The sequence below is a fragment of the Oncorhynchus mykiss genome, chromosome 13 (assembly GCF_013265735.2).
Source record: "Oncorhynchus mykiss isolate Arlee chromosome 13, USDA_OmykA_1.1, whole genome shotgun sequence".
Classification (NCBI taxonomy): Eukaryota; Metazoa; Chordata; class Actinopteri; order Salmoniformes; family Salmonidae; genus Oncorhynchus; species Oncorhynchus mykiss.
In genome coordinates this window covers 44,433,501-44,548,726 of record NC_048577.1, presented here as the reverse complement: position 1 = coordinate 44,548,726, position 115,226 = coordinate 44,433,501, and the positions used below count along the sequence as shown (strand labels likewise).

Sequence of the window (115,226 nt, the reverse complement as noted above, 5' to 3'; positions counted from 1 at the left end):
CAGTCTTTGTATTCTGTTATTTTTGGGTATACATTTGTGATGTGGGAGGACATTCCAAATTCTTACTGATCAGACCATCACATCGAATCTTTGTGGTCTGGCTTCAAATGTCCCCGAGGGTAATATCGACTGAGTAGTGGAAAACGAGTGGAGGATGGCATGCATCCTGGACTCATCCTAAATCCTCCCTTATCTTATTGGAACATGCAATGACTCATTATTAACATGACATCTGTCTAATTGGAGTACTTGCCAACATCTATGACCTAATCTAATACATATTACATAACCCATCTACTATATAGACACAGTATTACAGTCAAACGAGGTCTAGAGTTTGCTCTCAAATAATTTGGAACAAAGGTTATGAAGATGACATTGAGTTGAGGTTTCACTATAATTGTTCAATTGTGGAGACACTTCATGGATTTATCAACAGCTACTACAGTACATGTCGATACATTTAATATGATACGACATTTCAGAGAGTTCCTGACATGGGACATTATCTAAAAAGATGTAGCAGCACTGGCCAAACACAGCTTAAATGTAATCGCTTTCCCACATTCGCCTGGTAATTGTATCCTCGGAAACCCAGAACTAAAATCTCACGTAATTGCGTCAGAGTTTAGGTAATTTAGATCAATTTGCAACCCATTCATACAATGTAATAAATTGGTGCGCAACATTGTTGGAAATCATTTTGTCTTAAGTCTTTGCCCTCAAGATGCTGGCCTGAAACTCTGAACAACTATATGTAGTAGAGGTCGACCGATTAATCGGAATGGCTGATTTCAAGTTTTCATAACAATCGGATTTTACACTTTTTTTTACACCTTTATTTAATCTTTATTTAACTAGACAAGTCAGTTAAGAACACATTCTTATTTTCAATGACGGCCTAGGAACGAACGGTGGGTTAACTGCCTCGTTCAAGGGCAGAAAGACATATTTTCACCTTGTCAGCTCGGGGGATCCAATCTTGCAACCTTACAGTTAGCTAGTCCAAAGCAATAACGACCTGCCTCTTCTCTCTCGTTGCACTCAACAAGGTGCCTGTTACGCAAATGCAGTAAACCATGGTAAATTGCTAGCTAGCATTAAACGTATCTTATAAAAAAAACAATCATAATCACTAGTTAACTACACATGGTTGATGATATTACTAGATATTATCTAGCGTGTCCTGTGTTGCATATAGTCTGACTGAGCATACACGTATCTGATTGAGCGGTGGTAGGCAGAAGCAGGCTCGTAAACATTCATTCAAACAGCACTTTCGTGCGTTTTGCCAGCAGCTCTTCGTTGTGCGTCAAGCATTGCGCGGTTTATGACTTCAAACCTATCAACTCCCGAGATGAGGCTAATGTGACCGAAGTGAAATGGCTAGCTGGTTAGCGCGCTCTAATAGCGTTTCAAACTTCACTTGCTCTGAGCCTGTGGTTGTTTCCCTTGCTCTGCATGGGAAACGCTCCTTCGATGTGGTGGCTGTTGTTGTGTTGCTGGTTCGAGCCCAGGGAGGAGCGAGGAGAGGGAAGGAAGCTCTACTGTTACACTGGCAATACTAAAGTGCCTATAAGAATATCCAATAGTCAAAGGTTAATAAAATACAAATGGTAGAGGGAAATAGTCCTATAATAACTACAACCTAAAACTCCTTAACTGGGAATATTGAAGACTCATTAAAAGGAACCACCAGCTTTCATATGTTCTCATGTGCTGAGCAAGGAACTGAAACGCTTTCTTACATAGCACATATTGCACTTTTACGTTCTTCTCCAACACTTTGTTTTTGCATTATTTAAACCAAATTGAACATGGTTCATTATCTACTTGAGGCTAAATAGATTGATGTATTAAGTTAAAATAAGTGTTAATTCAGTATTGTTGTAATTGTCATTATTACAAATACATTTAAAAAAATATTTTTTTAATATAAAATCGACCGATTACTCAGTATCTGCGTTTTTGGTCCTCCAATAATCGGTATTGGTGTTGAAAAATCATAAATCGGTCGACCTCTAATATGTAGCCCTAATATGGGATAAAGATCACATGACTAGGAGCAATTAATCTCCTTTGGCTCTATGGTCTGGCATTTAACTACCATTAATCCAAAAATGAATTGACACATTTAAAAATGTCCCAGCGAAATATCCCCACATAAAAGGCTAGATTTTGATAACATGAGAATTAACATGAAAGACCTGACAAACCGGGGATCAGGCAAAGAAAATGGGGAACAAGGGATTAACCATTTTACTCAAGAACTAAATCATAAACTACTCTGATAAAGTTTTTGACCAACCATATTGCTTCTTCGTATGTGTGGTGTCACCACATACACCTGACTGTTTTGAAAAGCATTCTATCCCACATAAAAAAAAATCAACTCAGCCAACACAAGGATGCCCCTGGGACCTGCTCAGCTAATTACCAAAAACATGCACCTCAACATTGACCATGCCTTACTCAAGGGCAGCCATGGTCCCAACAGACACATACAGTACTATACATGCAACAGAGCGTTCCCAAAGCAACATCATGAGACGCCTGATTGTTCATGATAGGCCTACCGGGCAAAATACCAAATCTGGCATTTATTTTATTTTAGGAAGACCATAATGGTGAAGAAGGTAGGAGAGAAGGAACAAGGGATGCTATGATTTCAGGACCGACAAACATAGGGATCCAAGGGTTTTCCTTGTCTGGGTTGAGCAGGAGCAGGCAGATCTCATCCACTTCTTCTTAAACAACACTTTCAGGTGGGTGTGGGGGTAATGCCAGTGTGTGTGTGTGTGGTGTGTGTGTGTGTGTGTGTGTTGGGTGGAGCATTCGGGAGGATACAGGCAGGTTTGAGCTTCACGTCGCAGAGGAAGAGGATGTAAAACCTTCAGGACATACAGTAAAGGGAACCAGGAGGAGTCGTCTTCCCTGGTGTCTGTTTGGGGACTAGCACCTACCAAGGACATTTACAAATGTGGTGTTGGTCTGCGTTGAATCCATGGAGGTCAGAGAGAAACATATACATGCTGGAAAACAGGGTATGGGACACCAGGTGGATTGCCTCCTAACCAAAATTCCATTGAGCATCAACACCATTCCACAGATAAAACTTCACTTCCTGGTGGGAAGTGATTCCCATGGTGAGGACAGTGATGTCATTGAAATACATAAAACTGACCTAGACAACAATTGAGACATGCTACGCTAATGGGAAATAACAAGAAACAGGAACAACATGCCTTGCAATGATGTTTAATGGAATTTTGAAAAACCTACTTAGCGTGAACCATTCATTTATGAACATCCCTAGTGTATAATGGTTTAATCAGATACAAGTTCAATGTTAGTACATGCAAGTTGGAATATGCAATATCACTAAAAGCGTTTTCAGTGAGCGTCATTCTAAATGCAGAGGAATGCACGTTTTTTCCCCAGAAATAGTTGTTAGTTGGTTCTGAAGCACAAATGATCAACTAAGAGGCATGAACACTTAAAACAGATGCCTCAAAAAACACCGTACATGACAACTTTACTTGCCATGGTAATCTATGCAGGGAGAGGCAAACTTCCTGTAGCGCAAATTAAAACTAGACAAACTTCAAATTGAACACTCCCATACCGACCTCAACAAAACTATAAGGGGAGGAAAGCCATGTTAAATATCTAGTCTTTATTCAATACTAAAATGGTGTTGAAAACAAGACAAACTTGTAGAAAAAGAGAGTAGGTTATCTCTACGGTGCAGGATCAAATAGAGCGTGTACATAGGGGAGGGAGGACCGGGTTCCAACAAAACAAGTACAAAAACAAAAGAACTGACATTTGTTTGGTAAAAACAGTAGGATAAATACACATGTAGGTCGAGTCCATTCTCCTTTTACTCCTTTTCTTTTAAGAGCTTTGTCCCAACGGACCAGTCAGTCAATACCCCCCTCAGGGGTTACGGAGTACGCAGTGTTACTTAAAAAGAACATTCTAATAGAAAATGGTAGCTAGTGTACATATAAAGTAGTGCCATACATTCATAACCATAATAGTAGTATGAAAGAGGGAGGCTTCACTGATCTACAGTCTTTTTCGTTCCCCTTGCTTTTTTTGTTTCCTACCATCATTTGCTTGTTTTTCTAAACCATCTAACCCACCTCGAGAGAAAAACTAAGAACAACAAGGGGGGAGGGGTGCGAGGGAGAAGGTGCATTCCAGGGGTAGGGACTTATACGTTACCTGCCAGAAAGCTATCAGTCTTATCGCATATAGCAGAGTAGTAGGGTGGCTGGCCCTCGCTGGCCTCCCCGGCATGCTGGGGCCCCAGGCGGAGGGTGTCCTCCAGGGTGTTGGCCTCCAGGTCGTCAGCATCCATCTTCCCCCCCAGCATGTAGTGGTGCTGGTCCCCAGGCTGGCCCAGGGGCAGCAGGTCTACAGGGCCTCCCAGCAGCTCCTCTGACTGGGCGGCCGCTGCTGGCAGGGTCAGCTCCTTGATGAGGGAGGGGTCCTTGGCCTCCTCGGGCAACTGGTCCTCGTTCTCCAGGGAGAAGATGCCGGGGCTCTTACCGCAGCTCTCGGCAGTAGAGTGGGCGTTGGAGTTGGACATGGTGCAGTCAAAGCCGTAAGACGCCACTGAGTTGGCAGACTGGGGCGTGCCGCCACCCCCGTCCTCCTCCTCTCCTCCGGCCGGCGCCTCCACCACCTCCTCATCCTCTTCCAGGGCAGGCAGGATACGGGCGGACGGTGGACTGTCGAACTCAGTGCTGTCATCCATGGTGACGGGAACATCTGGGTCATTGATCTGCATCTCACCCTCCGTGTCGCTGGCCTCGTCTCCCGAGGTGGAGGGGGAGGAGGGGGCAGAGGCGGGGGCAGTAGGAGGGCCTGCTCCCAGGACCTCGTCAGCAGGGAGCGTCTCAGCCTCCTCCTCCTCGTCACCTCGTTCCAGATGGATGCCCAAGTCCTGCTCCAGGTCAGGCTGCACATTGGATGGCACGGGAGTCTGCTGCTTGTCAGAGCGTGACTCCACCCCGGAGCTGCTGTCATAGTCACGGAGCTCCTCGGGAGTGCTGGTTTCACTGCTGCTGTGGACAGCCAGGGCCGTGCCACTCAGGGTGCTGGACTGAGACATGCCCACAGCAGGGGGGCCAGAGGCCTCCACTGGGGAAGAGCTCTCCATCTCCTCAGGGGCAGTCTGGGGCTCTGAGGGCTGCTCTGAATGGAGCATCAGAGAGGGGGCGCTGAGATCCAACCAGGCCTGGGCAGAGGACTGGGTGGGCGTCTCAGGGCCGTCAGCCCCGTGGTCAGACAGAGAGCTGGAGGCGGTGTGGGGGGAGGAGAGGTGGGGCTGGGCCCAGGGGTCAGTGAAGGGGTTTGTCTGACCCCAGGCTGAGGAAGGTGGGACGGTCGAACGGTTGAGGTTATCCAAACGGTCCTCCTCTGTGTAGTCATCCTCATCTGCATTCCCACAGCTCTCCAGTCCACTCTCCGTCACCCCTTCGCTGGGCATCTCCACATCATCATCCTCCTCATCCTCTTGCTGACACACGTTCTGGTGGTCCACTGCCCGCTCTGAGCTCACATCCATATCATCAACTCGCTCCTCATCGTTGGACAGGGTCTCCACATTGGTGGAACCCGTGAAGGCCCCTTCTCCCTCGGAGCCCTTGAGGCTGGAGTCTACCAGGGCGTCGGAGCTCTGGGTACCCTGCAGCAGGCCCGTATGCTGGGTGCTGCTAATCTCTGATAACCCCTGCAGGCGGCTGCTCACATCCTCTGAGTCCATCCCTGACAAACGGTCATCCCCATGCCAACCGGTGGAACCACTGAAGCCTGCAGGCTTGGCCTCCTCTGAGGGCTGAGAGCTACCCATGTCAAACAGTGATGTCGGTTTGCACACTTTCCTATCCTCATATTCCTCTTCATTTTCCTCTTCATCGTTGGACAGGGTCTCCACATTGGGGGAGCCTATGAAGGCCCCTTCTCCCTCGGAGGCCTTGAGGCCGGAGTCTACCAGGACTGTCCTCTCCTCTTCCTCCTCCTCCTCATCATCTCCGTTGATCTCCTCACCCTGCAGCAGGCCCCTATGATGGGTGCTGCTAATCTCTGATGACCCCTGAAGGCAGCTGCTCACATCCTCAGAGTCCATCCTTGACAAAAGGTCATCCCCATGCCAACCGGTGGAACCACTGAAGCCTGCAGGCTTGGCCTCCTCTGAGGGCTGAGAGCTACCCATGTCAAACAGTGATGTTGGCTTGCACGCTTTCCTATCCTCATATTCCTCTTCATTTTCCTCCTCATCGTTGGACAGGGTCTCCACATTGGTGGAACCCGTGAAGGCCCCTTCTCCCTCGGAGCCCTTGAGGCTGGAGTCTACCAGGGCGTCGGAGCTCTGGGTACCCTGCAGCAGGCCCGTATGCTGGGTGCTGCTAATCTCTGATAACCCCTGCAGGCGGCTGCTCACATCCTCAGAGTCCATCCCTGACAAGACGTCATCCCCATGCCAACCGGTGGAACCACTGAAGCCTGCAGGCTTGGCCTCCTCTGAGGGCTGAGAGCTACACATGTCAAACAGTGATGTCGGCTTGCACACTTTCCTATCCTCCTCATTATCATCGTTGAGCAGTGTCTCCACATCGGGGGAGCCTTCTCCCTTGAGGCTGGAGTCTACCAGGGCGTCGGAGCTCTGGGTACCTTGCAGCAGGCCCATATGCTGGGTGCTGCTCATCTCTGACGCCCCCTGCAGGCGGCTGCTCATACTGCTCACATCCTCAGAATCCATCCCTGACAAGACATCATCCCGATGCCAACCGGTGGCACCACCGAAGCCTGCAGGATTGGTCTCCGCTGAGGGCTGAGAGCTACTCATGTCCAACAGTAATGTCGGCTTGCACACTGTCCTCTCCTCTTCCTCCTCATCATCATCATCTTCGTTGATCTCCTCATCTGCCTTCTCCACTGCCTCTTCCTGGTCCTGAGAGGGAGAGACCAGGACCCCTGAGGTGAACTCATCCATGGGCTGAGACATTATGCTGAATGCAGGAGGGGCTGAAGAGGAGGGCATGAGAAGGTCCTCCTGCTGCTCATCTGGCTGGACCTTCACCTCCTCCTGGACCAGGCTCTGTGGAGACATGGCAGACTGGTTCTGGGCCCAGGAGTCTGACTGGAATATCACCTCCTCCTGGACCGGGCTCTGTGGAGACATGGCAGACTGGTTCTGGGCCCAGGATTCTGGTTGGACCTTCACCTCCTCCTGGACCGGGCTCTGTGGAGCCATGGCAGACTGGTTCTGGGCCCAGCAGTCTGCCTGGAATATCACCTCCTCCTGGACCGGGCTCTGTGGAGCCATGGCAGACTGGTTCTGGGAACTGGGTTCTGGCTGGACGTGCATGTCCAGCAGAGCAGAGGCATTCTGGGGCTCCCTGACCGGGGACATGGGCCTGGTGGGGGAGCATGGAGGAGACAAGACCGTGGTACCCAGGGGAGACACTGTGTCTGCTGGCTCTTCCAGGGGGACCAGGTCCAGCTGAGCTGACAGCTGAGAGATAAAGGCCTCTGGGGCCTCCTCTGGCTGGCTGGCCTGAGGGGGCACAATCTCCTTCTCCTCTGGGACCACAGCCACCACTGCTTCTTCCGAGGTTGCCATGGAGACCACAGCAGCCAAGGCAGCTGCAGATATGGCGGCAGCAACAGCGGCGTCCTGGGTCTCACCCTCTTTAGTCGCCGGCTCTGCCGCCATCGTGGGCTTGGGGCCACGCTTCACTGCCATGGGAGTGTTGCTGCCCACAGTCTTCTTAGGGGTGGAAGCCTTCCCTGCTGGCTTGGTACTAGGGGTCTTGGGCCCAGCACTGACATCCTTTGAAGGCGTGGGCTTGCTTGGCATCTTCTTGGTGTCTGCGGCCTTGCTGCTGGCAGCCGGCTTCTTGGGGGTGGAGTCTGGCTTGGATGCGGAGGCTGATTTGGGAGTCTCAGGTTTGGTGGTCTTGGCTGGTGAGGTGCGAGTGAGAGGAGCCGCTGCAGGCTTCTTGGTGGCTGATTTGGTAACATCTGGAGGAAGAGTATAACAAGTAGATGTTTGTGAAGACCTTTGTAATTTAAAAAAAATTGAACCAAAACTGAGGTCCCCGCTTACCTTTCTTGATGGGAGTTGCGGTTTTTGAGGGCTGTGATGTTGGGATCCGTCCAGCAGAGGGTGTTGTGGAGCCGGCTTTGGCAGAGGCTGGTCTGGGAGTGGTGTAGGTGGTTTTAGCAGTGGGGGTGCCAGGCTTGACTGTGGATGTGGAGCTCTTGGCTGTGCTGGCTGCAGCAGTGGCAGGGCGAGATCCTGGAGCAGCAGTGGCAGGCCTGAGGGAGAACAGGAGAGCGGTGGGGTCAGAATCACTGAGCACGGCTTTCAAACCAGGGGGGTCATCTACCAGACACCATGAATCAGTATTTCTGTAGAGGTGATAAAATATTGAAATGGAGACAAACACCAATGTTTAAACAGACTCTTTTGCATCGTCAAGCGAACGTTGGTCCCTCGAGTTCCACATGCTGGTAACCCCTGGGCCATAAATCACAGAGCAAGAGGCCCTGTCGACTGTATTCACAAGTCATTCTGTTAGTCACTTCTACAGCCCTGCCAGACACTAGACTTCCTCAGGAACACAGCACAGAGAGGTCATAAACCAAGTGACGACGGAGAAAACACAACAAGAACATGAGGACGAAGAGGAGAATGCCTGGAGTGGCTGGCCCCGACAGGGCACTAATACAGTAACTCAGCCAGTCAACCCAGTCATCACAACACCCTGAGGCATCTGAAGCAGTGCAGTCTGGGAGATGAGTCACACCACACACAGAGTGGAGCCCCCCCCCCGCTACATCCAGCCCACCTCTCCTGACACGAGGGTAATGTGCACTCTGGTCAAGTAGCTTCCACGTCAGGCCAGTGCAAAGTAGCCGACATGCAGTGACACAGTCGTGAGATCTCGTTAGCCTACGCTGCACTGCACCACCGCCTCTAAATAAAGAACAGAGTTAGCATCGGTGGCGGGGAGAGGGAAGATCGCTGGGGTCATGTTCATCTTTAATTCAGACGGAGCACAGAAATAACTTGCTCAAATCCCTGTTGGAACTATTGGATAGAGTTAAAAGCATATTTCATTGTACAAGAGCAAACGCCGCCAGTTTTTACACGGTAAGGAAACCCAGAGTGCCATGCACACCCTGTCAAGTATATGCCTAATTGAACACACAGCCTGTCTGGTAACATCTAGCCTCGACATGATGTCCACTGGACACTAGCAATGGATTACAACCATGCACAGCTTCCTTCCCTGTACAGTATGAGTTGTCATAGGTAGAGAATGAAGAGCGGTGAAGAGGGAGGGAAGTAGCTGATGATCCTGTTGTACCAAAACAAGAGACTGCCTGTTATTACTCTGACGATGAGAGAGATTACAAGCTCAAGTTAATGATATTGTTTGGTGTGGTGACGTCTAGACTAAGGCTTCTTATGAAGCATTAACAGCCTAGGTCATGGTACAAAAAGGCCATTGTTTCTATCCAGAGTTGCATCACAAAAACTGTCCCTTTCCTCTAATAGAATGCATGATATAACCTAGTCCAGGAGAAGAGCTTTTTAATTGGCTGGCCCTTCAGCTGATTAACTCAGAGCGAGCAGAACGTGAAATTCACTGTGGTTTCCTCAGGTATCAGTCTGACAGGTATCAATCTGACAGGTATCAATCTGACAGGTATCAATCTGACAGGTATCAATCTGACAGGTATCAATCTGACAGGTATCAATCTGACAGGTATCAATCTGACAGGTATCAATCTGACAGGTCTAGACGTGAGGACACACTAAAAAGAAAAGTAACGTGGTAAAATTCTAAGTTTAGGAGATTTGTAAAAGTGTGTGCTGACAGAAAAAAATGGAATTAAAGATTAGAAAATAATTACAGGACAAACTGAATAGAAGGTAGAGAGAATGCAGGAGAGATGATGACAGAGTATTTATCTTAATCTGTGTGACGAAAGGAATATGGCTAATCCAAAATGACAAGATGACTCCGTTTAGGGAGGGAAGCAAGGCAGATTAGCAGGCCATCGTCAAAGGCAGTAGGAGAGAGAGAGAAAACGCTCATCCGATTACACGTCATTAACCTTCTATCACTGCCGCTTCTCAAATAGGTCCGGTCGCTGTTGTAGGAGCCAGTACGGCCGTTATAGAATGGGGCATGGCCAAACAATAATAAAAAGACAGACAGGATGTGTTAAAAAATGAATACATGCTTCTCGGCAGTTAGGCACAATGAAAAGGCTCCACTGAGGCATTACAGTGCAATGATACTTGAATTGTTATAAGCTTTTTTAGTTTTTTCCCGTATTCTCTAATTAAGTTCACTGTCACCCAAATGACTGAGGCAAGCGTTGATCATGTTAGACTCCTGATCAGAGTCTAATAGCTTGCACACAATGAAGGAAAATTGCTGTGCATTGTTTCTCAAACTTGCCAAAGGCCTTGCCATTGGGAACAGCATCACAAATTGGGGTTAAAGAAAATGTAGGGGATAAAGCCTAGAAATTCACTGAAGCTTAAAAAATGAGCGCAGAGACAATTAAAGTCCACCAAAGTCGCCTGGGGTTTTTAAAATATAACATTTTAGTTTCATTACGGATTCTGGAACGATGTGGAGCGTTGTGGTGATTAACATAAAAATCAGGTTGTGTGCCTTCGCGTGGAAAATCAAAGTGGGGCTACGATTAAGTCAACGAGATGCATAAGCAAGGCTAGTCCCTCCCCTGCAGCAGAGCTAACAGCAGAGAGCCAGCTACCATGGGAACAGACCTCCTCCCAGGGAGACAGCTGGCATATTAGAGATGATGCCATTTTAGTTCAGCAGAAAGGCTGGGAGGGACACTTTACCCTGGTTAAAAGGAGGAGACTCTACCTCCAGGACATCCACACAGGGCTTCAGAGATATGGGAACCCCACATAAATCTCACTCTAACCCAGGAACAAAAAGGTATCAGTCCTTTGCTTGCAATTTCCCAGAGAAATTCACCAGGTAGTTAGTTTCCTTGGAGCTAGAAAGACCCTTATACTGCCGCAGCAGCACTCAAAAGGGGCTTTGAGCGAAAGGAGAAGACATTACACAGGGTGCCGCCTTAACCTGATGAACCAGCTATAGCTGGCTTCTTGGTTGGTTCTGCTTGAGGGAAATAACGTTTAAAAATAACAAGATATCAAAAGGACAGTCAACCTACTGAAGATGGAGGTGAGGTGTGGAGTAACAGTCAAATAGTTTCCATCTCCTACCAGTAGAGGGACAAAGAGGAAACCAGAGAGAGAACAAAGAGCAGGTAGAGCCTGGTGGGTGGGTGACGATGCAGGTCCCTGTATGACTGTGGTGAAGCAGAGGCCTACAGAACCCCTGCCTTCCCAGAGAGTCCTCTGCAACATCCATCACGTCTGCCATACTTCTAGAGCACGAGCTCACACACACACACACTTTAGGTGATTAGGTCTGCTGTTACACCTCCCATAAAACCCTGGCGTCAGAGTGGTCTGCCTGTCACACCCACAGCCCAGCAAGAGAGGAGATTTACAGCCTGCACAACTGGCCTGCTTCATATTGTACACGACTGGCACAGCTATTTGACACTGTACACGACTGGCAGCCTACTGCTCTATTACTGTTTAGTACAGCAGGAAAAGGGAGAGAGAACCACCACCCCTGTCCTCTTCTCCTAGCCTTTCATGGCTTCCTCCAAATTCATAGAACACCGATGCTCCTTACTCAATACAGGCCCAACAATGCACTGTTTATGGGGTCCTGTATAATGTGCATTGGGTCCATCTCCCTCTCCCTCATCCTTTGCTGTTCTATTTAGATCCCAAACCACCTCACTGCGTTCACTCATCTCCATATGCCCTCCTAGCAGTGACGAGGCTCAGCAGGGACATGACTTATTCATCTGTGTAGCATCCATCCTCCTCAACCCTTTATGTGGTTCACTCTACTGAAGCCATGACGTGCAACATGTTCAGCTACATACTCTACTGAAGCCATGACGTGCAACATGTTCAGCTACATACTCTACTGAAGCCATGACGTGCAACATGTTCAGCTACATACTCTACTGAAGCCATGACGTGCAACATGTTCAGCTACATACTCTACTGAAGCCATGACGTGCAACATGCTCAGCTACATACTCTACTGAAGCCATGACGTGCAACATGTTCAGCTACATACTCTACTGAAGCCATGACGTGCAACATGTTCAGCTACATACTCTACTGAAGCCATGACGTGCAACATGCTCAGCTACATACTCTACTGAAGCCATGACGTGCAACATGTTCAGCTACATACTCTACTGAAGCCATGACGTGCAACATGCTCAGCTACATACTCTACTGAAGCCATGACGTGCAACATGTTCAGCTACATACTCTACTGAAGCCATGACGTGCAACATGTTCAGCTACATACTCTACTGAAGCCATGACGTGCAACATGTTCAGCTACATACTCTACTGAAGCCATGACGTGCAACATGTTCAGCTACATACTCTACTGAAGCCATGACGTGCAACATGTTCAGCTACATACTCTACTGAAGCCATGACGTGCAACATGTTCAGCTACATACTCTACTGAAGCCATGACGTGCAACATGCTCAGCTACATACTCTACTGAAGCCATGACGTGCAACATGCTCAGCTACATACTCTACTGAAGCCATGACGTGCAACATGCTCAGCTACATACTCTACTGAAGCCATGACGTGCAACATGTTCAGCTACATACTCTACTGAAGCCATGACGTGCAACATGCTCAGCTACATACTCTACTGAAGCCATGACGTGCAACATGCTCAGCTACATACTCTACTGAAGCCATGACGTGCAACATGTTCAGCTACATACTCTACTGAAGCCATGACGTGCAACATGTTCAGCTACATACTCTACTGAAGCCATGACGTGCAACATGTTCAGCTACATACTACACTCCCACAGTCACACTGGGTAAATACTAGAGGTCGACCGATTAATCGGAATGTCCAATTAATTAGGGCCATAACAATCGGAAATTGGTATTTTTGGACACCGATTTCCGATTTTTTTATACCTTTATTTAACTAGGCAAGTCAGTTAAGAACACATTATTTTCAATGACGGCCTAGGAACGGTGGGTTTGCCTTGTTCAGGGGGAGAACGTCAGATTTTCACCTTGTCAGCTCAGGAGATCCATTCTTGCAACCGTAAAGTTAACTAGTCCAACGCTCTAACCATTGCACTCCATGAGGAGCCTGCCTGTTACACAGTAGAAGCCAAGGTAAATTGCTAGCTAGCATTAAACTTATCTTATAAAAAACAATAACTACTAATCCAGTTTAGCAGGCAATATTAACCAGGTGAAATTGTGTCATTTCTCTTGCATTCATTGCACACAGAGTAAAGGTATATGCAACAATTTGGGCCGCCTGGCTCATTGCAAACTAATTTGCCAGAATTTTACGTAATTATGACGTAACATTGAAGGTTGTGCAATGTAACAGGAATATTTAGACTTAGGGATACCACCCGTTAGATAAAATACGGAACGGTTCCGTATTTCACTGAAAGAATAAACGTCTTGTTTTCGAGATGATAGTTTCCGGATTCGACCATAATGACCAAAGGCTTGCATTTCTGTGTGTTATGTTATAATTAAGTCTATGATTTGATAGAGCAGTCTGACTGAGCGATGGTAGGCAGCAGCAGGCCCGTTATCCTTCATTCAAACAGCACTTTCGTGCGTTTTGCCAGCAGCTCTTTGCAAGCACAGCGCTGTTTATGACTTCAAGCCTATCAGCCTAATGGCTGGTGTAACCAATGGTAAATGGCTAGCTAGTTAGCTGGGTACGCGCTAATGCCGTTTCAAAGATCACTCCCTTTTAGATTTGGAGTAGTTATTCCCCTTGCGCTACAAGGGCCGCAGCTTTTGTGGAGCGATGGGTAACGATGCTTCGAGTGTAGCTGTTGTCGATGTGTTCCTGGTTCGAGCCCAGGTAGGGGCGAGGAGAGGGACGGAAGCTATATTGTTGCACTGGCAATACTAAAGTGCCTATAAGAACATCCAATAGTCAAAGGTATATGAAATACAAATGGTATAGAGAGAAATAGTCCTATAAAGACTATATTAACTACAACTTAAAACCTCTTACCTTGGAATATTGAAGTCTCATGTTACAAGGAACCACCAACTTTCATATATTCTCATGTTCTGAGCAAGGAACTCAAACCTTAGCTTTATTACATGGCACATATTTTACATGGCACATACGTGGCACATATTACTTCTCCAACACTTTGTTTTTGCATTATTTAAACCAAATTGAACGTTTCATTATTTATTTGAGGCTAAATTGATTTTGATGATGTTTTATATTAAGTTAAATTAAGTGTTAATTCAGTATTATTGTAATTGTCATTATTACAAAATAAATAAAAATAAATGTAAAAAAAAATGGTCCGATTAAATCGGTATCGGTGTTGAAAAATCATAACCGGTCGACCTCTAGTAAATACCATCAAATAACATAGGCGCTAGCAACGATCGTTGGCGCCATTTTGTTGTTGGACTACATTCACACATCATACAGCGTGCTGATTAACATGCACAGCCTCCCAGCAATACAGGCCTGCACAGCATATACGACACTAGCATACGCATGCAAGCAAACCTTCACCCAATGAGCAATGACAGGCACTGCATGATGTCATCTCAACTATTCTCAAAACACACATACCTTCCCCCACACCACCCACTGTGTCCAACACCACATAATGACTTCTTTTTCAGCATACACTAAATCAGACCCAGAGGTTTCCTGTCACAAGCTGTAGATCTAACATTATACAGGCAATCAGTATCAAACAGCGGACATGCACACAGAGAGTACCAACAGCCCTACAACAGTGTTGGCTTGAGCAAATGTGTGCACACCTCATCACACAGCTAAATTGGTAAAGCAAAAACAAATGGCACACACACACACACACACATCGCGGCCAAATAGTGTTCACACCTCTACCACACCCACCAACCAGGAAGTAGTGACAGGTATTAAGTGCTACTGTAAAAGGAGAGGTGGAATACTGAGAAATTGTGTGCTGCTGCAGACTATTCATTTCACACACATATTTTCAGCTGCCACCGACAAAGTCTGAGGTTGAACTTCAGAATCAATCTGAGATGTGTCACCAGCAGACTGGATCTAGTGTTTGGAGGGGTCAGAGGAGTGAGACTAAAACAGAACAAAAAGCATAACAGTTTCAGGACAAACAGATTACAGAGCGGACTTGCTAAATGTCAACGAAACCAAAACAGCCATGATGCGTAAAGCTTTTACAATTATTATATAATTGTGTAACCGACAATTAGGAGCAATATCCAGGAACAAAATAATCATCATAATCGTCATTTTAGGCGAAGGGGGATTCAAGTTCATATTGAAGTACACACGAAGTACACACCGTTCCTTTTGCGCTAAGAACAACCTCAATTCGTCGGGCATGGACTGTGGAAAGCTTTCCGCAGGGATGCTGGCCTATGTTGACACCAATGCTTCCCACAGTCTTGCCCATTCACCCTCTGAATGGGACACATACACAATCCATGTCTCAATCATATCAAGACTTAAGAATCCATCTTTAACCTGTCTCCTCCCGTTCATCTACACAGATTGAAAGGGAGGAGACAGGTGACCTCAACAAGGGACCACAGCTTTCACCTGGACAATGTCATGGAACGGTGTTCCTAATGTTTTGTACCCTATAGCAGTTTGTTATTTTAACATGAATTGGGTAAAGTTGGTAGCTTCATCATTTTACGAGCAAAACAGCATGGTTGGGAGAGACGTTCCAAGCGGTCAAATATTTATAACTCTTAAAATGGACACCATGTTAATGCCTTTGATCATTTCATTTATCCATTCATGGTGAGAATTTGGAATCTTGTACATAGCATTGTTTAAAATTCAGAAAATTCTATGAATTGCTATTGGTCAACATTGCACATGGGGAGCTATTATCGCTGCCATGGAACGCAGGGTCATGTAGATGCATCATAATAATATGCATAAACTTCAATGGCCAAACGTTTCAAATATATGTCTCAGTTAAAAAACATTTGTTTGAGACGGGAGTGTCACCAAAGCAGTGTCATATTCATTAAGTATCTCGTAGGACATTTTCAAAAATGCATTACAAGCTCAAAACATTTTTATAAAAAATAATTCACAATTAAGACAACCATGGCCATTTGCATGACATTTAGCCTACTGGTTATTCTATAATTGTCACAGCCATAATGATGTGATTCAGTCATATTAGATTTAGGCCATTTGTAGCTGTAGGATTGTAAAAAAAAACGATATATATATATATTTGCGTTCCAATCTTTTCTGTCTGATAAAATCTCCTAAAGAGGGAACTTTAATAAATTGAGGGACAAAATGAGTATTGTGTGTGAGAGTCAGTGGTCTCAGTGAGCAGGGAGACAGGCGGTGTCTGATATGCCAGAACGTATCCACTCTGCACTCATACGCTCATCTGATACAGACATGCATTAAAAAGAGGGAGCAGGAAGGGAAAAGGCTAAATCTAATTACAGCAGAGATTTATGACCCTGTCACAGTCTGTTACCCCTCCAGTGCAGGCTGGCTGGGTACACAACGCTCACTGCACCCATCAGCCTCCAAGCTATCTCCCTCAGCCATATGTTGCACAACGCAAAGTTTACAGTTTTGTTCCGTAATGCATGGATTAAATTCCCCGCTTACCTCATAGTTTAACTTCACCAGAGATTGTCACACTCGGCAAAAAAAATGCTAAAATCGCTATCTGTTGACTAGTATGTACTCGCTAGATCCTGTTAAGATTGTTGGAAGGGGAGCTATGAAAAGTAAGGAACTATGAAAGTAAGAGACCACAGTTCCCTTGGTACACAAACAACACAGAAGGGGAAAGGGGGGTTGGGCAGGGGGAGTGAGGGCCAATTCAAAGAACAGCCAGACACCTTAGGACATCCCTGATCATCCCCCCTCTTCACAGACAAAAGGCTTGTTGAGCCACCTCGCCACAGCCCATGACTCTCTGGTGTTGCTCCCTGGGGTTACGCGTGTCTCTGCTGGAACGCCACACAGCGTGACTCAGGTACTGTCTGGGCCTAATCTGACCTGATTCTACTCACTGCCAAACAGAGGTCCAAAACAGCCTGGTCTGTCTCCTGGAGTTGGTTATTATTTATTCTGAGGGGTGCAGACTAATCTCTGGATGCGATTTGCAAACCCAAAACAGCGCTGCGATACCTGGCTCAGAGTGACTGCTGGCCTACTTCTGAGGACTTCTTAAAGCCCCTCTCTGTGTAGGGACATTGTGCCTGTTCCTCCAGTGTTTTAACCAGTCCCTTTCAGCCTGCAACATTACCAAATGAAGCAACTGGTTTCTCAGTCGCAACTGGAGCGTTACACTGAATTTATTAAAACAATTCATTACTGCTGCTGTAGTTGCACATGTATTGCACAGTGAATTGAAGTCGGCATCAAACAAAAGGCTGCCCAGCTAGGTAGACAGACAATCAACTTTTGCCTGGAGGAAGCTTGAAGTGAGGACCAATTACTGCCTACTATGTTGTTATCTACACACTCACAGTCTCTCCCCAGGGGAGGGGCTACGAGCGCTACACCAATGGTTGGCCTACCTGGTTGTCTTGGAAACAGGGGGCCTATCAGGCTTGGGAGCAGAGGCAGTGCTGGGCTTGGTGGTAGCTGCAGAGACAGGCCGGGGAGCTGGGGAGATGAGATATGGGAAGGTGAGGAAGAGAGGGAAGGACAAAGAGATAGATATACAACATGAGTAAGATTATTTCACTTGAAAGACGCAGCCAATGATTTACGTCATAACATTTATTTCATGAGGAACCAGGCCAATGTATTTCTATATTTACTGCAGTAAATATAGCGTGTCATACATCTTCAGCTGAATAGATATGGATGTGCTGTATGCCAACATTCACAGTACAACGTCATACTTTGCCTCAGGGAAAATGTACATTTGCTGTGTACAGAAGACAATTGGCAACTGATGACAAATGCAAGGCTTCACGTAGCTTTCAGTGACTGAAAATTACTGGTCCTAAATGTTAGCCTACCTGTGGGCTTCTTAGCAGCGGTGGTGGTGGCTTTGACACCATTAGTTGGCGCCGCAGGTGTCTTCTTTGCTGCTGTTCCTGTGGTGGCCTTCACCCCGTTGGTGGCAGCAGGAGCCGAGGCAGGGCGGGTGGTGCCCGCTGGCTTCTTCTCACCAACCTTGGCGGTGGTCTTAGTGGTAGGGGCAACGGCTGTGCCTACGGGCCTCTTGGGCGTGGTCTTCTCTGGGGCACCAGTGGTGGTCTTCTTGGCCACTCCGTTGGCATGTGGCTTGGAATCCCCATTGGTCAGTCGGCTCTGGGCGGTGTTGGGTCGAGACCCTGGTCCGGTCGTGGTCTTAATTGTGGTGGTGGTCCCAGGCTTTGTCTTAGCAGCGGGGGCCTTGGTCTTGGCTTTTGGATCTGCTGCAGCCTTGCTGTTCCCCGTCTTGGTGGGGGCCACCTGGGCTGGCTCTGGTTGAGGCTCACCCTGCCCCATCTCTCCCTGCTGGCCAACTCCCTCCGCCTGAGGTGACGGCGCAGCCTGGTTAGGCTCCTCTCCCATCGCAACTGACTCGTTTACCGGATCAGCATCCAGTGCTTCCATTGGCTCCATCGCTGCCGTGGCAACCCCATCCGGTTTCATCTCCCCTCAGTCCTGGCTGTCCGTCTCTACAGAGGAGGACTGGAGAGCTTGAGACTGAAGATGGTAACTGCACTCAGGCGATGGTGGAGTCTGATCTGGCAAAGAGAAGAGAATAGTATCGTCAGGCTGTAACAAGACTGGACATGCATGACACGGAGCCTTCATATCAGCAGACAGGCCACAGAGGGATCAGATAAAGACTTTCCTACAGACAGATATACAGACAAACACTACATACAGCGTACGCCAAAATATTGTTTTGAATGTAGAGAAAACGTGTTTAAGGTCAATGATCCTAACAGATTAGGAGCAGACAGAACAGGATGTACCATTCTGCAGAGAGCTTCATTGCTAAACAACCCTGTAGGGAACTCACACACACACGATACGTGTGACAATATTTCTGGGGGAAGAGAAACTAAAAAAAAAAAAAAAGTAGACACATTCTGTTCTAAGTACAAACGCAAGGCAAAACAGAGCTAGCAAATCTTGTTTTTAAACATTAACAAGCCAGAGAATGCACTTGAGTGTATTATATCCTAGGTCTACATACAGAAGCAGAATCAGACCCACTAGTTTGGAAGACAAGCCATCCTCCAACTGAAGCGAGGGGAAATCGCAAAAATCCCTTCCACTCCTAACAAACCGAGTCAGACGGAGCTCTCTACAACATGCTCTAGTTCATCAGACAACACCGCAAAGCTAAGGAACCACACGCCACTCAGATGTGGTGAACCAAACCACTCACAAGGAGATGTAAAGGAAAAGACATGCATGTCAACAATGCCATAAGAACTGACTAGCAGGCAGTCGCACTGGGGAAGTACCATAAACACAGATGCTTTGCCGTCAGAGTGGAGAGGTAAGACCTGAAGTGTGGAGCAGAGGCCTAATAACAGGGAAATGTAAAGAGTCAGTGAAGCAACACCGAGGTAGAGAAAGTGGCTTGGCCTGAGGAGCATGGGAACAGGAGGGGATACAGTCTGCAAAGCTTGGAACGACTCTAGAAGGCCTCTCCACTTCCTCTCAGCCCCTCTCTCCCCCATACCCATATCTGCTGCTCCCCCTCCTTTCTCGAGGAGAGAGTCAGTCTTTATACTGTCAGCTTCCTGGAACCACTCCCCACACAGCCCCCGTTTCTCGCATCTCTTACTCATCCTCTAAAACTAAATACATTACTGTGCTTTCCTTCGTTCCCCTGCCAAACCTCCCATTTTCTCCTTCTCCTCAACTTCCCCCACCCTCGCACTCTCTACCCCTCTGTTCTCTGTTTGCGTTCGCACAGATGGCCTGAGCAGCTGAGCAAGGCCAGAGGGGAAGAGAGAGAGAAGGAGAGAGATAAAAAGCCCTCAGGGAGAAGTCCATACCGCAAGTAGCTCACACACACACAGTGACAGACAACACAGTGGCAGTGAGAGGGGGAGGAGAGAGCCCTGCCAGAGCACACAGGGCAATCAGATTGAGTGACACACCAGTCACATTTGGAGTGAGGTGTCTGTTGGATGCAAGTGAAAGCAACAGCAACCGTGCTTCACACATGTACATGTTAAGCTCAGTCCAACAGAGATGCTCTGTTCAAGAACCAGGTCCTCACACCATGCTGCTCTGCCTATAACAGAGCTCTACACTAACATCAGACGCCTGCCCTGACTCCAACCCTTCAAAAAGAAAAACAACAACAAAACCCAACTCCAGATTGACACCAGGGACTCACATGTCAATAGCCCTGACAACTCAACTAGGAAAAAATAAAGTCAAAGCCAATTGGCGCCTTGCTCCCTTCTGCCTCCCCATCCTGTGTTCTGAACGGTTCTATTCCTGCAGTTTCTGAACAGCCAGACTGTGCTTTTCCCAGCTCTGCTCTGTTGTGGTGATAAATCTCCAGCCCTCAGCCAGAGGAACACAGCTCTGCTCTTTTTCCTCCAGTTGGGAGGTTACACAGCTCTAGTCTAAGGCCCTCGCCCCGTCTACATCACCCTGTGTAGTAAGGAACATACAACTGCGCCTAATGATACATGTGTTGGCACTGGCAATATTTTGACTGACTTTGGACAACCCTGCAATGTTGTAGTTGTCTTTGGTGAGATATTTTTGGATGGTCTTTGCAGTCATATGCTTGATTAGAGATGGATAGCGTTAGGATTCCCTGTTCGTAAAACACCTCAAGCTGATTCTCCACAGATGGTAGTGTGTTAGATATACATTGTTCATTGGAGTGGGATATCAGAAGCTGTCGGCTGCTAAACGGCTAGAGGATGTGAGTTGTAGCCTAGATGGAAGATGACAAGGGTCAACCAGCTGCATCACAACCCCAAGGGCGCTCGCCACCCCCCAAGAGGAGAGAAACAACTTCCTGTCCATGTTGTCTGGAGAACTCATTGTTATTTAGGGGAGCAATAAAGAGAGGAAGAGGAGTACAGACATATTTGTTGTTACTATCATGTAGAGATGCATGTTTTTATTTATACATTGTTAGCTTAGGTTCAGAAAGATAAATAAGTGAGCGTTTTTTTAAATGTCCTTTGGACAGTGATGGTTTCGATATCTTCCCAAACAGCCGCTCCATCTTATCAAACTGCATCCCACATAACATTCTCTACAAGCCTCACCGATGAGCAACACAGATACAGAGAACAAAAACACACACACACGTCATTAAAATACTACACATACACACCACCAAGGGCAGGGGTTCACGGTCATGTCAAGGAGAAACCAAACAATAGGATGAACGTGCACACACACACACCGTTATCTCATTATTGTTAATCAATCATAGACAAGACGCTTAATGCCCTTCAGCAGCTGATGATAGAACACCAGCTGGGCAAAGTATGACCATCCTCCAAGAGCCATATTCAATGTAAACTAACCTGCCTCCGTGTGTCTCAGACACTTACAGGCCTATACTGATATCTGGCAGGCCTCCAACAGCACTGGGAGATCCCAGCTTTTCTGATTGTCTAGACATGCGTTTGAGGAGCGCTCAGAATTTTTATTTAACTAGGCAAGTCAGTTAAGGACAAATTCTTATTTACAATGACAGCCTACACCGGCCAAACCCGGACGACGCTGGGCCAATTGTGCACCGCTATATGGGACTCCCAATCAGGGCATGAGCATATTCTAACGGTAATCATCACTGACATTTTAAAACTGTGCAGGCTCTCAGTGTGTACACCTATACAAGCCTTTGCATGTGTATGGCTGTGTTTTGGAGCATTAGGTCAATTTGTTTGATAAAACGCTCAACAAAAACCTATTGGCGTAAATGATACATGTTCAATTCCCAATGAAAGTCCCCAGCAGGAGTGGGTGGGCTAAACGCTAACTTAATGTCATCTCTCCTGGTGGCCAGTGTGTGCATGTCTAATCAGGGCCTCCCTTTGCCAGGAACAAAAGCCTGGCTACTGAAAATCACAGCGGTCAACGGCACTTATGAATAGCTAGCAATGGCAACCGCCACCGCAATAGTAGTACACTGCTGTGTGTGCATACATTCTCTGTGCCTGCATGTCCCCCAGGGTCAGCTGTAAATAGCTGTCAATGGGAGGATTGTAGCGGAAGGAAGCCGGGGCAAAGCGAACAGGAGATCAGTTTAGTGTGCTTCTCCTAACGCTCCCGTAACCTTCCCTTAATGCCTAATGATAGAATTGATAACCCTGGCACCAGAGAGAGGATTCAAGAGTTAACGGTCGGGAGTCTGGTTTGAAGAGGCCAGTTTAACGGCCTCTGAACCCATCAACACACATTCAACACCACATGCTGCAAACACTGGGATCCGGTGTCTTTACTCCTCGGCCAGTGTTAAGACGCCCTGGTGCCTGTGTTGACAGAACATCTCTCAGTTTAATGTTGAGACTGTGTGGCGTCTTCATCTAGAAACCACTGCTCTTCTTCAACACCGCTGAGGTAAGTTCCACAAGATTTATGTTCCACGCAAACATGTTCATTTCAGTTAAAGGATTTGAAATGAACATTCCAATAGTTTACAGTGAACATTAATGTTTGAGGCACCACGCGCAGGCATAGAGCCAGAGGTAAACTCTAAAAACAGACACCCTGCAGCATTCCACTATTCCTCTGAGGGAGGACAGGCATACACACCAGACATGGTGCGTTGAGGATCAGAACACATGAAACATTCTGAGTCCACAAGCAAGTCTGGGGAATTGAAACCGTCACAGCTGAAACCAGAATGGGTGGTACTACCAGTATTAGACAAGATACACAAAGAATAAAAGAGAAGGTTAGACCCATGGCAACAACTTCATTTGGGGTTGGGTGCAGATGGTTCTGATACAAAAGAAGAGAAGGGAAACAGAGGAGTGCTAGAGGGCGCTACAGAGGGCTGAAAACAGAAACTAACAGCACCGCCTCCAAAAGGTACAATTCCGCCCCATTAATACGCTCCATCATGTATCATCTCAGAGGGAAATCTTGGCACTAAACCCTGAACAGCTGCTGTGCCTTACTAATATCATTCATTTCAAAGTACAATTAATACATTGTAGAGAATGACAAATCTGCAAGTGTGATTAAAAGTCATTCAGGAACTTACCATAGATCACATCTAAAAAGACATGCTTGCCAAGGCTTCAAGAGACATCATGAGCATCATCATCATCATAAAAGCATTACATAACACCATACTCATCATCATAGTCCCTTTCAGCGACTACCGTACACATCAGTTCATCTCTCCACTCAATCAGCAGGATGCTTTCCCTGCATGGTACCGTTCCTCTCTCTGCTTTAATAGAAACCATTATACACTTCTGTAGCCTTGGGGCGGCTATCTACAGCAGAACCCAAGAGACTGAGGGACTGATTGTTGCTGTGCGCTGCCCAGCTAAGAAAGGAGAGCACAAAAGACTCATGACACCGTCCCAGCTTAGTCAGTGTGCTGCCTTCATCACCCTGACACTAATCGCGGCTCGCACATTCCCAAACAGGCCCGGCCAAAGGTCCGGAAGCCACCCCTGCCCCACACACAAACAAACCTCTCCAAACAAAGTTGACTCCTCTCCACGGAATTCCTTCCCTGGACACGGTGTAGGAGGGAGACGAGACAGGATTGTGAGGCCCTTCTCGGACGGTGACGTCAGGACATGCCCAACAAATGAGGCTGTGGACACATAACTCCCCAGACAGGATCCAAATCAGCTGCTGTCTGCTCTGTCTCCTGGGCTATAGCCTACAATGCACCATGGTTTCAACCTTATGATTTCTATTGACAACTCAATGGTCTTGGTAACAGACATTGGACAAAGTAAACTCAGTTCAGGAATATGCTTTTCTCTTGTTCACTGGTCTGCTGCCTGTGTCAGTCAAGGCAACATCTTGTGTGACAGACACCTGAATCACAGAACCATGTGACGTGAGACTAATCCCTGTGCTCTAAAGAAGTTTAGTAGGAGCCAAAAGCAGATTTAGAGTCTGTACCGCTATGGCACGACTGGTAGAGACTTCAAATGAGAGAAGGGTACTATCTACATCACATGCCTTTGCTCCCGGACCTATCAAGTGATTATGCTGGTCCGAAAAACACTACCCCCACTTTACCAGCGTGCGTCACCCATCTCCCAGCCTCAGGAGACTCGGCCCCCCGGGGACAGGGAGATTAACACATGACAGAGCTTGTTAACCCTGGACAAAGAGATTTGCTAATCCTGTACGATCAGGCTGACTGTCCTCCAGCGCCGGCCCAGAGACTACCCACAGAGACAGAGAGTGCCGAGGACAGGGGCCTAGTGTGTCCCAGAACCCAAACAAAAAGACCTGGCTCCATCACAACAATGGAGAGATGGAGCCGACAACAAACAAGGTCCCAACAGTGCACGGTCTAGCTACAGTAGACCACAGAGGAACAGCGGGGTGGGTGTGATCTTGACCATGCCGATATTGATCGTGGGGGAGAAAGTGAGGATGTGGGCTACTCAGATGGTGAGAAGCGTCAGTGCATTAAAGAGGCAGACAGGGACCTGTTCCACTAATGGGTTCCCTTGCCTGGGGGTTACCCACCAGTGAGGCTGGTGCGGAGGGACTGAAGGAGAGGGTAATGTGTAACTTTGAAGAGCAGGTCCTTCTCCATAATGGGCAGTGTCCCCACTGACAGACTCCACTCAGGGGGTAAATGACATTAGGCCAGATAGAGCCATCTGGTGGGTTGGATCGATGACACCGGAGAGGAACAAGGCAGGCATCTGGATGGGACAGCAAAACATACCCTTGAGGCTCCAGCTCTCTAGCAGCCACTCACTACTGGAACTGACTCTGGCCATAAGAGGATTATGTCCTCCTGTTTGAAGCAGAGCAGGCACGTTCCAGATGGAATCTGATCCCTCGCAGGTTGTCAACACCACCAGGGCTAACCAGGGCTTTTCAACAAAATAACAGCTGGGCTAACACCACATAAAACTGTACCTAGCCTTTACCCAGAAATTGACATGGCATTTGGTCCTTGGGTCAAAAGGCTTCTTAAATAGAAATTACAGGACAATAGCATTTCAAATGACTCAAAACATCTGACAAATCTCCCCCTTGTCAACTCTCATAAATGTAGCCATAATTCTATCATCGGGAACTTTTGGCATCCATATCATGCGAGACTGGCCCATGGTGTAGACAGGCTGCCACAGCACTGACATAATGCTGAATGCATTGGGCATTTACTTTTGTCATGCACAAAGTAGATATCCTAACAGACTTGCCAAAACTATAGTTTGTTAACAAGAAATTTGTGGAGTGGTTGAAAAAGGAGTTTGAATGACTCCAACCTAAGTGTATGTAAACTTCTGACTTCTGTAATTGATTGGACGTGATTTGGAAAGGCACACCTGTCTATATAAGGTCAGAGCAAAAACCAGAGGAATTGTCCGTTGAGGTCCGAGACAGGATTGTGTCGAGGCACAGATCTGCGGAAGGGTACCAGAAAATGTCTGAAGCATAGAAGGTCCAAGAACAGTGGCCTCAATCATTCTTAATAAATAGAGAAAGTTTGGAACCACTAAACTGAGCAATCGGGAGAGAAGGGCCTTGGTCAGGAAGAACCCAATGGTCGCTCTGACAGAGTTCCAGTTTACTCTGTGGAGATGGATGCACTTCTGGAAGGTTCTCCCATCTCTGCAGCACTCCACCAATCACACTGTTATGGTAGAGTGGCCAGACAGAAGCCACTCCTCAGTAAAAGGCACGACAGCCCACTTGGAGTTTGGCAGAAGGCACCTAAAGGACACTCAGACCATGTGAAACAAGATTCTCTGGTCTGATGAAACCAAGATTGAACTCTTTGGCCTGAACGCCAAGCGTCACGTCTGGAGGAAACCTGGGACCATCCCTATGGTGAAGCATGGTGGTGGCAGCAGCATGCCGTGGGGATGTTTCTCAGCGGCAGGGACTGGGACACTTGTTAGTATCGAAGGAAATATGGAGTAAAGTACAGAAAGATCCTTGATGAAAACATGCTGCAGAGCTCTCAGGACCTCAGACTGGGGCGAAGGTTCACCTTCCAACAGGACAACAACCCTAAGCACACAGCCTTGAACTAGATCGAACATTTCTGGAGACACCTGAAAATAGCTGTGCAGCAACGCTCCCCATCCAACCTGAGAGCTTGAGAGGATCTGCAGAGAAGAATGGGAGAAACTACCCAAATACAGGTGTGCATAGCTTGTAGCGTCATACCCAAGACTAGAGGCTGTAATCGCTGCCAAAGGTGCTTCAACAAAGTACTGAGTAAAGGGTCTGAATACTTATGTAAATGTGATATTTAATAAATATTAGCAAACATTTCTATAACGATTTAATCCATATTAGAATAAGGCTGTAATGTTAAAAAAAGTGGGAAAAGTCACGTCTGAATACTTTCCAAATGCACTGTATCAGCTACAGGTGGCAGAATGATGCTCAATCACTAGAAACTAGTGATGCACCGATGACATTTCTGACCGATATCCAATATTTTCCTTGCCAAAAGAAAAACGATACTTAAAATGTTTGCAGCCTTTTAAGCATTCTAGTACAGTTAAATAGTTAACACACAGGTGTCCCAAGGCACTGCATCTCAGTGCAAGAGGAGTCACTACAGTCCCTGGTTCAAATCCAGGCTGTATCATATCTGGTCGTGATTGGGAGTCCCATAGGGTGGCGCACAATTGGCCCAGCATCGTCCGGGTTTGGACAGGGTAGGCCGTCATTGTAAATAAGAATGTGTTCTTAACGGACTTGCCTAGTTAAATAAAAGGTTTCACACACACCAAAAAGTTATTTTGTTTGTTGGCATTTACGTAAGTCCCGATTACCAGTAAAACATCTTTCACTAACTTGCTGTGCTGTTTCGTTGTTCAGTCGTTTCATTCTCAACCAGGATTCCTATGGAACGCCGTTTAGGTCTTTGCATGTCAAAAAAGATGCGTCAAATAACACTATTTAACATGTCAAATAAGCTTGTTGACCAATCAGGACCTGAATGACTGCACGTCACATAATTTTAACGTGTTAATACATTTTTTACGTAATTACACTATCACTCATATTTCACAACGATTCATCGATACGTATGCTACAATGCTGGTAAAGTTGTTTCGCGCACGTACAGTGCTGGCATTAAAAAAGCTAGCTAACTCATGGATGCAAACATGTTCTTCCCCAAAAACATTGCAAAACGACAAACTATATAGCTAGGTGTCATCTAAAATAACCCTAATTTACAAGACAGTTCTTATTTGATTAATGGGGGTCCGACCCATCTATGTGAAGCTAGCCAAAATAAGGATTAGCCACAAGTGGACTTCGCCTTAGCCTTTGAAATAAGTGTCATTGACAGCGATGCAAATGAATACAAATAGTAGAATTATGCCGTTATTGAACAGATCTTGCTCAAATGGGGTTGGAATGTTATATAAATTCAACAAAAGACAACGTTAATTTGACAAAAATCTGTTGAAATCACACTGGATGCATTATACTTTAGAATTGCATTGGGAGCATACTTATTTCACTGTACAGCCTTATCCCATGTCATTGATTCACAATTCATAGGTATCAGCCTACCCAGTGACACCCAGAGAATATTAGCGTCGTAGCTCTTATTGTGGGACTGAAAAAACTGAATTGAGCCACATTCATTGTCAACCTATGTGTATTGAACACTATTTCTGTGGTAAAACAATACTGCGTGGAAGTTTGAGTCTGATAACTCTGAGGACGACTTTGGGAAAAAGTATCTTGGGTGTTGAGTAGACTGATACCCCAATCCTTAGGTAAAGCTGTACAGTGCAACATGAATGTCAATACACACAATAGGCTAACTGGGGAGGTGATTTCTCACAGTCCCACGATAAGAGATACAATGCTAACATTTGCGTAAACTCTTCACAATTGTGTTCTGTGGGTGTCACCGAGTAGACTGATAACCTATTTCATTGATTCACATTCCAACCTTGTTTAACATTATGTAGTCTAAATATGGCATGATTCCACCAATTGTAACCTCATGCATCACTTTCAAAATAGGTACTTTTATTTAAGGCAAACCGCAAATTCTACCATTGTGCCTAATCCATATTGTGGCTAGCTTCACAACACATAACCCGGTCCGGTCTAGCCTCACTAGCCAGATGAAGCTAGCTGGCCGTTTATAACCCTGTTGCCCAAAGCTAACGTTAAGTAGCCGGCTAGCTATTTGTTTTCATGACCTGAAGTTCAATATGCGAACAAGTGGCTACCTAGCTAATACTTACAAGGATTCCTAAATCACTGCTAAGAACAATGAAAATTACTGCAGTTTCTAATGGTCATTGTTTTCAGGCTGGTTGTATTGGTGCTAGCTAGGTACCAAGCTAAAGCTAGCTACCCCAGAAGTTGCGGTCTAACAAATAATGCTTTATTACCAACACGGTATTGTAAACACATCGTTCATGGCCGGTATACTTTCTTGTTCAGCTTTGACAGTGCTACTGATAGTAGTGGTGGCGCTTGGTTTGCACGTGCAAATTCAGAACACACAACATTCTATAATAGAACTGTGTTATTTGACCTGCAAAGACCCAAATGGTGTTCCATATTATGTCATGAAGCTAATACCAGTGACGCTATTACGGTGTAACTCCGATAGGGCAACATCTGAAAAATAGCGCAATTGGTAGTGTGTACCGGTGCGCAACCAGTCAGTGAAAGCCAACATCACCCACGACAGAGAACGGTTGATTGTCAAGGTCAATGAATTCCATTATAATGGATTTGGCCTTTGAGTGTACTCTTTCAAATGACTGCTCGATCCACACAGCAGACATTGTGGGTTAGGTTAGGAATGCTGTGTTGTGCAAAATTTTGTGTGGCGTCATTACGGCATGTACTTACGTTATATAGGTATGCACGTCAGCTTTGACACCGATTTTGCACATCGGTCCGATACCGATGTTGACACTTTCAACTAATATCGTCCGATTCTCATAGGTTTACCTATATATATCATGCATCCTTTCTTAAACCAGCAAGCCTTTAGTTTCTGACAGTATTAAAGATCATTTCCATGTTGAGTAGACGTTATCCCATATCGCAGCCAGTCAGCAACCACAGCAATCCAGGCAAAATTGTGAAAGTGGTGAGGGAGGCATAGCAACAGGGCTCTGAACCATGTCCATTATCCAGCCTCCCACTGGAAGAATTCAGAGCCTCAACACAGAAAATTAATGACTGCAGCTGCTGGCATATATACCCTCAAAACTGCGCAGCAACTGTCAGGACTGACAACTGTGATACCACTGAGGCAGCTATCTTGGCTGGACCAATGTCCGTAGCAGAATTATTGTGACGACCATTGCAAACAATGGAGTGGCACTACAGAAACCACTACTACAGTCCCAAGTCTGTGGTTAAAATAATCTCACGACTGCAGGCCAGTTGCCAGCTGACTTTATTCATAAGCGATGGTGACAGAAAGAGCCAAAGGTCATACAGTTCAAGCTGAACTGTTCAGCCCACTGAGCAATAAAAGGACTAGAGACAGCGTCCAAGATGGCCGATTCATGGACCGCCAATATCCAAGTTGCAGCCAGTTTAATCTGACTTCTATGTGGGGCCGTCTATGGGAATTGTCTTTCTGGGCCGGACATCAGTTAAACTGCAGTACCGACTAGAGGTCGACCGATTATGATTTTTCAACACCGATACCGATTATTGGAGGACAAAAAAAAGCTGATACCGATTAATCGGACGATTTTTAGAAGAATGAATGAATATACATATATACATATATACACATATATATATATACACATATACATATACACACACACACACACACACGCATTTTTGTGTAATAATGACAATTGCAACAATACTGAATGAACACTTTAATTTTAACTTAATATAATACATATGGGCTTTTGGATGGGTGTTCTTAAGGTGATTCCACAGGTTGGTGGTATTTTTTGATTTAGTCGTTGCTGACCCCATGCTTACATCTTTATCAAAAATAAGACACCTTGCTTTCCCTGGTGCCAACTCCATGTAATAGTCCCCACACTGGTGCTCTGCTTTTCTCTGCCATCTGTAAAACACACACACAGCTCTGAAGTGACAATGACACTGAAGAGTCTGCTTAGAAGACAAATACTCTCAACTGTTTGAATAAAAATAGAGTTTAAGTTACCTGTGATGAATGTTAAAAACAAAAACTAATTTCTATATGCAGGAAATCCTATTTTAATAAAGGACATGGTAAGATTTGACTACCAAAGTGCGAGCCATGACACCTAGCAAAATCTGAAAAGCGGTTCCTTCATTCACTTATTCCATAGGATATTTTTATATTCACTTAAAATAAGGTCTGTGTTTCGTGTAGGCTTACACCACCTTTCCAATTTTATAACAGAGTAGATATCCATAGGACAAAGTAACTCTGATCAATATTGGCTAAATATAAAATCATTTTTTTTGTAGAATGGATTTATGAAAATATGTTGACAAACGTTACCTTATCCTAGTGAGATTTACACGGGTATCAAAACGCAGAGGCGGTTTAAGCCTGAACGAAACAGACCTTACTTGAAGTAGATCAAGACATTCTCTATGGAAGACATGAACAGAGGTGGTTTAAGCATGAACGAAACACAGACTTTATTTGAAGTAGATCAAGACATTCTCTACGGAAGACATGAACGATAAAATAATGAAGGAACCCCTTTCAAGTTCAGCCGCAAGTTATTACAGGAATTATAACGCGTCGACTATTTCTCTCTAAACCATATACCTTTGACTATTACGAACCTACTGCTGCCTACCACCCCTCAATCAGACTGCTCTACCAAATCACAGACTTACCGTAATTTCTGGACTATTAAGCGCACCTGAATATAAGCCGCACCCACTGATTTTTTAAAAATATGTATTTTGTACATAAATAAGCCGCACATGTCTGTAAGCCGCAGGTGCCTACCGGTACATTGAAACAAATTAACTTTACACAGCCTTTAAACGAAACAAGGCTTGTAACAAAAATAAAGGCTTTTAAACGAAACACGGCTTGTAACAAAAATAAAGGCTTTTAAACTAAACACGGCTTGTAACAAAAAAAATAAAAGCAGTAAACAGTAGCCTACCAAGAAAGTCATTGGTCACTATCTTCCTCCTCCTGTGCACTGAAACCACTGAAGTCATCTCCTTCGGTGTCGGAGTTGAATAGCCTCAGAATTGCTTCATCCGATGTTGGATCGTTTTCATTGTCGCTCTCGTCACTTTCATCCGGAGGCAAATTTCCCGCTGAGCTCATGCTGCCCTCTTCAACAAGCCAGATCAATCGCCTTCAACTTGAAAGCTGCATCATATGCATTTCTCCGTGTCTTTGCCATGATGAGGGTGACAACATGACTACCGTAATCAGAATGATGGGAAGTTTGAGCTCCATTTACGTCACATTATGTGATGGTGCTCAGTTTTTTGGCGGCATGAATCTTGTGAAAGCGGGAAAAATCCACAAATTAGCCGCGTCATAGTATAAGCCGCGAGGTTCAAAGCGTGGGAAAAAAGTAGTGGCTTATAGTCCGGAAATTACGGTAACTATAATAAACACAGAGAAATACGAGCTTTCGGTCAAATCTGGAAACTGTCACCTCGAAAACAAAACGTTTATTCCGTTCCGTATTTTATCTAACGGGTGGCATCCATGAATCTAAATATTCCTGTTACATTGCACAACCTTCAACGTTATGTCATAATTATGTAAAATTCTGGCATATTAGTTCGCAAAGAGCAAGGCGGCCCAAACTGTTGCATATACCCTGACTCTGCGTGCAATGAACGCAAGATAAGTGACACAATTTCACCTGGTTAATATTGCCTGCTAACCCATATTTCTTTTAGCTAAATATACAGGTTTACAAATATATACTTGTGTATTGATTTTAAGAAAGGCATTGATGTTTATGGTTAAGTACACATTGGCGCAACGACAGTCGTTGATTGATTGTTTTTTATAAGATAACTTTAATGCTAGCTAGCAACTTACCTTGGCTTACTCCATTCGCGTTACAGACAGGCTCCTCGTGAGGCAGGTGGTTAGAGCATTGAACTGTAAGGTTGCAAGATTGGATCCCCTGAGCTGACAAGGTACGAATCTGTCGTTCTGCCTCGTTCCTAGGCCGTCATTGAAAATAAGAATGTGTTCTTAACTGACTTGCCTTGTTAAATAAAGATGTAAATAAAAATAAATAATTTAAAAATAGGTAAAATCGGCCCCCAAAAATACCGATTTCCGATTGTTATGAAAACTTGAAATCGGCCCTAATTAAATCGGCCATTCCGATTAATCGGTCGACCTCTAGTACCGACGCAAGACTGTAGGTGCAGTCGAAAGCGTGCTTCCAGACCGGAACCCTGGCCCTTGGTTCAGCCTGAGGGGGATCTGGTGAGTAGGAGACCAGTCCAGGGCAGGCAGAGGACACACGAATTTGGATATTTACAGTTAGGGACGTCACTGAATAAACCTATTATTAAGCCTACTACGCCCGAGGGCAAGCCGAGGCACAAATTACTGTAGGCATCTCCCCGACAGCCCATGGCATAGGTCAGAGGAAGGGCAGAGCAAAGAGAACTGTCGGCCATAAAATCACCCCAGTATGAATTCCTCATGGAATTGCATCTCTTCTGACCGTAGACATCTAAGCCCTCCTTTGGCCAACTGTTTCAGCAGGCTTACTAAAACATGTGCATGGCATTATAGGAGAGACTTAAAATAGGTGTGACAGACAATGTAATAACCAAAATGCCAGCGGAGACATATGAGAAGGAGGAGGAATCCGAAAGTGGCAAGGGGAATTTGGTACCAAATGTCACAATGCTGAAACATTGGTTGAAAGTACAAAGATAACACTTTTGCTAAAACAAGATAAAGGATATTTAACACAAAATCTGTCTTATCATTAGATTCATAGACATGGCGGATATATATATATATATATATATTTTTATGTAACAAGCCAGCAGCACTTGGGTAAAACAGGATCTGCCTTTAATTTCACATGAATGCATCAGTCCCATGTCTGACCGTGTCTCCATCCCGCTGCCTCATTCACTTGCTTGCTTTGTGAGTCAGCCATCGCTCATTAATGCACCAGAGGGTTGACTAGCATGTTGGAGCCTCTCTAAGCCAGACAAGGCCATGCCTGAAAAGTGCTCACATTAATCACCCTGGGATGCAATTTATTCCCGAGTGGCATCAATACCTCATGGCAGATCATTGCAGAATATTGACCTACCCATGCCCACTATATCGCTCATTGTCATCAGAACATCAGGGGCAGAGGTTAGGCCTGTGGGCCATCTATAATGATTAACTGTAACTGTATATGGTACATGCACGTTGAGGGTTTTGGAGACTAACGTTATTCACCCTTTTTTGGAGAGAAGAGTGTTGTCTAGTTGCATAACATTAACACAAGCAAAAAATAGCTCCGAGTTCATTGCCTGAAGCCACAATGTTAGCCTATATGATACAGTTTGAACCAAGTGTTTTATTGCATTGAGAGTACAGTACTTGTAATGACTCACGTTTTAATAATCCTGAGAATTGGGGGAGCCTTCAAAGACCTCTCAACCTCGAGTTACGCCATCCTACAAAAGTAGCCGCTGATTAATGCAAAAGATAACAGAATTAGCCTAAATTACCTAACACGTCACCTGGGGGCAAAGAACGAAGCAGTTCTCACTGAGAGCACTTGGCCGCACAGAACAATAGGCTTCAACCATGAAGGATGAAGAGCCTGAGAGAACTAAAGTTAATATAATGAAGTGAATACGTCGAATTGCTTTTGAAAAGGCAAATAATCCACATGATTACACACGGATCCCTTCACAAAAGGAAGGCTATTATTTTAGCCAGTTCATTCGTCGGTTAGCTAAATAGCTGGTGATCCATTTCAGCCACCACACAGGGCTGCCACCGCCCCATCACCCCCTCCCAATTGCAATCGAATTCCGAATCTAAAACATCCTCTTTAGGGCTTGAGCCGCTCATTGGCAGAAGGAAAATGCAACGATTCACTTGCTCCTATTCTCGTTCTTGTGCGACCCAACAGACTCGCGTGGATAGTTGTTAGCAAGTAGCCTATTTAGTTAACTAGCATTTCAACAAGGTTTATTTGTATGGCGCGGTTTCCAATTCAAGTTGACGTTTATGTCATGAATCTTGCCCTCGAGGCATAACTGGGCGATTCCCGCTACATGAGCCAGCTGCAAAGTCAAATTTGCCTTATTTTAAACAATCACTAAAACACAAAAGCGTGCTTTTTTGGGCATTAGGGTTAGCAGCGTGGTTAAGATTAGGTTTAAAATCAGATTTTATGACTGTGGTTGTGCCAACTAGTGACCACTCTGCAGACCTGCCTCCAGAACAAGATCTATGACGAAAAACGCTAACCTGCGTTTGCAATAGGAAATCATGAATTGCACTTGCAATGTCGACAAAGACATTCACCCACTATATGATTTTTCACCCATTCTACCCAGACTATCTACCAAACACTAAATATAAAAATCTAATATTTTAGGAGACGAAAAACATTTGTTAAAGCATCACATCGTAACTTGCATTTTATATTTTTTGTGATTTAAGTGTAAGTTTAGTTGCACAGCTAGCTAACATGCTAACGCTCAACCAGTCTCTAGACTTACCAACGCAGTGTAGCTAGCTATAGCTTGATCTCCAGCTACGCCCAGTGTTTGACAATATCCTCCGACTCCTTTCAGTATCCTCGAATACAAAGTGTAACAAATTACAAAATGAAACCGAACAAGATGAGAAACAGGCCAAAATACAGCAGCCAGATTACCAAGAAACTTCTGTCGACCACAGTTTCCAGAAGTGATGCACGTCCCTTCCAAAGAAAGGAAAAGCGATTTGCAGTCCACGCACACACTCTCTACTGGCCAGGATGGATGGACAGGCAGAGAGGGTTTTACCACGGCATTGCGCGCGGGGGTGAAATTGAAAGGGATGAATAGCCAAGTAACTCGACTTTCTCCATCTCACGACCAATCACTACCCCGGCTGGGATTTATTCAAATGAGGAATGATGTCATCTCTCAAACCACCCTACTTTCTTTCTTCCCATCCTTCCCAAGTTGCACTGGTTGTCTCCCCCTTCCCGTATCCCTCTACCAGTTTCCCGCGTCCCCTCCCTCCATGCCGACTCCACGCTCATCCTGCACACACCTCCTGCAGTTTCTTTTCAACGGCGCATTCTCTCCACACAATGGTGGCATGTTAGAGTTCTCCATTGGTTCTGGACCAATGGATGCTGAGATTTCAGCCACAAAGGGTACCACAGCATAGTCTGTCATATTTTGAATTTCTATAGGTCTACTGCCATTTAGTTACTACCATATTATTCTAATATGGTAATGAAACAAACATCTTTATTAGTTGTACATGGACTAAAAATGTCCTGCTGCACATACATAATAAATATTGATTACCACTCATGCTAAAATGTGTCAAAGTTAAAGAATCAGGTAATATAATCATATCCATAAACATCTTCACAGAGATATTGATAACACTAGGTTTATTGCAGTGGCACATTCTTAATTGTAAGGACAAGATATCTAATTGGTTGCAGACAAGCCCCCACCCTGACAAGACCAAACATGTTTGACCTGTCAAAGAGGCTGTCAGGAGAATCACCAGTGTATAAAAACACAATTTGTGTCAGATTGTAACAGAGTCAGAGACTTGGTGGAATCAAAGGAGGCAGAAACAAGATGAAGAGGGAATAGAAACAGAAGAAAGTTGAAAGAGCTGCCACTGTCTGTACAGTGTTTTTCCCCCAGACACAATTGTCTCCCTCGACTGATTGGGGGCGTTTTTTCATAGGCTTTGTCTGTGTGTGCCGCTCCTGTCTTCACACCAGACTTCTGAAACAGTCTCGGTGGGCATGCTGCCTGTCCGTCTGCACTGCTGCTGTTCAGCTCTCCCAGTGAAGCCAGAGTTGTCAACATGAGCCAGGCTTTTGTGCCAGAGTCTGCACTGGCTAGGCAGCATTGTGCTTCACATTCTGTCCCCTTCAGCTCTCACCCTATGGAATTCATCATAACACACTTCCCCAGGATGTTTACCTCGGTGAACAGTTGCTCAATGGTGCGCTGACCTGTGTGGTTGTGTTGTGGTTACATTGTCACTAGGCAATGTAAAGTAGCCTCGTGCTGCTACGCCTTTATTGATATGCTAAGATTGATATCGCTTGTTTTGTATTCTATCATGCAATAACCCCAACTCCCTACAGCCTCTCTCTCTCTCTCAAAATGATCAGCAAAGGTAAACCCTCTGGCCCACACCTACACAATTAGTTACACATGCTTGACTAACATGACTTTCAATAAACACACAAACAGACCAAAGCAGACAGTAGAAATGTAGTGAAGGAAATGTATTGTGAAGGAAGCAGAGTAGAAACATAGAAAAAACACTAAACAGGGGTACCCTCACACACACAAGAACTATGACGCGCAGTAAAGAGAGGAAAAACAGAGAAAGGCAAGGAAAAGAGTCTGGGAGTCTGTCGGTCCTATACTAGGTTCGGCCTGCCAGAGATGGACATATTGGCTTGGTGAAACAGGCACAACAAAGAAAGGACGTTTTCTTTCCACCCAGGCTGTGGTGCGCTGCAGTGGAGACAGGAAGGGGCAGGGCAGTGTACTCGCCACCTAGTTCCCCTGTTATTTATCTCATTGTTGTTTCCCCTTGGCCAGCAGCCCAGCTGGGGCAACGCAGCACAAAATAACTGGCGCACAGTCAGTGAAACAAAGCCAAGCCTCTGGATGTTGTTGCACTAACTTTGACAAGGAATACACACTAACACCTGCGAGCAGACACACACACAAGCTTGAGTGCTGTTTTCATATCAGTCAAATCACACAAAGGAGGAAAGAGGTATTGTGCAAAAAAAAAAAAAAAAAGGGTAACACCCATCTTTTCCGACAGTCTATATCCTCAAAAGAAATTCACAGACACGTGTTTCTGAAATGGACTTAGAATATAAATGGACTTAGAATATCTAGGATGTAAACATTACAACACAGCACATGGTAGCCTGTTCATCATTACATGCCTCTGAATACCATGTTCACAAGTTAGCACACACCAGCAGTGCACCTGCTTCTGTTCTGTGTGAGCATGGGCTCCCAGGAGAACAGAACGTGCCAACACGGCATTACATTAACATGCTGCATACTAACACACATGAAGAACATGTAACACACATACATCACCAACTATATACTTACGACTACAGTCGATTATAACCTAATCTCACTGCGACATGAACGTTTCTGTTAAAACAAAATGTCATCATAGAACATTTCAGATAAACAAAGACTGCTGTATCATACAACTGCATTATGCACACAGCCTAGTCAAATCCACATCTCATGTTGTCACCTAGTTTCACTCTAAACACTAAAATAGAGGAGGCCTCGTGTCTCATGCTTTAGAGGACTTTCTGTTTAATTGGAATTGTTACCCTGAAACCTGATGATGTCCAGGCAGGCCAGTTTCTGGTTTGATGGGTTAGTGGAAGTGCTTCCCAGCCCTTTCTGGCTGCATTCTGCCGTTAATAATGCATGCTGCTACTAAGGGAATCGGACAGGGGCCCCTCTCCTCTATACCACTCAGACGAAGCTACATTAAGAGCACTGACTGTGCAGATCTCGGCACTGATCTTCCCTCCCCATCTTGACATGTATTTTTCAATTATGTGCATTTATCTAGACTCACGTCTGCCATGTTACGTCCTTTCACTTATCTTTTGTTTTGCGATGTGCAATTGTACTGGCGTGTGGTACATTTTGGCCCCTTAAAAACAAGCTACTTTAAACTATTTACCTCTCATTCCCTTTGTTTCTGTTTTCTCTTCTTTCTTTATGGTCTCAGACAGCTATTGATTTTCTTTGACTTGCTGGCTGGTGGAGGTTATGTAGTCAGACAAGAGGCTCTTTTCTCCCTCTAGTGGTGCTATCATACCACCACAGTCACACTGTACTGGGCAGGCCCTGGCATGAAGATGAGAAGCAACGATGATCTGATCAAGTACAATTCACCATGAATCCATAGAAAAATGTCTTTAAGCAAGTTTGTTACCTTACCCTTTAAAAGTTCATAACAGGTCGAGCACTCAACCGACATAACTGACAAAGGGAAAGTGTTGTTCTGCCTCATTGACCATGAAGAGGACTAAATGTAAAATGTCCCTGACGAGAGAGAGCAGAAAAGCGACAACATGGACCACATCACCAGAAAATAGGACTCTGCTTGGTAGAAATAAACAGTACGTTTTCAATAGTTTTAATTGGAGGTGGTTTACTGGTATTAGCCAGAGAGGTGGCACAGAAATGCAATGTACTGAAAAAAAGGGCAAAAAATGAGAATAGCTTTAAAAATAAAAATAAATATGTACAAGCGAGATTCTCATCCAAAATGTAGATTGAGCAATTTGGCCATACTAAAATTATTAGTATCAGTCTAACCAACCATAACAGAGTAAAACAATGAGAAATACATCAGAAATTATCACGTTAGCAGAGTATAAAACACATGTAGTTAAGAAATACACTACAACAACAACAAGTAATCTTCTACGCCACTGTGCTGCATGCCATGAGACATTTAGCACCAGTTCTAGTTCTGTCATCATGGCTCATCGTACATGCGTACCTGATCATCTCAAGCAAGATGAATGTACTAAGTAAAAACATTCAAAGAATGGGAAGGAGAAAAAAAAATGAACATTTCTAGTCATCAACACATACTTGAATAAATCACTTTTGAAAACATGTAATGGAAAGACACCTTCACCAGAAACAGTGCATTCTGGGTACACAATGATTTCTCTATTTGTCCTATACTGACAACTCTTCCCTTCCTTTTGATCGCTTAAGGATCTTGTGCAATGAGTCCTTTTTTCTCCTAATGAACATCACTATAAGCTTTCATAACATTTCATACAATTAAATTACATTATCACTTCAAAAGGTTTTTCAAATAAAACAGATAAAATATGATAATTCAGTCCCTTTCCTTCAGTGAATCATGATTTGGACCACATGCTGGTTTGCGGAATTAATTTGCCTGGAGAGAGAGTCAATAAATTAACACTGAATTCAATATAACAATGTCAGATATACCTCATAAAATAATATTTTACTGGCCTTGTATTTCAGTCAGGTGCAACAGTCATCCAACAAAATAATTAATAACGGTGGTTAAAACATTTGGCATTGTTTAAAATTAAAATGTGTCTTTTCTTCAGCAATATGGAGTCTGTACAGTGCACTATTAAACCCACTATAGCGGTCTTGCAGTACATTGGTGTTCAGATCAGGGTCACCTGTCTCTTTACACCAAAGGCTTCATACATATTGATGACTAACTACGGCTGCAGGTCCTGTCCTTGAACATGTTGTCATCCCATCCAGAGGAGGAGAAGGGAATAAAGGACCAAAGAGTGAGTAGCCTTCCCTAAAAATACAGTACATAACGGTGTGCACGTTTCAGCCTGTCTGTTAATGTGAGTCTCTGTCATAAACATAATTCAGAGGACAATCATAATGTTCAGGGCCCCCAGGCACAGTAAAGCACAATTAAACCATTGCCGTCCTTCAGTCATAGGGTCATGCAGACCCAATTCAACAAAGGCGTATCAACAATATAAATCAAAACTGCACCATAAATAAAACTCCTATTTAGTAAAACATATTCAGATATACAGTACTTTGTGCAAAATCAGTTTCCTCTCTGAAAGGACAGCTAGCTATATTGTTGTATTACAGTCATGAATTAGCTAGCAGAATGTGCTAGCCATATGAATGTAACTTGTTAGCTATAAAAACCCAATGAACTGGTATATTTAATATTAATGTGCGATCTACAGCAGTTAGTGACATGTACGTTGTACTGTACCCGTCTGAATTTAAATGCACCGAAGTGCCACATCCTACAGAGGACAGTGTAGTCTAAGGTCCGATCACCAAGAAGACATCCTCCCACTGGTGGATCTGAAATAGAGAAATAACCAATCTATGTCAATGGAATTGAGATTACTTCAAAGACAAAAACATCAAACCCTGAATGACGCACACACAAACACTCACTCTCTCTTCAGTCACAGCAGCAGAAGAATGAACAGGAGGATGCCTCTGGGCCACGGAACTTTCCAGAGCAAGGTGTATCAGTACACTCTGCTATGAAAGCATGCAGGTCTGTGATGTGCATCGGCTCCTGGGTTTGGGCCTGTAGAGAGACAGAGTGCTTCGATAAAAACGACTGTAAAGAATCCTCTTCCATCCTACTTCCGGTACATTGCACCCTTTCTCCATTTGGCACTCATCAACACTTCATCTTTTACTTTAAAGTCACTAAATCATCTGTCCTGCATTTCTCCATTCACTCCTTCCACCCACCATCCCTCATCCTCCCCTTCTATCAGTCCCCTCATCCCTCCCCTTCCACAGTACCATGATGGCATCGTAGGCTCCGGTGATGAGAGCAATGAAGAGGGAGAGCACCATGTAGATGAAGAGGGAGATGAAGGTGTAGAGGTAGACCTGGCTGAACACCCACACCAGCGTGCCACTCTTCTGCATCTCAGCAAACGTCACAAACATATCGTCCCCGTTGATCAGAGAAAACAGGCACTCTGAGACCATGGACAGAGAGCGGAACTGCAGGGACAGAGGATGAGTTGGTGTATTAGAACACATTTATTTTTCACAGTTTCAGCAATTTGTGATATTTTTTATGAATAATAAAAATACACAAATACATGTGTGCATCCTGTCCATGACCAAATACCTTGGTATGGTAAGGACCCAGCACGATCCAGCCACAGAAGCAATAACCCAGGTATATGGCAGCTACACAGAGGCAGAAGCGGATTACATTAGGGAAGGCAGCCCGCAGCGTCACAATCAGGATCTGAGAATGACAGAGAGAGAGAAAATGTAAGACAAATTTACACATGGAAAAAGAAAAAAAAGTGGGAAGTGACGCAAAACCTCCTCAGAAAGCCATTCAACTTAAATGTCAATGTGTGCATTTTTGTGTGACTGATTATGTCACTCACATTGTACTTCTGGAAGAAACTGAGGTAGCGGAGGACTCCCACCCACACCAGCAGAGTGGAGGTACCGAGCAGAATCCCACACACATCATACAACGACATGTTCTGAAGGACAGAGTCATTTAAATGATTTGTATTAATAATGATATTATTATTATTTGCTCCGTCTAATTCTAACGGTGGGGGGACTGGCGCAGGCCTGGAAAGATATGAAACTAAAAGCAATGCATTGTTCTGTATTACCTTGGACTCTATGCCAATCTTGATGAAGCTGCCGGTGATGGTGAGCAGGTCACTGATGATGAGCAGGATGAACCAGCCGTTAATGAACTCCATCCTGTCTGCCCAGCACACACTGTGATTCAGTCTGTGTCTGAAGAACTGGACATACTCCTGTCAGAAACACACAGACGGGACAGACAAATGAACAGAATAAACCAGCGGTTCCCAAACTAGGTGTCACGACCCTATGTGGGGTCGCCTGACATGCTGTCCCCAGTCCACCTGGTCGTGCTGCTGCTCCAGTTTCAACTGTTCTGCCTGCGGTTAAGGAACCCTGACCTGTTCACCTGACGTGCTACCTTGTTCCGGACCTGCTGTGTTCGACTGTCGAGCTACCACACCTGCTGTCTCGAACTCAGAATGATCCGCTATGAAAAGCCAACTGACATTTACTCCGGAGGTGCTGGCCTGTTGCACCCTCTACAACCACTGTGATTATAATTTGATCCTGCTGGTCATCTATGAACATTTGAACATCTTGGCCATGTACTGTTATAAGAGGACTGGCCACACCTCAGAGCCTGGTTCCTCTCTAGGTTCCTGCCTTTCAAGGGAGTTTTTCCTAGCCACTGTGCTTCTACATCTGCTTTGCTTGCTGTTTGGGCTTTTAGGCTGGGTTTCTGTATAGCTCTTTGTGACATTGGCTGATGTAAAAAGGGCTTTATAAATACATTTGATTGATTGATATGAAAATGGGGTCGCAAGCTGACACCTACTCATTCAAGGGTTTTTCTTTATTTTTTACATTGTAGAATAATAGTGACGACATCAAAACTACGAAATAACACATATGGAATCATGTAGTAACCCAAAAAAAAAAGAAAGTGTTAAATCAAAATATATTTTAGATTTGAAACACTCTTGGCATTCTCTCGTGCAGCTTCATGAGGTAGTGATAAGAGAATGATATTCTCCAGGTACATCACCCAATCTAATTATATTACTCAGTCTGCAAACCAGAATTTGTAAGATCCTGGTCGAATGAAACAGATGGAGGCCCAGCTAAATAGACAAAAAGTTTTATTCACAGAACGTTCTGAAGTCAAGAAAACCTAGATTGCATTTCAATTAACAGGTGTGCCTTGTTAAAAGTTAATTTGTGGAATTTCTTTCCTTCTTATTGCGTTTGAGCCAATCAGTTGTGTTGTGACAAGGTAGGGTGGTATACAGAAGATAACCCTATTTGGTAAAAGACCAAGTCCATATTATGGCAAGAACAGATCAAATAAGCAAAGAAAAACAGTCCATTACTTAAGACATGAAGGTCAGTCAATGTGGAAAATTTCAAGAACTTTAAACACTTCTTCAAGTGCAGTCGCAAAAAAACATCAAGGGCTATGATGAAACTGGCTCTCATTCGGACCGCCACAGGAAAATACCAAGTTACCTCTGCTGCAGAGGATAAATTCATTATAGTTAACTGCACCTTAAAAATTGCAGCCCAAATAAATGCTTCACATAGGTCAAGTAAGAGAAATCAAGAGAAATCAACAGTTCAGTGTAGACTCCATGAAATCAGACCTTCATGGTCAAATTGCTGCAAAGAAACCACTACTGAAGGACATGAATAAGAAGAAGAGACTTGCTTGGGCCAAGAAACGAGCAATGGACATTAGACCGGTGGAAATCTGTCCTTTGGTCTGATGAGTACAAATTTTTGATTTTTGGTTCCAACCGCCGTGTCTTTGTGAGACGCAGAGTAGGTGAACGGATGATCTCCGCATGTGTGGTTCCAACTGTGAAGCATGGAGGAAGTGGTGTGGGGGTGCTTTGCTGGTGACACTGTCTGATTTATTTAGAATTCAAGGCACACTTAACCAGCATGGCTCCACAGCATTCTGCAGCGATACGCCATTCCATATGGTTTGCGCTTAGTGGGACTATCATTTGTTTGTTAGTCTTGTGAAATCCATAGATTAGGGCCAAATTCATTTAAACTGACTGATTTCCTTCTATGAACTATGGGTAAAATATTGTTGCATTTATAATTGTTGCATTTATATTTTTGTTCATATAAATTACAATGTCAGCCTTGGTCTTACATGTTGTAGGATGACTCCTCTGAGGATAGAGCGACCACACAGCAGCAGGGACAGCAGACACACTACGGCCACCAGCACGTCAAAAGCCTCCCGTGCATAGTTCTCCGCTATAGGAGGAAGAAGAAAGGAGGGTTGTTTGAATGAATTAAGTCAGGGAGTGAAGGGAAGGAAGAGGCAAACAGCTAGTCAGGAACAGCAGGAAAGAAGTGAATCAATCTCAAGCAGTACCCCCCCATCCTCGCTCTCTCACCATGTCCCCACACGTTGGGGTCTTTGCACTTCTTGATGGAGGCATGGTTGAGCAGGCTGATCTTCACTCTGCCGCTGTGAGCCTTGTTATCCAGGACAACCTGACAGCAGCCACAATACACACACACACTGTAAACGTAGCTACAACACAAACCCTGGCTTTATAACAGCTGTCTAAGATAACGTGGGCTGTGTGGGGCTGCAGTGTTTCCCCTATGATTTTTTTCAGCTGCAGTGGAAAAGTTGGGCGAAGGGGTGTGGCGTGCTAGTGGGCATGGCCAATGGCGTGGTTTTAGAGGCCCTCCTCTTGGCCGCGGAGACAATTTTGCTGTTTTAAAGCAAATTTTATGCAATTCTACACATTTCGCCATGGTTTACACCGTGTTCTTATGCCATCGGAGTGACTCAAATTATAACAAAATCAGTGGGGGCCACATGCCATAACTACCTAGTTTATTTTTGGTGATTGTTAGTTCTCAAAGATTCTTATTTCTAAATATATTGCGCCATCCTATATTTTCTACATACATTATATCTGTATTTGTCTGTATAAGTTTACACTGAAAAAAATTTAAAACATTTGTGGAGGCCACAATTTAAATGGATATAGGGGAAACTGGGCTGTTCAAGGGAAATTAGTAGGTCATCTCACCATAATAGCAAAGGTGTAGCAGTCAGGGATCTCATTGTTGATGATGGTCTGGATGTTTATGGCCTTCAGCTGGAACTGAATGGTCACATTGATCAGCCTGGAGACCAAGAAGAAGAAGACAAGAGACACGATCCAGTAAGAGGAATGCATGCATGTAATCTCAATAGAAGTGATATTACCCAGTAATGTTCCATGTTGATATGTAATGCATTACATAAGCATTACCATAAGCAATATATAAGCAATATATATAATAAGGACTGACAAAACGACAAAAATGGGATTCAAAACCCCATGAGGAATTGCATGCTAGAATAAAAGGGGAGGGGGAGCAAGGGAGACCATTGTGTGTCTCACTTGTGAAACTGGAGAGTGAAGTTCTTGTAGTCACTGTAATCAGGAGAAGGAGGGTCTGGTAGTGGGTCCACACCAATGCAATCTGAAAAAGACCGAAGGATGGAATAAAAGCAAGTTGAGAGAGAGAGTAGGAACAAAAACAGAAATCCAGGAGATTTATTTCCAGAAGCCTCTACACAGAGTATTCCAAACATTAGGAACACCCAGTTGTGTCACGTTGGCTGGATACCCTTTGGGTGGACCATTCTTGATACACACGGGAAACTGTTGAGCATGAAAAACCCAGCAGCGTTGCAGTTCTTGACACAAACGGTGCATTTGGCACCTACTACCATACCCCGTTCAAAGGCCCTTAAATCTTTTGTCTTGCCCATTCACCCTCTGAATGGCTCACATACACAATCCATGTCTCCTCCCCTTCATCTACACTAATTGAAGTGGATTAAACAAGTAGCATCAATAAGAGAACATAGCTTCACCTGGATTCCCCTGGTCAGTCTACATCATGGAATTAGCAGGTCTTCCTAATATTTTGTACACTCAGTGTACATTTGACACTTGCAAGTATTCTGTTATTCACTTTTTTTTTTTCCCAAAGCCAATGGAAAATACTTTCACAACTTCAACATTTTGAAATACTAGGTTATCTTAACTACTTCTGTTTAGTTGCCAACCTTGACTCAACCACTTTTGATAACATTTCAAACAATGGTCCGTTGCCAAAACACATAAAAAAAAAAACTGTGCCAATGAACCATCTTTGTGAAATCAGCAGGTGAATAGAACAGAAGACGTCCATTTGGCCAGCTCTCTATTATTTTGCTGATGTTAGTGGAAATAGCACTTATATGGTTGATGCTTTTATGGACAGGATATATTCTCAGCACTGAAAGTAGGGCACGGTTGGAGGGCAACTCTTGACATATGTGGAGCTTTGAGTCAATAACAGTTACTTCCCGACGGGCCAAAGACAACTGGCAGTGGATAAAAAAAAACAAGACCGACAGACTGATGTCAAATACATGGAGGTGGAATGTGATAGACAACTTAATGAACAGAAAAAGGAGAATGCAGCCAGGGTACCGGTAATAACTTTGGGGTCGATGTCAAAGGTGTCGTTGATGGGGTCGATGATGCCCCTCTTGTAGTACCGCTGGCACAGAGAGAGGGCACTCCCATTCACACCCTCACCCCACACATATGCATACCGCCCTACTGATGTCTGTGGTAGAGCCAGGAACTGAGGAAAAGAAAATAGAAAGGATGATATATGGAATAGGTAACATACAGCTACTGTACTGTACTAATAGCAAGACATCATATAGACAGACAAGGAAGACAAAAGATCATTTAATAACAAGGCATTACATAGAACAAAATGAGAGGGTTGAGAAGTCACTCATCTGCCGTTCTCTGATTAGTGTTGCGTACTGAGATACTAGTACCTGATCTACAGCATAATAAATATGGCTATAGAGTTCACTCTGTGTGTGGATTGCCATTGAAGAGCCATCCCGGTAGTCTTTAAGGAAAAGGTGTTTGAAGGATGCTGTGTTCTCTTCCTTGAATGTCACCACCATCTGGTTACTCAAGCCAAACAGGACTAACTAGAGAAGGGAGTGACAGGGGATTAAGGGTTAAAACACTGAAAATCAACAGAAGCCCCATCATGAATACCAATTCTTCAGTTCAGTAAAGGCTAACCTGTACAGTGACAATGAGGATCTTGAGCAGCTGCAGGACCAGTTTAAAGGGCTTGCGGCCCTTGGCGTGGTACTTGTCACAGGGGCTCATGAAAAAGTACTTGAGCTTCCTCCGCAGTGCCTCCTCCTCCTGCTGCTGTTGCCTGAGCTCTGAACCTACCAGACCGGTGACCCGGGGGTTCCCGCCACTGAGGTCATCGGACCTGTAGCTGCTCACAGGTGAGAACAGCTCATCCTTCTCTGAGAGAGAATCAATGACAGACATGAGTTTCTACATACAACATAGGGAAGGCATATTTGAAAAGAGCACTCATAAGCTTGATATTGCTGCTGAAAAAGAGGAAGTGGGAAAGCGATGTGGTATTGTAATTTTACTATAATTATATAATTCAAGCATGCATTGGATCAGTAGGTATGATATAGCCCATTCAATAAAAAAAGAGACCCCTTGACTTTTTCCACATTGTTATATTAGCCTTATTCTAAAATTGATACGTTTTTTCCCCCTCAATCTACCCAAAATAACCCATAATGACAAAGCAAAAACAAGTTGACATTTTGTAAATGTATTAAAACAAAAAAACTGAAATATCAAATTTACATAAGTATTCAGACCCCTTACTCAGTACTTTGTTGAAGCACCTTACATCTTTGAGTCATCTTGGGTATGACGCTACAAGCTTGGCACACCTGTATTTGTTCCGAAGCCACACCTGCGTTGTCTTGGCCGTGTGCTTGGGGTCGTTGTCCTGTTGACAATGACCCCAAGTCTGAGGTCTGGATCAGGTTTTCATCAAGGGATTTCTCTGTACTTTGCACCATTCATCTTCACTCAATCCGGACTAGTCTCCCAGTCCCTGACGCTAAAAAACATCCCCACAGCATGATGCTGCCACCATCACCATGCTTCACCGTAGGGAGGTGCCATGTTTCCTCCAGACATGACGCTTGGCATTCAGGCCAAAGAGTTCAATCTTGGTTTCATCAGACCAGAGAATCTTGTTTCTCATGGTCAGAGTCATTTAGGTGCCTTTTGGCAAACTCCAAGTGGGCTGTCATGTGCCTTTTACTGAGGCGTGGCTTTTGTCTGGACACTCTACCACAATGGCCTGATTGGTGGAGTGCTGCAGAGATTGTTGTCCTTCTGGAAGGTTCTCCCATCTCAACAGAGGACCTCTGGAGCTCTGTCAGCTCTGCTCTACCTGACCAAGGCCCTTCTCCCCCGATTGCTCAGTTTGGCTGGGCGTATTCAGACCCCTTACTCTAGGAAGAGAGCTGGCCATCGATTCTCAATTTAAGAATGATGGAGGCCACTGTGTTCTTGGGGACCTTAAATGCTGCAGAAATGTTTTGGTACCCTTCCCCAGATTTGTGCCTTGACACAAACCTGTTGCAGAGCTGTACGGACAATTCCTTTGGCCTCATTGCTTGATTTTTGCTCCGACATGAACTGCCAACTGTAGGACCTTATATAGACAGGTGTGCCTTTCCAAATCATGTCCAATCAATTGAATTTACCATAGGTGGACTCCGATCAAGTTGTAGAAACAAGTTAAGGATGATCAACGGAAACAGGATGCACCTGAGCTCAATTTCAAGTCTCATAGCAAAGGGTTTGAATAGTTATGTAAATAAGGTATTTTTTATTAACTGAAATACCTATATTGGTTAATCTGAACAGTCTCATCAATGATTTGATTTAGGGCTACTTATTTAGGCATTTTAAGGGTTTTCAGTGTAGTGCAGATTTTTTTATGGAATATCTACATCGGCATACAGATGCCCATTATCAGCAACCATCACTCCTGTGTTCCAATGGCACGTTGTGTTAGCTAATCCAAGTTTATCATTTTTAAAAGGTTAATTTATCATTAGAAAACCCTTTTGCAATCATGTTAGCACAGCTGAAAAATGTTGTTTTGATTAAAGAAGCAATAAAACTGTCCTTTAGACTAGTTGAGTATCTGGAGCATCAGCATTTGTGGGTTTGATTACAGGCTCAAAATGGCCAGAAACAAATAACTTTCTTCTGAAACTCGTCAGTCTATTCTTGTTCTGAGAAATGAAGGCTATTCCATGTGAGAAATTGCCAAGAAACTAGATCTCGTACAACGCTGTGTACTACTCAATTCACAAAACAGCGCAACCTAGCTCTACCCAGAATAGAAAGAGGAGTGGGAGGCCTGCTGCACAACTGAGCAAGAGCACAAGTACTTTTGAGTGTCTAGTTTGAGAAACAGGTGCATCACAAGTCCTCAACTGGCAGCTTCATTAAATAGTACCCGTAAAACACAAATCTCAATCGTGAAAAGGTGACTCTGGGATGCTGGCCTTCTAGGGCAGAGTTGCAAAGATAAAGCCATAACAAACAAAAGCACTAATATAAGAAGTGGACGGTACATGTTTTGTTTTTGGGCTAAATGTATACATTATGATTTGCCTCTGAACTGTATGTGAACCCTCTGGAATCTACTGGCACTAACCATTAAAACTAGGACTTCAACCAGGCTGTGCCTATGCTATTTGCTCCCTCTCTTTCAAACTGCTAGCACAAAATTTGTTTTTTTTTCTTCACAAAAGATCATGAAAACAAATATCAGCTGGCCCAAATCAGCTCTACATAATTCAGCTCTACATAATTCAGCAACTAGCACACATTATACCAGTGGAGAAACTACGTCACCTACATAGGTATTACCATATCCCGTTCAATTCAAATTCATTACAGATATAACTATTTGCAAACCTTTTAAAACATCCAGAAAGACAGTGGTCTTAGAAGGGTATTTATACTTTAAAATACATATTTTTTGTGAATGGATGTAGATGAAAGAACTCTGCCATTGTTTTAATGTCCTCGTTTAATATTTTTTTATTTACCTCCAACTCTATATATCCAAGTGAGCCTATAAGGAACTTGTGGATCAGATTTACCATTATTTACCATTGATCAAACGTATAACAGACAGACACTGCTCAAAATGAGTTGTTTGTGATATCTACACTCAGTTGCCAGGTTCACCACCCTATTCACAAAAATAAATTGCTCCTAGATACACCAAGTCCCATGGTCTTGGCTTGCTACACACTAAAGCAGGCAGAGAAGTATTCAGGTATTCTGTTACTGTTTGTTTGAACTTTAGAATGTGCAAAATGACAGTCTGTGATGGTCTTTTGTAACTCAGAAAAGTTCCAAAACTTGTACTGACTAATAAACTCCAACTGTACTTAATAACTTGAACAGTCTCTCTCCTTTCCCAGTTTCATCAACTGTTTTGAATTCACGCTGTTCCAGATGCAAAGGTAGTTGTACCTAATAAAGTGACCACTGACTCTATAGACTTTCCGTAATGTGTTCCCGGGTATTCCCAGAACACATTAAGTGTTCAACAGCTGAATCTATTACCTCAGGAGATGGTACCATTCAGCTTGTCTGGGGATGACAAAGGACTTGAACAAAGCCAAAATAGAAAATGATTGGAAGGGGCCTCTTAGCTGTTAAATTAGAGACATATAAATAAGTGAATTTTGTGCCTTGTAACTACTTTAAAATGTGGAATTGTTGCACTAAAAATGCAAACATTGATTTGGCATAAAATGTAAGATTGTACAACTTTATGTACAACTTTATGTAAACATTGTACAACTTTATGTAAAAAAGAACAAATTGTACTTGAAATTAACATTTCTTTAAAGTTATTGCAAAAAAATGCATATTTTCACTTTTCTGCGACAATCACTGAATTAGTTATTGATTTCTTCATCTTTAAATGCAATATTTTATAGATTTGATGTATTTCTATCAAATCAAAACTGGAATTTCTATTCAAAGCAAAGGTTGAAAAGTATACTAGACATTTATAGACTAAATAAAACCTAGATGATGATTATGTCATAATCAGTGAAAACGTTATTGATTTTTACATTTGTAACATTTCTTTTGGCCAATGTCTGTTGAATATCTGTTGAATGTAAAACCAATTTTACCTCGGTTTGTTTACGGAAGTCGGAGGCGACTACCTGTGCTAATTAGCTATCTGCGTCTCCCAACATGTGTGGGAACAAGGACGCCACAAACGTGTTGTAACTGGAAAATACTGCCGGCTGCAACTGTTAAAACAGGATACAGTAAGTGTATATTTGGAATTTGTTAAATTATTTTGGTGATATGAAAGTAGAAAGCTTAATGTTTCTAGAACCGTACCACAATTGAGGATCGATTCACGTTTAGATTGATTATTTGGGGGCTGCCAGAGTCAATTCGCCTCTGAAAATAACATTTAGTATATTCTTGGGCGAGGTACGATACAGCAATGGAAGCATTATTGACATACAATTAGCCTATTATGATCATATTGCGATGCTATGCACTCACATATGACTTGCAGTCTTCCCATTTAACACTATACAACAAATACATTATCCTTATGAAATGTGTTATTTTATACACCTTTAGGTTTACAAAACTCGGCCCTCAGGACCCCAAGGGGTGCATGTTTTGCTTATTCCCTTAACAGTACCCAGCTGATTTAAATCATCAATAACCAAACATCAAGCCTTGATAATTTTGTAGTGTTTGGGCAAAAACCAAAACGTGCACCCATTGGGGTCCCGAGGACCGAGTTTGGTAAATGCTGGTTAACTTAAAAAAATTAGGCTTAGACTGATAAATTGGAAGTACATGACCAACCTGTACCGTCTTGGATGCAGTTACAGTTCGATGATGCCATGGCGATGCTTTGCAGGACATGAATGAATTCCTTCGAATAATACAATTTAAGAAATTAATAGAAATGATCGTTTAGGACTGTCGGAAAGTTAAACATTGAGGAAACAAATTACAAGAGAGTAGGGACGCTGCGCCCACAATCACAAAGCCGCAGCTTCCAATAGTCACATGACAATCACCATGTGACATGTTATCAAAATACCTTGATGGTCATTGGTCTCAAAACATCTCATTCGTGATAGCGTTTGTGGCCCCACCCATTGCATTGATAGTCAAACGATCAATGTTAGGCTGCGTTCAGTACAACGGAAACGGTGTCATAATGAACGACCAGTTGAAAAACGGGGAGGGGTTATGGGTTCAAAATGTATCCGCTGCCCTTTAAATGTCACTCATTTCTTTCAAGCTACACTCCGGCACACGGAGCAAATGTACGTCAAACTCTGTTCAAAAACGTACAAGGAAGTCTAGGGAAAACGTGTAGATATAGCGTTTTCTAAATGACTAAAATGTATGTGTTAAGTTCAAATTGTTGAACGTAGCAAACAAATTGAACACACCCCTGGATTCATCGATTTTCTACATATGATCTTTAGAATTACTCAGCAAGTCTTAATATCAGTTCATCGCTAAAATGCTTACACACGGTGATAAACAGTAAAAGTATTTCAAACATGTCTAGATAGAAACAAATAAAGGTGTAAAAATGAAACTACACCTACAAACCTGAGTCAGGACATTTTTGCCAACATATTGCTCTATGGAAATGACCACTGATAACTTTCAAATTTCACATATTTTGAATAATAGCTTAAAATATAATTTGTTTAGGGAACACAATGCCAGTCTTTAATTGCACCATGTTGAACTCAGTTGGAGGGTAAACCATTGCACATATTATTATACGTATTATACTGCAGCCCATATCGTCAATGTGTTGGTCCTTTGTGTGATTCCGAAATGTCTTGGGATATCAAAAACAAAAGAGATGACATTCACATACATCCTATGCAGTCTTGAGAGATGGTTTAAGATACACTGTCAGTGAGAATGTCAAAGTCATTAGATAAGGGTTGACTGAGAGATTCACAAGAAACATAGACCTTTATAAACGTCGTCTCATATGGACTCTTCTTAGACCAAATAAATACAATAGCTCAGAATTGGGACTAACATTCTAATCATTCACTCATATTTACTCTCTCTCTCATGTGGTGATATAAAGACATCCTGTTTCACTTCTCAATATACTGTATATTCACAACTCAACTACTCATATGCAGACTTGCCTACAGACCAATCATTCACTCAGTCCATATCTCACATTACTGGCTCGTTAACTCAAACGGAGCATATTGAGACCTAATAATGATAATGATGATCAACTTCATCATTCTCTTATTCTAGCATGTGTACACCAACACTCTCTCCTCTATCTGCTATCCAGGGCCTTGTCTCTGGCTATCACAGCTTCATCAAACTTGATCATGAGCGTGGTGCCCTTGTGCCAGTGGGCTGTGACCTTGGCAGGGAAGCCACTGTGTGTGAGAATGGCCTCTACGATGCCAGCGGTGAATGCAGCACAGTTTAGTGTGCTGTTCTCCTTGGGCACAGAGATGTAAGCGTTGATCAGTGGCTCCTTCTCTATGATGTAGTAGGTCTTGTCATCATCGTTGGCCTGCTCCAGCTTGTCTGCCTCCTTACCGAACATGGCTTTCCATACTGACACCTATATGAAGCAAATTGAAAATTATAGACATGTACTTATGCATGGGCATAATGACAAGTGTTACACCTTATAAGACTGTTACATATGCACGTATCTACCTTAAGCCCATGCAAGCACGTACCTTGACGAAGAGCAGTATGTTAAGCACCTTGGTCTCCCTCTTCCCATTCTTCTCCCTCAGCACCAGCACATCCAGCATACTGGCGCCAACGCTCTGACCCATGTCTGCCAAGCGTTGCTGCAGCTCGGACACAGAGTACACGCGGCTCTGGCAGTACTGCACCATCTCAGAGAAGAGCAGTGCAAAGGCACTCACACTGACTTCAGTCTTGGGACGGGTTAGAGGCCGTTCCAGGATGTTTGACTTTCCTCTCGTGAACCGAGTGTCCATTTTCTGAAAGAGAATGATCTGTAAATAGAAGTAAAATAGACTGAAGTGATAATATGCTAGCCATGTCAATTCCAAATCAACCCCTCACCACTACCCTAGGCAGGTGAAGATCTGAGAGGATTAGCTATAGATAGATAACACTTTCAATTAGCCTAGGGGGAAGGATCTTCAACCACAATGTTTAGCTATCCGTCTTTTAACAAGGTAGTATTTTTTTAGTTATTTATTTTTTTAGATCTTAACAAGTGCCTATGGTGGTAGTATGGCTCACACCTCTCGAATTCGTCACAGCTCGCTGTGTAGTCACGTGCCTCGCGCGTAAATCAGGTGAAAGGGGTAGGGCCTATGGGGGTTGTTTTGGGATTCAGGTCGCCGCGCCTCAAGAGGGCCAGCTTCGGTTGTGGCAATCTTTACCTGCAGTACATATGCAAAGAGATTAGCCAACGACGATTCCGTGAATTAGGAGGAGCTAACTGCGTTGAAAAAACAACAAAGTCGCTGCTAGTGCAGACGAAAGTGGGAAGATAAAGTATATTGGATGCTAGCGTAACTAGCCAGCTAATGTAGCTGCTAGCTAGTGCAAATTTAGTTAATATTGTCAAGCAAGCTAGCGAACTCACTCGACGACAGAAAGGCCAGAACTCAGTCATTCAGAATGTTAACAAGCTAACATTTAAACATATTTATTTATTTATATAGTTCATTATTCTTATACAAGGACCTAAAACCACTTACCGCGCTTCAATGTTTTTAGCCTGCTGTTGTGTTGGGGACTTCCTGTTCTGGTCACGTGTCTTGTTCTAGTAAAGCACTGATCTGTGAACAGCAGTGCATGTGCTCATCTGACACATACCTGTTTCTACATGTGTAATCTAAATTACATGCTTTGAAAAAGTTTTAAAAAATGCAAGATTTCCTAATGTCAATTGCATGGTTAAAAAAAATATTCCTGTTAAATGATGCATGGGAATTTCCTTTGAGTTCTTGCTGTGTATTTCTAGGGCCATTTGGAAAAGGAACAAGTACATGCTTGCATTCTCATGCGTCACATACCTTTCAGTGATTTAAAAGATACTGTTACCCAAACACAACATACAATATGATGCTGCTGTACAGTACTTTCTAACAGAATTTTGTTTAATATTGAGATATTATGAAACAACAGTCTATACAAAGTACTTGAGGAGAAGGGGAAAATAAATTGCAGACCTAAAGGTTGTACTTGTGACAGTGGTGTAATGCAATAATGTAAATAATGAAATGTTTAAATTCAGAAAGACCTTGAGCCATAAGGACAAACACACATGTACACACACACACTTACCTAACAGTTGCCAATTTCCCACACCATGTCCCTCAAATGACTCAAATTAACCAGAACGTATCTGTTTGTACAGTGGTTGCATAATCCACTTGATGTGTTTGCCTTCCTATAAATGTTTCAAGGTAGGCGATGCAATGCGTAATACATGTCAGGAGCACAGGGCGTCGAAGACTCAATGATTTCTCCAATGGAACCGCACTGGAAATGGTGTCTGACCCTTCTTGTGGTCTTGGTCAGTGCTCACACTGATACCAAAGGTAACTCAATCTGTTTGTGTTCACATTTTTCCAATTTATGTAGAGGTCGTGAGCAGTCAAACTCTTTTCGAGAGAGAGAAAGAAAGTCAGCAAGGAAATGCATTACAGCTACTTAGAGGAAGAAGTTGCAAGAAAATGCTATTTTAGGAAATATAGGGTGCAGTTATTATTACACAGTACAAAACAGTATGTAGTTTCCGCTTTATAGAAAAGCGATGCTGAATATTATCAAATGTAAACAAGTGTGTTTTCTGATTTCAGTCACATCCTCCCAGCATATGGATGACTTCATCAGAGTGTTGGAGCAGGTAGAATACAGAAACCCTGGACTGCAGCCTGTAAATGTGTTGAGAGGCCTGCGCAGGGCAGCTGGTCTCAGAGATGAGTTCATGCAGCACTTCTTGGGCACTATCAGGGAGGACAGCACCTCAGAGGCACCAGTTATGGACTCCAATCTCTCAGATTTCATTGGCAGAGCTGTGCACCATCAGGTGACAGAGAGAGGTAGAGAGGAAGGGGTTGTCCTTACTGCTGATGGCACCACGGTTGCTATGAGCCCAGTCCTTCTGGGTATTGAAGCTGGGCTAGTGTCTAAGACGAGGTGTCAAGTCCGTGGCCTGTACCCCCTCACTCTGGCTAGGAACTTGGGTCTGTCCTTCCAGCGCTTCCATAGCTCTCTCCTCTCCCATCGCCTGGGCCCTGATGGCTGCTGGGATGACGTGACCTCACCTCAGGTCTTCACCCTCTCCGACAAGCCCTCCCTCGCCACCGATGCCCTGGTTAACGGCGGTATGGATGGTGTGATTCTAGGGATGGAGGTCTCAGCTCAGTCCCAGCGTCCTCTCAAGCTGAGCAGCCTACTGAGGACGTACTACTGTCATCATCTTGAGGTGGAAGGACTGGACACTGCTCCTCGTCTGATCAGCCGCCTACGCAGGGAGAACTTCAGAGAACTGGCCAGGCCCCCCCTCCTGCAGAGGCAGGTGGTGAGATCCCTGGTCCTACAGAGGAGACTGATCGACCACTCTACGATGTTGTCACAGGAAAAGGAAGAGCTGACAGCGGTGGTGAGGGAAGGAATAAAGGAGTTTGTCCACAAATACATGGGTAAGTAAACCCCACTGCAGAGGGAGACAGTGGAGATACAGAGGGTTACTGTAGTCCAGGGAAATCTAAAAAGGATAGGTCAACATTTATTGGAATAATTTTGACTTTGATCCAAGAAAGCACAAATAGTAACAATAATTGAGACATGGTGTTATTGTTGAAAAAAGGAGTGGATAAACATGTTAAAACTCAATATCTCTCTGGATCGCCCTACCTCTAGACTGTCCAGCTATTATCCCACGGTGTCAGTGGGGGGCTGCACCATATCGGGGCACTCCCACCCCCCTGTCACTCCCCCTCTCGTTCATGTACATCCACCACACATACCAGCCTGGCCAGCCTTGTCTCACCTTTCAGCAGTGTTCTGCAGACATGAGGTCCATGCAACGCTTTCACCAGGATGACCGGGGCTGGGACGATATTGGATACAGGTATGTGTAGTACACAGGTCTTAGGATATACAGTGCCTTCAGAAAGTATTAATACCCCTTGACTTAGGTGATTGAGTCCAGTGAGTCCAGGTGAGTCCAATAATCGCTGATGCGCGTGATGGGGGGGATGCAGGTGTGCGTAATGATGGTGGCAGGAGTGTGTAATACTGGGGAGCACAATATGTACAATATTTGCACATTATATATTTTTTTTAAATCTTCAAGCTCTGTCAAGTTGGTTGTTGATCATTGCTAGACAGTCATTTTTATGTAATGACATAGCTTTTCAAGCTAATTTAAGTCAAAACTGTAACTAGGTCACTCAGGAACATTCAGTGTCATCTTGGAAAGCAACTCGAGTGTATATTTGGCCTTGTGTTTTAGGTTATTGTCCAGCTGAATGGTGAATTTGTCTCCCAGTGTCTCAGTAGTCTATCAGGAGACTGAACCAGGTTTTCCTCTAGGATCCATTACTTTTTATCCTAAAAAACTCCTCAGTCCTTGCCAATGACAAGCATACCCATAATATGATGCAGCCACCGGCCGGCCATACTTGAAAATATGAAGAGTGTTACTCAGTAATGTGTTGTGTTGGATTTGCCCCAAACATAACGCTTTGTTTTCAGGACATTAGGTACATTTACTTTCCACATTTTTGGCAGCCTTATTGCAAACAGTATGCATGTTTTCTAATATTTTTTATTCTGTACAAGCTTCCTTCTTTTCACTCTGTCATTTATTTTAGTATTGTGGAGTAACTACAATGTTGTTGATCCATCCTAAGTTTTCTCCTATCACAGCCATTAAGCTCTGCAACTGTTTTAAAATCACCATTGGCCTCATGGTGAAATCCCTGAATGGTTTCCTTCCTCTCTGGCAACTAATTTAAGAAGGACGCCTGTATCTTTGTAATGACTGGGTGTATTGACACACCATCCAAAGTGTATTAATCACTTAACCATGCTCAAGGGGATATTCACTGTCTGCTTTTTTGTTTTGTTTTATCCATCTACCAATAGATGCCCTTCTTTGTGAGGCATTGGAAATCCTCCCTGGTGTTTGTGGTTGAATCTGTTTTTGAAATTCACTGCTCGACTGAGGGACCTTATACAGTAGATAATTGTATGTTTAGGCCGGGTTACAGAGATGAGGTAGTCATTCAAAAATATGTTAAAACTTCTTCGGAATCGGTGTCCTGTCCATGTGATGGCTGAGCTAACGTACAGTAGGCTAATGCGATTAGCATGAGGTTGTAAGTAACAAGAACATTTCCCAGGACATAGACATAGCTGATATTGGCAGAAAGCTTAAATTCTTGTTAATCTAACTGCACTGTCCAATTTACAGCAGCTATTACAGTGAAAGAATACCATGCTATTGTTTGAGGAGAGTGCACAATTTTGAACGTGAAAAGTTATTAATAAACAAATTAGGCACATTTGGGCAGTCTTGATACAACATTTTGAACAGAAATACAATGGTTCATTGGATCAGTCTAAAACTTTGCACATACACCTCTGCCATCTAGTGGCCAAAATCTAAATTTCACCTTGGCTGGAATAATACAATATGGCCTTTCTCTTGCATTTCGAAGATGAGGGTACAAAAACGGTTGTTTTTTTCATTGTATTATCTTTTACCAGATCTATTGTGTTATATTATCCTACATCCCTTTCACATTTCCACAAACTTCAAAGTGTTTCCTTTCAAATGGTACAAAGAATATATGCATATCTTTGCTTTGAATTTTTCGGCAAAAATTGAAAAAAAGGGGCGGATCCTTTTAAACACTATTATTGCCCATGGAGTGAGTCCATGCACCTTATTATATGACTTGTAAATTTTTACTCCTGAATTTATTTAGGCTTGCCATAACAAAGGGGTTTAATACTTATTGACTCAAGACATTTCAGCTTTTCATTATTAATGAATTTGAGAAAATGCCTAAAAACATAATTTCACTTTGACATTATAGGGTATTGTGTGTAGTGACACAAAATCTAAATTTAAGAAATGTAAAATTCAGGCTGTAACACGACAATGTGAAAAAAGTAAAGGGATGTGAATACTTTCTGAAGGCGCTGTACAGTTGGACACTACACAGCCTCCCCGTAAACCACAATGCTTATGTGTCAAGTTTGAGTATACAGTATGTGTGTGTGTCGCTCTCATAATTAGGAGTTAGAAATTAGCCACTGTCCAGTGCTTCTGGGAATTGTTGTTTACCAAGCAAGATGTGACTTGATGATGAATCACTCATGATGAATGACTCATCCCTTGCCGATGTTTGCCTCCAGCTTTGTGGCAGGCTCTGACGGGTACCTCTATGAAGGGCGTGGGTGGCACTGGCAAGGGGCCCACACTAAGGGCTATAACTCCAAGGGCTACGGGGTGTCATTCATCGGTGACTACACCTCCAGATTACCATCACAACAGACCATGGAACTGGTGAGAGATCGTCTGGCATCCTGTGCTGTGGGAGGCGGGCGACTGGTCGGCAACTTCACCCTGTATGGCCACAGACAGCTGGTTAAGACTTCCTGTCCTGGAGACGCCTTATACTCAGAGATCACAGGCTGGGAGCACTTTGGGGTAAGAGAGTGTGTGCAGTATGTACAGATGTAGGATCTTAATTTGATCACTCTATTGGAGGATAACTTTCCTGCAATGCAGGACATTTAAAATTTGTAGTGTATTTGAGGTTTACAAATGCTTCTGAAGTTTGCAATTTCCACTTGAAATCTCAGACTTGATTTTTCATTGCAAAAAATGTATCAACCCCTAAAAAAAATTCATTAATTATAATCCACATAATAATTCAAATTTCCTGTTGCTGCTGGATTATTTTCCTGCTGTAGCAAACTGACTCAAATTAAGAGCCTACATCTGTGTGTATATGTATATGTGGGGATTATAAGGCTGTTATTAACAATGAATAGGCCTATGTGTTTTTGTTATTTCATGTCTAATGGTCTTATCTCTCCACAAACTTACTTTCATTCTTTCCATTTTCCCCAGGAGGTTCAAAACTGAAGATATGGTGAAAAGTGGAGTGATTAATCTTGACCAGTATCACATAATAAATATTTAATATCTAAAATGCCAGTGTTGCCTTTTTTTTAATCAACAAATGTTATATATGACTTTCTGATAGCTGCTCTGATAGAGCTGATCTGCATAGGTCAGGAAATTATGTTGTTTTGCGTCGGCACCAATCAGTCAATTCACAGCTTTTATTATTTTTCATTACGTACACCTGGTCATCTTGGTGAAACACCCGCAGGGAGTGGGGTCACGGCCAGGGGCGCCATTGTACAGCGCACCTGGAGCAGTTAGGATTAAGTGCCTTGCTCAAGGGCACAGCAACAGATTATTTCACCTTATCTGTGCTGGTATTTGAACCAGCAACCTCTTACTGGCCCAACGCTCTAACCCTGCCCCTTTGTGCATAATACACAAATTGATGCAGTTTGTGATATGAGAAATTCTATAGTTCAGTTAATGGGCTGAAAGCTAGGTCTTCATAAATCTACGTAGTCATAGGTTTAGTACATAATCTGATTGTTGGTCACAGGCAGCTCACTAGTGTCACCTACTGTAAAAAAAAAAAAAAAAAAATGTAAAAGACAGAAACAAAGATTTACACATCACTATTTGTGATATTGTTCTGTTTATCATGTTGAATCATAAATGCCCAAAAATACTAGTGCATAACATCAAACACACATTTTACCATTGCACTTTTCCAGTGCAATGCAATCAACTTGAATTCGACCGCAGAAGTTGAACTTGAACGTTTGCTCTAAACTCTTTTCCGCTGTCCAACACTGCGATCAAACTATCCGTGGTCAAGCTATCTGCATTATACCGTATTGTCAGTGTAGTGGCGCATATAAATTGAAACATGGATTTGAGAGGGATAGCATGAACGCAGTTCTGAATCGACGTCACTCACGTAGCCTTGGCGTGCCTGCAGGCAAATAACATGGAGTCGAGCGTGTGGTCTGCAAGCGGGTTCATGGAAAAAATGTAGCACCGATGTGACAAAATTATAGTAACACACTCTACATGCATTCATGGACTGAGGATATCCGTAGCTTTGTTCCATATGAAGCATGGAGAACGGTGCGTAAACAACTCCTTTCCTCAGACCACAAGCCAGGCCGTTTTCCGTGAGTACATAATAACGGGCGTTATTACAATATAACATTTTTTTCACATATTTATATAATGCTTGCTACATCCATCCACAATGCCCTTGCAGGTAGATAGCATTTTTTTCCCACCTTGATGTGTTAGCTACTTGCATTTTCGTTTATTTTTAGCTAACACGCGAGACAGGGCCTGAATAAAAGTATACTTTTGTACGTGGCCATTTGGGAAATATGTTATATTCTCACAATGTCACCAGACATTGTGAAAATGGGTCAGACATTCCCAAAATTGCAGTGGGCTGAACCTGTGACGCCACTGCGCGATGCTTGTTACCATCTCTTGCGTTTACGATTTGTCAAATTCATCAACGTCTTGGTGTGATATTGTGGCTCACTGAAAATGCAGCATTTGAAGCAGAAAATCAAGTGGCCAACCCAGACCCCCAAATTAGTGACATGATTTTCCAATTACTTTAAATTGGTTGTTTTGTGTGCATCAGAACACCTTTTATGGAGTGCTGCTTATCTCTCTGTTATGACAGTATTATGGAAGTGTACCCCGTGTGTATGTGTGTGTGTTGTTTGTGTATATGAAAACAGTGGAAGAGAACACCACACAATGTAGACTGTAGTGGTCAGTAGTGGGACGCCATACTGTGCTCTGGGGACCATGGAGCTAGAGGGGGACTCTCTTTCTCCCAGGGATTCCTTCACCTCAGTGAGCAGCTATGGGCCACCACCCTCATTCTCAGCACAGGACACCGCAACACACAACCTCCCAAATCACACCTTACAGGTAAAGATAATCCTTTCATGGTCGACCACCACATTCTGCATTTGCTAAAACATAGGCTTTTACATAAGTGAAAATCACAGACTTCAGAATCAATGTCAGTTGCATTCAGTATGCTGCCTCTTGCTGTGAGATTGCATCAATGTCATCAACAGGTTTCAGACGAGCTAACCTTCAGTGGGAGCCCATGGTCCAGTGGTGACAATGGGGACTTCGAGAGGACCGGAGGCCCCTTATCCCAGGTGGAATCAGGGAGGAGTGCACAGAGGAGCATCAGGCCCTCAGCCTTTCCCTCCTCCCTGACCTGGGACTCTGACTCTGAGAAAGAGACACTAGACGGTAGTTACCACACTGGTTTATTACTGAGCTTTGTATGAACACAATATGAATCATTCTATTGCATTTTTAAGTGTGTCCCGTCTATGTCAGTGGTGTAGTTTATGGGCTTTCCTAAATGTGATGCTATCAGTTAAACTTGTTGGTATCACCCACAGCTATATTTGTTGACACTTCCGGGAATGTTTCAATGTTCCTCCATCTGCTTGTAGTCAGAACTGTGTCTCTTACTAGGAATGACTACTGTAAATCTTTGCCTGTGAATTTACCTGTGGGTGGCCGACATGTGAAGTGACATTCCTGTTGTTGTCTGTTTTGTGGTTTGCGCTGTCTGTCAGAGGAGGAGCTACAGCACTTTTCTAACCCTCATGGTCTGGCCGCTCACAGCCCAGGATCCCCCTCCTCTGGACTCAGGTGAGATGGAGGAATAGAAGGGCAGCCAGCAGGAAGATAGTTACAGTTGAAGTCGGAAGTTTACATACACCTTAGCCAAATATATTTAAACTCAGATTTTCACAATTCCTGACATTTAATCCTAGTAAAACTTCCCTGTCTTAGGTCAGTTAGGATCACCACTTTATTTTAAGAATTAGAATGTCAGAATAATAGTAGAGAGAAGGATTTATTTCATATTTTATGTCTTTCATCACATTTCCAGTGGGTCAGAAGTGTACATACACTCAATTAGTATTTGGTAGCATAGCCTTTAAATTGTCTAACTTGGGTCAAATGTTTTGGGTAGCCTTCCACAAGCTTCCCACAATAAGTTAGGGGAATTTTGGACCATTCCTCCTGACAGAGCTGGTGTAACTGAGTCAGGTTTGTAGGCCTCCTTGCTTGCACAGTTCTGCCCACAAATGTTCTATAGGATTGAGGTCAGGGCTTTGTGATGGCCACTCCAATACCTTGACTTTGTTGTCCATTCTGCCACAACTTTGGAAGTATGCTTGGGGTCATTGTCCATTTGGAAGACCCATTTGTGACCAAGCTTTAACTTCCTGACTAATGTCTTGAGATGTTGCTTCAATATATCCACATTATTTTATTTCCTCACGATGACATTTATTTTGTGAAGTGCACCAGTCCTTCCTGCAGCAAAGCACCCCCACAACATGATGCTGCCACGGTTGGGATGATGTTCTTCGGCTTGCAAGCCTCCCCCTTTTTCATCCAAAAATTACGATGGTCAATATGGCCAAACAGTAGAGGTCGACCGATTAATCGGAATGGCCGATTAATTAGGGCCGATTTCAAGTTTTCATAACAATCGGAAATCTGTATTTTTGGACACCGATTCTGACGATTATTTTTTATTTTTTTTATTTTACACCTTTATTTAATCTTTATTTAACTAGGCAAGTCAGTTAAGAACAAATTAACTGGGTTAACTGCCTCGTTCAGGGGCAGAACGACAGATTTTCACCTTGTCAGCTCGGGGGATCCAATCTTACAGTTAACTAGTCCTTGTTTCATTATTTAGGCTAAATTGATTTTATTGATGTATTATATTAAGTTAAAATAAGTGTTCATTCAGTATTGTTGTAATTGTCATTATTACAAATAAAAATCTTTACAAAATCGGCCAATTAATCGGTATCTGCTTTTTTGGTCCTCCAATAATCGGTATCGGTGCTGAAAAATCATAATCGGTCGACCTCTACCAAACAGTTCTATTTTTGTTTCATTAGACCAGAGGATATTCCTCCAAAAAGTACGATCTTTGTCCCCGTGTGCAGTTGCAAATCGTAGTCTGGCTTTTTTATGGCGGTTTTGGAGCAGTGGCTTCTTCCTTGCTGAGCGGCCTTTCAGGGTATGTCGATATAGGACTCGTTTTACTGTGGATATAGATACTTTGTACCTGTTTCATCCAGCATCTTCACAAGGTCCTTTGCTGTTGTTCTGGGATTGATTTGCACTTTTCGCACCAAAGTACGTTCATCTCTAGGAGACAGAATGCGTCTTCTTCCTGAGCGGTATGACGGCTGTGTGGTCCCATGGTGTTTATACTTGCATACTATTGTTTGTACAGATGAACATGGTACCTTCAGGCATTTGAAAATTGCTCCCAAGGATAAACCAGACTTGTGGTCTACATTTTTTTTCTGAGATCTTGGCTGATTTCTTTTGATTTTCCCATGATGTCAAGCAGAGGCACTGAGTTTGAAGGTAGGCCTTGAAATACATCCACAGGTACACCCCCAATTGACCCAAATGATGTCAATTAGCCTATCAGAAGCTTCTAAAGCCATGACATACTTTTTTGGAATTTTCCAAGCTGTTTAAAGGCATAGTCAACTTAGTGTATGTAAACTTCTGACCCACTGGAATTGTGATACAGTGAAATTATAAGTGAAATAATCTGTCTGTGAACAATTGTTGGAAAAATTACTTGTGTCATGCACAAAATAGATGTCCTAACCGACTTTCCAAAACTATAGTTTGTTAACAAGAAATTTGTGGAGTGGTTGAAAAACGAGTTTTAATGACTCCAACCTAAGTGTATGTAATCTTCCGACTTCAACTGTATGAGTGATAGGACACGACACTACAAGGCAGACAGACAGTAAACCAGAGAGGTCAAATAAAGTGACAATCGGACACACTAACAGGTTAGGCGGACACATGGTCAGATAGACAGATAAGGGACTCATTGCTCTTTCTGACCCACTCATACAACTGTCTCTTTCTGTATAATTTTGTCCAGACCTGACAGTGAGGATCACCAAGCAACTGAACAATTGCAGCACGTACCCACTGAGACAAACCTACTCAGCCATGTGGAGGAGCGGGACCAAGACAAGCCTAATACACACAGAGAGAAGCCAAAAAAGGGCCAACACAGTTCAAAAGAATGTAAGCATGATGGGGAGCAAGGTTAAACACCAGATAAAACATAGTTTATTTTCAAAATAACTCCTTTTCTAATTTCCTTTTGTCTCTTAACCATCCACAGTGGTAGATGACAGAGTCTGGAATATATCGGAGAAAGCTGAACTGTTTCAGTCCAAAGTGACATCAAAGGAGGGGCGCAAAATTGAAGAGGAAGGAGAGGAAGAAGACCTGACAGGGAAGGACAAGGAACCTGAGCGGGATGTGTACACCTTTCCTGGGGACTCAGACACAGAGAGCCCCCCACCAGCACCCTGGGCACACTGCACCTTCATCCAGCGTCGGAAGAAGAAGAGGGCCCTGCTCAGGCCCTTCTCTGGCCAGGGCTCCTGGGAACGCACATCAACAGGAGCTGGGATGAAGGCAAGGGGTGCTTCCTCAAGAGCAAAGAGCTTGGTGCCAGTGAAGGTGAGTGGAGGGGCCTATGACTTTAAGGAGGACTTGGAAAAGGCAACAGAGGATCTGGAGAAGGTAGAAGAGGAAAAGGGTGGTGAAGAAGAAGAAGGAGAGGGAGAGCTTGGTGAAGAGATTTTCACCTGTGTGGAATGTAGCATTTACTTCAAGAAGCAGGTCTACCTGCAGGATCACATGCATGAGCACAGTCAGAGCAGGCCGGGGGCTGGCAGGAGGGAGCGCGGCGTGAAAGGCGCACGATTTCGGTGCGTGGAGTGTGGATGGAACCTGTCAAACAGGCTGGCTCTGGCGGACCACAACAGACGACACCAGGAGTCTCGTCAGAAGATCCTGGAGGAGATTGGGAAGCTGAGTGACAGTGGGAAAGGAGAGACTACACAGGGTGAGCCGAGCAAGGTGACCAAACCTGCAAGCCCAGTCCTAGAACCCTTTGTAGCTCCAGTCACGACTCCAGCTCTAGTCCCATTCACAGAGCCAGTCCCAGCTCCATTCACAGAGCCAGATCCAGCTCCATTCACAGAGCCAGATCCAGCTCCATTCACAGAGCCAGATCCAGCTCTATTCACAGAGCCAGATCCAGCTCCAATCACAGAGCCAGATCCAGTTCCAGTTCGGGCCCCAGTCAAAGCTCGAGCCAAAACCCCAGTCAAAGCAAAGGTCAAAGGCCCAGCCAATCGTTGCTATCTCTGCCTCAAGTGTGACTTCAGTACACGCACCTCACAGGCATTGGCCAACCATGCCAAGACCCACAACAGAAGACCTACTGGTCTGCAGCGAGCCTCTCCACGCTTTCAGCCAAAGCTCACTCCTATGGAGCTGCCTGTGTCACCTGGATCTGCCTCTGGCCTGACCTCCATCTCTCTCACTTGTGATCAGTGTGCCTTCCAGGCCTCCAGTCAAACTGTTCTAAAGGAGCACCAACACGTGGCTCACCCTGCGCAGACCTCCATCTGTGGGGAAGGGCCTGAAGAGATTAACCGTCCAGGGTCCAGAATTGATGCCTCCTCTCAACCATGTTCTGATAAGCTTTCTAAGCCTGTCTCTCCACCAGAGGGCCAAAGCCAGTCAAAGGCCAGTAAGTCTTCCTCTAGTTGGATCTCTGCTATGGAGGACAGTGACACACAGCCCCAACCATCAAACACTGCTACAGCTCCCCAGCGTAGAGAGTTAGCCTTTAAGACCATCGGGAACAAGAGGGCAAATAGGAGAGGGAAGGCGGGGACAGAACTCCTCCGGCCAAATCCCAGACTGGACAGCGGTCCACCTGAGACCGATGATGCACAAAGACAGCGCCAGAGCCCTGACCTGGCAACCGATATGAACCAAAAAGAGACTGAATCACTTGTTGGATCCAAACCGCTCACCAGGGCTCGATCCCTCCGAGGTGAGACTAAGCTGCAGAACCTATCCCCTCAAGCCTTCTCGAATACAGTTGAAAGAAGCCAATACCTTAGACTTTCTTTAGAGTCTCACCTATTAAACTGCTCTCATGCTAATTCTGAGAAAAACCTTTCATCATTAATGGTCTGATACACTAGAGCAGTGGTTCCCAACTCCAGTCATGTACCCCCAACAGCACACTTTTTTGTTGTAGCCCCGGACAAAAAACACCTTATAAGGGCCTGATAATTAGTTGACAAGTTGAATCAGGTGTGCTTGTCTGGAGCTCCAATAAACATGTGTACTGTTGTGGGTACTTGTGGACTGGAGTTGGGAACCACTGCACTAGAGAATGGCCACACTATATGCATATCCATAAGCAAAAATATTCTACTGTCCAGAATATTTTGGACTCCTGAGGCTACTCCGAATTCCAATTCAATATTTTCTCTCTTTATTTTCAACTTGGACCTGCATAGTTGGGTAACCTGTGATATTTAATTATATTCACCTAGAATGCATAACTTGTGCTTCATTCATGTGTACTGTTGGACAGTGCTATCAAATAATATCACAAGCCTGCAGATCAGTCACTGGGTTGGCCGTAACTGAAAATGCTCAGCAGTCCCTGCCTGGCCCATAACTGAACCTGGGTTGCCCGTTGCTTCCCCTCCATGCCCTGTGGATGTGCCTGCCCTGGCCATGCAGCTGAAACTCATTTTCTTAGCTAGCCTGCGGGGGGCAGCAGAGTGCCTGGGGCTGACTGAGGGCCAGCAGGCCCAGCTAAGACACACGCTGTCCCTTGTCCTCAATGATCCCAACCGCTTTGACCCCCAAACTCTCCTCTCTTACCTTGGCCGTTGGGAGGGAGGCAAGGCGATGGGTGAGTGACAGGCTGAGTTATGAAGTAGCCACCTGGCATGCAGTGATGCATGGCTCCCCTCACCAAATACAATTTAGTCAGCCTTATCTTCCTTGCGTTCTCCCCTAATCAATATAAAGGCTCAGTTGCTAGGTGAGTAGATGTCTGTTTCTAATTTCACCCCATTGCATCTTATCACTGTGTTCTTCATGTTGCGTCTGTTTGAATGGCCTCTGTAGTGTTTGTTCCATCGCTGTCCTGAAGGGTCTCTGTATATGATGCCTATTCTTGATGTGCCACTATAGCACGTAGTAAATTGACGTGATATAAAGTTAGCTCATCTGCTGTTGAAGATTGTTTGAGCCAGTTACTGACACAGCAAAAACCCATTGGCTCTCCAGGACTGGGATTGAACACTTCTCTATTATAATACTGTGTACTAAATGGCTGTCTCAGCTCAGCCTCATACTATATCCCTTTCCTTCCTGGGCTAGATGACTCCTCTCTAAAACAACAGAGCCTCACAGCCTCAAGCTCTACAGAAGGGAAGCCCGTGAAGGAAGAGGAAGAGGACGGGGAGACAAAGGTTGCCTTTGAAAAGAAGAGTAACAAGGTTTTTGCTGCTGAAAATGACGATGATGATGACAACGATGATCATGACGAAGAAGAGGAAGAGGAGAATATCCGGCGTTTCCTAGAGGAGGGCATATCAGATGAGGATTATGAGGAGATTGATGAGGAAACAGGGACCCTGAAGAGCGTGGAGAGGAAATGCCCCTACTGCCCTGATCGCTTCCACAACGGCATCGGGCTGGCCAATCACGTCAGGGGCCACCTCAACCGAGTGGGCGTCAGCTACAACGTGCGCCACTTCATATCCCCTGAGGAGGTCAATGCCATTGAGAAGAAGTTCTCCTACCAGAAGAAGAAGAAAAAGGGTATCTGGAATCTTTGTTATTACATTGTTAGGACCTTGTCTGGTGTATGATGTGGTATATTTGTGATAAACTATAATGTAACAAAGTAACAAGTATCAGTCAGGGTAGAGGATGTGTACAACTTCCAAGTCGGTCTGTAAACTGCTGACCTTTTATGTGCCCTTCTCTCTCTCCAGTTGCCAACTTTGACCCGGATACGTTCAGTGTGATGCGCTGTGAGTTCTGCAATGCTGGCTTTGACACCCGGGCTGGCCTGTCCAGCCACGCCAGGGCGCACCTGCGGGACTTTGGGATTACTAACTGGGAGGTGACTGTCTCGCCCATCCATATCCTCCGGCAGCTCTTCTCCAGCCGCCCAGACCTGGTCCTCCCCACAGCCCCCCCACGCAGCCCAGCCTCAGACGAGGAGGAGGACGAAGACCTGGAGACGGAGGAGGAAGAACCAGGGGGAGGGGAGGGGAGTGAAGAGGCAACAGGTGCAACAGTCTCCAACCTACTGCCATCGTCGCCTTCTCAGCCTTGGGAGAAAGACCACAGCGTTGGTGAGCCTGAAGGTGTGTGTGTGTACCTGGTGTGTGTACTGTAGGATGCCTTTTTGAGCTGGCGTTGTGGTTTATGAATACAACACACTGTGGTCGGACTGTGTTATAGGTTGTTGGTAGATTACATGATGGTTGATCAGCGTGAATAAGACTTCCAAAGAAATGTCTCAGTGCTGAATGTGGTAACTCCATGGTAACGACAGTGGCAATGCAATGCACAAGGGATATTGAATGATGAATACGATTCTGTGCAATAGTTTTGCAACTATTTTGTATTATAGAACTACTCTCCTGATGTAATGGAACTACTCTCCTGATGTGGTGGCACTTTGCCTGTTGGTGTTGTAATATCAATACCTAGTTGTGAGACTTGTGTGATGTAGCAGATTTCTTGTCTATGATGAACTGCAGTATTTGGGACAAAGTGTTACTGTAAATCAAGCATATTAGAGGGAGATGTGGTGCTCAGCGCGTTTGTCCCAGCCTCTGCTCGATTGGTCACGCCTTAGTTTAGCGGTGCATGTGTATGGGGGCAAAATGGCTGCTTCCACCTCCCTGCAGACACAAACAATAGCGGAAAAACTGTCTGGCTTTCGCTGCTGGGAGTCCGATGCACCGCAGCTACTGACCGGTGAGTACCACGCACCGTAACGCCCGTGCCCTTTAAACATTAATCGGCTTCATTGTTGCACGTCGCGTCGTAGCCCGTATTGTTTGCTGTACGTCAACATTGTCTCAAGACACATTATCCGTAAAAAAAAATAATAATATTAGACCATTTAAAATCACTGTCGCGCGCTAAAGGTGAGATAGACAAAGTCAAGGCATTGGCTACAAATGTGTCATTCTTGTCATTGTTCGAGTTGCTTGTATCACTGTAGCAACGCGCGCAGGAATGTGTTTTGCAACATTTGATGCGGACTGTCATTTTCTGTGTGATATAGTTTGTGCGTCTCGGATGACGTTCACTATTTCCAATACTGCAGGATTTCTAAAATTACCTACAGTTCCCAAATCCTCGCCATTTTACTTTCCTTTGATTTCTTGAATGTGGTCGCTCTGGTGTCATTCTTTATGAATGCATTGCTTCATGCTTATAATACAGGAATAACGGACTACAAATCTGTAATCGTATCAAAACTTATTTAGATCTTAAAAATACATTTAAGTGTCACTTTATTAAGTGTCAGGTTACTTGATGTTACTGTAGGCCTACTACTGCTATATAATAAAAACTGAAGTCCGGATTTTGTAACTTTGTTACTTTTAATAGTTTTATCAAATCAGGGTATCATTTTGCTGCAGCGATCACATTTTTGATGCTGCAAATAAAGCGAGAAAAATCAAAGGTGTCATTTGCTCTGCGAGCACCCTGAGACGAGATCAACTGACAAGCGCAGAGCCGCCCACCAGACAAAAAGCATTGTCTACTCACGTCGCTTATGATTTACCGTTTTGTCGCAGAAAATGGTAGTTTTGTCCCAGAAATACACAATCGCAATGAAAGGCATGTGTCTGTTACGAAATGTACAACAACAGGAAAACGAAGAGTGTTTTGCCATTACCACAGGTCTACACACTTGAAGAAGTGATTTATTTGACAGACTATGTCTGAAGCGCCAATAATTGATGAGTGCTGCAAATTGCAGTTATTTTAATGAATATCGTATTATTATCATTATTAGCTGCTCCATTGTAAAGGTTTTATGTATTTTTTGTTATTCATACAGAAACATAATACATTGTATTATTTAAAAACTATTTAATTTGCCTATGCATACACTATATATACAAAGTATGTGGACACCCCTTCAAGTTAGTGGATTCGGTTATTACAGCCACACCCATGTCAGACAGCCTTACTGAAGAGCGCAGTGACTTGGCACCGTCATAGGATGCCACCTTTCCAACATGTCAGTTCGTCAAATTTCTGCCCTGCTGGAGCTGCCCCGATCAACTGTAAGTGCTGTTATTGTGAAGTTGAAACGTCTAGGAGCAACGACGGCTCAGCCACGAAGTGGTAGGCCACACAAGCTCACAGAACGGGGACACCAAGAACTGTTCTCTGGGAGTTTCATGAAATGGGTTTCCATGGCCAAGTAGCCTCACACAAGCCTAAGATCACCATGCAAAATGCCAATTGTTGGCTGGAGTTTTGTAAAGCTCGCCTCCATTGGACTCTGGAGGAGTGGAAACACGTTCTCTGGAGTGATGAATCACGCTTCACCATCTGGCAGTCCGACGAACGAATCTGGGCTTGGCGGATGCCAGGATAACGCTACCTGCCCCAGTGCATAGTGGCAATTGTAAAGTTTGGTGGAGGAGGAATAATGGTCTGGGGCTGTTTTTCATGGTTCAGGCTAGACCCCTTAGTTCCAGTGAAGGGAAATCTTAACGTTACAGCATACAATGACATTCTAGACAATTCTGTGCTTCCAACTTTGTGGCAACAGTTTGTGTAAGGCCCTTTCCTGTTTCAGCATGACAATGCTCCTGTTCACAAAACGAGGTCCATACAGAAATGGTTTGTCGAGATCAGTGTGGAAGAACTTGACTCGCCTGCACAGAGCCCAGACCTCAACTCCATCGAGCACCTTTGGGATGAATTGAAATGCAGACTGCGAGCCAGGCCTAATCGCCCAACAATTAGTCCCCGCAGCAATGTTCCAACATCTAGTGGAAAGCCTTCCCAGAAGAGTGGAGGCTGTTATATCAGCAAAGGGGCGACCAACTCCATATTAATGCCCATGATTTTGGAATGAGATATTTGACGAGCAGGTGTCCACATACTTTTGGTCATGTTGTGTATTTTCATGCGTTACTAGTTACCAAAATGAGTACTTATGTCATTTTCCTGGTGACATTAGGCTCCATGTTTAATTCACATCCTCCCAGGTTAATGACTCTTTAATGAATGACTCATTCATTTGGTTGTGTAATGTGTTTCAGGCGGGGAGGAGGAAGAGCAGATGCCAGCACTGGACAGCTTGACCTCCAGCCCAGGGAGGAAGGGTCTGTTTTCCCTGGACCCAGAGAGCCCCTCCCCGAGGGATGAAGCTGACATCAAGGGTGAGACTGAACAACATGGGGCAAGATGAGATGAGACATAAAGGTCCCCTGGGATCTGGAGGCTTTGTTAGGTGGCAGACAGATGTGGCTGAGGTTACCATAGCCCCTAGCTGAGAATTTTCAACTCCACGATATGTACATCACAGTCAGTCAGTTTTACATGGCAGGAGAGTAAAAATTCCAGCCATATTAACCTAACGTTTTTTGGCAAACTCCAAGGTTTTCTGATAATGCTAGTCCTGTGCATAACGACATCCCTGTGTTTTTCGAGACATTACAAGAGCTTGACAGGTGCCGAGCACAGTTTTAGCAAGGAAACAAGAACTGATTTGATGAATTGATGCTTAAGCAAAGTGCTACGCATATATTTTATATGAATGGCTTAAATTGATCAAGTTTCACAGTGAATACTTTTGTTTATAGGCTATGTTTTGTGCCAATGAATTGAAGTTGAACATCACCAAATGCGTCAGTTTAATTGAATGTGCAATAAAAAAACATTGTGCCTAGGCTTATTTCATTCAACCGTGGCTGTTGATGTAAGCAATAGGTTGCAAACAGGCCATCCCTGATTCCCCACTGAGCTAAACTTTTTTGGAATTGGCAAGTTCACTTTCTCATCCATAGACCCATCTCAAGTGCAAGAGCACTGTTCAACAGCTCACATCAGCAGGATGGGAGGCCTTTTCCTTAGGACAGTCTACCGTCGATCCCTAAAATAATGATTATGATCACACTTCCGCATTTTAAACATTATGGGGACACCTTTACATTTGGCCGCCAAGCATGAGTTATCAGTATAGCCTTTATTGTCATGATGTTGACATATCTTCACGCTTAGAATAAAACCCTCCAGGCTTCCATCATAAGAGTCAATTGAATGAAAACAAATGAAGAATTAAAGGCTGCAAGTTGTTAAAACGTATACCGTGCGAATTGTCCTCTGGAATAATTAAAATGTTGGTGTATTAATTACATAACCAGCGTCTCTGCTAATACTAGTCCCGTCTGAATAGGGTTATAATGTGACCTTTGTCAAATTGTGCTGCATAATTCACTGTTTTCCAATGGAGTATGAAGTTAGAGACTTCAAACATGCACTGCCACTCGATACTTTAATTTTTTTAATTTTTAAAACATTTACTTTGTACCTGTGCTTGACAAGATTGTTATACAGCTGTCCGAGGGAGTTGTAGCCATAGTTTTTGGTGACAATTGCATTCTATGCATCTCCTGCCAAAACAAAAACAATCGTCCTTCAACGATGGGGCTGTTCCTTCTTCATTAGCAAACAACGGTGTCGGTCACTTAAAATGCTGTTTGTATCAAAAACTACGGATTGCAGCAAACTCATTGCCACTCAACTCCATTGTATCATGGAGTTGAGAATTCTCAGCTACACAGCCTCCTGCTCTTTTTTGTCACCGTCCGTTAATTGAAGTGCTATAAATGATGTAATAATACATACACCAGTGCTGAACTATGACTGAAATAAAATGTGCAAAGGGACATTTTTCCATATTCTGTGTATTTTGCTGTGTGCTGGTCAGCTGCATCTCTTCCCTCTCACTGTTGTCCTCTCTATTATAGTGTCCAACCTGTTAAAGTGTGAGGTGTGCAGTGCCCCCTTCGAGACGAGGCGGGGCCTATCTAGTCACGCCCGTTCCCACCTGCGCCAGCTGGGCATCGGCATGTCGGAGAGCAGCGGGGCACCCATCGACCTCCTCTACCAGATCACCAAGGAGCGTGCTCTGGATGTGCACTTCCCCCCTCCCCTCCCCCGCCCCCCCGTCGCCAAGAAGCCCCTTCCCGTCCTGCCAACCCCACGGAAAGAGGAGAGATATCAAGACACCGACATGGACGAGAAACCCATCCCTCTCTCCATTCCCTCCCCTGTGGCCTCCCCTCCCCCCTCCTCCCTCATCAGGACCTGCTCCCCTTCTCCTGTGGTGAGGAAGGCACCCATCTCCTCCCTGCTGCCTGTGTCCTCCCCCCTGCGCTGTCTGGACCATAAGCCTGGAGGGGTGAAGAGCACCACCTCTAACCTCTCTGCCAAACCCTTCTGGGCTCCACAGGAGACTGATGCCCCACTCAACCTCAGTAAGTGTGTCATTCATCCCCAACTGATTAATGCACAAGTTGTAAAGGTGTCTGAAGTAAAACATTTCCTCATACCCCATTTTCCTCATCTGTGCAGCATTGGAGGTGGACCCCAACAAGGACATAGTGTGCCAGCTGTGTGGCGCCTGGTTCGAGACGCGGAAGGGCCTGTCCAGCCATGCCCGAGCCCACCTGCGTCACTTTGGGGTGGAGTACTCGGAGTCCAAAGGTTCCCCCATAGACCTCCTCAACCAGCTCATTCACACTGATGACTTCAAGCACAGAGCCAGCGCCCTGCAGCCTGAGGGGCCCCAAGGGCTCAGGGGCCTCACGGCAAGCCTCTCCTCCCCCAAACGCTCCCTCCTCACCACCTCCTCCACACCTCTCCTCTACAAGGTCACTACGATTGGGGGCGGATCTGGGTCCAAAGCTACCTCTTCCTCAGCTTCCTCAATGTTTGGCCCGCCCTCCAAACGTCCCAAGTCCTCCAAATTACAGGTCTTCCGTTTGAGTGGCGGGGAACTCACGCCCATCCCCCACAGTGAGTGTCTGTCATATGATGGAAACTAAACTCATTCGCCATTCAATGCAATACAGCATCAGTGACTTGTTGATGTACAGTTTCTTGAGGTGCTTATTTTAAGTTGATCTTCATCTCTACTCTCCATCTCTCCTGCAGGTGAACCAGTGAAGGAGATCGGCTGTGAGTTCTGTGGGGAGTACTTTGAGAACCGTAAAGGCCTCTCCAGCCACGCGCGTTCCCACCTGCGCCAGATGGGCATCACAGAGTGGACAGTCAACGGTTCCCCCATAGACACCCTGCGAGAGCTGATAACACGTCGAGGTCTACCATGCGCCCTGCCCCTTAAGCCCCTAAAATCTCCCCCTCCATCCCCCGGACCCCCTCGCTCCCCCTTGTCCTCCCCTGCCTCGCCCAGCCTCCTGAGTCGCCTCCCTTTTGCCTTCGCCCACCCACCCAGCCACCAGTCCACAGTGCGTAAGATGGGCTCAGCTCCACCGGCCTCCCCTAGCCTGATAGTCAAGCTGAAGCCTGAGCCTATGCAGCTGGAAGTCACCATGCCAGGAGCGGTGGGGGGAACAGCGGGATACTCCTCTGAGCCACTGAATTGCAGCTGGAGCAGCTCCGACAATATGCTCCCTCTTAACTTGGGTGAGTCCAAGTTGAAAGACCATCTTGTAATTATTAAGGTAATATCCATACTGAAGTGATGCCTTGTTTTTATTCTCTACTGTCTCTTTGCTTCTCTCTGTCTCCCCCTCCCTTTGTTCCTCCCATAGTCACAGCCCATGAAGTAGAGCCCACTCGGGACATCCGCTGTGAGTTCTGTGGGGAGTACTTTGAGAACCGTAAAGGTCTCTCCAGCCACGCCCGTTCCCACCTGCGCCAGATGGGCATCACAGAGTGGACAGTCAACGGCTCCCCCATAGACACCCTGAGAGAACTCATGCACAAGAATGGGGGCACCTCGTCCCCAGCCCCGGGGCTGAAGAAGGAGACCAGCCAGGGGTCCAGCCCCAACTGGGAAGGCCTGATGGGGGGCCTTGGTTACCAGTCGCCCAAGTTCTCCCGCAAATCCCCCCTCAACCTGCTGCACTCTGGCTCCCGGCTTCATAAGCACGGCCTGGGGGCGGTGGGCCTCTCCTCCACCCCTCCCGCCGGGAAGTTTTTTGCGGTGTCCCTGCTGGGTAAAAGACCCCTGACGGAGGAGGGCCGTCCAGTTGAGAGGTCACCATCCCACCCCCAGTCCTTTTCGCCACTGCCACATGACCTCTCCATCAAAGGGAAGTCCTCTCCAGACAAGAATGCCGGAGGGCACCTGGGTAAGCCATGACCTTACTAAAGATCCTCAGAAAAGTTGCAGTCATCCTTTAACTTGCTGACTGTATTTTAGTACAGACTCATTGCATTTAGCAGAGAATGACACATATGTTATGTTATATACATTTAATTTTCATGAAACATTAATCAAATGTCTCTAACTTAAGCCTAGCTCTGAATGACAACACCCCTCCTTTGCCTTCTCTCACCCCCTGACCCCTGTCCCCAGATGCCAGCTGTGAGCTGTGTGGGTTCTACTTTGAGAACCGCAAGGCGCTGGCTAGCCACGCGCGGGCCCACCTGCGGCAGTTTGGCGTGACAGAGTGGTGTGTGAACGGTTCGCCCATCGAGACGCTGAGTGCCTGGATGCGCAGCCGGCCCCACAGGGTGGTGGAGATGCACCGCAGCTACATGCAGGGCTCCAACCGCTCCACCTCCAAGAAGGTCAGGGAGGAATTGATTTATTTAGTAGTTTATCTAATGGTGATAGATGATAGTAAAAGGACTATGCTACTCACAATACTTGCAGTGAGATTTATCTCGAAAGTTCAATTTTTCCAATGTCCATGCGAAGGCAGCAATTATTAATATTGACTTAGAGTAAACAGTGTGACATTGTGCACACAATGCACAATCAAGCTGCAATATTGCAAAGTCGTTTTTTATTAGTGCCGACCTCGTCCATTTAAGTTGTGGGTTTCGGACCGCTATGAGGCCTGACGGCACACTGTTAGGGCTGTTTAGACCATTGACATGACAACCCATATCATTAAAGGTCAGGTGAATTGTTTACCATAATGCTTTAGCTCTCTCAAACTAACACCACCTGCCAGGAGATGGGCTTTTAAAGGTCAAAAGATGGAATTGGCCTCAGCAACCACCAGACATTTTGTGATTTAAATGCATCACTCAGATCTGCTATCATGTAGCTCCAACACAACGATTCTCATATCCGCATATTTCCTCTGTGGGGGACACAACAGGTTTAGGTATTGACTTAATAGTTGCTATGGTAACCAGAGCACCGGGTGACATAGATCCTTCATATTCAGATGAATTATGTTCTAGAAAATAGTTGCCCATCCCTCCTGAATTAGCATAGTGTATTTGTGTCACCATTACTCCCTCTGTGAAGAGTTGACACACATAAAGACTAGAAGATTACTCTGTCGTGTCCTTCTATTAGAGTACATTGAGACAGCTATTTTAATGAGAAGCACTCATCCCTCTCCTTTATGTTGCAGAAAAGCAGCTCGTCTCTCTCCCCATCGTCCGACTCTGACCTCCTCCCCCCCATGCCCTCCCAGAAGCATTCCTCCTCCTCCCAGTGGGCGGCTCTGGGGCTGGCCCAGGCCAGACGAGTAGGCCGGGAGCTCACCCTGGCATCACCCCGGGCAGCAGAGGGTGATGCAGGTCTCACTCCCCCCTCCCGACCCAGCCACAGCAGTCACAGTCCCAGCCCCGCCCGACTTTCCAACACCCTTCCTCCCCACACACAGGTGGCCCGCAGTGAACTCAACGTGCGCCTGCCCAGAGGTGAGTGTGACACACAAACACACACAACTATTCGCCATACACACATACCTGTCCATCTCATGCTCAGCCTGGTGTTCTCTCCTCATGTCCAGGCTTTGAGCGGCGACCTCTTAAACACCCCTCCCACTCAGAGGGAGGAGAGAGGGACAGTGGCACCCCCAAGCCCCCTCGCACCGGCACCATTCCTGCCCTGGTGCCCAAACCCCCTTCCACCCCCCTGGTCAAAGTGGTGGGAAAGATCTACTCCCTCAGGTGCCGGTGAGTTTCTCTGGGGAACTGCAGTACTGAACTCATCGGTTAATCTCAAAGTATGCCATATTCCCAATATAGTGCACTTCTTTATATCCCTGGTCAAAAGTTATGCTCTATTATAGGAATAGGGAGGCACTTGAGATTTGGAAGTTGTGTGAATGAGTGCTTTTAGTCTGTCAGCCCAGGGGCCATAAAAAACGTTCACGATAATTATAATCTGTTGATTTATTAAAGCAACATTTTTTAAAATGATCCATGTACCGTTCCTGTCTACCTCCTGTGGTTGTATGATGTGTGCTCTCTGCCTCTCTCCGCCAGGTTCTGTGAGGTGGAGTTCCAGGGTCCTCTCTCTGTGCAGGAGGACTGGATCCGCCACCTCCAGCAGCACATCCTCAACCTCAACTACAACAAGCCTGCTCCCTCTACCACGGATCCCCCAGCCCAAGACCACAACCCAACCTCAACCTCAGTCCCAGCCACTACCTCCAGCTTCACCACAACTCCTGCCCCCACCTCAACCTCACCCTCCATCCACACCCACACCACAGCTCCTACTGTTCCCCCTCCTTGCAGCCCCTCTCCTCCCCCAATGGCTGAGTCTGCTCCAATTGTCACTGCCACTCCAATGGCAACAGCCTCAGCAGAGTCCACCCTCACCCCGATCCTGATCCCCACCCTGTCCTTGTAACCCCCAGGTTCATAACAATCCACACATTCTTCTAACCATTTTGTTCTGCCATGTCTTTGCCATGCCTTTTTTCCATCCACTTGTTCCTTCGGGCCTCAACACTGGGGACCTGTTGTTGAAGTGTTTAAAGAAAGCTTTCCCCCAACGAGCTCTCTCAACCCCCAGCCTCTCCTAGGAAGTTCTGCAGATGGTTACAAAGCCCCGTTGCCATGGGAACCCAAGCTCTCCTGACCAGAGTGGGTGATTGCAACTGTCCAGGGCTTCGGGGTCTGCTGTTTCTTCTTTGTTTGGACTTGTTTGAGCTGAATGTTCAGTTTGTAACGTGGACAGTTACACTTCCTGCCGCTCAGTGGTTAACCGAGAGGTTAACTTAAACCATATTGAACTTTGACCTATCTCCCTGCTCTAAACAGTGCTTTACAAAGACCTGATAGGCTCCGCCCATTTATATTTGAAGCACTTAAGAGGAGCACACTCATGGCTCCTGCTTTACTTCCCTCAACAACATTTTAAAAGGAGTTTAAATAACGTTTTTGTATTCATGCTTAGTCTATGGTACAGACTTAAAAAGCCCATTTACACGTTATTTTGATAAGACAATTTTAACGTAGACAATGTCACCTAGCACTTAACTAAATGCCCCATTGATTAGGGCAGTGATTGATGAGGAAAACGCCCCTTTCAGAGAAAAGGAAGGACCCTGTAGAGGAAGCAGCACCTTGAAGGGACGTCCCATTCACCTTAGTGTTAGGCTGACAGGTGCAGTCACACAGTAACTTAATGTTTTCTGAATGTAGTTAAAGGGATAGTTCACCCAAATTACATATTGGTTTCCTTACCCTGTAAGCAGTCTATGGACAAGGTATCACAGCAATCCATGCTGTGGTTTAGTTTCATTGGCACCCTTTCCAAATTTTGTGGCACAAATCCCATTTAAGTAATGGGTATATGATATTAGCATTTTTCTAACATCATGTCCAAATCATTCGGAAAGTGTCTAAAATTGATTGTAAAGCACAACAAAGTCACTTATATATAAATGCTGATATCGGTTCCATGGGATTTGTGCCACAAATGCTAAAACGTTAGCATTTGAAAACAGTGCCAGGGAAACTAAACCAGGATTGCTGTCATACCTTATCTATAGACTGTTTACAGGGTAAGGAAACCAATGTGTCATTTGGGTGAACTATCCCTTTTAATGCACTTATCATTTGAGATGACTGTGCCATATTAAATTAGACTGGTCATCATGTTATTCCATAGTTTGATGTCCCCAACACTGTTTAGCTAACTGCATTTAAGCTCTTGATGAAACTCCTCTATTCTTTAGATGAAAGGGTCCATAGAAGTATTGAAGGTCACTATTTCAAGTTTCAATGCGGACACACATACAAATGTTGCCATTTCTTTCTTGCCTTGTCAATGAAACCCAAAACCTTGGTTGTTATTTATTATACATTTGAATGTGGTGAACTAGGTTGTTTTTAGGCTCAATTAGAACATTGGAATGTTTGAAATTAGGCCAGTGACACTTTTATCTAAGTGCATAAGCTATGTGTGTTTGTTTGTTTGTGTGTGTGTATTTTTGCACAAGAGGTGCATGTGTATGTCTTTCAATGACTTTTAAATGCTAGACAGAGGTCAACAGTAGCTAACACACAGGACCTCTCCGTAGCTAAAATCTAGCTAATCATGGGATCTGGTCTATTATTTAGTCTGATCAGGACTTGACTGCATCTGCCATTCTCCTAAGGATGTGCCAAAGAGTGTGTTTACTCCCTGGTCTCGCCTCTGTAAGCTGTTTACATGGGACCTGTTCATAGGGAGGAGCTCTGCACAGCTACGGAGCAACCAAGGCTCCTCATTGGACGAGGGACATGTATCGGTGTACATCTGGATCCAGTGACTCCCAGTATGTGAACCACAGAGTTGACTGACTGTTGCAGTGACATACATAAGCGGCCTTGGCTTCATGGAACTGTTACACTACTGCATTGTTGCACCCAGTACACGGACGCCCACAGAGGTTGCTATCTGTCAGAGCTCTGTGAAGTATTGGTGCCCTTAAATCCAGACGCATTACGTATGGCCTCTGGTGGAACAGCTTCTAAACTGGGGCAACGCTGTCGCTCCAGCGTGTCTTCACATTGCTTCAGGTAAGTGTTTATATTTCCTGCAAAGTAAAGCAATAACTGAAGAGTCCATACAGAAATTAACTTTTCAAGTTTGTTCAAGCATTAAACTATGTCGAAAACATGACTGTTTGACCCTAACAATCCCCCATACCTTTTGTGGAATATAGATACGTATATATAACTACATGTACTTATGAAACTGTTGATGCTATTAGAGCTATTAACAGTTCTATTAACAGCTAGTTACAAAACAAATGGATCTTGATTCCTTTTATCGTGATTTAGTTTCAACCTTCTATGACATGTCTTTTTATTGCTCTGTGCATTTGTGTATTTGCAGTCCAGGAGGTGAAACCTTGATGAGTATTTTTTATTTTCTTTGTTATCTAGTTTCTCCAAGCTGAACATTGGTGCTCATGAGAATGGGATGGTGGGGATGGGGAGTGACTGAAGACAGGAGAAAATGAGTGATTGTTGTGTCCTAAGATCAGAGGACTCTAAATACTTCAGTCTTTAAAGGGGACCACTTTTGCACGTTCCGATTTTTCTCCACCAGTGAGTGTTCACATCGTGATAGGGTTAGCCTCTGGCAGGTTTGTGACTGTGTTACCGTGTAAGATGAGTTTCCGCTGGTGTTACAACTAAGTCCCCTTTAAGATTGCCTGTGTGTACCCCTCAGCTGGTATGACTGGCTGCAGAGGGTTGGTGTGTGTGTGAATGAGTGTGTGGAGAGCTAAGACCATGATCTGATGATGATAATACAAATATTGAAGAATTGTACTGTACACAAAGGGTTGAGGTTCATGTGAATCAGCTCCTGAACAAACATTAAATGTGATTTCAAACTCAGCCACTTTTGAATTGAGTCTTCTTAAATGCTTTATCATGTTAATTTAATGTCTGTCCTACAAAAATGCTTTAAAGATAATTAATGTTGGATAACACTTTACTAACATGTATTGGGCCAGCAGGAGGAGCTAGAAGACAGGTTTTGTACTCCATAGTCATCCTGGAGAGGCTCTCTATGTTGAATATCAAGAAGTTGCTTTTACAATACAAGATCAACAGAACAGAACAGAAAAAACATCCAATACAGAAACAATTATAAAATAGGTCGAGAAAGAAAATGTTATGTATGATTTGTGACACATTTATCAGGCTTGACTACCCCAATTTATTATGCTGAGATTCTGCACAACTGTCATAATCAATCGGGGGGTGGCGGGGGAATTATGTGGAATTAAGTATTTAAAAGACAACAAAAGATTAGTGAACTAATTCTTGCTTCCTGAAACCAAGGGAGCCACTTCCTAGATCAATTCCTATTAACCTACATTGTGACCCAATGTCTTCAAGTCAATGAGCTAATGTAGCTAACTAATCAATGAGGTGAATAATGAGTTACAATATAATGACTGTACAATTGTTGAAAGCACTTAAATTGGCTTTGACTGCAAATCCATCTTAATTGGACACATTAAAAGTAGAAACCAAAAACCAGCAGTATCACGGCTCAGGCTAAGACCCAGATGCAGACACAGGATGTGGATAGTACAGTCGTGGCCAAAAGTTTTGAGAATTACACAAATATTAATTTCCACAAAGTTTGCTGCTTCAGTGTCTTTAGATATTTTAGTCAGATGTTACTATGGCATACTGAAGTGTAATTACAAGCATTTCATAAATGTCAAAGGCTTATATTGACAATTACATGAAGTCAGTGTTGACCCTTCTTTTTCCAAGACCTCTGAAATCCGCCCTGGCATGCTGTCAATTAACTTCTGGGACACATCCTGATTGATGGCAGCCCATTCTTGCATAATCAATGCTTGGAGTTTGTCAGAATTTGTGGGTTTTTGTTTTCACCCGTTTCTTGAGGATTGACCACAAGTTCTCAATGGGATTATGGTCTGGGGAGTTTCCTGGCCATGGACCCAAAATATTGATGTTTTGTTCCCCGAGCCACTTAGTTATCACTTTTGCCTTATGGCAAGTTGCTCCATCCTGCTGGAAAAGGCATTGTTCGTCACCAAACTGTACCTGGATGGTTGGGAGAAGTTGCTCTCGGAGGATGTGTTGGTACCATTCTTTATTCATGGCTGTGTTCTTAGGCAAATTGTGAGTGAGCCCACTACCTTGGCTGGGAAGCAACCCCACACATGAATGGTCTCAGGATGCTTTACTGTTTGCATGACACAGGACTGATGGTAGCGCTCACCTTGTCTTCTCTTTTCCGGATGCCCCAAACAATCGGAAAAGGGATTGACGAGGAGGAGTAGTAGGAAGGATCGGAGGACCAATGCGCAGCGAGGTAAGTGTCCATATTGTTTTAATAAGAATAATGAACACTGAACAAAACAATAAACGACAACGTGAAATAACAAAACCGAAACAGTTCCGTGTGGAACAAACACTGACGCGGAAAATAATCACCCACAACTCAAAAGTGAAACCAGGCTACCTAAGTATGGTTCTCAATCAGGGACAATGATTGACAGCTGCCTCTGATTGAGAACCATACCAGGCCAAACACAGAAATCCCAAATTATAGAAAAAGGAACATAAACTGCCCACCCCAACTCACGCCCTGACCATACTAAAACAAAGACAAAACAAAGGAACTAAGGTCAGAACGTGACACTGCCTAGAGTTCAGGCGCTTGGTGGTGCTGAGATATTCCAGGTTGGGCTGTTCCGCCCCCTCCAGCCAGTGCCTCCACGCCTCCAATGCCATCTTGACTGCAAGGAGTTGTCAATTTCCCACATCATAGTTCCTCTCAGCAAGGGTAAGACGATGGGAGAGAAAAGTGCAGGGGTGCAGCTTTTGGTCCTCCAAAAGGTTTTGAAGTCCTTGTGTCTTCCAATGGTGGCTCCTTGGGAGGAGACAGCTTTGCGGAGCTGGTCCGAATCTGTTGGGTCAGTCATGGCCAGTTCGTACTATCACGGCTCAGGCTAAGACCCAGATGCAGACACAGGAGGCAGATAGTACGAGTGTCAGAGTTTATTATAGTACAAGAGGCAGGCAAAAGGTAAGTCAAGGCAGGCAAAGAGTCGTAATCCAAATCATTGTCAGGCAGGTACAGGACGGCAAGCAGGATCAGGACAGGCAGAAAGGTCAGAACTGGGAAGACTAGGAAAAACAAAAACTAGAGCACAGGAAACACGGGAACACGCTGGCAGGACTTGACGGGACAAGACAAACTGGCAACAGACAAAAATAAATGCCGGTATAAATACACAGGGGATAATGGGGGAAGATGGGAGATGGAGACAAGCACAAAGACAGGTGAGACAGATCAAGGTGTGACAAGCAGACACTCGGCCCCCTCATGTGTAACGGTTTTCTTCCGTTGAAGGAGAGGAGAACCAAAATGCAGCGTGGTTAGTGTTCAACATGTTCAATAAGGACAATGAACGTGAACACTACAAAATACAAAATAACAAATGTGAAAAAAACAAAACAGTCCTATCTGGTGCATAGACACAAAGACAGAAGACAACCACCCACAAAACCCAACACAAAACAGGCTACCTAAATATCAAATCAAATCAAATTTTATTTGCCACATACACATGGTTAGCAGATGTTAATGTGAGTGTAGCGAAATGCTTGTGCTTCTAGTTCCGACAATGCAGTAATAACCAACTAGTAATCTAACTAACAATTCCAAAACTACTACCTTATACACACAAGTGTAAAGGGATAAAGAATATGTACATAAAGATATATGAATGAGTGATGGTACAGAGCGGCATAGGCAAGATGCAGTAGATAGTATCGAGTACAGTATATACATATGAGATGAGTATGTAAACAAAGTGGCATAGTTTAAAGTGGCTAGTGATACATGTATTACATAAAGATGCAGTAGATGATATAGAGTACAGTATATACGTATACATATGAGATAAATAATGTAGGGTATGTAAACATTATATTAAGTAGCATTGTTTAACGTGGCTAGTGATATATTTTACATCAATTCCCATCAATTCCCATTATTAAAGGGGCTGGAGTTGAGTCAGTGTGTTGGCAGCAGCCACTCAATGTTAGTGGTGGCTGTCGGTCCCAGCTTTGATGCACCTGTACTGACCTCGCCTTCTGGATGATAGCGGGGTGAACAGGCAGTGGCTCGGGTGGTTGTTGTCCTTGATGATCTTTTTGGCCTTCCTGTGACATCGGTTGGTGTAGGGGTCCTGGAGGGCAGGTAGTTTGCCCCCGGTGATGTGTTGTGCAGACCTCACTACCCTCTGGAGAGCCTTACGGTTGTGGGCGGAGCAGTTGCCATACCAGACGGTGATACAGCCCGACAGGATGCTCTCGATTGTGCATCTGTAGAAGTTTGTGAGTGCTTTTGGTGACAAGCCGAATTTCTTCAGCCTCCTGAGGTTGAAGAGGCGCTGCTGCGCCTTCTTCACGATGCTGTCTGTGTGGGTGGACCAATTCAGTTTGTCTGTGATGTGTACGCCGAGGAACTTAACTTGATGGTTGATGGTTCCTAATCAGAGACAATGACAAACACCTGCCTCTGATTGAGAACCATATCAGGCCAAACAACAAACCCAACATAGAAGCACAAAACATAGAATGCCCACTCAGCTCACATCCTGACCAACACTAATACAAAGGAAACACAAAAGAACTATGGTCAGAATGTGACATCATGGACCGAGGGGTAGCTCAGGACCCAGGGGTAGCTCAGGCTGGTTGACGGCTCTGGCAGCTTCTGGCTGACTGACGGCTCTGGCAGGTCCTGGCTGAATGGCGGCTCAGGCGGATCCTGGCTGAATGGCGGCTCTGGCGGATCCTGGCTGAATGGCGGCTCTGGCGGATCCTGGTTGAATGGCGGCTCTGGCGGATCCTGGCTGAATGGCGGCTCAAGCGGATCCTGGCTGAATGGCGACTCCGGCGGATCCTGGCAGACTGGCTGCTCTGGCGGATCCTGGCAGACTGGCGGCTCTGGCGGCTCCTTGCAGACTGGCGGCTCTGGCGGCTCCTTGCAAACTGGCGGCTCTGGCGGCTCCTTGCAGACTGGCGGCTCTGGCGGCTCCTTGCAGACTGGCGGCTCTGGCGGCTCCTTGCAGACTGGCGGCTCTGGCGGCTCTGGACAGGCAGGAGACTCTAGCAGCTCTGGACAGGCGGGAGACTCTAGCAGCTCTGGAGAGGCAGGAGACTCTAGCAGCTCTGGACAGGCGGGAGCACCTGTAGACAAAGGACGGAGAGACAGTCTGGTTCGGGGGGCTGCCACCAGAGGGCTGGTGCATGGAGGTGGCACTGGATGGACTGGACCGTGAAGGCGGACTGGAGATCTTGAGAGTAGGGCTGGCACCATCCGCCCTGGCTGGATCTTCACCCTAGCCCAGCAGATGTGGGGAGCTGGGATGTAGCGCACCGGGCTAAGCACGCGTACTGGGGACACCGTGCGTTCCACCGCATAACACGGTGCCTGACCAGTACAACACCCGCCACGGTTAGCACGGCTAGGAGCACTGTAGCGCTGAGCTGGCACAGGACGTGCAGGGCTAGGGAGGTGCACAGGAGGCCTGGTGCGTGAGGCTGGCACAGCCTTAATCAGACGGCTAGCACGCACCTCAGGACGAGTGCCGTGCATACTGCGCCAAACCGACAGCTCTCTTTCTTCACTCTCCTCCAATTTTATCAACAACTCGAATGTCTCATAATCTCCCCTCCATTCACTCTCCTCCAATTTGTCCAATAACTCCTCCACACTCTCAGACGCACACCTCAACTTTGCCAACTGCTCTGATTCCATCCTTGGCTCCTCACGGTAAACAGGGGGAGTTGGCTCAGGTCTAACTCCTGACTCTGCCACACTCTCTCTGTGCCCCCCCCAATACATTTTTGGGGCTGTCTCTCGGGCTTCCATCCGTGCCGCCGTGCTGCCTCCTCATACCAGCGCCTCTCCGCCTTCACTGCCTCCAGCTCTTCTTTGGGCCGGCGATAATCTCCTGGCTGTACCCAGGGTCCTTTCCCGTCTAGGATCTCCTCCCAAGTCCATTTCTCTAAATAGTGCTGCCTCTCCTGCTGCTGCTGCTGCTGCTGCTGCTGCCTCTCCTGCTGCTGCCTGTTACCACGCCGCTTGGTCCTATTGTGGTGGGTGGTTCTGTAACGGTTTTCTTCCTTTGAAGGAGAGGAGGACCAAAATGCAGCGTGGTTAGTGTTCAACATGTTTAATAAGGACAATGAACGTGAACACTACAAAATACAAAATGTGAAAAAACGAAACAGTCCTATCTGGTGCATAGACACAAAGACAGAAGACAACCACCCACAAAACCCAACACAAAACAGGCTACCTAAATATGGTTCCCAATCACAGACAATGACAAACACCTGCCTCTGATTGAGAACCATATCAGGCCAAACAACAAACCCAACATAGAAACACAAAACATAGAATGCCCACTCAGCTCACGTCCTGACCAACACTAAAACAAAGAAAACACAAAAGAACTATGGTCAGAATGTGACATCATGGAACAAGTTTGACATCCTGCTGTAGGTTTTATTGGTTTCGGACTTCTCCTTCTGAAATCCTAGCAGAGGTAGATCCTCATATGGTGAATAACTTTGTATCACACAGTAGATGTCTATGTCTAGCGAGACAAGTAGATGTATAGCGAGACAAGATGGCCCCGAAGAGGATGGCTGACATTTTACATGCTCCTGACCAATTATTCGTTTTTTTTGTGTTGTTTGTAAACTGATTTTTTAACTTATTTTGTACATAATGTTGCTGCTACCATCTCGTATGACCGAAAATAACTTCTGGACATCAGAACAGCAATTACTCACTACGAACTGGAAAAAGCTTTTTCCTTTAACCTCTAATGGATCGGCCCCTTTTTTGTACCATCATCTTTGAAATGCAAGAGAAAGGCCATAATGTATTATTCCAGCCCAGGTGCAATTTTGATTTTAGCCACTAGATGGCAGCAGTGTATGTGCAAAGTTTTATACTTATCCAATGAACCATTGCATTTCTGTTCAAAATGTTGTATCAAGACTGCCCAAATGTGCCTAATTTGTTTCTTAAAACTTTTCATGTTCAAAACTGTGCACTCTCCTCAAACAATAACATAGTAGCTACTGTAGTAGCTACTGTAAATTGGACAGTGCAGTTAGATTAACAAAAAATGTAAGCTTTCTGCCAATATCAGATATGTCTATGTCCTGGGGAAATGTTCTTGTTACTTACAATCTCATGCTAATCGCATTAGCCTATGTTAGCTCAACCGTCCCGCAGGGGACCCACAAATCCTGAAGAAGTTGAACGAGTCCGACGACTATTGCCCTCCAGGGAACAGGCCCAAATCCCAGTCATTTTCGTGAAGAAAAGAGAGAAGAGGACGCAGATCGGGCTGCCTTCTGAGAATCCGTAGGCGAGCGAGTCAACTCCCACTGCCTTATGTTTTAATTGCTAACATGCAATCATTGGAAAATAAAATTGCTGACCTACAATTACGATTATCCTACCAACGGGACATTAAGAACTGTAATATCTTATGTTTCACTGAGTCATGGCTGAACGACGACAGATAATATAGACCTGGCGGGATTTTCAATGCACCGGCAGAACAGAGATGCTCCGTCTGGTAAGACGAGGGCTGGGGGGTGTCTTTTTGTCAATAACAGCTGGTGTGCGATGTCTAATATTAAAGAAGTCTCGAGGTATTGCTTGCCTGAGGTAGAGTACCTTATGATAAGATGTAGACCACAATATCTACCAAGCGAGTTCTCATCTATATTATTCGTTGCCGTCTATTTACCACAGACCAATGCTGGCACTAAGACCGCTGTTACGGATACAGGTATCCGGTGTGTGTATGTGTGTGTGTGTGTCCTGTGTTCTTTTCTCTCCTTCTCCCCTCACAGGTAAAAATCATCACTCTCCAATCAGTCACCAATCAATCATCAATCAGAAGACACACCTCCTCCTGTTTCCTACAGAAGCACAGTTCCTTTCCCTTGGTTTAAAAACCCTGTCAATTGTTTGCTCTAGAGCTCAATCTCTCTGTAAATGCCATATGTCTGTAGATCGCTCTGTTTCACCCTCTCCTACTATGTCTCTTTATTGCTCTTTATGTATTGAGCTATCTTTTGTTTGAGCACCTCCATATCACTTTGTCCTCAACTGTGAGTATTGTTTTTGGTTATGGTGTTTGTGTTTGTTTGCTGGTGGGAAAGGGGGGAACTAAGACAAGTCGCCCATGGGCATACACTACCCGTAGGTAAACTTTTTTAAATACCCTAGTTAGAACTGGGCGACCACCCACTGTATTTTTGGTTAGTTAGTTAGCTGTTGTTGAAATAGGCTAGTCTAGCTTAGGGGTGTTTGGATGCTTATTGTTTCTTTCCTTGGGTCTAGCTCAGCCCCTTTTCCTGCTCCCCCCATTACCGTGTTTACCAATAAACCCTGAGTTTGACGGTAGATTTCAGTTGTCGTGGTTATTTCGTTCTCACTTTTACTTTGTCACTATTATAAACTGCATGAGTTATGTTACGGGTCTCGTTAGCATCACCCCTAGACTGTCGGGCCAAAAGGGATTCGTAACAACCGCACTCAACCAACTCTATAAGGCCATAAGTAAACAAGAAAATGCCCATCCAGAAGCGGTGCTCCTAGTGGCCGGGAACTTTAATGCATGCAAACTTAAATCAGTTTTACAAAATTTTTACCAGCATGTCACATGTGCAACCAGAGAGAAAACAACTCTAGTCCACACACAGAGATGCATACAAAGACCTCCACCGCCTTCCATTTGGCAAATCTGACCATAATTCTATCCTCCTGATTCCTGCTAACAAACAAAAACTAAAGCAGGAAGTACCAATGACTCGCTCAATATGGAAGTGGTCAGATGACGCGGATGCTACGCTACAGGACTGTTCTGCTAGCACAGACTGAAACATGTTCTGGAATTTATCCAATGGCATTGAGGAGTATACCACCTCAGTGGAGTGCATCGAAGACATTGTCCCCACAGTGACCGTACGCACATATCCCAACCAGAAGCCATGGATTACAGGCAACATCCGTATCGAGCTAAAGGCTAGAGCTGCCACTTTCAATGAGCGGGACACTAATCCAGACGCTTATAAGAAATTCCACTGTGCCCTCAGACGAACCATCAAACAAGCAAAGCGTCAATACAGGATTAAGATTGAATCCTACTACACCGGCTCTGACGCTCGTCGGATGTAGCATGGCTTGAAAACTATTACGGACTACAAAGGGAAACCCAGACGCAAGCTTCCCAGTGACGCGAGCCTACCAGACAAGCTAAATGCCTTTTATGCTCGCTTCGAGGCAAGCAACACTGGATCATGCATGAGAGAACCAGCTGTTCTGGATGACTGTGTGATAATGCTCCCGGTAGCCAATGTGAGCAAGACCTTTAAACAGGTCAACATTCACAAAGTCGCGGGGCCAGATGGATTACCAGGACATACACTCAAAGCATTCGCGGACCAACTGGCAAGTGTCTTCACTGACATTTTCAACCTCTCCCTGACTGAGTCTGTAATACCTACATGTTTCAAACAGACCACCATTGTCCCTGTGCCTAAGGAAGTGAAGGTAACCTGCCTAAATGATTACCGCCCCATAGCACTCACGTTGGTAGCCATGAAGTGCTTTGAAAGGCTGGTCATGGTGCACATCAACACCATTTTCCCGGATACCCTCGACACATTCCAATTCGCATACTGCCCCAACAAATCCACAGATGACGCAATCTCAATCGCACTCCACACTGCCCTTTCCCACCTGGACAAAAGGAACACCTATGTGAGAATGCTGTTCATTGATTGACTACAGTTCAGCATTCAACACCATAGTGTCCACGAAGCTCATCATTAAGCTAAGGACCCTGGGACTAAACACCTCCCTCTGCAACTGGATCCTGGACTTCCTGACGAGCCACCCCAGGTGGTAAGGGTAGGCAACAACATGTCTGCCATGCTGATCTTCAACACTGGGGCCCCTCAGGGGTTTGTACTTAGTCCCCTCCTGTACTCCCTGTGCACCCACTGCATGGCCAAACACGACTCCAACACCATCATTATGTTTGCTGACGACACAACAATGGTAGGTCTGAGCACCGACAATGATGAGACAGAGAACTTTCAGTGTGGTGCCAGGACAACAACCTCTCCCTCAAAAGGCCCCCATTAACATCAACAGGGCCGTAGTGGAGCGGGTCAGAGTTTCAAGTTCCTTGGTGTCCACATCACCAACAAACTATTCAATATATATATATAGTGAGGGAGATAAAATATATATATATATATATATATATATATATATATATATATATATATATATATATATATATATATATCATCTTTATTTAACCAGATAGGCTAGTTGAGAACAAGTTCTCATTTACAACTGCGACCTGGCCAGGATAAAGCAAAGCAGTTCGACACAAACAACACAGAGTTACACATGAATGTGCAAGTAGAGATACTGGGATGCAAAGGAGCAGTAACAGTATGGGGATGAGGTAGTTGGATGGGCTATTTACAGATGGGCTATGTACAGATGCAGTGATCTGGTGCTTAAAGTTAGTGAGGGAGATATGAGTCTCCAGCTTCTGTGACTTTTGCAATTCGTCCGAGTCATTGGCAGCAGGGAACTGGAAGGAAAGGCGGTCAAAGGAGGAATTGGCTTTGGGGGTGACCAGTGAATTATACTTGCTGAAGCGCGTGCTACGGGTAGGTGCTTCTATGGTGACCAGTGAGCTGAGATAAGGCAGGGCTTTACCTAGCAGAGACTTATAGATGACCTGGAGCCAGTGGGTTTGAATATGAAGTGAGGGCCAGCCAACGAGAGCATACAGGTCGCAGTGGTGGATAGTATATGGGGCTTTGGTGACAAAGTGGATGGCACTGTGATAGACTGCATACAATTTGTTTGTTGAGTGTTGGAGGCTATTTTGTAAATGACATCGCCGAAGTCAAGGATCGGTAGCATAGTCAGTTTGACAAGGGTATGTTTGGTAGCATGAGTGAAGGATGCTTTGTTGCGAAATAGGAAGCTGATTCTAGATTTAATTTTGGATTGGATATGCTTAATGTAAGTCTGGAAGGAGAGTTTACAGTCTAACCAGTCACCTAGGTATTTGTAGTTGTCCACATTTTCTAAATTAGAACCGTCCAGATTAGTGATGCTAGACAGGCGGGTGGGTGCGGGCATTTAGTTTTACTTGCATTTAAGAGCAGTTGGAGGCCACGGAAGGAGAGTTGTATGCCATTGAAGCTTGTCTAGAGGTTATGGTCCAAACACACCAAGACAGTCGTGAAGAGGGCAGTACAAAACCTTTTCCTCTCAGGAGACTGAAAAGATTTGGCATGGGTCCCCATGGGTCCCCAAGTTCTACAGCTACACAATCGAGAGCATCCTGACCGGTTGCATCACCGCCTGGTGTGGCAACTGCTCGGCATCTGACCGTAAGGCGTTACAAAGGGTAGTGCTTCCTGCCATCCAGGACCTATATAATAGGCGGTGTCAGAGGAAAGCCCATAAAATTGTCAGACTCCAGTCACCCAAGTCATAGACTGTTTTCTCTGCTACTGCACTGCAAGCGATACCGGAGTGCCAAGTCTAGGACCAAAAGGCTCCTTAACAGCTTCTACCCCCAAGCCATAAGACTGCTGAACAATTAATCAAATGGCAACTGGACTATTACATTCTATTACATACTGAAAGTGGTGGACATCACAAACTTGTAGCTACTGTCCATTGTTGGTTACTATTGGCCATGTTTTATGGTGTGTGACCAAGTACTTAAATCTCAACCCTCTGGTTTCCCTCCCAGTCTCTTAGATAGTTTGTTGGCATATGGTTTTCCGTGTTTATAATAACAACATCTTAATAGAGTCATTATTTTGTCAAGATGAATTTAGCCATGAAAAACTAAACATTTAGTAAGGATGGAAAGCATTTTTATACATATTTGGTTTTTGTTTACATTAAATATTGCTTTGTTACCTCAGGCTCCCATTTTTTGGTGACACTCATGTCAACTTTCCTTTCAAATTTCTGTTTTGAGGGATGCGTTTTTCCACCAGACGTAGTGTGAAACCCTGACAGATGGAACCCATGGGATGTGGACTGGAGATGTTTCAGAGGAAAATAAAAGGGTCACTATCCCTGCAATTAATATAATGGGTTCAACCAAACAAAGAAGCAGTCAAAACAGCAAGGTGGTGTAACAACAACCAGGAATATTGTTATACGTTCTGTGGAGACAAGATGGGTAAACAACAGGATTCAGCCACCCGCGCAAACAGATGATGACACTAAGGTCAGGGGCCTTCCTTTGTACTGTGGGAGATGCAGTACCAACCTGACCAATCAACCAATTTGTAAACATTCTTGTAACATTCTTGTAAACAAGGAAATTATCTAACGTTTTGTAAATGTTCACTTTTGAATAAATATATTACAGGATGAAATTTGTCGGTTGCCACATACTAGAGAAAACATTTGTATACATGATACATAAACAACACAATGAATACTTCAACTTGCTAAATGGGTAAAAAACCCATGTGATCAGATTTATTTTAGATTCATTCCTGGATACGTTTCATATCCAGGATGGGTAAACAATAGGGCTATCCAGCCACCCGCACAAACAGATGGCGACTAAGGTCAGGGGCCTTGCTTTGAATTGTTGGAGATGCAGTACCAACCTGATCAATCAATCTGACTGACATCCATAGACTACATGAAGTCACTGTATCTGTCAGACAGATTACTCTATACTTGACTCCACACCTTACTCATAAATATGTCTTCTATAGTATTTATCAAAAATTAAGCATTTTTGTAAACAAAGAATTATATAACATTTTGTAAATTTTGAAACATACAGAAACATATTACATGATGTCATTTGTGAGTTGACACATAGTAAAGAACATTTTTGTATGCATGATACTACATAAACAATTAAATAAATGATTAATCATACCAAATGCGCAAAAAGCCCATGTGATCAGACTTATTTTTAGATTAATTCCTGTTTCTATGTTTCATAGAGCATCTCCCAGAAAATGACAAATGCATTCTGTGTTGGTGCAGAAAGCAGCATTCCCAGCTAGCACATTTGGTTCCTTTGAAGTTGTGGGAACGTCTGTTTTTGGTTTCACATTGATTGTGGGAACGAAGCCATAGGTTTCCTGACCTGTAAACCGGAACGTTTTTTTAAATGTTCTGAGAACAGAAGTTACAATTTTGCCTGTTCTGGGAACGTTTCTTTAGGTTGCAGGGAGGTTCTGAGAATGTTTTACTCTGGTTCCTTGAAAATGTATGCTCTCACTACTGTAAGTCGCTTTGGATAAGTGTGTCTGCTAAATGTAAAATTAAAAGTTTTCCTGGGAGGTTTTATTAACACTGAGAAAGGAAATTATACTTTTCTGAATTCCAAGCACAGATAGGACATACAGAAATTAATTTCCTCATACATTAATCGTTCAAACACATTTTTTGTTGTGAGACAGCATCGGTGAAATTCAAACCTATAATCTTCTGTTTTCTATCCATGGACTTAGTCCTCTGGGCCACTAGGATGGAGCTAGCATGTCATGTTTTTTTTATGCATTAAAAGCTGTTCATTTTTGTCTATTTAAACAGACCCCATTTCAAACGAAACAAGCACTCATTAAGATCAGGTGTGACCAATTAGTGGCCAATTGCATTTCGCTACACCCGCAAAAACATCTGCTAAATATGTGTATGTAACCAATAAAATTTGATTTGATTTGATTTTTTATTTTATTTAACAAGTTAGAGGACAGAGAGAGTTTTGTTGATGCAGAGAATTGAATGTATATGTTTTTAAATAACATTCTTAGAACATTCTCTGAATGTTACCAAAGTTTTCTTTCAGTTTTTATGGAAGGTTTTCTTAACATTCTCGGAACAGTTTGAGAACATGACTTTAAATAGAACCATGAGAAAGCCTGTCGGAAACGTTATGCTAAAGAATTGAAATTCCCACAGAAGAATGTTGTTTCTTTACATTCTCTGAACTATTGAGAACATTCCCAACGTAAAACCAGTTGGAGAACATTCCTGGAACATTACCAAAATTGAAATAAAATGTTTAACATTTTTGGAAATGTTCTGTTAAAGTAATTAAATAACAAGAAAATAACGTTTTTTTTTTTGTCAAGTTCCTTAAATGTGCTGAGATTGTTCCTAAGTCAAGCAACTATCCTGCACCATTACCCGAAAGCTCCGGCAAGGTTGTATGGAAAATAACTATAGGACAGCCACACTCTCACCAAGCTCTAAGAAATGCTTCTCAGAACGTTATGTGCAAGCTGGGTTGTCCTCATGTGTACTTTCCCATTGACTGGATGGAACAAAGCAATGCTTGAATCAAGCCATGTGAATATAGCCCTATTATGTTTGAGGACATCTGAGATGTTACAGCTTGTTTACTGTGAATGGAGGAACTGCAGAAAACTGATACCATCTCAAACTCCGATAAGAGATGTGAATTATTTGAAAGGCAGAACATAAGAAAAGACAATCTGCTAGGTACGTTTGAAGCAGAAACTATAAAGGCCTAGCCTATGCCATTGCACTCGACTGCTACCTGATACCTACACAAGGTCTGCTTGTGACTCTACTTTGTCCCTTGTTAAAATAGCTAACCCTATCAGTGAACTGAATGCACAGCAGATTATCTGAGGTCGCTATCTGTTTGCACATGTCAGAGGCAGTGTTTTTATAACTGTACACAATTCATTAAATATGGCCTATGATTCCCACTTTAAGCTAACCATGTAAACTCTGCAAAAAAAAGAAACGTCCTCTCACTGTCAACTGTGTTAATTTTCAGCAAACTTAACGTGTAAATATTTGTATGAACATAACAAGATTCATCAACTCAGACATAAACTGAACAAGTTCCACAGACATGTGACTAACAGAAATATAATAATGTGTCCCAGAATAAAGGGGGGTCAAATTCAAAAGTAACAGTCAGTATCTGGTGTGGTACTGCAGTGCATCTCTTCCTCATGCACTGCACCAGATTTGCCAGTTCTTGCTGTGAGATGTTACTCCCCTCTTCCACCAAGGCACCTGCAAGTTCCCTGATATTTCTGGGGAGAATGGCCCTAACCCTCACCCTCCGATCCAACAGGTCCCAGACGTGCTCAATGGGATTGAAATCCGGGCTCTTCGCTGGCCATGGCAGAACACTGACATTCCTGTCTTGCAGGAAATCTCACACAGAATGAGTAGTATGGCTGGTGGCATTTTCATGCTGGAGGGTCATTTCAGGATGAGCCTGCAGGAAGGGTACCACATGAGGGAGGAGGATGTCTTCCCTGTAACGCACAGTGTTGAGATTGCCTGCAATGACAACAAGCTCAGTCCGATGATGCTGTGACACACCGCCCAAGACCATGACGGACCCTCCACCTCCAAATCGATCCCGCTCCAGAGTACAGGCCTCAGTGTAACGCTCATTCCTTCAACGATAAGCGCAAATCCGACCATCACCCCTGGAGAGACAACACCGTGACTTGTCTATGAAGAGCACTTTTTGCCAGTCCTGTCTGGTCCAGCGACGGTGGGTTTGTGCCCATAGGCAATGTTGTTGCCGGTGATGTTTGGTGAGGACCTGCCTTACAACAGGCCTACAAGCCCTCAGTCCAGCCTCTCTCACCCTATTGCGGAGAGTCTGAGCACTGATGGAGGGATTGTGCGTTCCTGGTGTAACTCGAGCAGTTGTTGTTGCCATTCTGTACCTGTCCCGCAGGTGTGATGTTCGGATGTGCAGGTGTTGTTACACGTGGTCTGCCACTGCGACGACGATCAGCTGTCCGTCCTGCCTCCTTGTAGCGCTGTCTTAGGCGTCTCACAGTATGGACATTGCAATTTATAGCCCTGGCCACATCTGCAGTCCTCATGCCTCCTTGCAGCATGCCTAAGGCACATTCATGCAGATGCGCATGGACCCTGGGCATCTTTCTTTTGGTGTTTTTCAGAGTCAGTAGAAAGGCCTTTTTAGTATCCTAGGTTTTCATAACTGTGACCTTAATTGCCTATCATCTGTAAACTGTTAGTGTCTTAACGACCGTTCGTTATTTGTTCATGGTTCATTGAACATGCAAGGAAACAGTGTTTAAACCCTTTACAATGAAGATCTGTGAAGCTATTTGGATTTTTACGAATTATCTTTGAAAGACAGGGTCCTGAAAAAGGGATATTTATTTTTTTGCTGAGTTTAGATGAAATAGAGCTTTCTATGTAATTATTATACCCTCCTGAGTATCAAGACACAAGGCGAGACCCAGATGCAGACACAGGAGGCAGATGGTTGGAGTCTTACAATAATAATCCAGAGGGGTGGGCAAGAGAATGGTCGTGGACAGGCAAAAGGTCAAAACCAGTTCAGAGTCCAGGAGGTACAGAGTGGCAGACAGGCTTGTGGTCAAGGCAGGCAGAATGGTCAGGCAGACGGGTACAGAGTCCAGAAACAGGCAGAAACCGGGAGGACTAGAAAAAGAGAATAGCAAAAGGAGTACGGGAAAAACACGCTGATTGATTTAACTAAACATACAAGACGAACTGGCACAGAGAGACAGGAAACACAGGGATAAATACACTGGGGAAAATAAGCGACACCTGGAAGGGGTGGAGACAATCACAGGAAAAGGTGAAACAGAAGTTTTTTTTTTAAATTTAATTTACACAACACAAGTGTTTGGGGTGGAAAAAAAACATGTTACCAAGAAAGATTGTTACTTATATTTTATTGTAAATGCAAAATTGTCTTCTGTTGTGGTCATTAGGAAGTAAATATTTCAAAAATCTACATTACAGTCAATGGCTATAGTAGGTGAAATACATCGTTGCGGCATGAGGGTGTCCACCACAGAGGACATTTCTTGATAAGCTCTTATTTAGCTCTTATTTAATGTGACAAAATTATTACAGAGTCCTGACAACTCATTTAACTATTCCTGAGACATTCACTTACAAGAAACAATTTGAGTATCAAACTCACAAAAATTATAATTAATAATTACACACTTCTTTTAGAATGTCCATAAAATGTGTACATTTTGACTGCAGATGTTTTTTAAGAACCATCAAGATACAGTCCTCTCAAAGGGACAACAGGATTTAGTACAGTGGCTTGTATGGCCTCCGAGATACGGACCAAGAACTAATGTCCACTTGAGAAGACAAAAATGATTTGCTGTGGGTCTCAGCTGGATCTGGGGTTGTATGATGGATGTCATGGGATAAGCTGGTCTCTGGTGTCTTCTCTCACACGCAAGCCATCAGACATTTGATATCAGACATGTTTTAATCCACAGTGATTTATTGGTTTCATGACTTGGCTGCAGGTGTATTTTCAGCTCTCTCTGCTATGACTGAAGATCCCCTGAGATAGCTGACAGATAGACCTCTTCTTTAAGGAATACTTTATCAAGTGTTTTTATATCGTTATTGAGTTGTTTAAAAAGTATATACTTGGATTGATTTTGCGAACATCTGCATCAATTAAATGTTATCTGAAGTTATCTGAATCCAAATCTCATAGGAGTATACAGTTGTTTACTAGATCCCTTTTTATATGATGACTTACCTAGCTTTTGTGTAATCTTTCTTATAATATTATTGGAATGACTAATAATGACAGTAGATGCAGAAAGAGTACTGCTTCAATAAACCTCTGGTCAAACTAGTCTAAATTTAGCTATTTTCCTCTGACTGGCTTTACCCAGAGACTATACATTTTGCTTTAAAATTAAAGTTAAGACATTGTAGTAATACAAAATTATTGAACACTTGATCTATCTAGCTATTCAACAAGTTGTTTTGTTTTAAATATTACAGCCATTTTGAAGGAATAATCTCCTCATCCTCGGTCCCATTTTCTCGCACGCAACAGTTAAACCAAGGTTCAGGGGGATTATATGTCTATACTGATAATCCAAATGTTTCGATAAATGAATCCGTTTCAGGACACGCTTCGTGCCTTGGGACCTGCTTACCTTGATCCTCAGCCTCACAAAGACATTTGTTTCTAATCCCGAAGAGCAAAGATTTTCCATTGTAATTTCAAACAACCAAGAGGAGTGAGGGAAAAAGAGGAAACGCACGTGTCTTTGACCGGACATCACAGATCTTAAGGACCCCTGGGGCACTGCTTGGGTTCCCAACTGGACCTATTGTTGAGTACCATGACCAGAGAGAGGCTGGCATACGGTACAAAGAAACACTAACAACATTGGTTCCACATCAACAGAGAAAAAAAATGTATAGTGGTGAATTTCACAAGATGTCAAATGTGCAATCTACAAAGAGACATAGCTTGGAATTAATTATTCTCAACTAATGTTGAGCTATACTTTATAATTACACCTGTCACTTAAACAAGAGAAAACAAAACAAAAATCCAGTCTGTTCTATAACCTTCTATATTCTTCTCTCTTGTGTCGTTGAGGTTTTCTCTTACCGATTGTATAACATTCTTTAAAGATGATAATCATCCAAGGAACGGCTCAGTGGGATTCCTCAACATGGTACTTCATAAGGTAACGAGGACACAATGTTCTTGAGGTCAAAGGGTCTGGGAACACGGTCTCTACCGTGCTGAGTCTACTAACCAATGCATGTCAGCACTAGGATAGGAATCTGACATGGAATGAAGTTCTGGACTGAAGTTAACTCTCCCTTCACGTATGTGCTTTCTTACCATTCTCGCAGCTCTAAGCTCGTGAATGATTTTGTATAATGGACAAATATCCCTGTATTCCTGTAAGTACCTCTCCTCTTTCATCCTTTTCTCCATAATGAATATCAGACTGCGCCAAATGCCAGACAGCCTTCACACTGCATTCCTGCTGAATCAAGGAACACGGATGCATGTTGGAGGAGGCATGATAAATTGAATTCTCTTGCATGAGCAAATCAGACACTAACATAAACATTTTTATCTGAAGAGTGTTACACAGGTATATAAGACTTGGTGTAGTTGGGGCCATGTCAGAGTTGTGTCTGTTGTGTCTGTTCATCATGTTTTTTCCAAAAATAATCTAAACAATTGCTGAGAACACCATCAACAATATGACATGAACAGGGTCAAAAGTGTAGAGTGAACAAGTAGACTTAGTATGATTGATGTTGCCTCCCTTGTATACTGAACAAAAATATAAACACAACACACAAGCCGGATGTGGAGGTCCTGGTCAGGAGTGGTTACATGTGGTCTGCGGTTGTAAGGCTGGTTGGACGTTCTGGCAAATGAGGCTGCTTATGGTAGAGAAATTAAGATTGAATTATCTGGCAAAAGCTCTGGTGGACATTCCTGCAGTCAACATGCCAATTGCATGCTCCCTCAAAACTTGAGACATATGTGGCATTGTGTTGTGTGACAAAACTACACCCTTTAGAGTGGCCTTTTATTGTCCCCAGCACAAGGTGCACCTGTGTAATGATCATGCTGTTTAATCAACTTCTTGATATGCCACAACTTTCAAGTGGATTGATTATCTTGGCAAAGGAGAAATGCTCACTAACAGGGATGTAAACAATAAGCTTTCTGTGCGAATGGAAAATGTATTCTCATGAAACATGCGACCAACCCTTTACATGTTGCATTTATCATTTTGTTCAGTATATTATGTCAGCATAAGATTTAAACTTGCACCAGAACACACCCTTGTGCCAGTACCACTTGTTTTAACTATTTTTCAAGAGAGAAAGTAACTTGTTTGCCATGTGTGTGTGCAGATGTGAAGGATGTCCGAGAGATGGTTTTAATTAAGCGATTAGAAGGCTGTGGAAAACCATGAGGGATTTCCAGTCCTTCTCTTGGGGACATTTTGGGAGAGAGTCTTAAAGAGTTTCCCCTTTGCTCATATCGGCTAATGAAACCTACCAAGCATTTAATGATTATAGAATGAATATCATGGAATTATTTTCAAGCAATCTTAGCCAACGTTCATGTATCATAATATTATGTGTGGTTCATTGGTACAGCTTGGAAAAGTTGAGATATTGTCACATATCGGCAACAAGCATCAAACATGCTGTCTCTGGAAAATATGTCCAATGAAATACTCTGTAACAGCAATTTGCTGAGATGTGATTGAAACCTCATCTTAGACGTAGAAACTCTGCAACTCAAAATCTCTACCAGTCCCCCTTGCCTTGCCACACTTATCTCAATAATCTGTTGACAGAGACCTACAGCGTAGCGTTGGTGTGAAGAAGTTCAGCCGTGAGCCAGTCAGGGTTTGGCAGTGGTGTCTCCAGAGGCCCAGTGAGAGCATTCAACAGACATGATTATGTGAGTGGGCTGTCTGACAAGGCTTCTAAACAGAGAGAGTGTGAAGATGAAACCTTCAGGATCTGTTTGTCTCTTTGATGCGGTCCGCCTCCAGACAGTCCCAGAAGAGAAGGCCTGCTCTTTGTCACACGCTAAACCTCCACACTGTCAGCCTGAGCCTGTATGTGTTTCTCTCTCTCAGGATGTCTAGTTTTATTCTCCTCAGCATCTTCTCCAACTGAAGGTGTGCTTGACATCTCTGGCGTGTTGTCTGATTGGACACAAAACAAATATTTATTAGCCTCCAACCTCTTATCCTCTGCTTGAGCCAAGACACCCATTCAGTCTGAAAGGCACGCAAAAACAACACGTTTGCCTGGAGTTCAGGACAGCAAGTTCACTGGCAAGATAACTCACCATTAAATGGAAACAGGCTGTCCACTCCCCGGGACATAGCACAAGGACGCAAGGCCTTGTCTTCAACTTTTCCCCCAAAACACCCAGCCAGGCACCAAGTGGAGGGAAGGGGAAGGGGATCTAACATCGCAGTTATGACCTAGCTGCACCCCTCTTCTCTCTCTCTCTCTCTCTCTCTCTCTCGCTCTCTCTCAGGAAGAAGTGTTTATGCTGGCCACAAGCTGGGCCTGTGACTTATGCTGAAAACACTACATTCTGTTTAGAGAAAAACACGCTGAGGAGTTTTTTTGTCTCAAGAGAGCACATTTGTTTGGAGAGGATAGTCTCATGTCTAAATAAACCTGACAGAGAAACAGCATCCACCTCAGTAAATTATTGCTCATCGCTTCTTCACTTTGTTGAATTTAGCAGGTGATAGTATACATTATCTCCTGCTTTTGGGGAAGAGAGATCCTCTGACATTAGTTTAGGTATGAGAGCATTCTTTGCTTATGGAAATTAAAATAGATTATGGAAAATGTTGGCCAAACATGATTGCGTAGTCCTTTAAATAAAAAAACTGTTTTTCATGGAAAAGAACGTCCTAAAAAGTAACTGAAAATATGTTGAAGGATCCCATCAATTTCACATGAATTGCAGTTCACTGATTATTATATAACCCTTTAGGGAAAGACAGCAACCAAGGGACTAATAGTGAAGCAAATTCTTTGTATTCCCACTATCAAAATGAACTGGCCTCTTCCAAGATGCAGAGGGGTTTAAAACATCTGGTTGGGAGAGAAAACCCCGAAAGACCAGCTTTTTTCTGGGGCCAAGTCTGTGATCAATGGAGCGGAACATTAGAGCAACACATTAGTGTCTGAAATGTGGTTTTATGGTTCAGTAATTGTCACTTGTTCCATTAAGTACAGCAGAGTTCAGATCTCTTCCTGGTAACTCTGATTCATGCTCTTGGCTCTCTGTACAGGAGTCAGAGGAATCCCTCTTTGATAATCCTTTTCCATATATCAGATCAGAACCTTTGGAACAGAGGACTGGAAGCCTTCAAATCATTATGTTCTCTGCTCCATTGTTGTATAGTAGAGGAAATGAAGGCATATTTCATACTCAGAGACATACATCTGGTCATACATATACATGAACTGTGTATGTATGGAAAGTTCATGCAATACAGATATGACTGATATGTGTGCTTTTGCTTCATCCATCACAGTTGGGATGGAGAGTTGGGTCAACAGAGGCTACCTCCTCATATCTCCTCTCTGCACATCAAACAATGAGTATAGAGTACAATAGCAGTATGGAGTACATCAAATCCAAATCAAATGTTATTAGTCACATGTGCCGAATACAATAGGTAGACCTTACAGTGAAATGCTTACTTACGAGCCCCTAACCGACCGTGCAGTTTTAAAAAATACAGATAAGAATAAGAGATAAAAGTAACAAGTAATTAAAGAGGAGCAGTATAAAATAACAATATATACAGGGGGGTGCCAGTACAGAGTCAATGTGCGGGGGCAGCGGTTAGTTGATGTAGTATGTACATGTACAGTAGGTACATAGATGACAACAGAGAGTGAACAGAGAGTGTCAGTGGTGTGGAGAGGGGGGGGGGGGGGGGGGGGGGGCAGCAATGTGAATAGTCTGGGTAGCCATTTGACTAGATGTTCAGGAGTCTTATTTCTTGGGGGTAGAAGCTGTTTTAGAAGCCTCTTGTATCTAGATTTGGTGCACCGGTACCGCTTGCCGTGTGGTAGCAGAGAGATAGGTCTATGACTAGGGTGGCTGGAGTCTTTGACAATTTTCAGGGCCTTCCTCTGACACCGCCTGGTTTAGAGGTCCTGGATGGCAGGAAGCTTGGCCCCAGTGATGTACTGGGCCGTTCGCACTACCCTCTGTAGTGCCTTGCGGTCAGAGGCCGAGCAGTTGCCATACCAGACAGTGATGCAATCAGTCAGGCAGGATGCTCTCAATGGTGCAGCTGTAGAACCTTATGAGGATCTAAGGACCCATGCCAAATCTTTTCAGTCTCCTGAGGTGGAATAGATTTTGTCATGCCTGCTTTACGACTGTCATGGTGTGCTTGGAGCGTGTTAGTTTGTTGGTGAGAGGGACACCAAGGAACTTGAAGCTCTCAACTTGCTCCTCTGCAGCCCGGTCGATGAGAATAGGGTCATGCTCGGTCCTATTTTTCCTGTAGTCCACAATCATCTCCTTTGTCTTGATCACGTGGAGGGATAGGTTGTTGTCCTGGCACCACATGGCCAGGTCTCTGACCTCCTCCCTATAGGCTGTCTCGTTGTTGTCGGTGATCAGGCCTACCACTGTTGTGTCATCGGCAAATTAAATGATTGTGTTGGAGTCGTGCCTGGCCGTGCAGTCATGAGTGAACAGGGAGTACAGGAGGGGGCTGAGCACGCACCCCTGAGGGGTCCCTGTGTTGAGGATCAGCGTGGCGGATGTGTTGTTACCTACCCTTACCACCAGAGGGCGGCCCCTCAGGATGTCCAGGATCCAGTTGCAGAGGGAGGCGTTTAGTCCCAGGGTCCTTAGCTTATTGATGAGCTTTGATGGCACTATGGTGTTGAACGCTGAGCTGTAGTCAATGATTAGCGTTCTCACATAGGTGTTCCTTCTGTCCAGGTGGGAAAGGGCAGTGTGGAGTGCAATAGAGACTGCATCATCTGTGAATCTGTTGGGGCGGTATGCAAATTGGACCTGTCCAGAACCTCAAACAGTCACACTCCAAACTCCACTATGGCCAAGACCAAAGAGCTGTCAAAGGACACCAGAAACAAAATTGTAGACCTGCACCAGGCTGGGAAGACTGAATCTGCAATAGGTAAGCAGCTTGGTTTGAATAAATCAAATGTGTGAGCAATTATTAGGAAATGGAAGACGTACAAGACCACTGATAATCTCCCTCAATCTGGGGCTCCATGCAAGATCTCACCCCGTGGGGTCACAATTATCACAAAAACGGTGAGCAAAAATCCCAGAACCACACGGGGGGACCTAGTGAATGACCTGCAGAGAGCTGGGCCAAAGTAACAAAGCCTACCATCAGTAACACACTACGCCGCCAGGGACTCAAATCCTGCAGTGCCAGACGTGTCCCCCTGCTTAAGCCAGTACATGTCCAGGCCTGTCTGAAGTTTGCTAGAGAGCATTTGGATGATCCAGAAGAAGATTGGGAGAATGTCACATGGTCAAATGAAACCAAAATATAACTTTTTGGTAAAAACTCAACTCGTCGAGTTTGGAGGATAAAGAATGCTGAGTTGCATCCAAAGAACACCATACCTACTGTGAAGCATGGGGGTGGAAACATCATGCTTTGGGGCTGTTTTTCTGCAAAGGGACCAGGACGACTGATCCGTGTAAAGGAAAGAATGAATGGGGCCATGTATCGTGAGATTTTGAGTGAAAACCTCTTTCCATCAGCAAGGGCATTGAAGATGAAACATGGCTGGGTCTTTCAGCATGACAAGGATCCCAAACACACAGCCCGGGCAACGAAGGAGTGGCTTTGTAAGAAGCATTTCAAGGTCCTGGAGTGGCCTAGCCAGTCTCCAGATCTCAACCCCATAGAAAATCTTTGGAGGGAGTTGAAAGTCCGTGTTGCCCAGCAACAGCCCCAAAACATCACTGCTCTAGAGGAGATCTGCATGGAGGAATGGGACAAAATACCGGCAACAGTGTGTGAAAACCTTGTGAAGACTTACAGAAAAAGTTTGACTTCTGTCATTGCCAACAAAGGGTATATAACAAAGTATTGAGATAAACTTTTGTTATTGACCAAATACTTATTTTCCACCATAATTTGCAAATAAATTCATTAAAAATCCTACAATGTGATTTTCTGGATTTTTTTCTCTCATTTTGTCTGTCATAATTGAAGTATACCTATGATGAAAATTACAGGCCTCTCTCATCTTTTTAAGTGGGAGAACTTGCACAATTGGTGGCTGACTAAAGACACATTTTTATTTTTCTGCCTTTCTGTTTTTCTTCACACCCCACTGGAGGTAAATCTAGTGTGTGGGATATAATATTCCCTGAAACACAAAATGTAAAACCACATAGCTGTTATTTAAACATCATGTCTGTGAGGTTAAAAGCATCTTTAATGGGTTTCCCATTGAAGACTTTGTGAACATCCATTTCTAACAGCAGGAATGGAGAGAGTAGGTTTTACACATAGAGATCCTAATTGTAATTCCTAATTACATGGTTCTACATACATCCCTATAGAGTAACACTACTGTAGTGTAATGTGATTTTAAGTGTATTGATGATTCATTTATATGTCGTTTAGAAGCAATCATGTTTTCATTAAGAATAGAAATCCACTCTAAGATCTGTTGAAAGGACAGGAAGAGAAAGAGACCCTAATCACCAGATGTCTGAAGATGTCTCAGGCCACAATAGATAGTCTGACTCACGCCACTCCTGATCAATTGTTTTTACAGCATCATCAATCAACTGTTAGTTCAGCAGATTACCTCCTATGTTTATGTGGATCACAATTCTACATACTGCTATACCTCCTTTCTTCTCTAGAGTCCAATTCCCTCACCCCTTTGCCTCATTTTGTGCTTAAAAACAACATCAACCATAATATGTATCATTTATTTCATACATGCAATCTGATGGAAGTGGGGTTGATGGCGCCACAGGGCATCAGCGCTACAGGTGTAGGATCTTAATTTGATCACTATGTTGCAGGAGCACCTTCCTGCAATGCAGGAACTTTTAAAACTTATTTTAGGTTTAAAAAGGCTTCTGTACTTTGTAATTTCCACTTTGAAATTTCAGATGAGATTTCCCTTACAAAAAAGGTATCAACCCCAACAAATATTTATATTAATTATAATCCACATAACAATGTTGCTGAAGGATTATTTTCCTGCTGTAGCAAACTGCAGCAAATTAAGATCCTACACCTGTCCTGTACATGTGCTATGTGGGATAATGATATTTGCAATGTTCCCTGTAGGGATGGCAGCCAATACGCTCAGATGTCGCCATTGACAAGATGTTCAGAATGCCACCCTCAATGATGCCTATTCTGGGAAAGTCCTGATTGTGAAGATTTTCTCAATTGTGTCCTCCACGCCTTTTTCCTCCAGGTCTCGTCCGCATCCACATCAGTTTTAATTGCTGTCTGGGGCTCGTCCACACGGGACACCATCTTTTGTTTCTAGGCTGGGCTTCTTCCTGGCTGTGATTGGAATCAATTAGGTAGTTGAGCCCCATGGTAAGCTGCAGTCTAATGAACTCCTATTGAGACATCATACAGTATCAGGGTTCCAGTTAGATGCTCCTCTCATGAGTCCATGTCTCATTACCTCAACATGCATAATTGATAGTGTCGTATTTAGCAGCTACATTTAGCTGAATGCTGCATTTCAGTGCTTAATTAAATTGCCTGTGAGCAAATTTAAATTGGGGCTGACTATGTTGTTGTCTGTAAGCACTTGCTTTGAGACATTTCACAACCCACTGGGCACAGATGTCAGTTCAATGTCTAGTTTTGAGTTGTCAACCATTGTGAATTCAACGTGAAATCAACAAAACATGTCACTGTGTCATTGGATTTAGGTTAAAAGTTAGGTGAAAATAAATATTAAATGCCCTTATGTTGATGAGTTTTTGCAAATCAATGAGTTTTCCACGTTGACTCAATGTCATCGCATTGAGTTTTTGGGTTGAAATGATGTGGAAACAACGTTGATTCAACAAGTTTTTGCACAGTGGGTAGGCTCGATTCCAATAAATATTTCTGTGGTCACTCACAGTTCGGCATGATTCAGTTGGGATTGTTCTAGTAGTGATGGTCTCTCTCATCACAGTCCAATAAAACAATATGAACTAAATCACCAGGATTATAATTTGCTTATTTTCTCCTATTTGACTGAAAAAGCATGTGGGTTTATTTATGATAGATTTAATGATTTTACTAAATTCTCAACCTAACTCGCCTTTCCTTTTCCAGCCACCTTTGACCCTCATATTGCCTCACCACAAAGTTACTCTCATGCGCCTGATTTATTTAATCCCCCACAGGGAAATTCCTCTGCCTCGTTACATTAAAATGTATTGGCCCAAACAGGTTGCTGAAGATATTGAGCCAAACATGTATTCCATGGGCGTGATTCTCTTATTTCTTTTACTGAGCCAAATGAGAAGAGTTGTCAGATTTCCGTCATAAAAACATTCTGACTACTGGTACGTCATAGGTCGAGGTGTTCCCTGCTCTCACTGACTGACTTAGTCATACATTTGATTTAATATTGGATTAATGTCATTTGTTTGATTGACAGATCATGCCCTGTCTTCGTCTAGTTACAATGTGATATATTTGTGTGTGTTTAATCAAATGATTGAGACACTGCAGGAACTGCAGTTCTCAACATCTTCTGCAGAGGATAGTGGGGCCATTGAGGCAGCTGGCAGTCAAATGCAACTAAATAGAGTGAACTAATAGAAGCATTTAGTTTAAAGTAATGGTTAAATATAAAAAATGATTTAAAATAACTGAATATCTTCTAAATCAAACCAGGAATGGCTCAGTATGCAAAGTTGTGCCATGTACTGTATCCTTGGTTGAACCCAAATCTTTCCCTCAGGAAGGAATAAAAGCGAGAATGTATGGAACTTCTGCTAATAACAGACTACGTAAACCGTATCATTCCCTAATGGACTACTGCTACATCACAGTGACACACAGCGGGTGCCTTGGTTGAGACTTTAAACAGGACTTTACAGTTTTAAACACAGAGCGTAAAAATAAAACCAGGACAGTGGGTGATAAAATCTTGGTAAGAGTGCAGTATTTTGGGGTGTTTACTCTATGTTAACACATAAACATTCCTCACAGATATGTAACACCCAGTCCCTCTACACTATTACCGTAGCGGAGTCTATTCAGAGAATTTGCGTTGCCATTATTCCATCCTATATAGATACTGTAGGTATCTTGATGCATGGTTAAATATAAACTCCCACATTGAAATAGAGGAATGCCAAAAACAAACTCAGTGGTTCTGAAGTAAGAAGGAATGTGAAAACTGAATCGCTACCTGCCAGCTCATTCACCCAGAGAGATAGAAGATAGTGTTCTGTCACTCATTGTCTTGTGCATAAGAACTTTAGCCTAGTCTATTGGCTAACTGCTGACAGACAGTTGTAATTTAGGTGCAGTCATTGGCAGTCGATGGATCTGAGGAGAGGAAAATCTGTTGTACGTGAGAGATAGGGAACAACACGTGTGGACAGAATAGCCAGCCAAACTTTAAGGACCATTCAATCAAACCCCTGTGACTAGTCCTATTTAGATTTTCTAAACAGGAACATTTTTCCATTGAGTATTTATATCTTCTTAATTTTGTCATTGTTTTCACATGAATTCTCTTGAATCTTCAGTTACAAAATGACCCAGATGTTGGCCAATGCGTGGTTGTTGATGAATGAAGTCCATATAAGGTTGCGCCGGAAAAGTATGATTCTAAACGTCTCTGTTCGTCAGTCCTCCCCCGACTCAGAACACTGTGTGGGATGCAGTGTTAGCCTTCTGCTCTCTCTTTTTCCTTTGTGTGCCGTTGCACAGAAGTCCGTCCTGAATGACACTACCCAGCTGTGTGGATTAGTAGGGCGTCTCTGACCGCTGCCTGACCGCAAAAGGACAAGAGGAACACATAGTTAATGTGAGAGGTTGATCACTGCAGATTTAGAACCAGATTTTAGTGTTATCTGTGGTCTGTTTTGGTCTATACTCATATCAGGAGATCCAAAGATATGGATATACTGTATGTAATGACTCCCATGGAGGATAGTAAGAACAGTGTGGGATTTCCCAAGCCTCCTCTCACTTGAGACTTATCTCCATCCACGACTAAAACACACACACACACACACACACACACACACACACACACACACACACACACACACACACAACCTCCCAGGAGCGTTGGTGGTCACTATGAACCCATCGATCTCCGGAAAGGCTAGAATGATGCATTGCACCCCCAAATCCAGATGGCGTCCAAACCTGCCTAATGTTTCCCATCTTTATGTCAGACTTTGTAGACACTATGTACTGTATAGATGTGGTGTATTATTTCCCTCCTCCGTGCAAACATTAGTCTATTTGCTTGCCCATGTACATTTTTTGTCAATTTTTTGTTTCTTTTAGAAGGTGTATCTATTTCAAAGCTATCATTCAATAGGTTTCAGTGCTACTGTATGCCTGAGGTAATGGACTAAAGATTCATTGTTGGCCGATTTCACTATGACCCAGTAGTAGCCTCTGAACTCCAGATGAGCACATACTCTACTGAATAATTTGGCAGGGTGATCTGGTATCATGCAATACTGAGTGAAAAGCTTTACGATGCAATGTTATTTACAAGGGACTTGGACAGCCAATCGTTGAGCTCCTGAACAGACAGATGGAAGCCTACCGCTCATAAATCCAAAAATATTGAAAGCATGAAGTCATTGGGAGTCTTTCAAGTGGAAAATTCTAGTAAAGAATTTGATTTAAAGTAATACAAAGGGCTTCTTGTGCCCTTTGAGATTTCAGATTGAGATTTCAGGTTTACATGACATAAGAGTTGGTAGGGTGACTTTTTAACAGGTTAGAACAAAACTTTCTTCACGGTTTCTTTGAAGTTGCAACCTTCACTCCCAGCCATATCCTCCATAAACTCCACTTCTACACAGACTCCCCATTCCAGGATCAGCAGGTGCGCCATTCAGAACGTGCCCAGCTTTAACATGCACAACTCTGCGGCTGAAAACTACAATTTTTGGGGACTTAAAATGGCAACAACTGATACATTCACATTATAGTAACTAGGCAAAACAATTTGCCATCATGTTTCGTCGTACCAGAAATGTGCTCCCCTTTAATAACATTACTCTCTCTGTTCTCTTTACTCAAAATAAGGAATAAAACATGTTTCCATTTAGTATTTAGCCTTTATCCAGTGCCAGTCGAGGCGCAGCTCGAGCTGTTGAGTGAAGTGTAGCCTAATGCACAGACCCCTGCTCTGTTTATCTCCATCTTCATCTCTGAACAAGGCTCCCAGGATCAGTGCTGTTATTGCTTCTGAGTGATCACATTACCTGGGTGAGAAGAAAACAATGGAATGAGCAGGTAAAGTAGGCAGTTATGTGTATACTGTATCTTAAGTGCATATTGTCTTCATATGATGTCGATTGTTTCACACTCTCATCCGTTTCCTGTTTTTTCCATGATTGGTTTGAACCAATTAAAGACCAACTATACATATCAGCTGGATTTTGGTTTCAGTGGAAGTGCATGTGTCACTGTTTAAAACTGTGTGACACTAACCAGAACTCAGCAATATGCACATTGGATTTTGTGACCTAAATCAAAACAATTTGTTTCTGATAACAGATCTAATGGACTGACACCTGTGCTCTATTGTGAGTGTGCCTGTTTGTTGAAATCAGGGGATCTGGAAGGACAGATGTGGGTCTGGTCCAGAAGCTTAGAGAACAGTCAGTCTGGCCAAAGGGGATGGGCTGCAGAACAGAGCACAAATAAAATGATTCCACCCCTCAGACTTTTGGCTGAGAAAAAGGAGCTAAATCCTGCAGGGAAAAGTTTGCTATTTGACTTTGTTTAGTTTACTTGATGTCATAATGATGGATGAAATCTATGGGGTCCACTTCCTCAGCAGTGTCTTCCATTAGTTACAGTATATGATGTTTGTGTTGCACTCCTATTATATGCCCTGCAAACAAAAATTGTTGTTAGGATATCTCCGGAACCTCACGAAATGGTCGCCAAAAGTCGTCAGGACGTTGTTTCATGGTCATGTGGAGGTTTTGTCTAGTTCCTGGTTTGTTCCGGGGATGTCCCCAAAGATCATTTTAGAATGTTCTCAGGGCGTTGTTTCCTGGTCATCTGGAGGTTTTTGTACAGTACCTGGTTTGTTCCGGGGACGTCCCCAAGAATGTTAATAAGACGCTCATAGAACACTCTGTCATGGTTTTTATCTAGTTCCCGGCTCGTTCCGTGGATGTCACCTGATGGTTGCAAAGAAAAGTTCTCCTCCCCATAAAAAAACATTCCAAACAGGACACATGTGCACTAGTTTCATTACACATCACCCCTTGTTACTGTTGTCAAGCCCATCAAGGTCCTGCTGGTGAACCATTGATTCATTCACAGCTTTCTGTCTGTTGGAAATGTTAGGGACATCCCCCCCACACACACACGTTGCTTTAAAAATACATATTTGACACACATGATTGCATTGTTAATGTTAATTTATACACAAATTATTATTTAACATATCGTGACAAGGGATTTGAACTCACAACCTCTTGGATCACAGCATTCTGATCTTGTCACGTTCTGACCTTAGTTCTTTTGTTATGTCTTTGTTTTAGTATGGTCGGGGCGTGAGTTGGGTGGGTTGTCTATGTTCGTTTTTCTATGTTGTGTTTTGCGTTTGGCCTGGTATGGTTCTCAATCAGAGGCAGGTGTCGTTAGTTGTCTCTGATTGAGAATCATACTTAGGTAGCCTTTTTTCACCTGTGTTTCGTGGGTGATTATTTTCTGTTCTGTGTTTTGCATTTCACCGTCCAGGACTGTTTCATTTCGTTCTCGTTGTTTTTGTTTTGTGTTCATATAATTAATATAATATGGACGCTTACCACGCTGTGAATTGGTCCTTAGATCCTTCTTACTACTCCTCCTCAGAAGAGGAGGACGAGAATCGTTACAGAATCACCCACCACCAAAGGACAAAGCAGCGTGGTAACGGGCAGCAGCAGCGATCTCAGGACACCTGGACATGGGAGGAGATCCTGAACGGCAAAGGACCCTGGGCACAGGCTGGAGAATATCGCCGCCCCAAGGCTGAGCTGGAGGCAGCGAAAGCTGAGAGGCGGTAGTATGAGGAGGCAGCACGGCAGCGCGGCTGGAAGCCCGAGAGGCAGCCCCAAAAAATTATTGGTTGGGAGGCACATGGGGAGTGTGGCGAAGTCCGGTAGGAGACCTGCGCCAACTCCCCGTGCTTACCATGGAAAGAGAGGGACCGGGCAGGCACCGTGTTATGCCGTGAGGCGCACGGTGTCCCCGGTGTGCGTGCATAGCCCGGTGCGGTACATAGCAGCGCCTCGTATCAACCGGGCTAGAGTGGGCATCGAGCCAGGTGCCATGAAGCCGGCTCAGAGCATCTGGTCTCCAGTGCGTCTCCTCGGGCCGGTGTACATGGCACCAGCCTCACGCATGGTGTCCCTGGTTCGCCAGCACAGCCCAGTGGGGACTATTCCACCTCACCGCACTGGCCTGGCTACGGGGAGCATTCAACCAGGTAAAGTTGGGCAGGCTCAGTGCTCGGGAGCTCCAGTGCGCCTTCACAGTCCGGTCTATCCGGTGCTACCTCCACGCACCAGCCCTCCGGTGGCAGCCCCCCGCACCAGGCTGTCTCTCCGTCTCCTTCCTACAGGTGCTCCCGCCAGAGTCTCCCGTCTGTCCTGAGCTGCCAGAGTCTCCCGTCTGTCCTGAGCTGCCAGAGTCTCCCGTCTGTCCTGAGCTGCCAGAGCCAGGAGACGCCAGAGCCGCCGGTCAGCCAGGAGCTGCCAGAATCGCCTGTCACGCCGGCGCTGCCGGAATCGCCCTTCACTCCGGAGCTGTCGTTGGTTGTCTCTGATTGAGAATCATACTTAGGTAGCCTTTTTTCACCTGTGTTTCGTGAGTGATTATTTTCTGTTCTGACTGTTTCGGTTTCATTTCGTTCTCTTTGTTTTTTATTATTTAGTGTTCTGAGTTATAAATAAATATAATGAACACTTACCACGCTGCACATTGGTCCTCCGATCCTTCTTACTACTCCTCCTCAGAAGAGGAGGACGAGAATCGTTACAGATCTTCCTGCTATGCCACCATGTCTGCTTCGATTACTGAGTTCACCTGTATTCCTACACGTTGCACTTCATAGTAAATCTCAGTTAAAAATACACCCAAGAAAGCCTATTATCATAGGGATTCAGGAGTAACATTAAAACAAAATCATATGCCTCACCAATGCTAAACAACCATACAGAAACTCCTGCTGAAATAAGTCAATTCAATCAATGACGAGAGAATAGTTGTAAGGGCGTTCGTCTGTAGGAGGAAGAGAAGCGGACCAAAGCGCAGCGTGGTGGTTATTCATGTTTTAATAAATCGCTACACATGAACAAACTAACAAAAACAAGAAATGTGAAAACGCAAAACAGTCCTATCCTGTGACACCAAACACAGTGACAGGAACAATCACCCACAAACACACAGTGAAACCCAGGCTACCTAAGTATGATTCTCAATCAGAGACAACTAATGACACCTGCCTCTGATTGAGAACCATACTAGGCCGAAAACATAGAACTGCCCCAAAACATAGAAAAACAAACATAGACTACCCACCCAACTCACGCCCTGACCATACTAAATAAATACAAAAACAACGGAAATAGAGGTCAGAACGTGACAGTACCCCCCCCCCCCCAAAGGTGCGGACTCCGGCCGCAAAACCTTGACCTATAGGGGAGGGTCTGGGTGGGCGTCTGTCCGCGGTGGCGGCTCTGGCGCGGGACGCGGACCCCACTTCGCCATTGTCCTAGTCCGCCTTATTGTCCGCCTCCGTGGCTTACTCACCCTGCCCACCCCTCTCAATGACCCCACTGGACAGAGGGGCTGCTTGGGACAGAGGGGCAGCTGCTCGGGACAGAGGGACAGCTGCTCGGGACAGAGGGGCAGCTGCTCGGGACAGAGGGGCAGCTGCTCGGGACAGAGGGGCAGCTGCTCGGGACAGAGGGGCAGCTGCTCGGGGCAGAGGGGCTCCGGCAGAGGCGCCGGGCAGGCGGGAGGCTCCGGCAGCGGCGCCGGACAGGCGGGAGGCTCCGGCAGAGGCGCCGGACAGGCGGGAGGCTCCGGCAGCGGCGCCGGACAGGCGGGAGGCTCCGGCAGCGGCGCCGGACAGGCGGGAGGCTCCGGCAGAGGCGCCGGACAGGCGGGAGGCTCCGGCAGAGGCGCCGGACAGGCGGGAGGCTCCGGCAGAGGCGCCGGACAGGCGGGAGGCTCCGGCAGAGGCGCCGGACAGGCGGGAGGCTCCGGCAGAGGCGCCGGACAGGCGGGAGGCTCCGGCAGCGGCGCCGGGCAGGCGGGAGGCTCCGGCAGCGGCGCCGGACAGGCGGGAGGCTCCGGCAGAGGCGCCGGACAGGCGGGAGGCTCCGGCAGAGGCGCCGGACAGGCGGGAGGCTCCGGCAGCGGCGCCGGACAGGCGGGAGGCTCCGGCAGAGGCGCCGGACAGGCGGGAGGCTCCGGCAGCGGCGCCGGGCAGGCGGGAGGCTCCGGCAGAGGCGCCGGACAGGCGGGAGGCTCCGGCAGAGGCGCCGGACAGGCGGGAGGCTCCGGCAGCGCTGGAGAGGAGGAAGGCTCTGGTAGCGCCGGAGAGGCGGGAGACTCCGGCAGCGCTGGAGAGGAGGAAGGCTCTGGACGGATGGGCCGGAGAGACAGCCTGGTACGGGGAGCTGCCACCGGAGGGCTGGGGTGTGGAGGTGGTGACGGATAGACCGGGCCGTGCAGGCGCACTGGAGCTCTTGAGCACCGAGCCTGCCCAACCTTACCCGGTTGAATGGTCCCGGTCGCCCTGCCAGTGCGGCGAGGTGGAATAGCCCGCACTGGGCTATGCAGGCGAACCGGGGACACCGTGCGCAAGGCTGGTGCCATGTAAGCCGGCCCAAGGAGACGCACTGGAGACCAGATGCGTAGAGCCGGCTTCATGGCACTTGGCTCGATGCCCACTCTAGCCCGGCCGATACGCGGAGCTG

At 44.5% G+C, this 115,226-nt stretch overlaps 5 protein-coding genes across 28 annotated transcripts; 2 read left to right on the top strand and 3 right to left on the bottom strand.

The window, feature by feature from the left end:
• Positions 1-3,242: 3,242 nt before the first annotated feature.
• On the bottom strand, positions 3,243-35,445 carry LOC110486504 (mucin-17). 12 transcript variants are annotated; one of them, XM_036941215.1, is made up of 7 exons: positions 35,145-35,445; positions 34,987-35,065; positions 33,865-33,942; positions 18,192-18,908; positions 17,742-17,829; positions 8,123-8,334; positions 3,243-8,037 (listed from the first exon to the last, which is right to left on the bottom strand). In XM_036941215.1, exons 4-7 carry the CDS (start codon positions 18,811-18,813, stop codon positions 4,220-4,222), a joined length of 4,740 nt encoding a protein of 1,579 aa, XP_036797110.1. In that variant the 5' UTR covers positions 18,814-18,908; positions 33,865-33,942; positions 34,987-35,065; positions 35,145-35,445; the 3' UTR covers positions 3,243-4,219. The 12 variants fall into 12 exon arrangements, with proteins under 12 accessions (XP_036797110.1, XP_036797112.1, XP_036797111.1 ...); XM_036941217.1 differs by having other exon boundaries at positions 33,865-33,927; XM_036941216.1 differs by lacking the exon at positions 33,865-33,942 and adding an exon at positions 30,280-30,367.
• A 3,156-nt stretch (positions 35,446-38,601) lies between these two features.
• Positions 38,602-51,761, bottom strand: LOC110486502 (mucolipin-1). 7 transcript variants are annotated; one of them, XR_005035564.1, is made up of 16 exons: positions 51,643-51,761; positions 51,402-51,471; positions 46,713-46,951; positions 46,454-46,615; positions 46,092-46,248; positions 45,009-45,090; positions 44,652-44,748; positions 44,001-44,100; positions 43,751-43,857; positions 41,670-41,819; positions 41,430-41,531; positions 41,159-41,281; positions 40,822-41,028; positions 40,459-40,597; positions 40,268-40,384; positions 38,602-39,826 (listed from the first exon to the last, which is right to left on the bottom strand). XR_005035564.1 is itself a non-coding variant. In XM_021558140.2 (15 exons), the coding sequence occupies exons 1-14, from the start codon at positions 51,652-51,654 to the stop codon at positions 40,466-40,468; spliced, it is 1,740 nt and encodes a 579-aa protein (XP_021413815.2). In that variant the 5' UTR covers positions 51,655-51,761; the 3' UTR covers positions 38,602-40,384; positions 40,459-40,465. The 7 variants fall into 7 exon arrangements, 5 of the variants coding, with proteins under 5 accessions (XP_021413815.2, XP_021413816.2, XP_021413814.2 ...); XR_005035563.1 differs by having other exon boundaries at positions 40,268-40,362; positions 51,643-51,759; XM_021558140.2 differs by having other exon boundaries at positions 38,602-40,384.
• LOC110486503 (N-acetylmuramoyl-L-alanine amidase-like) lies at positions 50,702-59,779 on the top strand. 3 transcript variants are annotated; one of them, XM_036941223.1, is made up of 6 exons: positions 50,702-50,839; positions 55,007-55,141; positions 55,403-56,248; positions 56,469-56,679; positions 58,977-59,271; positions 59,698-59,779. In XM_036941223.1, exons 2-6 carry the CDS (start codon positions 55,030-55,032, stop codon positions 59,710-59,712), a joined length of 1,479 nt encoding a protein of 492 aa, XP_036797118.1. In that variant the 5' UTR covers positions 50,702-50,839; positions 55,007-55,029; the 3' UTR covers positions 59,713-59,779. The 3 variants fall into 3 exon arrangements, with proteins under 3 accessions (XP_036797118.1, XP_036797119.1, XP_036797117.1); XM_036941224.1 differs by lacking the exon at positions 50,702-50,839 and adding an exon at positions 53,938-54,089; XM_036941222.1 differs by lacking the exon at positions 50,702-50,839 and having other exon boundaries at positions 54,890-55,141.
• tppc5 (Trafficking protein particle complex subunit 5) lies at positions 52,013-54,409 on the bottom strand. Of its 4 annotated transcripts, XM_021556164.2 has the most exons (4): positions 54,296-54,381; positions 53,834-53,974; positions 53,291-53,578; positions 52,263-53,169 (listed from the first exon to the last, which is right to left on the bottom strand). In XM_021556164.2, exons 3-4 carry the CDS (start codon positions 53,558-53,560, stop codon positions 52,873-52,875), a joined length of 567 nt encoding a protein of 188 aa, XP_021411839.1. In that variant the 5' UTR covers positions 53,561-53,578; positions 53,834-53,974; positions 54,296-54,381; the 3' UTR covers positions 52,263-52,872.
• An 833-nt stretch (positions 59,780-60,612) lies between the features above and the next one.
• On the top strand, positions 60,613-81,459 carry LOC110485184 (protein Wiz). Of its 2 annotated transcripts, none has more exons than XM_036941211.1 (17): positions 60,613-60,851; positions 61,434-61,629; positions 61,782-61,965; positions 62,301-62,376; positions 64,667-64,815; positions 64,916-66,649; positions 68,002-68,445; positions 68,622-68,987; positions 71,937-72,056; positions 73,647-74,156; positions 74,254-74,697; positions 74,836-75,327; positions 75,456-75,998; positions 76,226-76,440; positions 77,241-77,532; positions 77,625-77,790; positions 78,103-81,459. In XM_036941211.1, the coding sequence occupies exons 2-17, from the start codon at positions 61,504-61,506 to the stop codon at positions 78,470-78,472; spliced, it is 6,231 nt and encodes a 2,076-aa protein (XP_036797106.1). In that variant the 5' UTR covers positions 60,613-60,851; positions 61,434-61,503; the 3' UTR covers positions 78,473-81,459. The 2 variants fall into 2 exon arrangements, with proteins under 2 accessions (XP_036797106.1, XP_036797105.1); XM_036941210.1 differs by having other exon boundaries at positions 68,622-68,999.
• Positions 81,460-115,226: the final 33,767 nt, after the last annotated feature.

What these genes read in the sequence shown, in the direction of transcription:
- LOC110486504 (XM_036941213.1), bottom strand. Translation starts at nt 18,813, where the DNA reads ATGAAACCGGATGGGGTTGCCACGGCAGCGATGGAGCCAATGGAAGCA. An exon ending in CGCTGCTAAGAAGCCCACAG is followed by an intron (nt 17,830 to 18,191) that starts GTAGGCTAACAT and finishes TCATCTCCCCAG; the next exon opens with CTCCCCGGCCTGTCTCTGCA. An exon ending in CCTGTTTCCAAGACAACCAG is followed by an intron (nt 8,335 to 17,741) that starts GTAGGCCAACCA and finishes GTTCTCCCTCAG; the next exon opens with GCCTGCCACTGCTGCTCCAG.
- LOC110486502 (XM_021558140.2), bottom strand. An exon ending in CCCCAACGTGTGGGGACATG is followed by an intron (nt 43,858 to 44,000) that starts GTGAGAGAGCGA and finishes TTCCTCCTATAG; the next exon opens with CGGAGAACTATGCACGGGAG. An exon ending in GTTTCTTCCAGAAGTACAAT is followed by an intron (nt 41,282 to 41,429) that starts GTGAGTGACATA and finishes TGTCATTCTCAG; the next exon opens with ATCCTGATTGTGACGCTGCG.
- tppc5 (XM_021556165.2), bottom strand. Translation starts at nt 53,560, where the DNA reads ATGGACACTCGGTTCACGAGAGGAAAGTCAAACATCCTGGAACGGCCT. An exon ending in ACATACTGCTCTTCGTCAAG is followed by an intron (nt 53,170 to 53,290) that starts GTACGTGCTTGC and finishes TGCTTCATATAG; the next exon opens with GTGTCAGTATGGAAAGCCAT.
- LOC110486503 (XM_036941223.1), top strand. Translation starts at nt 55,030, where the DNA reads ATGTCAGGAGCACAGGGCGTCGAAGACTCAATGATTTCTCCAATGGAA. An exon ending in TGCTCACACTGATACCAAAG is followed by an intron (nt 55,142 to 55,402) that starts GTAACTCAATCT and finishes TTCTGATTTCAG; the next exon opens with TCACATCCTCCCAGCATATG. An exon ending in TGGGACGATATTGGATACAG is followed by an intron (nt 56,680 to 58,976) that starts GTATGTGTAGTA and finishes GTTTGCCTCCAG; the next exon opens with CTTTGTGGCAGGCTCTGACG.
- LOC110485184 (XM_036941210.1), top strand. Translation starts at nt 61,504, where the DNA reads ATGGAGCTAGAGGGGGACTCTCTTTCTCCCAGGGATTCCTTCACCTCA. An exon ending in TGAGAAAGAGACACTAGACG is followed by an intron (nt 61,966 to 62,300) that starts GTAGTTACCACA and finishes GCTGTCTGTCAG; the next exon opens with AGGAGGAGCTACAGCACTTT. An exon ending in CAGGGCTCGATCCCTCCGAG is followed by an intron (nt 66,650 to 68,001) that starts GTGAGACTAAGC and finishes TTCCTGGGCTAG; the next exon opens with ATGACTCCTCTCTAAAACAA.